We start from the raw sequence: 144,179 nt of genomic DNA, 5'->3' as shown, positions 1-144,179 counted from the left end.
ACACACATTTTCGTCCATATTGTGACTTGGCGGATAATGTTTCTCTGCTTTCCTTGTATGCGGAATAAATCTTCGATGCGGTGCCTCTTCGAAACACCAAACACTTCGTTGCCCTTGGTTACGGAAGCACCCACCATACGAGCTCCAACATTTTGCCCACTCGTTCTAATGCACTGAGTTCCGACGTAATGCACTCACAACTACACAGAACAAGTTTCTGACCACGATGTGTTGAGCACATGGCACAGGGGCTGTTCATGGCCAAATACAACAGGGCAATCTGTAGGCTTGGCTAGCTTCTGAGTCATGTATTTATAGCAGTGTTTCCGCATTTTTGTCCACCCCCTGTACTTCTTTCATTGGTAGGATACTGGATAAAGGAGGACTATACAAATGGTCACAGGTTTGTTTGAGGCAAGGGGAGCGTCACGGAAAAGCTTGAAATAACTGAGCTTACAGACGACTGAAGGGAGACAGTGGCTATCCCACCAAAGGCTACTTACGAAATTTTAGGAACCGCTGTTAAGGGATACTCTAAAGCCCGCTAGGTCTCGCCGCCGTACAGGACCACGAGGACAAAATGGTTCAAATGGCTCTGAGCACTATGGGACTTAAGGTCTGAGGTCATCAGTCCCCTAGAAGTTAGAACTACTTAAACCTAACTAACATAAGGACATCACACAAATCCATGCCCGAGGCCGGATTCGAACCTGCGACCGTAGCGGTCGCGAGGTTCCAGACTGTAGCGCCTTGAACCGCTCGGCCACCATGGCCGGCTTCCACGAGGACAAGATAAGACTAATTAAACTGCACGAAGGGGCGTTTATGCTGTCATTCTTCCTTTGTTCCGTACTTGGACGGCGAGGGAATAAATCTGAATATGTGATAGAATGCTGATACTCCTTAACATGAATTTCACAGTGGTTTGCACAGTATGAACGTAGATGTAGACTTAAACAATTACGAGCCACACAGTAAAGTGCCTCCCCCCCATGAACCATGGACCTTGCCGTTGGTGGGGAGGCTTGCGTGCCTCAGCGATACAGATAGCCGTACCGTAGGTGCAACCACAACGGAGGGGTATCTGTTGAGAGGCCAGACAAACGTGTGGTTCCTGAAGAGGGGCAGCAGCCTTTTCAGTAGTTGCAAGGGCAACAGTCCGGATGATTGACTGATCTGGCCTTGTAACAATAACCAAAACGGCCTTGCTGTGCTGGTACTGCGAACGGCTGAAAGCAAGGGGAAACTATGGCCGTAATTTTTCCCGAGGGCATGCAGCTTTACTGTATGATTAAATGACGATGGCGTCCTCTTGGGTAAAATATTCCGGAGGTAAAATAGTCCCCCATTCGGATCTCCGGGCGGGGACTACTCAAGAGGATGTCGTTATCAGGAGAAAGAAAACTGGCGTTCTACGGATCGGAGCGTGGAATGAAGATCACTTAATCGGGCAGGTAGGTTAGAAAATTTAAAAAGGGAAATGGATAGGTTAAAGTTAGATGCAGTGGGAAATAGTGAAGTTCGGTGGCAGGTGACTACGGGATTGTAAACACAAAATCAAATGTGGGTAAAACAGGAGTATGTTTAATAATAAATAGGAAAATAGGAATGCGGGTAAGCTACTACGAACAGCATAGCGAACGCATTATTGTTGCCAAGATAGATACGAAGCCCACACCTACTACAGTAGTACAACTTTATATGCCAACTAGCTCTGCAGATGACGAAGAAATTGAAGAAATGTATGATGAAATAAAAGAAATTATTCAGATAGTGAAGGGTGACGAAAATTTGATAGTCATGGGTGACTGGAATTCGGTAGTAGGAAAAGGGAGAGAAGGAGACGTAGTAGGTGAATATGGATTGGGGCTGAGAAATGAAAGAGGAAGCCGCCTGGTAGAATTTTCACAGAGCACAACTTAATCATAGCTAACACTTGGTTTAAGAATCATGAAAGAAGGTTGTATACATGGCAGAACCCTGGAGATACTAAAAGGTATCAGATAGATTATATAATGGTAAGACAGAGATTTATGAACCAGGTTTCAAATTGTAAGACATTTCCAGGGGCAGATGTGGACTCTGACCACAATCTATTGGTTATGAACTGTAGATTAAAACTGAAGAAACTGCAAAAAGGTGGCAACTTAAGGAGATGAGACCTGGATAAACTGAAAGAACCAGAGGTTGTACAGAGTTTCAGGAAGAGCATAAGGGAACAATTGACGGGAATGGGGGAAAGAAATACAGTAGAAGAAGAAAGGATAGCTTTGAGGGATGAAGTGGTGAAGGCAGCAGAGGATCAAGTAGGTAAAAAGACTAGGGCTGCTAGAAATCCTTGGGTAACAGAAGAAATATTGAATTTAATTGATGAAAGGAGAAAATATAAAAATGCAGTAAATGAAGTAGGCAAAAAGGAATACAAACGACTCAAAAATGAGATCGACAGGAAGTGCAAAATGGCTAGTTCAGGCATGGCTAGAGGACAAATGTAAGGATGTAGAGGCTTATCTCACTAGGGGTAAGATAGATACTGTCTACAGGAAAATTAGAGAGACCTTTGGAGATAAGAGAACCACTTGTATGAACATCAAGAACTCAGATGGAAACCCAGTTCTAAACAAAGAAGGGAAAGCAGAAAGGTGGAAGGCGTAGATAGAGGGTCTATACAAGGGCGATGTACTTGAGAACAATATTATGGAAATGGAAGAGGATGTAGATGAAGATGAAATGGGAGATACGATACTGCGTGAAGAGTTTGACAGAGCACTGAAAGACCTCAGTCGAAACAAGGCCCCCGGAGTAGACAACATTCCATTGGAACTACTGACGGCCTTGGGAGAGCCAGTCCTGACAAAACTCTACCATCTGGTGAGCTAGATGTATGAAACAGGCGAAATACCCTCAGACTTCAAGAAGAATATAATAATTCCAATCCCAAAGAAAGCAGGTGTTGACAGATGTGAAAATTACCGAACTATCAGTTTAATAAGCCACAGCTGCAAAATACTAACACGAATTCTTTACAGACGAACAGAAAAACTAGTAGAAGCTGATCGCGGGGAAGATCAGTTTGGATTCCGTGGAAATACTGGAACACGTGAGGCAATACTGACCTTACGACTTACCTTAGAAGAAAGATTAAGGAAAGGCAAACCTACGTTTCTAGCATTTGTAGACTTAGAGAAAGCTTTTGACAATGTTGACTGGAATACTCTGTTTCAAATTCTAAAGGTGGCAGGGGTAAAACACAGGGAGCGAAAGGCTATTTACAATTTGTACAGAAATCAGATGGCAGTTGTAAGAGTCGAGGGACATGAAAGGGAAGCAGTTGTTGGGAAGGGAGTGAGACAGGGTTGTAGCCTGTCCCCGATGTTATTCAATCTGTATATTGAGCAAGCAGTAAAGGAAACAAAAGAAAAATTCGGAGTAGGTATTAAAACCCATGGAGAAGAAATAAAAACGTTGAGGTTCGCCGATGACATTGTAATTCTGTCGGAGACAGCAAAGGACTTGGAAGAGCAGTTGAATGGAATGGATAGCGTCTTGAAAGGAGGATATAAGATGAACATCAACAAAAGCAAAACGAGGATAATGGAATGTAGTCGAATTAAGTCGGGTGATGCTGAGGGAATTAGATTAGGAAATGAGACACTTAAAGTAGTAAAGGAGTTTTGCTATTTGGGGAGCAAAATAACTGATGATGGTCGAAGTAGAGAGGGTATAAAATGTAGACTGGCAATGGCAAGGTAAGCGTTTCTGAAGAAGAGAAATTTGTTAACATCGAGTATGATTTAAGTGTCAGGAAGTCATTTCTGAAAGTATTTGTATGGAATGTAGCCATGTATGGAAGTGAAACATGGACGATAAATAGTTTGGACAAGAAGAGAATAGAAGCTTTCGAAATGTGGTGCTACAGAAGATTGCTGAGGATTAGATGGGTAGATCACATAACTAATGAGGAAGTATTGAATAGGATTGGGGAGAAGTTTGTGGCACAACTTGACCAGAAGAAGGGATCGGTTGGTAGGTCATGCTCTGAGGCATCAAGGGATCACCAATTTAGTATTGGAGGGCAGCATGGAGGGTAAAAATCGTAGAGGGAGACAAAGAGATGAATACACTAAGCGGATTCAGAAGGATGTAGGTTGTAGTAGGTACTGGGAGATGAAGAAGCTTGCACAGGGTAGAGAATCATGGAGAGCTGCATCAAACCAGTCTCAGGACTAAAGACCACAATAACAACAACAACAACAACAACAGTAAAGTGACATCGCTCTTTCAAACATCAGACCCGAGAGAATATCACGCTCTTCCTGTAGCGCGGATATCTTTCGTTTTCGAACATCGGAGCATGTTTAAATAATTATATACCAAAAGACCTGCGCATGTCCTAGGGAATTTAGAAACGTATAAACAACTTTCGTGAAACTTCCAGTGAAAATTTTAATTGTTTAGTAGGTTGATTTGGAGAAGGAGACCAAACAGCGAGGTCATCGGTCCTATCGGATTAGGGAAGGATGGGGAAGGAAGTCTGCAGTGCGCATTTAAAGGGATCATCCCGGCATTTGCCTGAAGTGATTTAGGGAAATCACGGAAAACCTAAATCAGGATGGCCGGATGAGAATTTGAATCGTCGTCCTCCCCTATGCGAGTTCAGTGTGCTAACTATTGTACCACCCCGCTCGGTGAAATTTAATTATAGATACCCAGTACCTATAAACGAGCTCAGGACAAAACACATTCAGGCAATAAGCTAACATTAAGCTATACAGTGTTTTTAACGCTGACGACGATAAACTTTACATTTTGGAAAGGAAACACTGACAACGATAGACGCTACAAGTTTAAGCTTTTCGTTCTGAACAAAAGAGGAAGCGAAGCAAGCCGGCCGGAGTGGCCGAGCGGTTAAAGGCGCTACAGTCTGGAACCGCCCGACCGCTACGGTCGCAGGTTCGAATCCTGCCTCGGGCATGGATGTGTGTGATGTCCTTAGGTTAGTTAGGTTTAAGTAGTTCTAAGTTCTAGGGGACTTATGACCACAGCAGTTGAGTCCCATAGTGCTCAGAGCCATTTGAACCATATTTTTTTTTTTTTTAAGCGAAGCAGCCATATGCCAGACGCAGAAAATCATGGACACTTTCACTACGTGATAATGCGAAGTTTGCGGAAGACGAAGAGTATACTCTGCCTTGTTTTAAAAGATGAGTTCTGTGCGACAGTATAGTGTATGACATTCAATTTGGTATTTACTTTGATTTTACAAGAAACTCTTTGTGTACCCATGATTAAATTAAAATTTTCGATGGACCAGATGTAAATTGGACTGTAAATATTTGGTAATAAAGTCATTTTAAATTCAAGGAAAAATGATTTCCCTTAGAAGGCGTAGATGGCTCTGAGCACTATGGGACTTAACAGCTGTGGTCATCAGTCCCCTATAACTTAGAACTACCTAAACCTAACTAACCTAAGGACATCATACACATCCATGCCCGAGGCAGGATTCGAACCTGCGACCGTAGCAGTCGCGCGGTTCCGGAGTGCGCGCCTAGAACCGCGAGACCACCGTGGCCGGCAGAAGGCGTAGAGAACCACAGACAACTATGATAGATGCCTCGGCGCCCTTGCCATTACGTTTTCGTAATAACAAGAGATGTTAATGTGCTAAAATATTTTTTTTCTGCGGCCAATCACGATATATTTTCAAGCAAGTCTAAGCGTTTACAAAGCTTCTCCTTCAATCTTTCCCACTCTATCTCTTTTTCATTCCTACTCTGTCTTCACTAGAAATTATAATTCACTGAAGCTTATGAAAATAAAATGTAACAACGAACAGTAACTGAGATAACTAAAAACACTTAGAAGGTTTCGACTTGTAGAATAACCAAACGACAACAGTGCGAAATTCGGAAGGGTTGTGTATTATCGTCAGAAAGGTGAAGATCTGTTTCATTTCAGTTATATTTCAATTTCTTACTTTTGGTATTTCTCGCCAGAGAGACTAACGTGCTTCAACATGCAGACTGGCAGCAGTTAAGTTTCTCCGATGCTGAATGCGGTACATTTGACCCTCACCTTCGGCAGCGAAAATTACTCTAGGAATGCGTTACGGTGTAACCTGGCAGACTGGCAGCAGTTAAGTTTCTCCGATGCTGAATGCGGTACATTTGACCCTCGCCTTCGGCAGCGAAAATTACTCTAGGAATGCGTTACGGTGTAACCTGTCTTAGAACAGGACGTTCGCCTTTTCAACAGCCTGTGCTATCGTGCGGGCCGCTAGCTGCCAACGCTTCTGTGGCACGAACGCCTGCCAAATACAGGAGCGGGCGTGCTTGCCATCTCAAACCGTCCGTATGCTTCGGGCGTTAGCGGAACTTAGTCTGCCGTCCTGTTCCGAAATAATGTCCATGTTCCTGCCTCTACGCAGCATTCATACTACAAAAATCCTATGGTCGGTGTTCCCCGGCCAAGTTAACTGTCAGCGCAGCCGTTGCAGGAACTAAACGTGAGAATGTTGGTCGCGTCAATACATTATTTAACATCCGCCAGGTGAAACGAGGGAGAACCACTGGAAAAGGTGACGATGTGCATCTAGTACACGGCGTGATGATTTTTTATTTGTTCGGTCTGACGTTGTTCGTTGTGCACTTCCAGCCTTCCAGATTCATTTAATCGAACATACTCATGCTAAAACTGAATGACCCAAGTTGCTGTTGCATATGCAAGCTGAAAAAGACATCTAGTTTCCCTGTCAACACTGCTTCCATTGCATTCTTAGCTGTTCCTGAATACCGCGCGTTCTGCACAAAAATCATTGAAAACATATCTTGTCAGTCTATCTATTTAACAATCAGTCCACCTAATTTTCAACATTCGTCTACAGCACCATATCTCAAACGCTTCCATTCTCTTCTTTTCCGATTTTCCCACTGTACATGTTTCACTATTATACAATGCTGTGCTCCAAACGTACATTCTTAGAAATTTCTTACTCAATTTAAGGTCGATGTTCGATACTAAGTAGATTTTTTTTTTGGATAGGAATGACCTCTTCGCCTGTGCTGGTCTGCTTTTTATTTCCCCCTCACTTCGTCCGTCATGTGTTATTTTGCTTGCGAAGTAGCAGAAATCATATACTTCGCTTCCTTTGTGGTCTTCAATTTTGATGTTAAGGTTCACTCTAATTTAATTTCTCCTTCTCCTCATTACTTTCGTCTTTGTTCGGTTTACCTTCAATCCATATTCTATACTCTTTAGGCTGTGCATTTCATTCGACAGGTCTTACAGTTCTTGTTCACTTTCACTGAGGATAGCAATATCGCAGCGAATGTTATCGCTGATATCCTTTCACCTGGAATTTTAATCCCTCTTTCGAAACTTTCGTTTATTTCCACCATTGCTTTCTCGACGTATGTATTGAATAGTAGGAGCGAAAGACTGCATCCCTGTCTTACATCTTTTTAATCCGAACACTTTGTCCTAGTCTCCCATTCTTATTATTCTCTGTTGGTACTTATACACATTGTATATAACTCAGGTACTTATACACATAGTATACAGTATAAGTCACCTTTCCCTATAACTTGTTCCTATATTCCTAACAATTTCGAACATCTTGGGTCATTTTACACTCTCTAATGTTTTTTCTAGGTCAAGATAAAACGTAAAGATCATTCATGGGCTGTGCCATAAGCCTGTTCCGACTGGCCGAGTGTTGCATACAAGACAGTATGAGGAATGATGGTGGGACATGTGATGAGCATGCCGCCAATGCCTCCAGCTGTTATTGTTTTCTAGGTCGACAAGTCTTGATTTTTCTTAACTCTTGTTCCCAGTAGTAAGTTAGTTAATTGTTCCACAGATCATTTGAACGATTATTTTATCGAAATGATATGGAACGAGTCAGGTGCGGGATATGTAGAGATTACTGATATTAACATAAATAAATACATTATTTTTATGTCTACTCGTGTAACTACACTAAAAAAAGTTTTTTCTGGCTACCGGTTTTTAGATGGTAATTCGTCCATGGAATAGGAGAAGCTGTCCATAAGAAATGATTTTAGGTTAGATTTAAAACTTCCTTTGGAACCTGTCACACGTTTTACGTTTTTGGGCAAATGATAAAAATTTTTGTTGCTGCATATTGGACTCCTTTCTTAGCCACTGACGGCTTTAGTGGGTAATAAAGGTCATTTCTTCTTCTATATTCCGTTCATCATAAGAACAATCCTGATGTAAACAAACACAAACGCAGTCATTGGTCAGAAGCAGTAGCACACGTGCACTGGTGTTGATACGCTCTTGGAAGTAGGTCCTACTTATTATGTATCAGGCGTATTATTACTAAGTTAGGTCAAATGAAACTTTAAGAAACTCAAATGTATCAATAGTCATCAACGTTTTTCTTAATCACGCTTTATATAGGTAGTTTTTATTTCAAAAATCGAGAACAATCGCAGACTCTGTACTATTGTGCTCTGATTGTCGCGCCATTAATGCGTAGTATGAAAACGGTTGAGGATGCTTACTGTTCCTTAGTAATACACGCGCGTGGAACACGATTAAAATGAGCCGAGAAATAGGTTGTTCTTAATGTTTGTTATGAATTTCATGAATTTAAAGAGATGATCGGCTTTGAAGTTTTCCGAGGACTGTATTACAAACAATTGAAACAAACATTCGTCGTGGGCGTTTAGCGGAATCGGTAACGTAATGCATAGATGACTTCTGACAGTTCATGTTTTGTTGGTTCAAATCTCGTTTGAGTAATTTTATTTCTCGCTTGGTTTGAAATACCTTCCTCTCGTAGTTGTAAATTTCATGATCATTTTTTATGAATAATGCACGTCTTCTTGTTGCTAATTACATATTGCACGCGAAATTCCTGTTTTCATTTCAAATATAAATTCTTAATTATCATTGTTTTGTGAAAGACTTAATAGAAGTTGCTTAAATTAAGAAAACATGACAAGTTAATTTTTTAAGGCAAAATGAAAAACCAATACTCTTTATTTGGACTATGTGCATCGTTTTATACCATGGATGTAGATAAGTGTGGTAGAAACATGAAAAACAATCATTCTCACAGCATCGAGCACACCACCATACAAATGCTGCATTTTTACGTTTGCCACTGTACCATTACGATATGTGAATCCAACGGAACTGACCAGGAGCCAATTCAAAGGAATTTGATCCGAGAAGTAACGACACTGTTAAGCTGCCAGACGTACTGTAACTAACGCACGCAGTTTTTTCACATGTCACTGCCGAACATTTGCAAGATATAGAACGGTTCGTCATAAGAGGAGAAAATGCGGCTCCTGGTTGGCTTCGTAGATTCTGTTGTGGATAAGCTCATTATCAACGTAGCAGATGGCACTTCCAGAACTAAAATGTACTTTCTCGGATTCGGATAAGGAAGGAGCTAAGAGATTACCAGACAGCTGACAGTAATTAATACCTTCAGTGGCTTCAGTATTCAACAGTACGGTGAAATCCCTGTAATATGCATTAACACCACACACGGCTTGCTCGGAAAAACTACCCAGTGTTAGAAATTCACTCATTTTTGTAATTAGAACACTATATCAGATGAGAACGACAGCATTCTATGCTTTCCGACTGGCCTCCGAAAAAGCTCGCGGTATTTCATTCTCTTTAAAAATTAAATGAGATTCGAAGATATATTGCTGCTTTGCTCGTCTCTTTTTACACCTGAATTGCAACTGCTCACATCATTGCAGGTTAGCAACGTCAGACCTGCCTGTGTGGTGCTTTTTATTTCCCCTAAAGCCAAACTGATCGTCATGTAACAGGATCTCAGTTTTATTTTCTATTGTCTATTCTTCTTGCCAACAACTTTGATGTGTAAGCTGTTAAGCTGATTGCACAACAATTTTCGCTCTTCTTTGCCCTCGCTATCTTATGGACCATGTGGACGATATTTTTTCCGAAAGTCTGACGGTATTTCTACAGCGTCATATATTCTAACAACTAAGCCGAGTAGTCGATTGGTTGCCACTTCCCCTAATTCTGAGGGAATTTATCCATCGCTTCTGCCTAATTTCATCACAAGTCTACCAGTGCTCTGTTAAACGCGGACTCTATAGTGCATCCGCTCTCTTCCATTTTGACTCCTGTTTTTTCTTCACGCTCGTCATGACACAAATCCTCCCACTCATACAGTGGCCCTCAACGTGCTCTTTCTACTTATTTGCTCCCTCCTTTGTGTTTGGTGATGGAATTCCCACTGCGTTCTTAATGTTGACACCCTTGTTTTAAATTTCACCTAAGATTGTTTTGGCTTTTTTAGACGTTGACTCAGTCCTACCGATAACCATGTCTTTTTCAAACGTTGCCCGGTTACTAGACGCGTGAGGAAAGCTGGAACACCATATTGATTGTCGCTTCTATACATAATTTCGAATTCGAACGGCTTCCTAGTCGCTATAGATAAATTTGTCATACTTTGTCGTCATCGTCACAGGTGGATATTGGCAGGTCATACCAAGAGGGATGTAAAAACACATTTCCTTGGATTCATAACGACAAAAGAATTGGACAAAGCGTTCTGTAGTGTATGTAAAAACGCATTTGATTTCAGTATAGTCCTTCCGTCGGCAGCTGTTACTTCCGCAGACAGAGAATCGTGTAACGCATTTGATGGAAATGGATTTTCCCAGTGGCAAAGGCAGTTGAACGCTTCAGAGTTCGTGAATAATGTACACGTCACCGTTCGTCCGTAACTGCTCTGGCAACTACGAAATAAGGTACCAATGATCCCTTGTCTCAACACCTAAATTAGAATATATGAAAAATGCCTGCAAGGTAATTTTAAAGATAATAACGTCAGTCCAATTTTTAAGTCAACAAGGAATAGAAATTCGTGGTCACAACGACGAAGCATCAAATATTCATCAGTTGCTTCTGCTTAGAGCAGAAGATGCTCCTAATTTGAAATCTTGGCTACAGCAAACTTCATATAAGTGGGTTTCTCACAATATATTGAATGAAATTGTCTCGTTACTGTCTAGCTATATACAGGAAAGCAGTGTGAAATCTGTTAAGCAGGCACTATATTTTCCTCCTAGTGCAGATGGGACTTCGGACATGCCAGTGAAGGAACACTCCGTATGTTTGAGATATGTCGACAAAAATCTTCATGGTGAAGAAGTTTTTACGGGTTTCTATAAAGTAGCTTCAACATGTTCTAGGATATTGTTTGAAGTTGTCCGGCATGTCATTAGGCGTTTATCCCTCGACGTAAAATATTGTCGTGGCCAATGCGCGAGCACAGCTAGTGGACGTTTAGCAGGACTACAAAGTAGGACTACTCAGTTGGAGCCGAGAGCTATATTAGTTCACTGTTCGGCACGTAATTTGAATATGGTAGTACAAGATGCTATGCAAGGTATTAGTTACGTGCGAGACTTTCTGGTGATTTTTCGTGAATTAATATCTTTTGTAAGACATTTGCCAAAGACCCCCTAGCGGTGTTTCAATCGCTACAAGAAGACAACGAAGATAGTGTTGTAAAAAGCGTCCACAGACCGACTTTGCGACCATCAAATCCATCAGCTTGGAGGGAAGTGGTTCGAGATAGGAGGTGGCCAACTAGAAACATAGTGTGACACGAAACTATATGCAAGTCTGAAGGCAACGGTGTATTCAGTTTGTGCTGTAAGTAAACCACAGTTGACTCCGATGTGTATTCATAACTAAGGAAAAGTGAAAAAGTGTAAAAATAGGTGCTCGAGTTTATTTTGAATTTGACGATAACACTGGAATCCATTAGTCCAGCTTTTTGGGAACATAGGGATAAAATAAGAAAACCAAATACTGAAAACTCTACACCAACCATCAAACTTCTAGCAAGGTACAATCTGGTATTACGTGATCTAATAAATAAACAAAGTAAGTTTACACGCAAAAATACCTTAGCCTTTCAATTTAAACTGTCCTGGCCCGTGCAGTTGAAAAAGAAATTATTAATGACATTAACACTGCCTCATTACATTCTATTATTATGCATGCAACATAGGATATTACAAAAAGAGATCAATTAACTCCTTTAAGATATGATACAGTGGAAAGCCTTGTAACGTGAAGATAAATGAAAGCTTTTTAAGATTTCGTGAAACAAAAGATCAAAGTGCATTACGAACAGAAAAGGAAATACTAAGTAGAATAGATGAAAAGGGACTTTGTAACCAAATGCTGAGGTCAGGGTTTGACGGTTATGTCTATATGTCAGGCATACACAAAGCTATCAAAACGAGAATTCAACAAAGACAAAAGACTGTATGTATGTGCATTGTGCAGTGCGTACGTTAAGTCCAGCACTTACCAATGCTACGTATGGAATTAAAGAAATCAGGTCCTTTTACGAAGCTGTAGAAATGTTGTATCACTTCGTCAGTAATAAAATTAAAGGGTGGGAACTTTGGTATCTTTCGTGTACCTTAAAAACGCTTGATCCAACACGTTCGTCTTCGAGAGACTAGTCTGTAAAAGCCCTTCGTTATGCTCACGTCCATTAGGCCACTTAAGGCTCTGTAAAAAAATATTGACATCTAAGTAAAGGGAAGAAAGAGAGCAAGCTATTGTTTTGAAAAAGCATTAGAGAAATGTGATTTCATTTTTCAGATAGCGCTGCAATCAAAGCTTTGCTGTTTGGCATCTCAAATTATGCAACCGGAAAATGTAGAGCTTGATAAAGCGTGTTGTATTGTTCAGATGTAGCTGACAATTTATCTTGCTACAGACACAGTTTTTAAGAAGCAATGTCATCGCTTGCATCTTTGGCAAAGAAATGGGACATATTAATGGCTGTTTGCATATCATTGTTGCCAAGTAAAAGAGCAAATCTGGTGGTATGCATAACGTTAACCATTTTTTCAAAATTATTTTCCCAAAATTTATAAATTCTGCTTCCAACGAAGAGAGTCACATTTCAGTAATAATTTGTGGCGGCGTCATTTATCCACTGCGCCAAAAACAGCGGGTGAAAGCTGCAGCTGATAGATATTTATCTTTGCCGTAGTCGGCTTGGTTACGAGTTGTTTATTCTTGTTAGTTTTTGATCTGTGCTTGAAAAATAAAATGTTTTCTCATCTCATGAAAAAGCTGTTACTTCATAAAATATAAAGGCTCCCATAGTGGTGACCCCGAAAAATCGTAGCAGAAGCATAAAGAAAATATATATACCAACGAGAATAATAAATTCAGAGACAAAAGCATGGGGCAGTGGAATCATAATTGAAGACTACAGTCTGTTCGACCAAGGATCGCGGTCCACGCCCTTTGATTCACCACAAAACGGAACGACAGATGTTAGCGCAAAAGATGGGAGTACCTACGCGCGACACGGAAATGTTAAGCTTTCCGCGTTTTGGCCGACGCGCCCCCAGCTTTGGTTTACGCAGGCTGAATGCATATTTCGGCAGCGTGGGGTGTCTAACAACATTGACAAATTTAATATAGTGATTTCACATCTAAATTTAGAAGTGATAGAGCAAGTAGAAGAAACCTTGTCGCAACAAAATTACTTTGTGCTAAAGGAAGCTCTCATACGTTGTCACCAGATTTGCGACTACAAAAAATTTTCGCATACGAAGATTTGGGCGACAAGACTCCGTCACAAGTACTCAAAGCCTTGCGTACATTAGACCCCATCGCAAACACCTTAACCGAAGTTTCTGCATGTTCCGAATTCAACTACATCCAGGATAAAGTCCCAAGAACGTGTAGTGAGATGGAATCTGACGTCAGTGAGCCAGAAACACACAATAATACGTCCCAGCAGCAGTGCCCATCGACCGAATCCACCATACAGCAACTGGCAGCGAAAGTGGCAAAACTCAACGTGCAAGTAACTTCACACCACCAGCAGCTACGAAGTCGCAGTTGGAAAAGACGAAGAAATGCTATCCAACAGGATTTGACAGATCAATGGTGCTGGTACCACAGACGCTTCGGTAACACTGCCCATCAATGTATTCAACCCTGCAGCCACCCAAACTTAAAAGCGGGCGTTAAAGGGCGCTAACGTTCGTCAACAACAACATAGGCGCCCGAGTCAAAGCGTGATTCAAAGAGGTAAAAATGCCACGGTATCTGCAGTCAACCAATCACACCGATTGTTCGTGTTGGACCTCTCTTCAGGTGAGAAGTTTCTGATTGACACAGGTTCAGAAGTCAGTGTTTATCCGAGAAAGAGAGGTGATATATTCACGACAACAACGCAATATGTGCTGACTGCGGCAAACAATTCCATAATATCTATCTATGGTGAGAAACAGTTGGCATTACATCAGAATTCCAACTTCCATCCAAAATGGACTTTTGTGGTTGCTGATGTGCCGAGTCCTATAATTGGAGCGGACTTTTTACAGAACTACCGACTTATGCCCGACCTGGTTAACCGTCGTTTGGTGACAGTTCCCACAGAAGGGATATTGCCTACTGCGTCTTCCGCGTCGGTTCAAGTGCAGTGCAATGGGCCCGTGTCTTTCCGCACAAAGATTTCTGGCTCCTCTACCGCGTCGGGATATTGTGATACGATTTCGTGCTCGCAACTAAGCGGGGCGCGCACACGTGTGCGCCACGCAAGAAGACACCCGACAGTCGTAACGATTCGTATGCTGTAGGCAATATCAGAGCACTGTCGGAGGAATCACTTTTTCGTAAACTGCTTCAAGACTTTCCAGCACTTACCGAACCCGTCAACGCAACCAGGAAATTCAGACACAATACTCAACACCACATCAGCACGACACAAGGTCAACCCGTTGCCTTCTGCCCGCGGCGTCTGCCTCCAGAGAAGCTGCTCGCGGCGCGAGCTGAGTTCGACAGACTTCTAAAAACAGGTATTGTAAGTAGGTCTGATAGTTCATGGGCATCTCCAATTCACATGGTCCGTAAAAAAGACAATTCATGGAGAGTATGTGGAGACTACAGGGCGCTTAATGCCCGCACAATTCCCGACCGCTACCCAGTACCCAATGTGACTGATTTTAACAGTACGATTAGCAATGCCAAAATATTTAGTGTGATTGATTGCGCCAAAGCATTTTCCCAGATTCCCATGGCTCCATATGACATTAAAAAAAAACTGCAGTTATCACACCATTCGGTTTGTTTGAGTACAATTTTATGCCATTTGGCCTCAGAAACGCTGCCCAAACATGGCAAAGATTCATGCATGAGGTGCTTCGAGAATTACCATTCGTATTTTGTTATATGGACGACATTTTAGTATTCTCTGGTTCTGTATATCAGCATGTCGAACATCTGCGATAGCTTTTCCGCCGTCTGACAGAGTATGGCATAATTATTAACGAAACAAAGTGCACGTTTGGAAAACGCGAGGTTAAGTTCCTGGGATATTTGGTTTCAGCAGCAGGCCTGTCACCTTTGCCTGAGCGGGTTGAAGCAGTACAACAGATGCCCCTTCCCACAACTTACAAAGGACTTCGCAGATTTTTAGGCATGCTCAACTATTACAGACGTCACTTACCTAAATTAGCTGCCGCCCAAGAGCCACTCACAATGTTACTTGCAGGTAAAAATACAACAGGAAATCGTAAAATTCCATGGAGTCCAGATGGAAATGTCTTTCTCGGGCAACACTACTGAGACATCCAAGATTGAGCGCTCCTTTAGCGCTCATGGTTGATGCGAACCAAACAGCAGTGGGTGCAGCGCTACAGCAAGAAGTTGATGGCAGATGGCAGCCGCTCGCATTTTTCTCTAAAAATCTGACTCGACAGCAGCAAAAATGGAGTGCTATTGACCGTGAGTTGCTTGCTATTTACTTAGCCATAAAGCATTTTCGCACGTCTGTCGAAGGGAGGCACTTTGCAATTTTTACCGATCACAAGCCGTTAGTAGCTATATTTCAACGAGACACAGAGCTCAATTCACCACGTCAGTGCACGCAAGTCGAGTACATTGCACAGTTCACAACTGACGTGCGTCACATTTCAGGAAAAGACAACCTGGTCGCAGATTGCCTGTCTAGGAATGGTGCCAGTTTAAATTCAATTCGTTGGACCGAGTTAGCGTCTAAACAGCGAGATCCTTTCTTGCGCCGTCTAATAGAGGAACAGAAACTGCGCTGCAGCTCAGACGTGTGTCTGTCCCAAATGTTCCAGACGGAATTTGGTGTGATGTAGCAAAAGGAAAGGAGCGACCTTACATACCAGAACAATATCGTCGCGAGATTTATAGTGCACTACATAACCTATCACATCCAGGAGTACGAGCTACAGCCAAGTTAGTTTCCTCCAAAGTAGTGTGACCTGGAATACAAAAAGATTGTCGTGCATGGGCGCGTGCATGCCTAACATGCCAGCGTAATAAAATCAGCAGACATGTCTTTGCACCTATTGCTGACTTCCCGACGCCATCTGCAAGATTTTCACATATACATGTGGACATTGTGGGCCCGCTATCATGCTCTTCAGAACAACGCTATTTGCTCACAATCATTGATCATTTTACCAGGTAGCCAGAAGTAGTTGTAATACAAGACATTTCTGCAGAGTCGGTTGCAAAAGCACTGTTGCATTCATGGTTCTCCAGGTTTGACGTTCCGCAAAACATAACAACAGATCGCGGAAGGCAGTTTGAAAGCTAACTTTCAATGAACTTTTACTACTGTGCGGGTGCAACCACCTACGCACCACAAGCTATCATCCATCTAGTAATGGAATGGTGGAACGACTACACCGCACGCTCAAAGCTGCATTAATGTGTAGTTCCACTTCATGGCCTGAAGCACTACCGCTGGTCCTACTCGGATTGAGAACGACCGTGAAGGAGGACTTAGCAATGCTCTTCCGCAGAATTGGTTTATGGCGAGCAATTGAGGGTTCCTGGAGAATTTATCGTTCCAGCATCTACACAGCCGTTCGCCCCTGAGCTATGCACGCAATTCGCGAGACAACTCAGCGTTAGAATGAGAAACATCAAACCCACTAACCCTGTCAGACATGGAGACCAGAGAGTGTTTGTACATAAAGACCTGCAAGCAATGTCCCACGTGTGGCTTAGGGATGATACGGTGCGCCTGCTGCTTGTTTCGCCTTACTCTGGACCATACAGGGTAATCACAAGAGGAAGCCACAGCTTCAAAATCGATAAGGATGGTAAAGAAGAGACAGTCTCAATTGAGCGGCTTAAACCTCCTTACACCGAAAAGGGTACACTCCTTCCTCGGTCTGCAAAATCACCCTCAAACGTGGAGGCCAAAGAAACAGCAGATAGTCTCGCCGAGCCCTCGGTTTCAGAAGAGGACAACGAAGCAGCAAGTGCAGAACAGGAGCAGCCATTGCCTGCACCAGGTGTTTTCACGAGAGCTGGTAGAAAAATCAAGTGCAAGTTTCCCCACATACCTGGTGCACCCGGTTTCAAAAGGAGGGGGGCTGATGTGCGTCATTTATCCACTGCGCCAAAAACAGCGAGTGAAAGCTGCAGCTGATAGATATTTATCTTTGCCGTAGTCGGCTTGGTTACGAGTTGTTTATTCTTGTTAGTATTTGATCTGTGCTTGAGAAATAAAATGTTTTCTCATCTCATGAAAAAGCTGTTACTTCATAAAATATAAAGGCTCCCATAAATTCTTCAAAATGAATATGAGGAGGAAGGGTAACACTTGCATGAACATTTACATAAATCATAAACACCGACACGGTAGCTCACCGTGTTCGGTCAGATGGTTTGCTACCCTCTGTAATAAAAGAACTGAGTGAACGGATCTACGAAGAACCTGAACGGGTGCCATCGGACGTCCGGGTCGAACGAAATGAACTAACACTATGGAACAAAATGAGATCTAAAAAAAAAAAAAAAAAAAAAAAAAAAACTGTGTTAATGGATCAACGATGAACTTAAAGAAGCGTCATTGGACGTCCGCCACGAACAAATACAACAAACAGTAATGAACAAAATAGGTGACTTGAACAGCGCCTTCCGTATTCTTTGACACATCAGCTCCATGGAAAATATGTTTTAGTGAAGTTTCCTTCAAAGGAAAGTGTAAAATATTATGTTGGACATGTTCTCACTGAGATGAATTTACATTTCTGAGGAAATGGCATTCCAAGGTGGAATCAGGTGAAGTTTACACAAAGATGATTTTTATAGGATTCTACCTGATTCTAAGGTAGATAGAAGGGGAAGGCTTCAGTTTGAGTTTAAATTTGATGTGTATGACATCTGCTAGAGTGGACACTCTTTCCTGGCAGCGTCCTTCCTTGTAGAGTGTTTACAAATGTATTTCTTTAAAATGTGATAACTTTTTTTCATTCCTTTTATTAACGTCATACAGACTGTTTTGAAAAGATCTGTTTTTAAATAATTATCTCATTTCATAAGTAGCTCAGCACTCATTTCCATTATGGTATTAGCAAAATTAAGCTGTAATCATACAAACAGTTTCAGATGATTAAAGAAAACCCATAAAAATACTCAATTTTTTCTGAATATGTTACTTTGGAAATTATATTAATATACAAAATACCATACTGTTTCATATGATGTTGTTGTTGTGGTCTTCAGTCCTGAGACTGGTTTGATGCAGCTCTCCATGCTACTCTATCCTGTGCAAGCTTCTTCATCTCCCAATACGTACTGCAGCCTACATCCTTCTGAATCTGTTTAGTGTATTCATCTCTCAGTCTCCCTCTATGATTTTTACCCTCCACAATGCCCTCCAATACTAAATTGTTGATCCCTTGATGCCTCAGAACATGTCCTACCAACCGATCCCTTCTTCTGGTCAAAGTAGTGCCACAAACTCCTCTTCTCCCCAATCCTATTCAATACTTCCTCATTAGTTACGTGATCTACCCATCTAATCTTCAGCATTCTCCTGTAGCATCACATTTCAAAGGCTTTTATTCTCTTCTTGTCCAAACTATTTATCGTCCAAGTTTCACTTCCATACATGGCTACACTCCATGCAAATACTTTCAGAAAGGACTTCCTGACATTTAAATCTATACTCGATGTTAACAAATTTCTCATCTTCAGAAACGCTTTCCTTGTTATTGCCAGTCTACATTTTACATCCTCTCTACTTCGACCATCAAGAGTTATTTTGCTCCCCAAATAGCAAAACTCCCTTGCTACTTTAAGTGTCTCATTTCCTAATCTAATTCCCTCAGCATCGCCTGACTTAATTCGACTACATTCCATTCTCCTCGTTTTGCTTTTGTTGATGCTCATCTTATATCCTCCCTTCAAGACAATGTCCATTCCGTTCAACTGCTCTTCCAAGTCCTTTGCTGTCTCTGACAGAATTACAATCTCATCGGCGAACCTTAAAGTTTTTATTTCTTCTCCATGAATTTTAATACCTACTCCGAATTTTTCTTTTGTTTCCTTTACTGCTTGCTCAATATACAGATTGAATAACATTGGGGAGAGGCTACAACCCTGTCTCACTCCCTTCCCAACAACTGCTTCCCTTTCATGTCCCTCGACTCTTATAACTGCCATCTTGTTTCTGTACAAATTGTAAATAGCCTTTCGCTCCCTTTATTTTACCCCTGCCACCTTTAGAATTTGAAAGTGTTATTCCAGTCAACATTGTCAAAAGCTTTCTCCAAGTCTACAGATGCTAGAAACGTAAATTTGCCTTTTCTTAATCTAGCTTCTAAGATAAGTCGTAGGGTCAGTATTGCCGCACGTGTTCCCATATTTCTACGGAATCCAAACTGATCTTCCCCGAGGTCGGCTTCTATCAGTTTTTCCATTTGTCTGTACAGAATTCGCGATAGTATTTTGCAGCCGTGACTTATTAAACTGACAGTTCGGTAATTTTCACATCTGTCAACGCCTGCTTGGTTTGGGATTGGAATTATTATATTCTTCTTGAAGTCTGAGGGTATATCGCCTGTTTCATACATCTTGTTCACCAGATGGTAGAGTTTTGTCAGGACTGGCTCTGCCAAGGCTCTAATGGAATGTTGTCCACTCCCGGGGCCTTGTTTCGACTTAGCTCTTTCAGTGCTCTATCAAATTCTTCACACAGTATCATACCTCCCATTTCATCTTCATCTACATCCTCTTCCATTTCCATAATATTGTCCTCAAGTACATCGCCCTTGTATAGACCCTCTATCTACGCCTTCCACCTTTCTGCTTTCTCTTCTTTGCTTAGAACTGGGTTTCCATCTGAGTTCTTGATGTTCATACAAGTGGTTCTCTTATCTCCAAAGGTCTCTCTAATTTTCCTGTAGGCAGTATCTATCTTACCCCTAGTGAGATAGGTAAGCCTCTACATCCTTACATTTGTCCTCTAGCCACCCCTGCTTAGCCATTTTGTACTTCCTGTCGATCTCATTTTTGAGGCGTTTCTATTCCTTTTTGCCTGCTTCATTTACTGCATTTTTATATTTTCTCCTTTCATCAATTAAATTCAATATTTCTTCTGTTACCCAAGGATTTCTAGTAGCCCTAGTCTTTTTACCTACTTGATCCTCTGCTGCCTTCACCACTTCATCCCTCAAAGCTATCCATTCTTCTTCTACTGTATTTCTTTCCCCCATTCCTGTCAATTGTTCCCTTATGCTCTCCCTGAAACTCTGTACAACCTCTGGTTCTTTCAGTTTATCCAGGTCCCATGTCCTTAAGTTGCCACCTTTTTGCAGTTTCTTCAGTTTTAATCTACAGTTCACATCTGCCCCTGGAAATGTCTTACAATTTAAAACCTGGTTCATAAATCTCTGTCTTACCATTATATAATCTATCTGATACCTTTTAGTATCTCCAGGGTTCTAACATGTATACAACGTTCTTTCATGATTCTTAAACCAAGGTGTGCTCTGTGAAAATTCTACCAGGCGGCTTCCTCTTTCATTTCTTAGCCCCAATCCATGTTCACCTACTACGTTTCCTTCTCTCCCTTTTCCTACTACCGAATTCCAGTCACCCATGACTATCAAATTTTCGTCACCCTTCACTATCTGAATAATTTCTTTTATTTCATCATACATTTCTTCAATTTCTTCGTCATCTGCAGAGCTAGTTGGCATATAAAGTTGTACTACTGTAGTAGGTGTGGGCTTCGTATCTATCTTGGCAACAATAATGCGTTCACTATGCTGTTTGTAGTAGCTTACCCGCATTCCTATTTTCCTGTTCATTATTAAACCTACTCCTGCTTTACCCACATTTGATTTTGTGTTTATAACCCCGTAGTCACCTGCCACCGAACTTCACTATTTCCCACTATATCTAACTTTAACCTATCCATTTCCCTTTTTAAATTTTCTAACCTACCTGCCCGATTAAGTGATCTTCATTCCACGCTCCGATCCGTAGAACGCCAGTTTTCTTTCTCCTGATAACGACATCCTCCTGAGTAGTCCCCGCCCAGAGATCCGAATGGGGGACTATTTTACCTCCGGAATATTTTACCCAAGAGGACGCCATCATCATGTATCCATACAGTAAAGCTGCATGCCCTCGGGAAAAATTATGACCGTAGTTTCCTCTTGCTTTCAGCCGTTCACAGTACCAGCACAGCAAGGCCGTTTTGGTTAATGTTACAAGGCCAGATCAGTCAATCATCCAGACTGTTGCCCCTGCAACTACTGAAAAGGCTGCTGCCCCTCTTCAGGAACCATATGTTTGTCTGGCCTCTCAACAGATACCCCTCCGTTGTGGTTGCACCTACGGTATGGCTATCTGTATCGCTGAGGCATGCAAGCCTGCCCACCAACGGCAAGGTCTATGGTTCATATGATAGGGGTGTCATTTAACAGTAATTGACATGACCCCCACAAATTAGGCAAATGTTTCCATGTTCAAAGTAACCACCACTCAGGGGATGAAACTAAACAGTACAAAATTTAAAAAAAATAAACTAAGCATGGGGGATAAAAATGTATAATGTGCCTTATCATCATAAGTAACACGTCTTGCAACTTCCCAAAAAGTTTCTTGTCAATGCCTTGAGAAGTTTCTGTTTAATTTACAAAAATGAATTTAAAACGTTCAAAGTCACCCCATTTTACGGTATTAGTAACAGATAAATCAATTGCAGCTTTAGCATTCCAAATTAATGCACAAAATTTTACCTGTTTTTAATATCTCTGTTGCTGTTTCTTCAGCTGAACATTTATTTTCGAAGCTCATACTTAAAAAAGTACTATCTGTAGAATTCTATGACCCAACCATTGATGTCAGTGAAATCATCAATACCTTTCACCACAGAAGTAAGTTACCGGTACGCTGCAGGGTCCAATTTCACTAGAGTTCAAGGTGAGTTTCTATAGGTACAAATCAGTCAAATAACAGATAGAACTATAGATCTGTTCTTATTGATAATGACTGTCAATCATTATAATGTTTTTCATTTTAATAAAATTTATCAGTATTAATAATTTTTTTATTAATACTTTGAATACAATAAATGAATGATATCTTTGTTTATATTACATGGGATTTTACAAAACAGTCAATTAAATATGTATTTCTGAAAGTTATGTTAGTTATACATTTTATGTTGGGGTGGGGGTCAAGATCTTTATTTTTGCACACGGGTTCGTATTGTGTGCCCAGTTACATTTGAACACGAGTTTGATCTCATTTCTGTTGCTTTTAAGTCAGCTGTCTTACTGACTGAGCTAGGGCAGTCTCAATGTATGCTTAGAGTACCAGTAGGCTATATTTTACTTTATCATAGCACAGATCTTTGTGACACAGGCAGTGTCCATAAGAGATGTAAAGGAAAGATAATCATTTTAAAAATATTGAGGCTCCCCAGAAAATATATAGTACATTCCGCCATTGATAGTAACCCACAGAAATTTTGGGAAGTCGATGACCAAGTTCATATCCCACTTCGTCCCATGCTGGTTATTCCAGGAGAGGTTTTTTTTTTCAGTTACAGCCTGTTCCTCATATTTACTAAACTGTGAACTGAATCTGTGTCTGCTCCTGGCACATCTTACAATCACATATCTGTTTCCAGAATCACTGCCTCACCATGATCTAAACGAGCTGAAATCTTCCCTTATCTTTAGCCTGTTCCCAAGTGTGCCTCCTCCTCTTGCGATTTTTGAACAATAATTCTATTTATTCTTTTATATGCAATGCAAAATACATATTTCTCAGTGCGGATTTGACTGGGCATAGACACATCTCAGTCAGCAGAGGAATAACCATTATATCTTACCATAGGTGGATGGTGTGAAGTCACATGGCTGTCAATCAACAGCTAGCAGCTTGTATTTCTGCATCTCCATCTCCATCTCCATCTGCATCTCCATGTAACCACACCTTTATGAAGGACAGCCGGAGCATCCTAATGCACTCTCTGACCAATGTTTCGATCTTAATTACTCTCCTGGTAAAACCAATGCCTGACAGTCAGCACTGCACTATTCATCTTGCCCCAGCAGATGTTTGCTGTCTTCTGATGTTCATGTGCCTTCTTTTGTCTGTATTATTTTATGCTGTTGAAGCAGCCACCAAGTCATATTTGGTGATATGGGTAAGATAGCAGGAATGCAGCTGAATGTTCATGGACCATCCAACTTGGAACGGAAACTGAGGGTGTCATAAAATGACAGTAGACACTGGGAGAAATATAGGAAAAACTCCAAAAACTGAGCAGAAAACAGACTTGACATGCATTGAGAATACAAAGTCAGAATGCCATATGTGAAATAGTGTGCAAATCACTTAGAACGGCATCAAATGAATTCCTAAATGCTGCTGCTTGAGATTTTTGTTCTTTCTCTCCCATTCTCATTCCTCAGGACACTGAATTGTCCATTGTATGGTGTTATCATTAGTGGAGTCAGTTTATGATCTGCCAGACTGGGTTGCAGGCAGTGGTATGTACTTTTTGTTAAGGTAAGCAGTTACAATAGAATTAAGATGTCATTTTTAAATATCTAATTTGATGAATTTCAAGATCATCAGGTCATAAGACTCAGAGTTCAAATGCCCCAGGAGATGGCTTTCAGTTAATAATAGAACTAAGTTTGTAAGCTGTTCAGAGTGTGAACTTCCTACATATTTTTTATCTTTTTTGTGGCTGAAAAGCTTCTCTCAGCAGAAGTACTGGATGCTGAAATATCAAAATGAGAACAAAGAGTTTTACAATTTCATCATACACAGTCTGGAGGCCATTTGACAATAAACTTCAACAAATCATCAACACTTTTGTGGCACATTTCTCCAGGAATATATGCACTCACTCACTCGGGTATTAAACAAAAAATATGATTCATTGCAGCCTTTCAGTGATTGTAACGCAAGTTCAGGGTAACATTTTTTATGATGTTCAAAATTATGCACATAAGTTAAAACAAAAGTGTGTCCAAGTATCTAACTGAATACATCTTGTAATTACCACATCACTGCATATCAAATTTCACAGTAGATTGATCCAAAGTTTTCACCAAATTGATTGCAGTATTATTCCTAGAAAATTTAATTACTGCTTCAAAAAAATAAGTGTGTCTAAGTACCTAACTGAATCCATCTTGTAATTACCACATCGCTGCATATCAAATTTCACAGCAGATTCTTCCAAAGTTTTTTACCAAATTGATTGTAGTATTATTCCTAGGACATTTAATTACTGGTTCACCCGTATACTGACTGTGAATGACTCTTTCCCATATTATTTCAAATTGTCACTCTGAAGATGCCTTGCAAAGAATAAAAGCAAAACTCATATGGTGCAAGAACTATGTTCTATTTAATTGTGACTTGACATCTGTAACCATCACGCTTGGTTTTCAACATTTACTCAAATTCATTAATTTTGTCACACTTTAGCCAGTATCATAAGTTCTGTTTTGAAATATATCAAATAAGCCAGCAGTGACAGGAAAAAATTGGAAAAAATATCTAGAATGAAATTTAAACTGACATCTTGATTTCAAATCCCTGCAGTATTATATTTTCACCAATTGCAGACCTCCACTGCATACTGCACACTTTAGTCAGCCATTTCTTTACTTTTTGTTCTAGAGCCAAGTATATTTTTGTTGGCCAGTAAGAAAAGGCTGCATGACTATTCAAAGTGAGGAGAAAAATTTTATGTTCTTAGATTATTGATAAGGCTTGAGACAGCACTGAGTTCAGTCTTCGAGCAAAACGGTGCACGAGCTCTGCAGTAGGAAACATTCAGTTTTGACTGCAGTCCATTCAATGATTAGACGACTGCAGTTCCATCGTATCCCTGAGCAAGTTCATGAATTGTAGTAACCTTTAATCGATGAGACTAAAAGCTGTCTTAGCAAAGTAGTGATGAGACACCTGAGCAATTACACACACCGTTGCTTCATCCAGAACAATCAAGGGAAAATTGGATTCTCTTTTCTCCTCTCTTATTTTATTCATGAATGTGTTTGAAATCTGGGCAGGCAAGTCATTTTGTATTAAATTTGACACATCTGTAAACACAGAAGATTATATTAAATAATGTTTCAACTTTTCATCACACTCACTGAAAAGTAGTAAGTGTTCAGCATAATTGTGCTAGTTCAGATTTTGCTTATTAAGACATGCTGATAGTCACTCATTCTTGTTGTAAAGTTGTTGAAATCTATATTCAAGATTTCTGATTATGATGCATGATTCAATTGTAGGTCTACCCATCCGTATTATGTTCTTCTCCTTTTGGAAAATGCAGGCAGCAAAGTTGTGCAGCGTAGACGAACATTCACACTGGCACCCCACTCTTCTGATTTCCATGATTTTTGTCTCTCAATGATACAATACACCACAGGCCCAGTTGCTTACCTTCCCGCCAACTGTAGCCCACCTACGCATTGTTTACTATAAACTGTTAAGGCTGTTTATAGCATTGAGATAACATAAAAATATACAGGGTGTTAGGGGTATAAATTCAGATATTATTATTGGTGATGGAGGATGGTGTAGTGAACAACATTGCACAGTATTTACTTCATTTTGCAGTTAGTAACTACAGATATTAGGGGGAGTATGTTTTGAGATTGGTTAGTACTTCCAAGTACATGTGCCAAGAGCAAGCAATTAATGTTTATTTTCCCCCGGGCAGCAGGCCATATCTGAAATGTGGACGCGTGGGCACAAAACAGTTAGTCTATTCTGACAGCCAGAGTCCACTTACTGGTGCAGTTTCAACCGTGTAGAAAACAACAGATATGAAATTATATGATGTGTTTGCAGGAAGACTGTTTTACTCGAGGAAAAACAACTAACACACTGCAGTGAATATATATTAAGGTAGGGGATCACAATATCTGCACTTATACCCCTAAGACCCTGTACGTAATTAGTCATTTGTCTTATGCATGAGTACATTTCCTAGAGCCCTAGAAAATAAATTATAACTTTCAGTTGTTATTACCTCAACTAAGGTCCACAGCTGGTGGCTGGTTGTAGCAGCCTGCCTAGCCACCCCTCACACAGCTCCAGATGCGGCTTGTATAGCCAATTCAGATATCAGTCCTTACCTGAATCATAACTCAGAGAATGTGAACTTATGAATTTTGCTGACAATCGTGAAAAATCAGCTGGGCTAATCCAGAAATATTGTATAATTTTGCATTTGTCAGACCATGTAATGATGCTTTTAAACTTCAATGTTTGTATTAGTTTCAGCATTGTTTCCAGTTTATGCTAGTTAAGCAGTGCTTAGATTGCATCCATGGAATACACACCATTGGTTACAGGGTACCAAATGCTTTTGATCATTCTTCGAAAAATCCCTAGACAGTGGCCGACGTGGTGTATTTGAACTCGACTGTGTTTGCACAGTGGTCTCATGCTGTTTCAAGTCATGGTGCCAACCACTACCCCTAGTAAGTTCCCTACAGGTTCGCATACCAGATTTTCTCGAAAATATCTGTGAATTCATCCAGGTATCCATTCACTGCATTCCTGAGCCACCAAGAAAGCTGCATCTTAATTGCAGGCTCATTTGTTTGAAATGGAAAGGCATTTAACCCTCAATCTTAAATATTTCAGGTTCCCAATCAGGACCTAGGGAATGTTGCTCAGCTGTCAGTCAGTCCTCAAACAGGACACTCTTTTCAGGTATAAACCACACACGTCTGTATTCTGTGACTTTAGGGAAACTCTCATGATATCAAAGCATGGCTTAGTTCAGAGCATCAGCACTAAAGTATTACCTTGTTCCTTGGCATGACTTCAAATTTTAGTACAGAAGGTTAAGATTCATAGTAATCTGACCCACCTATTGCTCACTAGGATCATAAATGCTACACATGACTTACATATGCACTTGACATTTCATCTCTTCACATCCATACTAATACATTGTTTTTGCCATGTATACAACAATAAATACATGCCAATCACTACTATGAGAGGACTTCAAAAAGTAAATTACACATTATTGTTGCAGGCCTCATAACTTTTATTGAATAGTGCACTGCACTTCAAATTAACACAGATACATGACACTATTTTTCAACGGGATCACCAAGACTGTGTAAACAGCAGTCAGGACATTCTACGAATCGTTTCGTTATGCAATGACAGATGCCTGCTCCTTAGTAACAAGGGCCATTTGAGAACCTCATTGTCCTGATTATTCAATAGTCTATGATTGCTGTGAATCAGTTCCTCAGTTGCCTGGGGATTTTCATGTGTGGTTGATGTTAATAGCCTTCCTTCCTGATCAGCATTACCCTCGTCTCTGCTGCCTTGGTCAAATTGTTGGCTCTGTTTCAGTATGGCTGGATACAGCATTTCATTTAGTCCATAATCTGCCAGAATTTCACAGAGAATTTGTGTGCAATTTAGTTGTCTTGCCCAAAATAATGGTAGTCTTCTGCATACTTCAAGTTTGGAATACATTTCCAGTTGCTATGTCATTTCACTCCCACACTGTGATGCACTTGATAACTGTACCACAGGGGAACTGTGTCTGCAGAAAACCCAAAACATGCACTATCTTCTGATAAAATGCCTTCCTTGTTGCACAATGGTCTTAGCATGAGATGATATGTACCTCCTGAAATTACCTCATAAATGTAATATGTACAAAATGCTGGGTATTTGCAACCTCCACAATTATTTATACATCTACTACTATAAACTGATCTACTGAGAGATGCATCATCTCAGGCTGTGGATGTTAAATACCCACACGTTGAGCTTCCCATCATAATGTAGGCATTTAGTAGATCATCCTTATTCTTGCTGTCATCCAACAGGCAATCATCCCTGTCCAAGTGAGATATCAGTAGCTGCTGCTGACACTGACTCATCGAGAAACTTGCTCTCACAACTGTCTAATGTGATCAACATTTTCCTCTGTGGACAGATCAACATTGACTTCTATATATTCTATACTTTTGAAGAGCACCTGAGAGTATTTCTGCATGACACTGTGATCTCTCTAAGATTCTCAGCCTTATATGAATGGCTCCGCTGTTATGGGTGCTTGCTTCCAATAGTCAGTTTATCAGCTTTTCCCCCCACAATTTGAGTAGCACTTTATACCACATACTAGCTTGTTTTTCTTAGTCTGTGGCTTCTGCGTCGACAATGGTGGTGTAGGGTGTCATGTGAGCATACTCATTAATGGCCTCTGGTACTAAAAACTCTTCAAGTACAGATGGAAGACTACTTAGCCACGAGCAGTCACAACATGTGTCAGATTTCCCTTCTTCAGTCAGATGTGTGGAACAATCATTGCACCCGCAGATGGTAAACTGGCCTCATCTGGAACACTTGTTCCATCTAATACAAGATTACCTTTTAGCTCCCATGGCTCATCTGTAACATTTTTCCTTGCCCTCTGTATACTACTGCTTGCATTCCATTTGTCTGGATCTTTAAACAAGTTAGTCACAGTTTTTGTGGTCCAGTCCATGACCATTGCTCTGCCCAAGAATTGCAATTACTAGAATGTTGCTTCTCCTGTTGCTCAGTGATACAAAGAACTGTTTTTCTATGCATTTATTTTTTGCTCAAAATGTGGGAATCTGTTAGAGCCCTTTAATGGGTATCTCAGCCAATTTACTGACACATTCCACCAGTTTGTAGTTTTTTATTTCTATTAGAAATTTATGTATGAATGATTATGTTTTAAAGAGTTATATTTATGTATTAAGCATCCATTTCTTCAAATCACTGATACAGAACATGGCATATTTTACACTTAAATATGCAATTTTAAATACATGATAAATTACAGTAAAATAATTCTAAGTATGTAATATAATACAGTAAAATAGTGAAACAGAACATCTTACAGTAATAATACAATCTATTATGCAATTCAATAGATACCAAATCAATTTCAGATACATAATAAGAATGGGGAAACAATTTAATATGTGCTAGCAGATATTCACTTACAGTATAATAACATAAACATCGCAAATGAGTTTTGGGAGCAATTTTGAATTTTTGGGTATTTTTCATTGTCTTGATATGTTGGGAAAGTTTATTGTTACATTTTACCCCAGCTTGCAGTGTTCCATTTTTTCTAAGAGTTGTGTTTGCATACTCACTGTGAAGTGTCAATTTTTGCCATGTGTTTTATACAAGTAGTTTCAAAGTCTTCCCATAAAGTGTCTAGAGATGATGTATCATATCATGGAGAACAACTTTTATTGGAGACAAAATTCTTCCTTAAGTCCCAGGCTCTTGTTCACCGAATAGCGAGTCATATCTGTATCTGAACTACTGTTATGGGCTGAGAAGTCTGAATCTGACTCTGGATGAACTAGTTGCTTGACCTGTTTTCTCTTTTTCTGGCACTGCTGCTGTAAAATCTAGTGCATGTCATTTTGTTTCTATAGCACACATTTTTCTTCCTTTGGCATGTCTTTTGTTCCCAGCAGCAAGCTTTTCTTTTCCCATGGATTCTTGTTCCATTTGTTATTTATTGGGTATTGACATTAGAAGCACAGATTACAATGCTTATTCAGAATTTTCCTCTAAATCTCTATTTTAGGCAGTGGAATTATATCTTAAGGTGAAATAATCTCGCACCGTGTGGACTGTGTGAGAGTCTTCACATTGTTGGGGCCGTGGAGATTTACGACAAACACCTGTGGGACCTCGTCTAATTTCGTCCTTTCTGACAAAAGTGCCATGTTGCTTTTGGGGACCAACTGGAACAATTACTTCCTTGTGAAAGTGAAGCTCAAATGCATTAGTGTCAATGAATAGCTGGTCAGTTCTTTTCAAACCCTACATTAAAAATGTTCAAGTGAAACAGCAGAAAAGTTATATGTAAATGGTATGGCTGTCAGCACGGGAAAGGAGACAGGGTGTATGTGCTTTAGGGGGAGGGGGTCAACATATATCCCCTGCCCCCCCTCCTGCTGAATATTTTTTTAAAAGCAATTTCAATTTTTTAAGTATTAGTTGACAAAAAAATGACACTTTTGAATAAATATATTCAAGATTAGCTAATTACATATACTAAGAGCTCTTGTGCAGGAAAAATTAATAGTTTGCAGGATTTACCAACATCCCAGTAAATCAAATCCACTTATATTATTCACTGAAACAATGTTTCAAGTTTTAATGCAGTGTGTTGGTACGACTATCAGTGATGAAGGATGGGGTAGATAAGTGCAAATCTGCATGGTTTTGCTGTAAGCCTGTAGGCGGGTGGCCAGGAGGCAGATAGTAACAATCGGATACCATGTGACAACTTTCAAAGAAAAAAGCGTAAGCAGTTGTCTGACGGTGCAGATCCAAATGAATTGCTGTTGCTTGAAGAATTTTATATGCAGGAGTATTTTGAAATCATTGACATGGCTGTCAAAGAGGTTAGATATAAAAAAACTTGAATTGACCAACTGTGCTCTAAGAAACAGGTTTCCTCGGCAAAAGTGTCATTGGAGAACAAAGGAGATGATGTGGTTGCTCCATACCCAGAAATTGATGTTCATTCTTTGCAAGCAGAACTTGAACTCTTTCACATACAATACAATGTAAAATGCCTGAAAGACACAAAAGACTTTTGGATTCTCTGAAAAAAGAAGTTCAAGAATTATTTGCTAATGTTGAAGCCTTGGAAAGACTTACACTTGTGTGCCCAGCCTTATGGCAAAAAGCCCAACGCAATTTTACTATTCTGTGACATCTGAAGAACCAACTGTATTCAACAGTGATACATCAGAAGCTCAGTCACACAACAGTTTGCAGTGTGCACAAGTTGCTATTGGATAAAATAGATTTAAGAAATGTTACTAGAATAATTAGATCAAATTTGATAACAGAAGAAAATTTATTTGAATCACTGTAGAATGAACTTCGTTAGATTATTTTACTTTATACTCTTGAAATAGCATTTAATTATAGTTACTGACTTTTTAACTACTTATATTTTTTATTCTTACTTCTCATGGTTTTCTTTTTGGGGTTTTAAATGTATTTTTAATGTGTGAAGAAAACTAAATAAAAATGTATATGTGATACTGTTTATTTACATTTCCAGAAAGAATCAACTAGAATTTAATTTGAAAATTATTCAATTTGAAATAGTTTTCAGATCTATTTAGGGCATAATAATCATGCCCACACAGTCAATAAATTAAAATGCTAATATTTTATAATTTTTTTATACAGTAATCAAAAAATGTTTCAATTCAGGCTTAAATTTGCAGTTTTAAGTGCCATGGAAGTATGTTGTCTGAGGCATCCAAAATTCTCCAGAAGTTGGTTTTAGATCCCAATTTTTTCAATTTTTTTGAGGTGGTCTCTCATTTAGACCCTTTTGTAATCTATAACCTATCTAATGAGTCATCATGCCTCAATAATATAGTGCTAGTGATGCCTGTGGTAAGTAGTAAAAACAGACTTATCTCATTTTCTCGTCTCTGAAGCAAACTGGGTCAAACTTCTAGGGAACAATAAGTTACAACAAGACAAACCTCCACCTGGTGGTCACCTCCTGAGTTGATGTGAGTCACTTCAAAAACTTAGTGCAGGTTTACTGCAATCTACCCTATAACTATGATTACTTACATCCAGCTTTCAAAAATCCTTTTTCATCTGCATTCCCATAAGTTGTTGAGAAGCACACACAAACACTACATGTATTTTCTTGAATTGTGTTTGCAAATAACATTTTTCAACTTTACCAAAACACATTGATAACTTTTAATACAGCTGTTGTGTGTACAGTTCAAATGGCTCTGAGCACTATGGGACTCAACTCCTGAGGTCATATGTCCCCCAGAACTTAGAACTACTTAAACCTAACTAACCTAAGGACAACACACACATCCATGCCCGAGGCAGGATTCGAACCTGCGACTGTAGCGGCCACGTGGTTCCAGACTGTAGCGCCAGAACCGCTCAGCCACCAGTGTGTGTACAGTCCCAATTGGCATTCAATTGTTCTCAAGTTAGTTTTATGCCAAATTTGATTTTTTTATCTTCTCCCTTCTCTCTCTGTCTGTCTGTGTGTGTGTGTGTGTGTGTGTGTGTGTGTGTGTGTGTGTGTGTGTGTGTTAAAAAGTGTGTTGTGGCAAAGTGTGGTGTAGTCTTTTATAATCTATTTCCTTCTGCTAATGTCTTCTGTATGTGGAAGTTTTCTTGTACTGTAAGTTTCTGGTATAGGCAGTGGTTGGATTTTAATATGTGTAGTATGTGGCCATTTTAACATTAATTTTCTTTCAAATAGTAACACTCATAAACAACTGGAATCATTGTTTTCAGCTTTCAGTCTACTCCCGGCAGTTTCAATCCCAACAAAACTATATGCACACAGCAAGACCTTGATAAATTACAATCATGTAAAAATCACAATTACAGTGATGTAAAAACACAAGCCATAACAAATGGTTTTTCTGATCACGAAGGTCAATTGACAACCTTAAAACTCATCAGTAGAAAAACTGTAAATGATCACAGCCAGGTTAAACAAGTCAGAGTAATAAATGTGGAATCTACTAGCTTGTTTAGAAATGCTTTACATCATGACCAATGGGAGGAAGTGCACCAGGCAGTGCAATGAGTGAGAAATTCAATTCATTTGTGGACTTATTTCTGAAACATTTTGAAGTCTGCTTACCCCAAAGAGAGATTAAAATGAAATCAACATGTTGTGGAAGGACAGAGTGGATAATAGCTGGCATCAAAATTATTATGTGCTAAAAAGAAAGACCTTTATATAGAACATATTATGCTATTTATGTAGCCAGTCAGTGAAAACTGGGACATTTCCAGACAGACTGAAACATGCAGTAGTGATGCCCATCCACAAAAATGGTTCAAGGTATGTACTACCCAAGTATCAGCCCATCTCTTTGCTGCCAAATGTTCTCAAAGGTGTTTGAGAGAGTAGTTTATGATAGGATTTATGGCCATATGACACAAAATGGCTTACTATCATCTACACAGTTTGGCTTTCAGAGGGATTCTCCACAGAGAAAGTTATATTTAGCCTAACAGATGAAACTCTAGATGAATTAGAAGGTATCCAGTGGGGATCTTTTGTGACCTTGCTAAAGCTTTCAACTGTGTAGATCACAACACACTGCTAAAAAAAAAAAAAAAGCTTCCACACTATGGCATCAAAGACGAAATTTTGACGTAGCCAGAATCTAATCTACACGACAGGAAGCAAAGAATTCTCTTCATGGAGGAAGGTGTAAGAGTAAACTCAGACTGGGAAAATATAAAATGCAGAGTCCCCCTCCCCCCCCCCCCCCCCAGGGCTTGAACCTTGGGCCACCAATTTTCCTGATCTACATTAATGATCTACCAGTTACAATTAAAGACAGAGCAAAAATAGTCATGTTTGTGGATGATAAGAGTAGTGTGATCAAGGGTCCCAACTCCACAATGCTGGATACAAATGGTTCACAGCAAAAGCCTGACATAAATTTACGAAAACTAACATTATACAGTTTCAGATAGAAAATAAAATAACTCCAAGTTCCTGAAATGGAGATCAACAACCAAAAAATTTAAGAATGATTAATGGAAAATCTCATATAAAGATGTGAAACAAATACTAACAAAGAGATAGAGGGGCTGGCCAGTACTTACCTCAGCTCAGTACAGCCGATAGATACACAAAACAGAACAGAAAATTTACATTCCTAGCTTTCGGAACTTTGTTCTTTCATCAGGGAGGAGAGAGGGGAAAAAAGGGAAAAAGGGAAGAAGGGAAAGTGGATTCAGTTACTCACAATCCAGGTTATGAAGCAACAGGGAAAGGTAAACAGGGAGGGTAGCTACTGATACCCCTCACTGTGGTTCCACCTATGGTATCGCTCCTATATTGTTGAGGCATGCAAGCCAACCCATCTCAGCAAATCCATGGTTCATGGAGGACTTAATTCATATACAACGTATGTTGCAAATTTCTGAGATGATATGGCACTTTCAAATTCATATACTTCCATTAACTAGCGCTATCAGTTTATTTCCTTTGCCTATACAGCTACCAGTATAGCCAAATTATCATTTTTTATCATAATATTCCTGAATGGACTGCTGTTGAGGATAGAGAGATAGTGAGACTGTTGGTAGTTGAGACCATTGTTGTGAAACTTTCATATCTCTTGATATATCTCTGTTGCAATTTTTTTCCAAACCTAAATTTCATCTTGACAATTTGTTGTACGTTGCTAGGTTTTCCAAATCCTGTGATACATCTCTCCTTTACAGTTAACAGTTAAAAACTGTTGTCACACAGTCAAAAGCTGCCTTCACATCTGGAACACGTACCAGCAGTCGAAGCTGTAATACTTTATTGCACATTTGTTTAAAGCACCCTTGTTTAAAAAATGAGTATGACTTTTTAATAAGCATTCTGCAAGCATGCAGCTAGAATGCAATTTTTTTCTATTCATGTATTTTCTGTAATATGGTATGTACTAATCGTTACAGAAATGGTTATATGACTTGTATGGTTGAAATCCCATATAAGTAAGAAACTTTGTTACATAATTAATCACAAAGCAACAAATCAGGAGGAAAAATATATTTCATGACTTTAGAATCGCTCATTAAATTGCTTTTCATTGTACATAAAAGTATTCAGAATAATATAGTTTGTTATGTGATATAAAATCTCCATATTATGCTCAGTATTTAAAACATATGTTTTAATTTATAGCTTAACACAGCTTATGCCTCAAGGATTATTATTTACTTTGTTACTAAGTACTCAATATTTTACAAGCAGCTAAAACAAAAAGTTGTAGAGTAGACAGACAAACTTAGTTGGGTAAACAAACTTATGTTTTCTGTAAACTAAGAGCTGTCAGTTTAAAGACTCTTCATTGTTTATTCATTCACATTCACATTTATCCATATTCCACATGTCCTTTGGCTTAATACAGTCTTCAGGCTTCCTGCCATTAATGCAGTTACACTGACAGTCACTTGCACTGTATTCCTGAAACCGTGGAGTGATATAAAGCATTAATACTGCCCATTCATATCAACATAAGGAATAGATCAACATACTGCTAATTTAAAAGTTAATTAGTTGCATGTTCCACATATTATGTTCATGACACCGCACAATAATTTGAATGTCTCAATTAGTTTACAATAATAATAATAATAATACACATTATCAGTTTGTCTTTATCTTAGGCTGCATCTGAGACAGTTTTATAATTACAGTAAGTTTAATTATTGGTTAATCAAAACACAAACACAAAATTTCTATTTAAATCACTTTAATTTACTGAAATGTGAACTCATGATGAAGCAATTAATTATTAGACAATGAATTATCAAGTAGAGATTACTTTGATTTGCTGTGAACAATATTGGATGAAGAGAGATCATGAGACTGAACACTCATCTATTACAGTCACTGGCTACCAGCACCAAGACGATAGTTTTGCACCTATCTAAGCTTCCATCAGCCTAACCTCACTTTCAGTTCTCATCCTCCCTTCACGGTGACAATATCAGAGTTCAGTCCTGCACACACACCATGACAGACACATAAAGTGGTCAAAAAATTCTTATCCGAGATCCTCATTGCAAAGTACTCAGGCTTTCCCATGCCACACTTTCTCTACACATGCAACTTGGCTCAGTATGTAAAGCAGTTCATGGCACCAAAAGACATTTCCTCCCACTATCAAGAGCATGTGTCCTCGCAGGTACTAGCTGAGATTTAAGATCCCAAGCTTCATGTAAGAAGTGTCTTCCATTCCTCTGAACCTTGCCCAGGCCATTTCTCCCATGAGAGACACTATCAGTACAGCACATCATGTTGGAAAAAAATTGTGTTTCTGCTGAAGAATGCTCAGTGACCAGTTAGTGACTTTCTTCTGTGTCCCAAACTCTTAGCAACATATGTAAAATGTTTATTTTGTGGATGCATCACCACTAAGGATGCTATTAATACTGTGCGTCTTGGTGCCATTATTTTATTAAATGTTATCATATCAGCAAGTGACTTTCACTAAGAACTATTACGTTTTGAGACTGTTTCTGTGGTCCCTGGAGTAATTTAGTTAGTTGAATGAACCTGTGCTTTGTCACACATCTCTTTTGAACATTATTTATTAAACCATCACCAATGTACCTATTCTCATGTCCTCAGCTGTAACTGATTTTCTGTGATTATTTAATTAAGTCAGATAGGGACACATTCCTACAATGGTGACATGACAATAAACTCGGATGACTCAGTTTTCAAATTTGGCGATGTTGCTGGCTGCCTTGGTCCTAGCTGCCCCATTAGGCTTGTGTCCAGACCTGTTCTCACACTCACACTTCATGAGCAACCTCTGTTTCGGTGCTACAAACTCTGTAGTACTGGGCTACTATTTTGTACTTCATGTGATGAACTGTTTCATGCCATGGGCCATAATTTGTGCTTTGCACCACAAGCTATCTCACTTTTGTGCATTTCATGTGTTTGCCACTGTGCCACCTAATGACCATGGCCTCTGCCACTGACCTGACAAAAACCTTGCCACCAACAGTTGCCACTCCAGCACCCTCTGATGTTGTTGTCAACTAACCGCACTACTTACAGGGTTATTACAAATGATTGAAGTTTCACAGCTGTACAATAACTTTATTATTTGAGATATTTTCACAATGCTTTGCACACACATACAAAAACTCAAAAAGTTTTTTTAGGCATTCACAAATGTTCGATATGTGTGCCTTTAGTGATTCGGCAGACATCAAGCCGATAATCAAGTTCCTCCCACATTCGGCGCAGCATGTCCCCATCAATGAGTTCGAAAGCATCGTTGATGCGAGCTCGCAGTTCTGGCACGTTTCTTGGTAGAGGAGGTTTAAACACTGAATCTTTCACATAACCCCACAGAAAGAAATCGCATGGGGTTAAGTCGGGAGAGCGTGGAGGCCATGACATCAATTGCTGATCATGATCTCCACCACGACCGATCCATCGGTTTTCCAATCTCCTGTTTAAGAAATGCCGAACATCATGATGGAAGTGCGGTGTAGCACCATCCTCTTGAAAGATGAAGTCGGCGCTGTCGGTCTCCAGTTGTGGCATGACCCAATTTTCCAGTATGTCCAGATACACATGTCCTGTATAACGTTTTTATCGCAGAAGAAAAAGGGGCCGTAAACTTTAAACCGTGAGATTGCACAAAACACGTTAACTTTTGGTGAATTGCGAATTTGCTGCACGAATGCGTGAGAATTCTCTACCGCCCAGATTTGCACATTGTGTCTGTTCACTTCACCATTAATAAAAAATGTTGCTTCATCACTGAAAACAAGTTTCGCACTGAACGCATCCTCTTCCGTGAGCTGTTGCAACCGCGCCAAAAATTCAAAGCGTTTGACTTTGTCATCGGGTGTCAGGACTTGTAGCAATTGTAAACGGTAAAGCTTCTGCTTTAGCCTTTTCCGTAAGATTTTCCAAACCGTCAGCTGTGGTACATTTAGTTCCCTGCTTGCTTTATTCATCGACTTCCGCGAGCTACGCGTGAAACATGCCCGGATGCGTTCAACCGTTTCTTCACTCACTGCAGGCCAACCCATTGGTTTCCCCTTACAGAGGCATCCAGAAGCTTTAAACTGCGCATACCATCGCCGAATGGAGTTATCAGTTGGTGGATCTTTGTTGAATTTCATCCTGAAGTGTCATTGCACTGTTATGACTGACTGATGTGAGTGCATTTCAAGCACGACATACGCTTTCTCGGCTCCTGTCGCCATTTTGTCTCACTGCGCTCTCGAGCGCTCTGGCGGCAGAAACCAGAAGTGCGGCTTCAGCTGAACAAAACTTTAGGAGTTTTTCTACGTATCTGTACTGTGTCGTGACCATATGTCAATGAATGGAGCTACAGTGAATTTATGAAATCGCTTCAATCATTTGTAATAGCCCTGTACAGAAGTGCAACACTGCAACATTGACTTGTCCATGAAAGTCGGGGCAGCCCAGCTACCAGCACTGATCCAGACAGATAGATGCCCACACTGGCCTCTGCATCTGCTGCCAACGCCATCCCACCTAGTCTCACCACTCCGACAACCAAGACCCTTCCCACCACCACCACTTTGTCTGGCTGTGGCATGGTTCACCCACCACCCTTCAATCCCTAGGACCCTCATCTGTGGTTTTCTATGGTAGAGGCCATCTTCATTGGCTCCAGCTTCACCTTGATGGCACCCATTTCACAACAGTTCAAGCCGACATACGCAATGGAGGTCCCCGATGTCATTTTGTTACCTGCAACTGCCCACCACTACAAGACACTTGGGCGCCACCTCATAAGGCAACTCAAGTCCTCCTAAATGCATCCCAATCTGGTCCTTTCCCTGAAGCAGTGAGAGGGCCGGCAAAGCTCCCCGTTCCTGTGCCATTTACAAAGCCTGACCGAGTCCCACAAGATCTCCTATGGCTTCCTGTATAACATCTGGCTGGCTTGCCATCTGGCCCCAAATAAAAAGTGTGGCATCACATGCTGATCTCTCCCTCAATGCCACCGCCAGCCTCAGTCACAGGGCACACAAGACAGTGGCCTCCATGCCCGTTACCACCACCAACACCACATACTGACTACACTCCCATCCAGCACTGCCAGCCAACAATTACACTGACAGCTGGCTCACCACGAGTTCACATTTTTAGCTTATCATGCCAGTCCTCTCCCTGCTGGCCCACACCACAATACCCAGCAGCCCAGGATATATGATTTCCTTGTTCACCTTAGTGCGGACTTGGCAACACTGTAGGGTAGGGTTCTGTTTCCCACCTGGACTTTTACTACCCGAGTGCACAGCCCTAACCACTGATGCAATTATGGCTGCCACCACTGAAACTCCAGCTGTTCTAGCAATACCCCTTGTGATGTGGTCGGTTTCTGTTGATACTGAGAGAGCTTCAAACTGTACCGCTGCAACTGCAAAGAGCCCTGCTCTTGGGCCCGAAAGCCCAACAGCTGTTAACATTAGGCACACGCAGCTGCTGCGCAGTCTCTCAGTGCCTGTTTGTCAGTGATTTCACTCAGCTATGCCATTCCTGATCGACAACGGCTGAGACCTGTCTATCTTCTTGTGTCGGCTCATACAGGCCCCTGGCATTACAGCAGTGATCCTTCTGATGGTGGTGAACAACTCTACAAATCTACTATCACCAACTATGGCGTGTACCATTGCATCTGCAACCTTGACCTGCAATGGGACCTCCCCAACCACATTATGAGAATGGATCTCATTGGGCAGTAATGTCTGCTCTCTGATGTTGGCTGGAACCTTACTGACAGCTGTACTAGGAGATCAACTAAGAGCACCATCCAATTTGCTGTCTTCTTCAGTATGAAGCAGGCAGCTGGGATACTCTGGCCCATATGTTGACTTCCTGGCATAGTTTCCTGGTTTCAAACTTCTGTCCAGTGTACCTTAGTAGGTCTGTCATTCAGCTGCCCATTGTGTAGATACCACACCTGTACAGTCTGTCTTCTGCTGGCTACAATCTCAAGTTCATCAAGGTGGAGTTTCATAAGCTGACTGCTGCCACCATGCTCCACCCTTTGAAGAGCCCATGGTGTCTGCCCTTCACTTTCTCAAGATGAATGTCTTCTGGCACTCCTCCAGCAATTACTATGTGCTAAACTCTCTTACCATTCCTGGCTGGTACCCTGTGCCATTCCTACAATAATGTACAAGCTGGAGCTACAATCTTCAGTACAATCAACTACAGTAGAGCTTTCACCTAGATTCTTGTCATACCCAAGGACATCCCGAATATTGTCATCATCACGTCATTCCACTTGTATGAGAGTGGCTTTATTACCTTCAGCCTCTGAGGTTGTCCTGGTGTTTCACCTACTTGAATGAAATCTTCATTTTCTCAGTGACACTTGAAGAACACTGCAAGCACCTTCACATGATCTTTGAATGCCTCCAGGATGCTGGCATCATTGTCAACACCGCAAAGCTTGTTTTCTGTGTCAGGAAAGAGATACTCCTGGGTCATACCATGTCCGCTGCCAACTCTCGTTCCCAGCCCAACCTCCCTTGATTTCCCACACCTTGCGACAGTAAGTACCTCCATCATTTCTGCAGCTTGCTCAACTTCTGCCACTGCTAAATGAGGAATTCCACTGCTATGCAGGAGCCACTCACCACTGTCCTTTATAGCATCAAAACAAAGGGGAACAAACTGATACCATGGACACTACAAATGAAGACAGCTTCACTGCCACCAAGTGCAACTCGGTGGACACTACCCTGCCTGCTCATCCCACTCCATCCCCCTGGCTCACTTGTCATCAGACTGATGCAAGTGAGGCAGCCATCAGTGCTGTCCTGCAGAAGCATGTTAGTGGTACTTGGTATTCACTCGAATTTTTTCAGCTGCTAGCTCTCTGCCACTCAACAGCACTGGAACACAAATGGCAGAGAGCTCCTCACCATCTACAAGGCAATCAAATACTTTTGGCTGTTGGTAGAATCCCATTCATCACCAACTACAAACCTGTAATGTTTTCCCTCTCAAAATATATTGACCAGTGCTCCCCACATAAATTCAATCAATAGTCATTCATCTTAGAGTTTACTGCTGACATATGTCATGTTGCCATAATTGACATCATCACCACCAACTATCACAGCTGCAGCTGCACTGTCGCTTCATCTCTGGACTATGAGGCCCTCAGCACTGGCCAGGAGCACAAACTGGAACTCACTCACCTCTGCCTGGTTGCTGCTTTGGGCCTCCACTTCATTGTACTTTTGTCCATGGCTCTGACAGCAATACATGGTGTGAAGTATCCACTGGCTCACTGCACCTGTTCCTGCCCACTGCCTTCCACAAGGCTTCAATTGACTTTTATATAATCTGGTTCAAAGCAGCATGCATGCACACTTCCACCACTCTGCCTCTGGTACATATTGGTCTTCATATCACTCACAAAGCTGACCTGGAGATTTCAGCTACTGACATTGTTTATGTGCCAGTCACTCATAGTGCCAGACCCCTTCCTGAAGCTCACCGGTCTGCCTCTCTCCTGCAACACATCTGCCTCCCTCCAGTAAATGACAAACTCATAGAACATTCACTCACAGTGACCTCACCTCATACACCCATGACATGCTGTGCTTCAATGTTCACCAGTCCCCATTTTGCCCACACTACTCCCCTCCCCCCCCCCCCCCCCCCCCACCAGCTCCTGAGGCAATACTCCAAGAAATTCACCCTACATCTTCAAGACACTCCTACCTGTGTCTCAATCAAATCAATAGCCTGAGGCCTACGTGCTGCCTGGCCTCACACCACTCAGCCCAACCACCATCCTCATCAACATTCTACAGCCGCCCACCAACGATAAAGCCAGCATCAGTGCCAACACCATTCGCAGTACCCCTGCTGCCGACCTGCAGTGATGCCATCCTACTGCACCACTGCCTTGGACATGGCAGCAATTCCATCAAATTATGCCGGTACTGCTTCCAACTCTGTCCCCAATTCACCAGCCACTAACAATGCAGGCATAAACATCATCGATGTCCAGGGCACTCCCACCCCTGTCCCTCTACCTCTCCTGAAGCCATTTTACCTATTCTATATGCTGACTACACCCCTGATGCCACACTGCCAACCTTGCTACATATGTCACTCTCTTAGTGGCATTATTTCATACTTTTGCAGTGCTCTAGCCCAGACCTGCCAGCCACTGTCCTAAATCTCAGAGTGCCTGATGTGTGCATTTCACACTGTCAAATGTAGCCTCTAAGTTGTCAGCCACTCCACGTAGTGACCTAGCAGTGCCACACTGTTCCTGCATCTACCATCCCGACTGCCAACAATACCCAGCACCTGCTCGCTGCATGTGCAGCTCCTGAAATAGGCTGCTCTTCATTCATTTTCCCTTCACCTCCTTGCTCTAGTAGACCTGGCTCAGCACCCCACAACCCACGCACCACCAGCTGATATATCACTCAGGCACTCACTAGCTCCTCCCTGTCATGCAGTGCCCCTGCACTACTGAATGCCAACTACCTGCCTAACTCATGCCTATCGTCCTGAAGTCAGTTGGCAGCCCTGAGCCTCACCTTTGGTAAAACACACCTTTCTGCTAGTACCAGCCTCCATCATTGCCACTTTGCTCCTCCTCCATGTACCATTCTTGTGGGAGTGGGAACTGTGTGATGGCCCTCCACCGCACATTGGTCTAAGCAACCCAGCCTCATTCCGTATGTGCCTAACTCACTAGTGCCATCTGCTAATGCAGCACCTCTGCTTACCTCCACCCAAAGCTCTCAGTTCTGTTGTGCAACAGGACAACCGTCAACTATGGTGGTGGCTATGGGGACCAAGACTATAGCTCCACAACTAGCTAGACTTCTATTGGCCTAACCTCACTCTGAGTTCTCATCTTCCCATCAAGGTGACAACATCTGAGTTCGATCCCACACGCACAACATGATGGACATGCCATGTGGCTGTGCCCTTCATATCTGAGGTGCTCATTGCCAAATACTGAAAATCATCCATGCCATGCAGTCTCTACCCATGCAATGCAGGTTGGTATGTAATGCAGTGCATCACACTACAAGACATTCCCTCCAGCTGGCAAGTGCGTGTGGCTATGCAGGTACTAACCAAGATTTAAGATCCCACCCATCATGGGTGGTACATTCATATCAAAAAATTGTGTTCCATTTCCTTGAATCTTGCCATGACCATTTCTTCCATGAGAGACATTACCAGTTCCATGCCTTGTATCAGCAAAAATCATCTCTGTGCTAGTGAATATTCAGCAAGTGTGTCCACACTCAAGTGGAACATGAGTAGAGCATTTATTTTCCTGGCAAATTGTCACTAAGGATGCTATTATTACTCTACCTCATGGTGCTGCTCTTTTATTTCAAGTTATTTTCTCAGCAAGTGACTTTTGCTAAGAAATATTAATTTCCGATACCATTTCAGTGCGCCCTACAGTAACTGAGTTAGCTGAATAAACCTGTTGTTTGTCTTAAGCCTATTGTGAACATAACTCACTGTGCTAGTGCTCAACATGCCACTTCTCACATCCACGATCTAAGTTTTTTTTTGTGATTATTTAAGTACATTCCTATATGCTCTTCTGCGAAACAATGTTCTGTATTACTTCCACCTGCTGTGCAATTAGTTGTCAATCTATTACATCCTACAGTTGCTCAATGTGGGACATGTTTTAGTGATTGTTTGCCCAGTGGAGTTGGCAGTTGTATTCATCAGCATATCTGTCACAAGGAAAGTATGTAAGGGATTTGTTTTGCTGGAAGAGAATACATTTTATATATGATGCTAGAGCAGACTGTGTAATGTTCTGATGCATCCTAGACTGTTCAGTTTTCCTTTAACAAACCCCAGAAGTGTAGAGTTATTATAGACTATCGTTCCCCAGCTTATGTTACCCACAATTAACCCGTCACTGCCTATTACACCTTAGTCTGTCTTTTCTATACCACACTTACAAATAACCATTACAAATTCAAAGGCAGAATCTACTCATCATCATCATCATATTCTTGTTCTACTACTACTACTACAGTTTCCAGCCCCTGGTTGGGTCTGTTTGGAACATAAGTCTCTCCATCTTGTCCTGTCCTCCCACCACCAATCTCTCTCTCTCCATTCTTCTTTCAATTGTGGAAAACCTTGTGGAAACCCTTACACTGTATGACCTGGAGGAGCACTCAAGACATCACTTCCACAAATTATCAAACTTCTTGACAATGTACTCCTGCCTTGGAGCACCACTGCCCATCAACACCAATTCCACCCACAGAGAACCCCCTTATCAACCCTTCGTAGCAGCCAGACCCTGCATGCTGACCTTGTCAGTTTGCCTCATCCTCCAAAACTCCCTTCCAGCATTCCATGAAATAGAGAACTCAAACAAACCCGAAACATTGTTGTTAACATTTCCACCAATCCCACAGAAGATTCAACCCTATACAAAAGCCTCACCTATAGGCCTGCACACATTTTTAACCACATTGGGCTTGTCAAAGGACTACTTTTCTTCTCTCAGTCACTAAAGTTGAAACACCCTTTTCTGCAAATCCCTCCAACCAGTCAATCTAACATCAGCATTTAACCTTGCCTCTCCCAGTTAGTACCACCATCCAATTGTCACACCCATTTCATTGTCACCTAACCGCCCCCTATTCACCTTCCAGGAATTCTTTGCCTCCAGATTGGCCTCACTGTACTACCCCAGGTCTCTCTGTAAGAATACTAACTTCTTAGTAGAAGAAAGGACAGCCATTTACAGCCTCAAAACAGATCCTGATGTAATCATCCTCCCTGCAGAAAAAGGCTCCACCACTGTCATGATGAATCACAGTGATTACCACGGAGAACACTTCTGCCAACTGTCTGAGTCCTTTACCTATGTGGTCGTCCATAGTAATCCCATTCCAGAAATCCACCATAATAGCCTCTAATCCTGAGTGAAAGCCTTTAGCTCATTCCAGAATCTCTCCCCTGAGTCTATCTGCTTTCTCACCCACAACTATCCCTCCCCTCCCCCCCCCCCCCCCGCCCTCACACACACACCAACCTTCTACATGCTTCCCATAGTCCACAGACCTAATAGTCCTGGATGCCTCAATGTAATCAGTTACTGTGCTCTTGCTGAGAGGATTTCCACTCTTGTCAACCAGCACCTCCTACCAACTCCCCAAAGCTTAGCTTCTTTCATCAAAGATACTGCCAACTTCCTTCATTAACTCTCAATCATCCCCATGCCACTACCACCTGGATCCCTACTGATCACTGTTGATGCCATCTCCCTGTACACCAACACTGCTCATGGCCTATTTCTCCTGCTGTCCTTCTGACTCCAAACCCAGAGCCACTGTCCTCATACATCTTACCAACTATATTTGCATGCACAGCTACTACTCCTTTGGGGGGAGGTTTGTAAACAAATCTGCAGCACAGCCATGGGCATCTGCTTGGCACCTTCCTATGCTAACCTATTTATGGATCATCTAGAGAGAACCTTCCTAGCCTCCTGAAATTCCAAACCCCTTGTCTGGTCCAGGTTCGTTGATGATATCTTCATGGTCTGAACTTGGGGTGAAGACACACTATCCTCATTCCTCCACATCCTTAGCACCTTCTCTCCCATCCACATCACGTGGTCCTCCTCAAACCTACGTGTCACTTTACTGGATGTTGACCTCAAGCTTTCTGACAGCTCTATCTACATGTCTATCCATATTAAACCCACTAAGCACCAACAGTACCTAGATTTTTGATTTGACAGCTATCACCCCTTCCACAACAAAAACTCACTCTCATACAGCCTGGCCATCTGCACATGGGGTATCTGCAGTGATGAGATTTCCCTTGCCCAGTGGCTAAAGGTCTCACATCAAACATAGATTTCTCGTGCCATATCCTCATTTATACATAATCCTCCCTCCATCCCCAAGAATCAGCTAGGAAGGAATATCCCCCCCCCCCCTCAGCACCCAGTATGACTGTACTGGAGCAACTGAACTATATTGTCCTCAAGGGTTTTGGTTATCTATGACCATGCCGGGAAATGAGGGCATCCTACCCCAGATCCTTTCCAATCCTTCCAAAGTAATACTAGTAGACTTCTCTTGGCCAGGAATGCTTGTTTTGACTGTACTAGTCTGCTTTTTATGTCTTCCTTGCTCTGTCCATCATGGGTTATTTTGCTGCCTAGGTAACTTCTTTACCTTCATCTGCTTCACGATTGCCAACCCTTCGGTTATGTTTCTCGCTGTTGTCATTTCTTCTACTTCTCGTTACTTTCACCTTTTTTCAGTTTACTCTCAATTCGTATTCTGTCTGTTCATTCCATTCAGCAAATTGTGTAATTCTCCTCCACGTTCACTGAGGATAGCAACGTCATCAGCGAACTATACCATTGATATCCTTTCCCCTTGAATTTTAATTCCACTTTTGAACCTTTCTTTTATTTGTGCCATTGCTTCTTTGATGTACAGATTAAACTGTAGTGACAAAAGACTACATCCCTACCTTACACCCTTTTTAATCTGAAGACTTTGTTCTAAGTCTTCCAATCTTATTGTTCCCTCTTGGCTGTTGTACACATTATACATCTTTCCCTACAGCCTGCCCCAATTTGTCTCAGAATTTTTAACATATTGCACCATTTTGCATTGTGGAATGCTTTTTCCAGGTTGATAAATCCTATGAAGAGGTCTTGATTTTTCTTTTGTCTTCCATTATCAGCTGCAATGTCAGAATTGCCTCTCTGGTGCCTTTACCTTTCCTAAAACCAAACTGATTGTCATCTAACACATCCTCAATTTTCTTTCCCATTCTTCTGTATATTATTCTTGTCAGCAACTTGGACTAATGAGCTGTTACGCTGGCTCTATGATGATTCTCACTTCTTGTTGGCTCTTGCAATGTTTGGAACTGTGCGGATGATGTTTTTCCAGAAGTCAGATGGTATATTGCCAGAGTCATACACTCTACACAGCAAGGTGAATGGTTGTTTTGTTGCCACTACCCCCAGTGATTTTAGACATTCTGATGGGGTGTTATCTGCCCAGTCTGCCTTATTCGATATTAAGTCTTCCAAAGCTCTTTTAATTCTGATTCCAGATCTGGATCCCCTATCTCTTCTATCTCAACTCCTGTTTTTTCTTCTATCACATCATCAGACAAGTTTTCTCCCTCATAGAGGCCTTCAATATACTCTTTCCACCTATCTGCTACCTTCTCTTCATTTAACAGTGGAATTCCTATTGCACTCTTAATGGTACCGCCCTTGCTTTTAAATTCATCATAGCTTGTTTTGACTTTTCTATATGCTGGGTCAGTCCTTCTGACAGCCATTTCTTTTTCAATTTCTTCACATTTTTCATGCAGCCATTTTGCCTTAGCTTCCCTGTACTTCCTATTTATTTCATTCCTAAGTGACATGTATTTTGAATTCCTGAATTTCCCTGAACTTTTTTGTACTTTTTTCTTTCATTGGTCAACTGAGTATTTCTCCTGTTACCCCTGGTTTCTTCACAGTTACTTTCTTTGTACCTATGTTTTTGTTTTCACCTTCTGTGATTGCCCTTTTTAGAGAAGCTCAGTCCTCTTCAACTGAGCTGTCTACTGAACTATTCCTTATCACAGTATTTGTGGCCTCAGAGAACTTCAAGAATATCACTTCATTCCTGAGTACTTATATATCCCATTTCTTTGTGCACTGATTCTTCCTAATTAGTCTCTTAAACTTTAGTCTACTCTTCATCACCATTACATTATGATCTGAGTATACATCTGCTCCTGAATATGCATTACAATTCAGTATCGTATTTCAGAATCCCTGCCTGACCATGATGTAATGTAACTGAAGTCTTCCCGTATCTTCTGGCCTTTTCCATGTGTGCCGCCTCTTCTTGTGATTCTTGAACAGAATATTTGCTCTTACTAGCTGAAATATGCTGCATAGCTCAATCAGTCTTTCTCCTCTTTCATTGCTACCAGCAAGCTGATATTTTCCCATAACCCTTTGTTCTACTGCTTCTCCTACAACCACATTCCAATCCTCCATAACTATTAGATTTCCATCTTCCTTTACATACTGAATGACGTATTGAATGTCTTCATACACATTCTCTATCTCGTTATCTTCAGCTTGTGATGTCAGCATGTGTATCTGAACTATCATTGCCATGCTGTTGATTCTGATGAGAACAACCCTATCACTGAACTGTTCACCATAACTCACTCTATTTCCTACATTCCTGATTATAATGAATCCTATTCCCAATATCCCATTTTCTGCTCCTATTGATATTACTCTACACTCATCTGACCAGAAATCATTGTCTTCTTTCCATTTCACTTCACTGACCCCACTATATCTAGATCAAGCCTTATCATTTTCCTTTTCAGATTTCATAGCTTTTCTACCTTGTTCAAACTTGTGACATTCCATACCCTGACTTGTAGAATATTATCCTTCCATTTGTTACTCAATGTTTTTCTCATGGGTACCTCCCCATTGTCAGTCCCCTCCTGGAGATCTGAATGGAGATATCATCATGACACTTTTTCAATTACAGGCCACTTGTCCTGTGGATTCACATTGTGTGTCTATAATGTAGTGGTTTCCATTGCCTTCAGCATCCTCATGTTTTTTATCACTGCTGATTCTCCCACCTTTAAGGGCACAGAGCAAGAGAATGCCCCGGACTTCTGTTCTCTCCTACACCAAGTGTCATATCACTGTGGAGGATCCAGGTGAAGACCCTGTCACAGGCTTGCCCTATCCCACCAGAGGCAGAGCCACAGGCGAAAGTAGCCATGCCATAGAAGTTGCATCTGAAAAGTTTGCTGAATATTCCCAGATGTTAAAAACTACACTGGTTATAATGATGTGCCCATGCATAAGCACTGAGAAACATGTCAACAAGTGCTCTATCATGTAAATCACCAAAGTGATGCTGTGATGTACATTGCAGCAAAGCTAACAGAATTTGTGTGAGAACTTGTGTAATTCAAAATGGAGTGCAAAATGCAGCAAAGTCTTAACTGAAGTTTTGCTTCAAATTAGGGAATACAGTGAGGGAGACTCATGGAATGTTAGTCTAAGTTATGGTGTTGAAGCACTGAGTAAAAAGTGTGCTTCAGTAGTTTAAACAGTTTAGAGAAGAAAAGAAGGTGTCAAGGATGAGCTGCGTTTGAGTCGACCACCAACAATCACAATCCCAGACATCATCACTGAATGTGACAGATGCTTGCAGATGATCAGCAGCTTTCTGTGAAAATGATAGTAAAAGTGTTAAAGATAAGCAAAAACAGCGTAAGAATTATTATTCATAAACATTTGAATATGTGCCTGATTTGTACCACAAATGTTGATAGATGAGGAAGAGCAAACTCAAATGGAAACATCTAGGACTGATCTGGGAAAACATCATTCCTCATCCTCCAATTGATGACAGTGCAAGATCTTGTGGCCAACTCTGGTGATACCAAATCAGCTGCATTTGCACAATGTGGGCCAGATGCTGACAGACTTATCCATCCCATTTCACAGACCACAGTAGCTGACATCACTTCCAAGCTCCAAGGGCTTGGAGGCAACAGTGGCCATATGTGCGTGAGTTGTATATGTATGTGTGTTTGTACATGTGATGAAGGATTTCATTCAATAACTGTTGAACTGTCTACTTTTAAATGTCCCTATCTTCTGCTCAACGCCTCTTCTATGTGATGAATAGTATTCAATCGAATTCTTATTCTTATTCCATCCCAGAATTTGAAAAGAAAGAATGAGATGTACTGGCATTGAGTAAATGAAAAATTCACATACAACTCCACATTTCTGATGATAGTGCCACTGAGTACAATATTATAACATTTTGGTAGTTGCCAACCTTCCCATGTTGACTTTTCCCTGTTCTGCATGCCTGCTAACATGTCTGTTGAAACATTTATTCACTGCAGGAATGTATAATCAGTTTATCAGTCCTTCACTTCCCACAATTATTACACCAGTTTCACTCCTAAGAAGCATCATGCCACCTCTGTAACTCTATTATAGCCAGTCCTTCTGCAACTCTATTATAGCCAGTCCTTCTGCAAAGTCAAGTGACTGTATGTCTTCTCTTCAAAACTACCCTGGTCTGACCGAGCGAGGTGGCGCAGTGGTTAGCACACTGGACTCGCATTCGGGAGGACGACGGTTCAATCCCGCGTCCGGCCATCCTGATTTAGGTTTTCCGTGATTTCCCTAAATCACTCCAGGCAAATGCCGGGATGGTTCCTCTGAAAGGGGACGGCCGACTTCCTTCCCTGTCCTTCCCTAATCCGATGAGACCGATGACCTCGCTGTTTGGTCTCTTTCCCAAAAACCAACCAACCCTGGTCTGAAATGCATCAAGCAAAACTCTCCATCGAAGCTATGATTTCTTTTGGCCATTTCATTAGATTAAGTCCATTCTACCAGCTGTTTGCATACATCATACAAAATAAGATTTCTGATTTCCTGTTAATTTCATTATTTCCTACACTCCTCCTCAACCTACTTTCCAATATATGGCTTATATCCTTGTGTGTATGCTGTAAAAGTTGTTCTGCACATGAATAAAGGAAAAATAAATATTGTTCTATTCCAGTATTAGGAAAAGGAAAAATTTCTACTCACTGTAAAGATGACATATTGAATTGAAAACATGCACAATGAAAACACTGTTACACATTATGGCTTTTGGCCAAAGACCTCTTCAGCAAAGAGAGCACACACACAAAACATACACACATTCACACAAACAAGCACACCTCATGCACACAAAACCGCTTACTACCAACAGCTCCACCCAGAATATACAAAGGGCATTCAAAAAGTTTTTCACAGTAGTCTATAATTTTTGTATTTTTTGCAGGAGGAGAATGAATTTTTTTGTGAACATACTTGGAACATTTAGCTATAAGTTGTTATATAAAAGTATTTTCTTTTATTTACAGGTGAGCCATAATGGACTGTTAAGTAGACATCAGGTTGCGACAATGGTCGGTGATGGAGTTCCTCTTCAAGACCAGCGATGACTCTGCCACATCGATTGACAGGACGTTGCTCCCTATTTACGGGGAGGACACAGTGGATCACAGCAGTATCCAGTGGTGGTTGAAGAGTTTTGAAGAAAGTGATTTCTCTGTACTGGACAATCCATGATGGGGTAGACCATTGACAGCATGACAGATGTGTGATGACACGACAGCTTGTTGAAATGACACATTTGTCATTGGGTAATGTGGTATCGCTGGTACAGTCACTAGGGTACAGAAAAATCTGTGCACATTGGGTGCCTAGATTATTGAAAAGAGAAATGAAAACGATGAGGAAGAATGTGTGCGAGGGTCTCATAGAGACCTTTACTGAAGAGTGAAAATGGTGTTTTGATGGCATCATTACCCAGGATGAAATATAGTTGTTTTTGTCCAAACCTGAGAGCAAACCCGAATCCATGGAGTGGCATCTTCCGGGTTCCCCTCAGAAAAAGAAACCAAGACTTTCACAAACAGCAGGCCGAAAGGTGAGGGCCTCCTTCTTCTGGGATCAGTGTTGTGTCATTTTCATTGGCATTTTGGAACCTGGTTCCACAATTAATTGGGACCATTACTGTTTGTCATTGGACAAGCTGCAATGTGCCATGAAGACCCACAGGCCACAGCTTCAGTGTCAGCTGAACAGGCTACACCATGACAATGCCAAACCCCATACAGTCCTTATGGCACAGGAGAAAATCAGGAAAATGGGTTGGAAAATTGTTCCTCATCCTCCCTTCAGTCCAGACTTGACTCCAACTGATTTTTACCTCTTTGGTCATCCGAAGGCGCACTTGCACCTTAAAACATTTGACAGTGAATAAGACGTTATTTCCTGTGTCAAACAATGGTGTAAAAGTCAATCCCTAGAATTTTACCAAAGTGCATTTACATCATGGAAAGAACTTTGGGCCAGATGTGTCACAGCTGATGGAGGCTACATTGACTAGGCTCAATGTATAGCTAAATGTTCCAAGTATGTTCACAAAAAATTCTCCTCCTGCAAAAAATAAAAAAAATTAGAGATGATTGTGAAAAACTTTTTGAACACCCTTTGTAACTATCGCATGAATAACAATCTGGAATGGGGCAAGGATGGGGAAGGGGTAGCAGGGAAGAGGTGGGGACAAAAAGAGCACTGTCTGGCAGGGCATGCAGTGACTAGATGGCAGCCTGACAAGAATTGCAGGTGCAGCTGGAGCGGGGCAGAGAAGGGGGAGGGGTAGGGGTAGCAGGGAAGGTGTGGGGGCAGAAAAGAGCACTATTTGGCAGGGCATGCAGGGACTAGATGGCAGCCTGACAAAAATTATAGGTGCAGCACTAGGAGGTGGGGTGTTTGACAGAAACAACAGGGAGCAGAAAAGGAGAGAATCAGGGAAGGGGTAAGGACAGGTGAGTGCATTTACCGAGGGTGGCAAACAGTGAGGGTGTAAGGATGTGAAAAGGGAGGATGTGGTGGGACAGAGGGACAGAAACCATTAAGTGGAGGGAGTTGGGATAGTAGAACACTGTAGGTTGAGACCAGGATAATTTCAGGAGTGGAGCATGTGTTGTACGGGTAATTCTGATTTGTGCAGTTCAGAAAAGCTGGTGGTGGATGGGAGGATACAGATGGCCCAGGTTGTGAAGCAGCCTTTGAAATAAAAAATGTTATGTTTAGCTCCATGTTGAGCCACAGATTGGTCTATTTTGCTCTTGGCCACAGTTTGGTGGTGGATGTTCCAACTTGATACCTGGTTTGTTGTTGTTGTTGTTGTCTTCAGTCCTGAGACTGGTTTGATGCAGCTCTCCTTGCTACTGTATCCTGTGCAAGCTTCTTCATCTCCCAGTACTTACTGCAACCTACATCCTTCTGAATCTGCTTAGTGTATTCATCTCTTGGTCTCCCTCTATGATTTTTACCCTCCACACTGCCCTCCAATGCTAAATTTGTGATCCCTTGAAGCCTCAGAACATGTCCTGCCAACCGGTCCCTTCTTCCTGTCAAGTTGTGCCACAAACTCCTCCCCAATTCTATTCAATACCTCCTCATTAGTTATTTGATCTACCCATCTAATCTTCAACATTCTTCTGTAGCACCACATTTCAAAAGCTTCTATTCTCTTCTTGTCCAAACTATTTATCATCCATGTTTCACTTCCATACATGGCTACACTCCATACAAATACTTTCAGAAACGACTTCCTGACACTTAAATCTATACTCGATGTTAACAAATCTCTCTTCTTCAGAAACGCTTACCTTGCCATTGCCAGTCTACATTTTATATCCTCTCTACTTCGACCATCATCAGTTATTTTACTCCCCAAATAGCAAAACTTCTTTACTACTTTAAGTGTCTCATTTCCTAATCTAATTCCCTCAGCATCACCTGACTTAATTCGACTACATTCCATTATCCTCATTTTGCTTTTGTTGATGTTCATCTTATATTCTCCTTTCAAGACACTGTCCATTCCGTTCAATTGCTCTTCCAAGTCCTTTGCTGTCTCTGACAGAATTACAATGTCATCGGCGAACCTCAACGTTTTTATTTCTTTTCCATGGACTTTAATACCTACACTGAATTTTTTCTTTTGTGTCCTTTACTGCTTGCTGAATATACCGATTAAATAACATCGGGGACAGGCTACAACCCTGTCTCACTCCCTTCCCAACCACTGCTTCCCTTTTCATGCCCCTCCACTCTTATAACTGCCATCCGGTTTCTGTACAAATTGTAAATAGCCTTTCGCTCCCGGTATTTTACCCCTGCCACCTTTAGAATTTGAAAGAGAGTATTCCAGTCAACATTGTCAAAAGCTTTCTCTAAGTCTACAAATGCTAGAAATGTAGGTTTGCTTTCCTTAATCTATTTTCTAAGATAAGTCGTAGGGTCAGTATTGCCTCATGTGTTCCAATATTTATACGGAATCCAAACTGATCTTCACCGAGGTTGGCTTCTACCAGTTTTTTCCATTCGTCTGTAAAGAATTCACGTTAGTATTTTGCAGCTGTGACTTATTAAACTGATAGTTCGGTAATTTTCACATCTGTGAACACTTGCTTTCTTTGGTATTGGAATTATTATATTCTTCTTGAAGTCTGACGGTATTTCGGCCTATCTTATACATCTTGCTCACTAGATGGTAGAGCTTTGTCAGGACTGGCTCTCCCAAGGCCGTCAGTAGTTCTAATGGAATGTTGTCTACTCCCGGGGCCTTGTTTCGACTCATGTCTTTCAGTGTTCTGTCAAACTCTTCACGCAGTATCGTATCTCCCATTTCATCTTCATCTACATCCTCTTCCATTTCCATAATATTGTCCTCAAGTACATCGCCCTTGTATAGACCCTCTATATACTCCTTCCACCTTTCTGCTTTCCCTTCTTTGCTAAGAACTGGGTTTCCATCAAAGCTTTTTATATTCATGCAAGTGGTTCTCCTTTCTCCAAAGGTCTGTTTAATTTTCCTGTAGGCAGTATGTATCTTAACCCTAGTGAGATAAGCCTCTACATCCTTACATTTGTCCTCTAGCCATACCTGCTTAGCCATTTTGTACTTCCTGTCGATCTCATTTTTGGGACATTTGTATTCCTTTTTGCCTGCTTCATTTATTGCGTTTTTATATTTTCTTCTTTCATCAATTACATTCAATATTTCTTCTGTTACCCAAGGGTTTCTACTAGCCCTCGTCTTTTTACCTACTTGATCCTCTGCTGCCTACACTACTTCATCCCTCAAAGCTACCCATTCTTCTTCTACTGTATTTCTTTCCCCCATTCCTGTCAATTGTTCCCTTATGCTCTCCCTGAAACTCTGTACAACCTCTGGTTTAGTCAGTTTATCCAGGTCCCATCTCCTTAAATTCCCACCTTTTTGCAGTTTCTTCAGTTTTACTCTACAGATCATAACCAATAGATTGTGGCCAGAGTCCACATCTGCCCCTGGAAATGTCTTACAATTTAAAACCTGGTTCCTAAATCTCTGTCTTACCATTATATAATCTATCTGATACCTTCTAGTATCTCCAGGATTCTTCCATGTATACAACCTTCTTTTATGATTCTTGAACCAAGTGTTGGCTATGATTAAGTTATGCTCTGTGCAAAATTCTACCAGGCGGCTTCCTCTTTCATTTCTTCCCCCCAATCCATATTCACCTACTATGTTTCCTTCTCTCCCTTTTCCTAATCTCGAATTCCAGTCACCCATGACTATTAAATTTTCGTCCCCCTTCACTACCTGAATATTGGAGACCTGGCTTGTAGTCACACCAATATAAAAAGCTGTGCAATGGTTGCAGCAGAGCTGATATACAACATCGGTGCTTTCACAGGTGCCCTGGCCCCCAATTTACCTTTTCCTTTTTCCAGTCATTTGCATTTGTTGATGCCAAATTGATACGTTACTGATTTCAGAGCCAAATGGCTCAAAGTCATTTGGCTCTGAATTTAATAACACATAATGTTGACATCAATACATACAGCTGAGTGGAAAAAGGAAAAGAAAAAGAGGGGAATATAAAAACATTAATTTTCCCTCCATTAATGGTAAAGCAGCTTTAACAGAGTGGTCACAATGATAAGACCCATATCACACAGGAATACACAGAAGAAGGGTGCAGTATATTGCCAGGAGGTTGAGAGCATTAGCTGTGCAGAGAACAGTTGGTAAGGCAATGGAGACACTGCTTGATGCTTATCAGATCAGGGTAATATTGAAAGAGAAGAGGTAAATTCATTTGATTTTTAATAGTATTGACCATAATGGAGTTACTCTTCTGTCTTCCATCACAATGGAAATCACAAGATCGTTCTGTGCGTACTCTTTACAGCTGCCTACTCCAGTCCCATCGCTAGTTGAATCTGCTCCATCAAAGGGCATCACATTTGACATGATCCTTGGAGCTGCCACAATTGTCACTGATTACTTATTCACCCTCTTCTCCTCACATCATAATTATCACAATTTTCAAATTATGATTTTTCTTTTAATTTTACATAATTTCTTTCCTTAGCTGCTGTTTCTCTACCATTTCATTTTACTTTCATTCTTTCTGTTGCTCCACATTTCCATATAATTTGTGCTTCTGTTGTTCACTTCCCTTGTCTTTTCTCTGACTTTATTCACTGCCCTTCCTGCTGCTTCGAACTTTTAACATTTTTAATCTCATTTGTTGCTAATTTCATTTTCCACTCATCCTGTCCTGTTTTTTTTTTTTTTTTTTCCTTTTAGACTGTGTGTCATAGACAAATCCTCATCTACCATTACTCTCATTCTCTTCAAATTTTTCTCTTTTGTAACATGTAGGCATCTTTGATTCAGAAAGCTTGTGTTTCTTATTATTCTCAGTTCTGCTTACTGCTGCTGCATGATGGTAAATATAATACTTTTTCTGTATAAGTTTCATTAAAATTCCATTATATAGTTTAATCTTCTCACATACACTTTAATTCATTATTTTTATTTCAATCTTGTCCTCTGTGAACTCAGGACACTTGCATTTTCTTAAGTTCTTACTTTATAATGAGCCATTCTGAAGTTGTTACATCAATTGTGTATACTAATTTTCATTATTAATATTCATATCTTTGACTTTCTGCATAGAATATAGATTACACAAGGTACTTATATGTCATTTTTTATTAGTGTTTTCAACATCAAAACAATAAAAGCCTTGAAAGGACAGATTGTCCGTATCTATGTTTAAAACTGATATGCTAATCTTGATTAAACATGTACACAATGTAATGAGATGAGTCAGGAAGCTAATACAATAAATCATTAATAAATTTTGCTATGCTATTCCCTTTTTTTGTTTGCATCTATCAGAAAAAGAGTTTTCAGCATAGTACAACAGAGCATTCTTCTACATATCGTACTGGTCCAAGAAAATGTGAACAGTAAAATGACTAGTAAAATTTAATGAAATTTTCATAATTTCCCTCACCTGTAAGTCATTGCAGTCACTGGGCATTACTGTACAACCACATTTGCAGGAGACATGTTCTTCTATTTGCACGTACCCACAAGTTACATAACCAGTGTTTCGTTCGTTACGTCTTACCTGGAAGTTCCACAATAAAATATTATGAAAACAATTTTAATTTATTAAATATGATGGAACCATGGCCTCTCTCTCTCTCTCTCTCTCTCTCTCTCTCTCTCTCTCTCTCTCTCTCTCTCTCTCTCTCTGTGTGTGTGTGTGTGTGTATTGTTTCTTTTCTTGTTTATATGTCTAATATATTTTAAATTAATAAATACAAATTCCAAAAGACTTTCATTCTCCTATCCTCTCTGTCCCTCTTTAAAATACAAAACACTACATTTTTTCACATGACCAAGGTTATGTAGGCTCAATATACAGGATGAATCATGTAAAATGTAACACCCCTTTCATTTCATGAATGGTTCGAGATATCGAAACAAGGTTTTCGGCAAATGATAGTATGCAAAGGGGCATTTACCTTGGAATGTGATAAGAAGCCTTAACTTCTGTGTCAATTGAGGTATTGAAGCAAGTGTGATATTTTAAATAGAATGATATACTATACTTAATGACATTGAAAGCTCTTGAAAAGACAAGTACAGTGATAATCCTTGTTAATGTAGAGGCTGAAACTCTTCACAAAAGAATCCAAGAAAAATTCTAAAATTTAAAGGTAAGTCAGCTGGAACTGTGTTGTAAATATGCTCATGCCAATCCACATTGTAGTACCCAGCCTTTTGACTATTTACTTGTCTGCACTGCAGAACTAGCAGAAACTGTCATCTATCAGCAGGTAATTTCTGTTTCAAAATTCCTTGCATGCAGCCATCTACACCAATGAGAAAAAGTTAGACATGCAGGTTTTATACAGGAAATGGTGGCACAAGATGTATTTCCAGGGAACGTGGAATCAACCACAGGAGTATCATTCACATCTTGCATCAACATCAATTCCATCTCTATCATCAGTCACCACATCAGGCACTCCTCAGGATGTAATTTCAAAAGTTGCATAGAATTTTGCTGGTTTGCTCTGCACCAGTTGCAAAATGACACTATGTTTTTACAACGTGTGCTCTTTACTGATGAAACAACTTTTACAAACCATGGTAATGTACAACAACAAAATGACCATGAAGTGTAAACCTATGGTTGGGCCTCATAGGAAATTCCATTTTCAGGCCTTTCTTCATCTCAGGAATGTTAACTGGAAATATGTATAAACACTTTCTTACAGACATTCCATCTGTTCTTCTACAACATAACCACTGGATAAGCAGTGGTGTATATGGTTCCAACATGATGGCTGCTCAGCTCACTCTTCCCAAGTTGCAATGCAAATACTAAATGTAAAGATTCCTGACCATTGGATAGGATGGAATGGCTGACCAGGTCTGTTGACTTGACACCTCTTTAATTTCTTTTTATGGAGAGCAACTATGCCATATGATATATGCCATCAAATCACCACAGCATAAAATGCCATGTCACTCATTTTACTTTCATATGTTCATCTATCTCTCAAACAGTGATTGTAAATGTGCATTGCAGTTGATAATAAACAGTTTGAGAACATATTTAAGAAAAGTATAAAACTGCCTTTCATTAAGAAAAGTATTTATTTTGTGGATGACATGTCATCAGTCATTCTGAGTAAACTGTTTATTTAAATTGTATCCAATCTAGTTACAATTTCAAGTAGTATTTATACATCCATTTGTCCAACAGCAGGTGGTTTACTTCAGGAAGTATTCAGGTGTTTCCAGGAAAAGACAGGTCCAGTATTTTTTTCCTGAATCTAAATAAGTTATCACAGCAGTTTATTTTTTCCCTGGATTAGGGCTGTTTATCATGAGGAAGGATGAATGAATGATATTTCTGTTTTAGCTTTGACAAGTAAGCAGAAATGGGGAGGGTTTAAATGGAAAACTGCCTGATGAAACACTAGTTGTCTCCACAAAAACCTGGAGACACAAGCACAATTGAAATACTTTTCTCAAGTCCCAGCTGAGGCATAAGAAGCTATGATTTGCTGTAGTTCCATACACAAAAATCATAGATGACCCTGTAACCATGTCACACAAGAAATGAGGTTTCATCTTGGTAGCCTAGATTTGTCTTGCTGCATTTAACTACAGTGCCTCACATGAGAGCTCTTTTGGCAGTCTTTAAACTGCAGGAGCTGACTCTGGCCACATTCCTTTCCAGTTTTAGTACATTTCTCAGATAATTTTGTTAAGAGTTTCAACCTCAACATTAACAAGCATTGTATCGCTTTGCTAATCTTTTTAAGCATTTAAGAATGCTGTTAAAGAGAGTATACCATTTTATTTAAAAAATCATACTTGCTTCAATATGTTGATCACCACAGGAGTTAAAACACTTTATTACATAACAAAGTACATGTCCCTTAGCATACTGTCATTTGCTAAAACCCTCATTTCTATACCTGGAACTATTCACTAAATAAAAGGGGATTTACATAAAGTTCAAAGTTCTCGGAAAATGGTAGAACTTTGATTGCACCAAGAAGGGCCCATTGCAGTTATGATTGCTCAGATACAATAAACAGCTATCACCAACATTGTGCTGGCTGGACACATAACGCTGGGATTGCAGTTTTGCAGGTGGCCTGACGTGGAGACTATATCAGTTGGGGTGAGTTGTGGGAGAAAGAGGTGAGAAGCAGGAGGATGGATCAAGGATGGTAGGTAGTGGCTTAGAGGGAGGCAGCAGATGTGCAGAACTGGAATGAAGGAAGGGCCGGTGGCAGGTGCCAGGGCTAGGTATGTGAGACATGGGCGTTGGAGTCTGTCAGGTGGGGCGCACAATGAAGTTAGCATGGACTGGGAGGAGGTGGTATGATAGAGGTAGGGGAAACTGTTGGGCAGGTGGTATGGGGACAGTTATGTTAGCAGAGATAGAGACCAGGAGAATTACAGGAGTGAAGGATGTGTTGCAAGGATAACTCCCATAATCCTCCTGGTCCCAAACACCACCAGTCTACTGGCCAACAACCTTTGCCAAACAGTTTTCTGTTCAGAACATTTTTAGAACACTGTCCTTGGGAAACACAGTGCTTGATAAAATTATATAAAAATTATTCCAATAAAACAGTCTAGATACATTTACGACTTGCTGGTGAGTTTTGGCTTCCTATAAGGCCATTACCAGACCTTTCTTTTTTAATCTCGTAACAGGAGTGTTACATTTTGTAAGTTGTCAAAGAATGAATACAATCATAAAAGTAAAATAACCTAAAATAAATCATTGTATACCCTTGGTGACGCCAGGAACCAGTTCTACAGAGCAGCCTACTCTGAAGAGACGTGTTTGGGCACAACAAATAGACTCTCACAATTATAGTTTTTGGCCATTAAGGCCTTCGTCAACAATAGACAAGACATATGCATGCACGCGCGCGCGCCCACACACACACACACACACACACACACACACACACACACACTCTCTCTCTCTCTCTCTCTCTCTCTCTCTCTCTCTCTCTCTCTCTCATGCAAACATCACTCACACACAGACACACACGACTGCAGTCTCAGGCAACTGAAACCACACTGCGAGCTGCAGCAACACTATGATGGGAGTGGCGACTGTGTGGGGGAAGGAGGAGGCTGGAGGGGGGAGGGGGAGGGATAGTATGGTGGGCGTGGCGGACAGCAAAGTGCTGCAGTTAGACTGAGGGCAGAGGAGAGGGGGTGGGGGGGAGGGGAAGAAGTGGAAAAGGAGAGAAATAAAAAGACTGGCTGTGGTGGTGGAATGACGGCTGTTTAGTGCTGGATTGGGAACAGGGAAGGGACTGGATAGGTGAGGACAGTGACTAATGAAGGTTGAGGCCAGGAGGGTTACGGGAATGTAAGATGTATTGCTGGGAAAGTTCAACCTGCGCGGTTCAGAAAGGCTGGTGCTGGTGGGACGGATCCAAATGGCACAGGCAGTCATTGCAATGAAGGATATCATGTTTGGCAGCGTGTTCAGCAACAGAGTGGTCCACTTTTTTCTTGGCTACATTTTGTCAGAGCCATTCCTGCGGACAGACAGCTAGTTGGTTGTCATGCCTACATAGAATGTAGCACAGTGGTTGCAGCTTAGCTTGTAGACCACCGGCTTTTGATGGGATAGATGATGTTAGTGGCCAGACTGGAATAGGTGGTAGTGGGAGGATGTATGGGACAGGTCTTGCATCTAGGTCTATTACAGGGGTACGAGCCATGAGGTAAGTGATTGGGAGCAGGGGTTGTGTAAGGATGGACATGTATATTGTGTAGGTTTGGTGGACAGGGGAATACTAGTGTGGGAGGGGTGGGAAGGATAGTGGGCAGGATATTTCTCATTTCAGGGCATGACGAGAGGTAATCAGAACCCTGCCAGAGAATGTAATTCAGTTGCTCCAGTCCTGGGTGGTCCTGAGTTACGAGGGGAGTGCTCCTCTGTGGCCAGATGGTGGGACTTTGGGAGGTGGTGGGAGACTGGAAAGATAAGGCACAGCAGATTTTATACAAGGTTAGGAGGATAGTTACAGTCCGTGTCTGCCCCGATAGATGAGTGGTCAGTGTGACTGATAGCCGTCCTATGGGCTCGGGTTCGATTCCTGGCTGGGTCGGAGATTTTCTCTGCTCAGGAACTGGGTGTTATGTTGTCTTCATCATCATTTCATCCCTGGCAAGCAGGTCACCCAATGTGGCGTTGAATGTAATGAGACCTGCGCCAAGGCGCCAGACCTGCCCCACAAGGGGCCTTCCAGCTAACGACGCCAAACGCTCATTTTCATTACAGTCAGTGAAGGCTTCAGTGAGACTCTCGGTATATTTCAAGAGGGGCTGCTCATCACTGCAGATGTAACAACCATGGGTGGCTAGGTCGTACAGAAGTGACTTCTTGGTATGGAATGGCTGGCTGCTGTCAAAGTGGAGGTATTGTTGGTGGTTAGTAGGTTTGGTACGGACAACCAGCAATGCATCCACAGCTGCCGCCCTTCCCTACTCCCCCCCCCCCCCCCCCCCACTCTCCCAATTCACTGTCCACCATCCCCACCATATTATCCCTCCCCCTCCCTGCCCCAGCCTCCTCCTTTCCCCCAACCCATCGCCACTCCCATCATGCACTGGTGCTACTGCTCGCAGTGTGGTTTCAGTAGCCTGAAACCGAGTCATGTGTGTGAGTTGCCTTTGCTTGAGTGTGTGTGTGTGTGTTTGTGTGTGTGTGTGTGTGCGCGTGTGTGTATGTATGTGTGTCTATTGTTGACAAAGCCCATTGGCCAAAAGCTTTCAAGTGTGAAAATCTTTTAGTTGTGCCCATCTGCGACTCAGCATCTTTGCTATATGGTGAGTAGCAACTTTCCTTCTCAGAATATTGTTACATTCCATTCTGGATTTTCCATTGTTTGAATACATAGTTTGTGAAGCATTCACACAAACATATTTCCCACCCCAAAAGGATGTGCATTTGCAGTGCCCTACACTTCATGTCCTTCTTGTGATATATACTGAAGCTGCACTGTTCGTCTTTGGCACGCCAGTGTAAAAAGGGACAACAAGTCAGCTAAGTTGCAAAATCTGTGCAAGTCAACCATTTATGTACTTATAGTTATGTATATAAGATGACTCCTGGTGTTTTCTTTGTCTTTGAGCTAAATCACATGCATCACACAAATTCATTTTGAAAACTTATGTTCAAAAACTTTACGTACAATTTATGCATGTTTTTTCATCTTGACTTTATCAAAACTCATGTGGGTGTCATTATATACTGTGTCATATTTAATTGTCAGTTGTAAACATTACCTATGCTTTTCAGGGATGTGATATATTGTGTAGTATTATAACATCAATTGTAAACTTTTAACTGTGATTTTCACAAACCTTGACCACAATATCCTCATTCACAACTAACAGTTCTCAAATTTCAATACCAGAGAAGGAAAGTTGGTACTCACCATATCGCAGAGGTGCAGAGTCGTGATAGGCACAACAAAAAGGTTCACACAATTATAGCTTTTTGGCCATTAAGGCCTTTGTCAGCAGTAGACACACATACACACACACACACAAACACACACTCATGCAAATGCAACTTGCACACACATCTGCAGTCTCAGAGAGCTGAAACCTGCAGATTCCAACACACCCAGACAACATTGTGAAAACCATCAATGTAACCCTGTTTGAGCTTTTCAAGTACCTATATATGCCATACAGCTTGAATAATGTGGCCCACACATAGCAGTGATTCATTGATGGACACCTCTCTGCCTCCCCCCCTGCTACATGTATTTAGACATTTTGATCTACTCCAGTACCCTCGAAGACCACTCAGTTCATTTAGAGCAGGTCTTAGACACCTTCTGTAAAGGAGAGACTATCATTAATGAGGCTAAATCCCAACTTGAACATTAGACACCTTCTGTAAAGGAGAGACTATCATTAATGAGGCTAAATCCCAACTTGAACAATCTAAGGTCACGTTTCTGGGCCGCATCTTGAATGGGGGTGGCATCTGCTCCATGGCAGAACATATAGGTACAGTCCAGAATCTTCGTCTACTGGAAACATACCATGACTTACGTCATTTCCTTGGTACACTAAGCTTTCACTACCACATCTTACCACAAATGGCTGCTTCACATGCATTGCTGACAGACACACAAGCCAAAAAGGACAAACACAGCAAGAGGAAGGTCACATGGCTAGCAAGCATGAAAGAAACATTCCTGACCTCCAAAGAATCACTAGTCAGTGCTATCACACTAGGCCATTCCACCTCAAATATGTGACTCACCCTTACAACAGACACTGGCAAATTGTCAATGATGTACTGCAGCCACTAGATTCATCTACAAGAATCTTACATTTCCCCTGTCTAAATGGTCTGTGTTCAATCAAGAGCTGCTTGTGATCTACACTGCCATTAAACATTTTTGAGAGGACATAGAAGGGCACAACATAACAGTTTACACTGACCATAAGCCATTTGTGACCCAATTTAAAATCAGCCTCAAGACATCAGCCTCTGCCTTTTCCACCACCTAGACCTTGTTTTGCAGTACACTACTGACATCCGCCACATTGAAGGGGCTGATTCCCTTTTGCAGATCAGTGAAATTTTGTTACAGTATAACTGAGAACTTATGGCCACAGAGCAAGCCAACAACCCTTGCATAGTGAACTCTTAACAGATATGACAGCCAATCTTTGAATAAAATGCCGAATCTTACCCAGTACAGAGCTAACACTGCTGTGTGACATGTCCCAAAACAGAGTATGCCCCCATAGTGCCACTCAGTATCTGTCAGGGAATGTTCAACAGACTACAAAACTTGAGCCACCCAGAAATCAGAACCTCATAATACCACCATCATGATGGGTTAGAGTGACATGGGGTTAAGCAAGACTGCAGGCACTGGGCACAGTGCTGCCTACCTTGTCAATGAAGCAAAACCTGCTGATATGCCCAGCTACAGCCAAGACACTTTCTGATACCCAAAGCATTTTTCAAACATGTATGTGTCGACATTGCAGGATATCTTCCTCAATCTGAAGGCATCTGTTACCAGCTTTCAGCCACTGATAGATCACTGAGATGTGGTCAAGGCATTACCCATTCATGATATACATTAGAAACAACAGAGCACACATTTATAGAGTCATGGATCATGCATTTTGTAATCTCGGAATGGATCACCACAGACCAGGCCCACAGTTTGAATCATCCCTCTTCACAGACCTATACTGCCTGTGTGACATCAGTCACACGTGCGCCACCTCTTACTATCTCCAGAGCAACAGCAGGGACAAGAAGTGGCACAGGACTGTGAACATGGCCCTAATGTGCCATGGTGGGTCCTGCTATGAAGCACTGACGTAGGTGTTCCTTGGCATTCGGACAACACATAGAGACAACATCCATGTGTCACTTGCCGCAGTCCTATAGAGCAAAGCCCTATCGCTTCTTGTAGACTTCATACGACTTAGGTTCGATATAGTGTACACTGACCTTCATATTAAAGGCATTATTATGTTACACCACATTGCATTCCATAACGTAATAGACACATCAAAACTGTAAAATAAGCAGGTAACAAAATACCCTTCACATAGTACAGTGTTAGAAGATGTGTTCCTGCTGCAGCTAGAGTCAGGCCGACAACACACGAACGAACTTCTAGATGCAAGAGGCTGCCACTAGGTGGCACTACATACTTAGTATGGAAAATTTACAAAGACATGCAGTTACAAATGTGCCTGTATCATAGTAATATAAGAATGCATAAAAAAATGCAAGATGATTTAATTCATAAAAAATATAAAATAACTGTGGGACAGACCTGCCTGGATATAACCACAAATCTTGCAAGGGAAAAAAATTTCGTCGACCTCATTACAAAAAACCACAATGATTATTTACCTATTATTGTAGGATTACAGCATTCCTTCATGAAGGACACATTCCAGTTTTTATAATATTGCAGCAAATTCATTGGTACAGTACACTAAACAATAAATAAAATATCTGATAAAATGTCAGCCACATACACTAATGGTGTGTCTGAACATATGAAATAAAATAAGAGATGAGACCCATTGCATATTATAAGATGTTGAAAAATATAAATTACATAACACTTTTTATTGGTAATATCACATAGCGATAACTATATACTTTCTGATTATAAACCAGATATCAGGCTTCATGTTGTATCTAGTTGCGACCTAGACTTGCAGCCAGCATCATTTTTTTTTCATTGAAAGGCAATGCTCATATGTTTATGCAGTGTTTATAGTCACGTACATAAACATTTTTTAATAAACGATTTTCATTAAAGTTTGTAAAAATTCTTATGATACATTAATTTGAATAGTGTACACACACTTTTCCGTGCTGCTCAGTACTATGCTGTATTAACTTCCCGTGATGTGTGGTAATGTGCTGTCTTATGACTTATAATATATTTAACTTCCTGGCAGATTAAAACTGTGTGCCAGACCGAGACTTGAACTCGGATCCTTTGCCTTTCGCGGGCAAGTGCTCTACCAACTGAGCTACCCAAGCACGACTCTCACCCCGTCCTCGCAGCTCTACTTCTGCCAGTACCTCGTCTCCTACCTTCCAAACTTATATTCTATAATATATTGTTTATTACTGCAACTATTTCCATGACAGTAAAGAGAGGTGACCGAACAGCAATTGACTTGAACGGCAGTTTAGCATCGTTTTAAAGTAAATCACACTCTGTTGTTTAAATATGGAACTAAGGCTACAGTCATTAAAAATCATGAATATTTGATACTTTCAGATGATGTGACAGTCGATACAAAATAATGTTGTATATCAACTTCAGAAAATAAAGTAATTTTCTGGAAATGTAACCACAAACACCTTTCCTTGTTATTAGAAGCATTTTTGGTTTTAGAATTTGAAACGAGTTTTTATAGGCAAAGTTAGCGCTTGAATGTATATTTACAGAAAGCATAACATGTTGTATTTATACTTTGGTGATGTAAAAAAATAAAATATGAAGGCTTGTCCTTCAAGGGGTGACTTTGAGCAGTGCCGTCCATATTCTTTGACACTGGCAGATCAGCTGATCAGTGCTGGCTAATTGTGTAAAATTTTATGTTGGACAACTTATCAGTGATGTAAAATTTTGTTTCTGAGAAACTGCATTCCAAGATGGAATCAGATGAAGATTTTTTTGTATAGCCTAATGTTCCTGATGTGTCAGGTTTTGAGGAAGAAGACATTTGTAGGATGCTACCTGGTCCTAAGGCAGGTAGATGGGGAAGGCTTCATTTCGGGTTTAAATTTGATGGCTATGACATCTCTTGGAATGGACACTCTTTCTCCATGACTTCCTTTGCTGTACAGTATTTACAAATATATTTCTTTAAAATGTGATGCCTGTTTTTCCATTAGCATGAATAAACTCACACAAATTGTTTTGAAAAGGTCTGTTATTGAATAATTTTATTTCATAAGTATTTCCATTATTAGCAAAATTAAACTATAATCATACAAAAAATTTCAAGTAAATAAAACTGTGAAAAGTAAGTGGTAATCTTACAAGATGTATTCTTTAAACCTACCTGTGTCGTTTTTTAATGTTTTTGCTTTTTTCAGTTATAACACTTTTATTCTGTAACTATCTTATATGTAGGAGTTAGAATATAGTTTTGGGAATTTTGGGTGATTCTGGTAATTAGTCACGCAAATATCCTCCAATTCACATGCTCTACAAAAAGCCTCATGCAAAGCATGCCATAGTGTTTAAAGGGTGACAACAACACAGTCTGTGAGGAACATTCTCTCACAGCATGTAAACAGCTTTTATTTTCGAGGAGCAGTTCCCGTTAGCTAGATCTCTGTGTTGACATACACAGGTCTACCAAAACATTATGACTACTGTCCCCTGCGAGACTAACTCCCACATGGTCATGTTGCAGGCATGTGACACGGTAAGGATCAAGGGAGTGGAGATGAAAGGGGAATCATGCTAGTAATGATATGGTCCTCAATCAGGGAAATGCACTGACGTAAGTGACTTTGATAAAGAGCAGACTGTCAAGGTCCAGCACCTGGGAATGAACATCTCAGAAATGGGATAGATAATCAGCTGTTTCTGTGCTATGGTCATAGCAGCTATGAAAATGGCTGGAGGACAGTGATAGCCCAAGTTGGTGATAATGTGTGAAAACTTCATCACAGAACGTGGAGGTCAGAGGCTTGTCCACTCTGTAAAGCAAGATAGGCAGCAGTCTGTGGTAGATCTGATGACGAAGTACAGTGACTGTGTGTTCCCACATTGATCCAATGATATCCTTAGCCACATCTGCGGTAGTCACAGGATCATCACTATTGGATTGTGTATCAATGCAAACATTTTGCCTGATCAGAGAGTCATATTTCTTATTACTCTGGTCTGATGGTTGTGCCTGGATATGCCATCATTCGGGCAGATGCCTGCTCGGGACATGCACCATGCCATAGATGAAGGCCAATGGGGCAATTTTATGCTGCAATGGATATTTTCCTGGGCTTCCAGGAGACCTGTGATAGTAATCAAAGGCACACTGACAGCAGTGGACTATGTATATGAATATTCTCACACTCCACTTCCATCCTTTCAAGCTTGTGTCTTCCTTGACAGTAATGACATGTTCAAGCAGAATAAACTGTCTGTATCACAAGGTCAGAATCGTGTTAAAGACATTGAGAAGCATGATAATGACTCATGTTGAAGTCTGCACCATCAAATTTGCCTGATCTGAACGTGGTGGAACACATCTGGAATGCTATCAAGTTCCAGTCTGCATTCACAAACCACCAGCCCATAATTTACAGGAATCGTATCACCTGTGGATATGCACCTGTTGCCACATACCTGCAGAAATGCCAAGGACTCGTCAGATTCATGCTATGCAGAACTGCTGCTGTATTGTGTTGCAAAGATGGTCCAACATGCTATTAAGCTTGTGGTAATAATGTATAAGCTCATCAGTTTAGTTCTTCACTTGTTCCACATGTTTTAATATTCTTCGTCATTACGCGATTGGTACAGTGTTGTGTTATTTATGGTCGATACCTGTTATCTGATGCCATAAACTGAAGGTAAGACTCAAGATTCCAGAAGCGAGATAAATTTGCATCTACAATTTTGAAAAGCGAGGCCAGGCTTGTGAAATATAGAGCATAACATTTGAACACTCACATTTCAGGAGCTTTGTAGTAGCATAAAGAAAGTATATAGTGAGAAATAATGCTATAAATTTTGAGGTTGCTTATGATGTACAAAATATAACCCATAATTTACTTACTGCAATTGGTGTCATTTTTTTCTTTCTTGGAATACATGTCATGCCCGACATACAATGTCCAGCACATCTTTTCACAGTTACTTTTGAAGGTAAATACTGAAAATATTTAGAAAAATGTCAAAAAAAATTGATAAAGATTTAAGCATATTTCATTTTATATCTGTTCTCATAAATGTAATTCAACTTACATATATAAATACTTGAAATATCTGTGTCAGTTAATTTTTACATGGAGTGTAGTGTACTGTTTACTTACAGTGTATGATTTATCTTCTGATAAAATATCAATAATTACATCCTTTGGTTTTCCACACATATTCTTTATGGTAACATCACTTAAGTCTTTCATGTGAGTTTTATTAGAACAGTGTGCTGCACCTAGAACACAATTATAAAATATGGTTGGTATGAAATTTTGGTTTGGAGAGAGCTAAAATTGAATGTATAGAGCAGATAAACCAAACATGTAACTAAAAATTCAAGTTACAACCATCTTAATAACAGTCATGGGGATGCAGTAGAACATATACTATGTACATGGTAATGAACATATGAATGAACAAAAGATGTAAAAAAACATGGTAGCTTTCAGAACCAGGGGTCACTTCAGTTCATAAAAGGAGTGATTATATATATGCAATATGATGTTCAAGAATTAAAAATGCAGAGTTTAGGTATGTGATTGGAGCCAACAAAATAGCGTAGAGAGAATTCCATGGGCATGGGAGAAGAGGGAGTGAGTGGTGGTGCATATGGAGTAGGAGTGAGGCAATGGCTAACATGGCTGATGGCGCATGAAGCAGGCATGTTTGTTGCACCTACAATTCGTCAAACTTTTCCATCCACTTACAGAAAAGGGTTTATCAAGCTGAGGGAGGAAAATCACTCAGCAATAAATGAATAGAAATGTATACCTGTTATTAGATGTAATAAACTGAAGGTAAGAATAACAAGTGTAGTGACAGATAGCCAGCTCCTGCTGGTCACAATTTAATGACAGCATAACCACCGCAGAAAGCAGAAGTAGATGTTTCACTGTTATGCCAACCTTTCTGACTCCAATACACAGGTATGACAAACTTTTTGGAATCAGTGGTATTATCAAAACATGGGAAGCCTTCATCACTACAAAAGGGACACAATATGACACCCCATGCTGGATCATGGTATGTATTAATAGGTCTGTATGGTCTGTATTAATAGTCCTCTCCCAGGCCAGGATACCAACTCAGTGACTGCTGTAGACTGAGTTACTGCGTGTGCATGTTCCTGAGAAGCATCATTACTCAATCACCATTCAATGGCAAAGCCATCAACATCAGTTAGCAATAGTTCTATAGGATTGCTTGTCACATGGTCCTTCATGGAGCACCAATGGGCCCAAGGGCCAAATTGGGACTCTACTGACAGATAAACTGCTTAGAGACTCCGCCAGACGACCACTGGGGAACGGAGTTTGCTTGCTGGATGACTTCAACTTCACTGCAAATCACTGCTATTCACTGGATACTCATGAAGTATGACTGGGGCACCAACACTGATTCAACATTAGCTGTCATCAAGCTGTCTGTCTAGTGAGAATGCTCTGCTCCTCAGACAATGTCCTGCTACAACAGTGGCCGGAATCCTGGCAATGTATGCCACTGATGACCTTGGATTCTGCAGACACTTTTCCCACAACACTTGTGCCTGAAGCATTGGTGTACACTGTATGAGACCAACAGATGAGTCTGTTGGCAATATCGGCAATGCTGAACTTGCTCCTACTCCCCACTGAGTGAATCTGCACAATCAGGGTGAAGAAGCTGGAATAGCCATGGTGACAAGCTGACACCTGCTCCCCCATCGTCTGACAGGGCTGACACTGCCTAACACAGATGACACTGTCACAGTATAGTGTCAGAAAAGCTAGCGGGAGCAACACTAAAGCCAGGAGACCTGGAGTAACTTCGTTTCTGGCACGCTATATCACATCATAGGACATCACATCCTGGTGAGCCAACAGCAGTGTGTGATGTAATTATTATTGATTACTGAAACATTTAACAAGTACTGAGCGAGGTGGCCCAGTGGTTAGCACAGTGGACTTGCATCCAGGAGGACGATGTTTCAAACCTACATCCAGCCAGCCTGATTTAGATATTCTGTGATTTTCCTAAATTTCTTCAGGAAAATGGTGGGATGGTTCCTTTAACAGGGCATGGCCGACTTCCTTCCCCATTCTTCCCTAATCCTATGGGACCAATGACCTTGCTGTTTGGTTCCCTTCCCCCCCAAAAATTTAACAAGTAACAGAAAGAATGTGCAAGATATATGAGCTGCTTTTGTTTGTGGTATGATATAATGGTAATGGAGAGATTTCTGAACCAGTTTTGAAACTGTAAGACATTTCCAGGGGCACATATGGACTCTGGCCACAATTTATTGGTTATGTACTGTAGATTAAAACTAAAGAAATTGCAAAAAGAGAGTAAATGAAGGAGATGGGTCCTGGATAAGTTAAAAGAACCAGAAGCTGTTGGGAGTTCCAGAGGGAGAATTATGCAACAGCTAACCAGAATAAGGGGAAGGAATACAGTAGAAGAGGAATGGGTAGCTTTTAGAGGTTAAATGGTGAAGGCAGAAGAGGATCATGTAAGCAAAGAGACAAGACCTAATAGAAATCCTTGGATAATACAGGAGATACAGAATTTAATTAATGAAAGGAGAAAATATAAAAATGCAGTAAATGAAGCAGGGGAAAGGGAATACAAACATTTCAAAAAAATGAGATGAACAGGAAGTGGAAAATTGCTAAGCAGAAATGGCTAGAGGAAAAATATAGGATTTAGAAGCAGATTTCACTAGGGGCAAGATGGATAGCAACTACAGGAAAATTAAAGAGGCACTGTGCGAATATCAAGAACTCAGATGGAAAACCAGTCATAAATGAAGAAGGGAAAGTTGAAAGTTGGAACGAGTATATAGTGGCTCTATACAAGGGAGATGTACTTGAGGGCAATATTACAGAAGTGGAAGAGGATGTAGAACAAGACGAGGTGGCAGATATGATATTGCAAGAAGAATCTGACAGAGCACTGAAAGACTTATGGTCAAAAAATGGCCTTGGAAGTAGATGACATTCTGCCCAATCTACTGACAGCCTTGGGAAAGCAAGCCATTACAAAACTGTTCCATCAGGTGTGCAGTATGTATGAGACAGGTGAAATACCCTCAGATTTCAAGAAGAATACAATAATTCATATTGCAAAGAAAGCAGGTGCTGACAGGGTGAACATTACAACCATCAGTTTAAAAATTCCTCTTTTGTCTTCAATCTTCCCCTCAACTATCAGTTTAAGAATAATGATACCTTTCATTTCATATCATGTGCCTTAAGTAAGCTTGTTTCTTGTGTTTCATTGTGGTTAGCAGTTAGCAGTCTCCTTTTACTATTCTCAAGATCTCTTCATTTGTTTTCCTTGCTGTACATGGAATTTTAAGAATTCTTCAATATAATCACATCTTGAATGCTTCCAACTTGTTCACGGTGTTCACTTTCAAAGTCCAACTTTCCACACCATATAAAACCACTGACCACACATAAATAGTTAAAAAGCTATGATTGCAAAATAAGAACTCAAATTCTTTAAGGAATAATGGAAAAACTGGTGACCTTGGGGAAAATGAGTCTGGATTCTGGAGAAATGTAGGAGCACATGAGGCAATTATGACCCTACAACTTATCTTAGAAGATAGGTTAAGGAAAAGCGAACATAAGTTTATAGCTTTTGTAGACACAGAGAAAGCTTTTGACAGTGTTGACTGGAATACACTCTTTGAAATTCTGAAGGTAGTAGGAGTAAAATTAAGGGACTGAAAGGCTCTTTACAGCTTGTACAGAAACCACATAGTAATTATAAGAGTCAAGAGACATGAAAATAAAGCAATGGTTGAAAAGGGAATGATACAATGTTGCAGCCTACACCTAGTGTCATTCAATCTGTACATTGCAGCAAAGGAAACCAAAGAGAAATTTGGAGTACAAATTAAAATTCATGGAGAAGAAATAAAAATTTTGAGGTTTGCTGATGACATTGCACTTCTCTTAGAGGCAGCAAAGGACTTGGAAGTGTCGTTGCATTGAGGAATCATGCATTGCTCTCTTGCCAGACAAATGCATTTCACTCAGTATGTGTATCTACAGCTCTGTGCTTTGCTTGACACCTATCATGCAGTAATCTTGGTTTCTTTAGAAGTATCTTGAAAGGAGGATATAAGATGAACATCAACTTAAGTGAAACAAGGATAATGGAATGTAGTTGAATTAAATCTGGTGAGGCTGAGTGAATTAGATTAAAAAACAAGACACTTTAGAAGTACTAGATGAGTTTTGTTAGCTGTGCACCAAAGTGACTGATGATGGCCAAAATATAGAGGATATAAAATGTAAAGTGGCAATGGCAAAAAAGCATTTCTGAAGTAGAGAAATTTGTAAACACTGAATATAGATTTAAATGTTAGGCAATTCTTTTCTGGAAGTGTATGAAGTGTAGTCATGCATGGAAGTGAAGCATGGACAATAAACAGTTTAGAGAAGAAGAGAATGGAAGCTTTTTTAATCTGGTGCTACAGAAGAATGCTGGAGATTAGATGGGTAGATTGTATAACTAGTGAGGAAGTATTGAATAGAATTGGGGATGAAAGGAATTTGTGGCACATCCTGACTAGAAGAAGGGATCAGTTGATATGATGTGCTCTGAGACATCAAGAGACTGACAGAGAAGGTTGAGAAGGCAAGCCTTGCTCATGGAGTTTCAATGGCACTCACAATTTGCAGCATTGTCCCCTTTGCTTCTGAGTTGAGTGGAAGCACCGGACCAGAGACTGCAAAACATCTGTGACAAGCTAGGCTGCAAATTTCTGGACTTGCACCATAGGGTTGAGAACTGTAGGGTCCACCTAAATAGGTCAGGTGTGCACTACACATCTGAGGGTGCTAATCAGGTAGCTGACTGCGTGTGGAGTGCACACACGGGTTATTTAGCTTAGGCAACTCTCCATCCAACCCACATAACGATAGGTTAGCAAATGCAGAAGTATCAGTGTAAGTTCAAAAGAAATGCCTCTCATGGGAGAGAATATAAAAAACCTAACAGTAAACTGCTGAAGCATTCACAATAAAGCACCAGAGTTTGATGTGCTCATGAAAAGCAGAGAAGCTCATGTAATACTAGGTACAGAAAGCTGGTTGAAACCTGAAATTGATGGCAGTGAGATTTTTGGGGAAAATTTAAGTGTATATCAAAAGGATGGACAAATGGGAAATTTAGGTGGTGTATTTGCTGCCGTAGACAATAACCTCATATCCCCCGAGGTAGAAATTGAAGCTGCATGTGAGATTGTTTGGGCAAGACTCAGTATCAGGTCAAGCATAAAATGATAACTGGATCCTCGTTCTGCCCACCAGACTCATCTCCTGATGTAACCCACAACTTTAGAGAAAATATCAGTTCACTTGTATCATACTGTATCATCAGTGAAGAGTTTGATCATCAAACAATTAATTAGGAATATTACAGTTTTGTTAGTGGAGAGTGTGATATGACATCCTGTGAAATTTTACTAATTGCCTTCTCTGAAGATTACCTAGAAGAGATAGGAACCTCACTCATGATGGAAATATATTGGATCTAATAGAAACAAATAGACCCAACCTCTTTCAGGATGTCCACATTAAAAATGATGTTAGTACCCATGATGCAGTTGGGGCAACAATGATTACAAAGTACAACTAAAACAAGCAGAAAGATCTGTATGTTCAGTAAACTAGTTAAAAATTCAGTAGGGTCATATCTCAATGAGGAACTTGAAAGTTTAAGCACAGGGTAGGACCATACAGAGGAACTTTGGTTCAGGCTTAAATCAATAGTTAACTATGCATTAGACAGCTATGTACTCAGTAGAACAGTTTGTAATGGGAGGGAACCTCCATGTTTGACAATCACTGTAAAGATACTTCTAAAGAAACCAAGATTACTGCATGATAGGTGTCAAACAAAGCACAGAGCTATAAATAAACACCTACTGAGTGAAATTCATTTGGCTGACAAGAGAGCAATGCATGATTCCTCCAATGGAATGATGAATGAAATAAGTATCAGTGCCAGTGGTGTTGAGAAACAAGTGAAATCATTAAAATTGCACAAAGCTCCAGGGACCAATGGAATCCCTGTCAGATTCTATACTGGATTTGCAGCCGAGTTAGGTCCCCTTCTCATTGCAATGTATCATAGATCCCTTGAACAAAAAACCTGCCCAGCTCTTGGAAAAATGCAGAGGCAACACCTGTCTACAGAAAGGGTAGTAGAAGTGATCCACAAAACTACCATCCAATATCCTTGACATCAATTTGTTGTAGAATCTTAGAACCTATTCTGAGCCCAAACAGCCGGCCGTAGTGGCCGAGTGATTCTAGGTGCTAAAGTCTGGAACCACGCGACAGCTACGGTTGCAGGTTCGAATCCTGCCTCGGGCATGGATGTATGTGATGTCCTTAGGTTAGTTAGGTTTAAGTGGTTCTAAGTTCTAGGGGACTGATGACCTCAGAAGTTAAGTCCCATAGTGCTCAGAGCCATTTTTTTTTTTTTTTTTTTTTTTTTTAGCCCAAACATGAGGTATCTTGAACAGAATAACCACCTCAATGCCAACCAGCAGGGATTTCAAAAACATCGCTCATGCGAAACCCAACCTGCAATTTTCTCACATGTCATACTGAAAACTTTGGATCAAGACAGTCAGGTAGATGCCTTATTTCTTGATTTTCAAACATCATTTGACTCAGTACCACACCTACAATTATTGTCAAAAGTAGAAAAATAGATCATATGGGGTATCAAGTAAAATTTGTGAGTGGATTGAGAACTTTTTGACAGGGAGGACACAACATGTTATCTTGGATGTAGAGTCATCATCAGATGCAGAAGTAACTTCGGCTAGGCCTCATGGAAGTGTGTTGCGGCCATCATTGTTCATGCTATATATTACTGACATTGCAGATAATATTAATAGTAACCTCAGGCTTTTTTGCAGATGACACAGTTATTTATAATTAAGTTCCATCTCAAAGATGCAGCATAAATATTCAGTCAAATCTTGATAAGATTTCAAAGTGGTGCAGATACTGGCAACATACATTAAATGTTCAGAAATGTAAAATTTTGGGCTTCACAAAACAAAAAACAAAAATCTGTAGGATCTTATGAGTATACTATCAATGAGCCACTGTTGGAATCAGCCAACTCGTACAAATAACTGGGTGTAACACTTTGTAGGGATATAAAATGGAATGATCACATAGGTTCAGCCATGGGTAAAGCAGGTAGTAGACTTTGGTTTCTTTGCTTAAAAATCACTCGTGTGACCAGTTATAGAATGTTGCTCATGTGTGTGGGACCCATATCAGATATGACTAACAAGGGATGTTGAATGTGTATAGAGAAGGGCAGCACAAATGGTCACAGGTTTGTTTAATCCATGGTAGAGTGTCACAGAGATGCTGAATGAACTGAAATGGAAGGTTCTTAAAGACAGATGTAAAATGTTGTTGTTGTTGTGGTCTTCAGTCCTAAGACTGGTTTGATGCAGCTCTCCATGCTACTCTATCCTTTGCAAGCTTCTTCATCTCCCAGTACCTACTGCAGCCTACATCCTTCTGAATCTGCTTAATGTATTCATCTCTTGGTCTCCCTCTATGATTTTTACCCTTCACGCTGACCTCCAATACTAAATTGGTGATCCCTCGATGCGTCAGAACATGTCCTACCAACCAATCCCTTCTTCTAGTCAAGTTGTGCCACAAGCTCCTCTTCTCCCCAATTCTATTCAATACCTCCTCATTAGTTATGTGATCTACCCATCTAATCTTCAGCATTCTTCTGTAGCACCACATTTCAAAAGCTTCTATTCTCTTCTTGTCTAAACTATTTATTGTCCACATTTCACTTCCATAAATGGCTACACTCCATACAAATACTTTCAGTAACTACTTCCTAACATTTAAATCTATACTCGATGTTAACAAATTTTTCTTCTTCAGAAACGCTTTCCTTGCCATTGCCAGTCTACATTTTATATCCTCTCTACTTCGACCATCATCAGTTATTTTGCTCCCCAAATAGCAAAACTCCTTTACTACTTTAAGTGTCTCATTTCCTAATCCAATTCCCTCAGCATCACCCGACTTAATTCGACTACAGTCCATTATCCTCGTTTTGCTTTTGTTGATGTTCATCTTATACCCTCCTATCAAGACACTGTCCATTCCCTTTAACTGCTCTTCCAAGTCCTTTGCTGTCTCTGACAGAATTACAATCTCATCAGCGAACCTCAAGGTTTTTATTTCTTCTCCATGGATTTTAATACCTACTCCGAATTTTTCTTTTGTTTTCTTTATCGCTTGCTCAATATACAGATTGAATGACATCGGGGATAGGCTACAACCCTATCTCACTTCGTTCTCAACCACTGCTTCCCTTTCATGTCCCTCGACTCTTATAACTGCCATCTGCTTTCTGTACAAATTGTAAATAGCCTTTCACTCCCTTTATTTTACCCCTGCCACCTTCAGAATTTGAAAGAGAGTATTCCAATCAACATTGTCAAAAGCTTTCTCCAAGTCTACAAATGCTAGAAATGTAGGTTTGCCTTTCCTTAATCTTTCTTCTAAGATAAGTCATAGGGTTAGTATTGCCTCACGTGTTCCAACATTTCTACGGAATCCAAACTGATCTTCCCCAAGGTCAGCTTCTATCAGTTTTTCCATTTGTCTGTAAAGAATTTTGCAGCTGTGGCTTATTAAACTGATAGTTCGGTAATTTTCACATCTGTCAACACCTGCTTTCTTTGGGATTGGAATTATTATATTCTTCTTGAAGTCTGACGGTATTTCACCTGTCTCATACATCTTGCTCACCAGATGGCAGAGTTTTGTCAGCACTGGCTCTCCCAAGGCTGTCAGTAGTTCTAATGGAATGTTGTCTACTCCGGGGGCCTTGTTTCGACTCAGGTCTTTCAGTGCTCTGTCAAACTCTTTACGCAGTATCGTATCTCCCATTTCATCTTGATCTACCTCCTCTTCCATTTCCATAATATTGTCCTCAAGTACGTCGCCCTTGTATAGACCCTCTATATACTCCTTCCACCTTTCTGCTTTCCCTTCTTTGCTTAGAACTGGGTTTCCATCAAAGCTCTTGATATTCATGCAAGTGGTTCGCCTTTCTCCAAGGGTCTCTAATTTCCCTGTAAGCAGTATCTACCTTACCCTTAGTGAGATAAGCCTCTACATCCTTACATTTGTCCTCTAGCCATACCTGCTTAGCCATTTTGCACTTCCTGTCAGTCTAATTTTTGAGTCGTTTGTATTCCTTTTTGCCTGCTTCATTTACTGCATTTTTATACTTTCTCCTTTCATCAATTAAATTCAATATTTCTTCTGTTACCCAAGGGTTTCTACTAGCCCTCGTCTTTTTACCTATTTGATCCTCTGCTGCCTTCACTATTTCATCCCTCAAAGCTACCCATTCTTCTTCTACTGTATTTCTCCCCCCCCCCCCCCCCCCCAGTCCTGTCAATTGTTCCCCTATGCTCTCACTGAAACTCTGTACAACCTCTGGTTCTTTCAGTTTATCCAGGTCCCACTCCTTAAATTCCCACCTTTTTGTAGTTTCTTCAGTTTTAATCTACAGTTCATAACCAATAGATTGAGGTCAGAGTCCACATCTGCCCCTGGAAATGTCTTACAATTTAAAACCTGGTTCCTAAATCTCTGTCTTACCATTATTTAATCTATCTGATACCTTTTAGTATTTCCAGGGTTCTTCCATGTATACAACCTTCTTTCATGATTCTTGAACCAAGTGTTGGCTATGATTAAGTTATGCTCTGCGCAAAATTCTACCAGGCGGCTTCCTCTTTCATTTCTCAGCCCCAATCCATATTCACCTACTATGTATCCTTCTCTCCCTTTTCCTACAGACGAATTCCAGTCACCCATGACTATTAAATTTTCGTCTCCCTTCACTACCTGAATAATTTCTTTTATCTCATCACACATTTCATCAATTTCTTCGTCATCTGCAGAGCTAGTTGGCATATAAACTTGTACTACTGTAGTAGGCGTGGGCTTCGTGTCTATCTTGGCCACAATAATGCGTTCACTATGCTGTTTGTAGTAGCTTAACCGCACTCCTATTTTTTTATTCATTATTAAACCTACACCTGCATTACCCCTATTTGATTTTGTATTTATAACCCTGTATTCACCTGACCAAAATTCTTGTTCCTCCTGCCACCGAACTTCACTAATTCCCACTATATCTAACTTTAACCTATCCATTTCCCTTTTTAAATTTTCTAACCTATCTGCCCGAGTAAGAGATCTGACATTCCACACTCCAATCCGTAGAACGCCAGTTTTCTTTCTCCTGATAATGACGTCCGCTTGAGTAGTCCCCGCCCGGAGATCCGAATGGGGGACTATTTTACCTCTGGAATATTATACCCAAGAGGAAGCCATCGTCATTTAATCATACAGTAAAGCTGCATACCCTCGGGAAAAATTACGGCTGCAGTTTCCCCTTGCTTTCAGCCATTCGCAGTACCAGAACAGCAAGGCCATTTTGGTTAGTGTTACAAGGCCAGATCAGGCAATCATCCAGACTGTTGCCCTGCAACTACTGAAAAGGCTGCTGCCCCTCTTCAGGAACCACACGTTTGTCTGGCCTCTCAACAGATACCCCTCCGTTATGGTTGCACCTACGGTACAACTATCTGTATCGTTGAGGCACGCAAGCCTCCCCACCAATGGCAAGGTCCATGGTTCATGGGGAGGAGATGTAAAATATCCCACGAAATTCTCTAAATAAAGTTTCAGGAACCAGCTTCAAATGATTACTCTAGGAATACACTACAACCCCTTATGTATCACTCGCATAGGGACCATGAGGATAAGATTAGAATAATTACTGCACATACAGAGGCATTCAAACAATCATTCTTCCCATGCTCCATACGTGAATGGAACAGGAAGAAACCCATATAACTGGTACAGTGGGATGTACGCTCTTCCATGCACCTCATGGTGGTTTGCAGAGTATAGATGTTGATCAGCAATATGGTGAGTCCTATAGTAAGTGATGCAGACATTATGAGTTTGCAGTCAGTACCAGACAGTCTGTCAGGAACATCATTACATGGCTGTACAGATGTTATGTTTGGTTTGATTTTAAGCACTTCGTGTCTGTCAGAAAATTCCAGAACTATTGAGATAATGGGAATACTCTACACCTGAAGACCTTCATTTCGCAGTTTGTCCTCTCACTTCCTTCATAGTGGCCACTTGCGTGCAAACTAGATTTTGTATGTTGGTACCTTGAGGGAAGTGTTGCAGAAATAACGTATACAACTGTGACAATGTGCTCACCGTACAAAGAGTTTAGGGATGCATCCTTGGTGAACTGCTGGTCGACCAAGAAGAAGGAATGCATCAAACATGAAATCATCTGATCACCTCAATATTTAAAAGTACTGTCAAATTCTTTGAGGATCTGGTCAAAAAGAACCAGTTCCTTGATCTGTGTAGTGATGCTTCTGCCATATGAAGCTCCCACCACGCCATCAACAAATACTGATTGGCATATGTGGCAATGATATTGAATCCTTTAAAAATATTCTGCAAGAATTCTGATTCATGCTGAGTGAAAGAGCATGATTGAAAGAAGATGCAGACCTGATCACCAATACAACACTTTACAGAAGAGAAACAATTCCAAAGAAGAGCCCGTCTAAGCTTAACAACAGTCATGAATAGGGAAATCTGTGGGCATTCACCACATCAGTCACCCAAAACCTTTCATTGACTAGCATAGTATTAGACCATAGGAATTCATAGCATAGAGTACAATTATGTTAAGCAGAAAATTTTTTGATATTTTTCCTTCCAATCTCTATTACAAATCTTGTGTTTGTTGAATATTGACATATGTTTACAACCCACATAAATAGATGATGTGTGGTAGCAAGCAGTAAAATGTAGGTTTCTAATTAATGTGTCTACTTGTTAGAATATACCAGGAAGGAATGCCAGCCATTGCTATAAAGAATGATGCAGAAGACGTGCTAGCTTACTTGGTATAGCAGCAATTGTAAAGCATCTAACATTGAGCTGGAAGTGACAGTGGGGTGAACCACCTGATTGCTGTAGGTAATACTGATGAAGATTTTTTGTCTACAGCAAACAGGTTTTCATTTTGTTTTCATGTGTTGTGGATATCTGTGTAGTGCATTTTCAGGGTGTTCAGTTCTGATATAGGAAAGATCCATGCCACCACTGCATGGACCCATACCTTGAGAGTCGAAATTTTGTTTTGTGTAGTGTGATGCCAGGGAGCATTGGCATTTATCATATGTAATAGAAATGAGTTTTAGTTCTATTGTAGGAGGAGAGAGTATGCAGTATTGTAAGTAAGGAGATGCGGCCTACGAGAAGAAATGATACACCAATGTCCATATCTGCTCTAATCCAGGAACAGTTGACCCTTTTCCTAATGAGATTTTTAACACATGTTCTATTTAGGTTTCTCCACAATAACATCTGAACCAAAGACAAAGCACCCACAAGGTAGAAGAAGAAGATGTGCGTTTTTCTGTCTTTAACCACATAACTTTCATTTACAGGACCAAGCTACAATTTTAATTTTACTGGTAATTATCCAAAATATGTGAATGTGTGGATATGTACATGTCTTAGGTAGCCATGACTTAGTTAAGGACATAGCTGTAGAATTAGTAATAGTGATTTTGTTTATGTTAGTTCTTGTGTCTCACGTCATGTTGTTGTCTAGTTGTGGAGAATCTAAATGAATAGCTGTAGTATTGTGCAGGTCCAACCAGACAGCACTGCAACAAGAGCAGCAGTCTGAAATGTGCCCTAATCAGGTTTTACATGGTGGCAGTGACCAGACAATGGATGGAGCCCAGATGTGTGCTGACGCCAAGCTGGCGTAAATACAAGTGACGGAAGGGACAGTGCCTTTGGTGGCTGACTAATCAAGGCCACCTGGCAAACTGCTTGCTTTCAAGGGCAGTACATCTCAATTTCTGGTATTGAGGCACAATGCTGGGATTACGCCATTGTCTTTCTCCCTTTGGAGAGTATCATAATATCCAGGTTGCAGCTCTGCAGCTTTGGGCTTTCCAGGGAATCCGCATATTTTTCTGTATGAGACACCTGCAATACTTACTTCCAATGACAGTTCCTTAGATGGGGTACACAGATGTGGACCCCACCCTACTTAATTTCATATGCTATTGCTCATGAGTTCTCAGCAGTTCTCTGTCTCAGTATAGACGTGTTAACCCCACAGATATTGCTGGACTGGGTGAGACCCAGTGTGCTGAAAGGACAGGGACCAGATGATAATCCTAATGTCTGTGCCAGCTGCCACAATTGATGGATGCAGTTGCGCAACTGCTACTGCTGTACATCATAGTGGTGTCCTAGGATGTGCTGCCCATGACTGTCCAACCCTTTGCGCCTAATTCAACAGCAATGGAGATGATAGGCCTCCTTACTCCAACACCACATACAGCAGTGCACAGCCCTCTGATTCACCACACTGTGAAAAGAAACACCAACCTAAGTGTAGTGAACCATACTCTTTTGTGTGACCATGTGACAATGTCATGCACCTCTAATTTCTTTGATATACCCAACAAAAGTCTCAATGTACATTACAACTTTTGTTGTTTTCTTTACAATAGACTCTGCACAACTGCACAATGTCTCCTTTAACAAGAGAAGTAAAATCATTTTAGATATGTTATTCATAAATGTGCACATTAGGACATGGAAATTCTCATGTCTGTAACAAGAATCTTGCCAAAGTCAACTCTAACCAGCTGCCATGATTGATATAATGTGACCATTTCATATCTACTTGTACTTTATAAACCAACAACTTACTTTAGTATGGTGCTGTTTGCTGTCTGTTTTGAAGTAACATAAGATGTCTTTACAATGCTAGTTTAATACTGTCTTATTTACCTAAATTATATATGTGCACAACATCAGTCAACCTAATAGCCACACTTGTGATATTTCACTGTTACATGCTAGATAATTTGCATGTCATTTACAAGCCCAAACCTTAACTCTCCATGGTGTAACTTGTATCACATTTTCTCAGTAATGCACTTAATACGAACCTGTTTTGTTCCCCTCTGACTTCATTTTCCAAGACTTGTTGTTCATCATGTTTGTAGTAACCAATTTAATGGTCAACTCATCCTTTATACCTATCATTCCAGTGCATGAGATTATATGCATCACATCTTTGAGTAATCAATAGGTCTTACAGATTATCAGAAAGTTTGTCCGTTGCTCTTCTACTTGAAAGAAGCAGAAATTGTAACTTAATTAAACAAGAATAGCTTGGATTGTAAAGTTGTAGGACCAGAACTTCTGCCACTTTTGCAAAACAGTAAACATACAGTGACGGCAGAGTCCTAGCTGATTAACTCTGTATTGAATTGTAACTCTAATCAATTAGTAATTGACTAGCAGCAATTCCTTGTTATGTTGATATTGCTGTACTTGTTAGGTCTGCTGGTGCAAGATACTGTGTACCATCAACATTAGACCGGTTTACACTTATTCCAATTGAGTGCAGGAGAGGGATATTCTGTAGTTGAATGTAGAGTGTTTATTCTCCTTCCATCCCTGTTATACCATTCCATGCTACATGTCTCAGTGTTTTATGTGGGTGCCACAACCAGTCATGGATGGCTACAAGCCTTCAGACTTGCCTCCTTCCATTTATACAGGTGTGCATACTATCAAACTGTCAGTTTAAACTTGTAGAAGCCTACTTCTGGGAATATCAGTTGGGATTTCAGAAAAATGTAGGAACAAGTGAGGCAGTTCTGACCCTACAACTTCTCTTAGAGGATAGGTCAGAAAAAGGTTTTGACAATGTTGACTGAAATACTCTCTTTGAAATGCTGAAGGTAGTAGAGATAAAACACAGGGAGTGAAAGGCTATTTACAACTTGTACAAAAACAAGATAGCAGTTACAACAGTCAAGGAGAATGAAATAGAAGCACTGACTGAGAAGGAAGTGAGACAGGTTTGTAGTCTATCCCTGATGTTGTTCAGTCTGTACATTGGGCGATCTGTAAAGAGGCCAAGGAAAAATTTGGAGAAGGAATTAAATTTCAGAAAGAAGAAATAAAAACTTTGAGATTTGCCAATGAAATTGTAAATCCGTTTGAGACAAGTAATTGAATGGAATGTATATTGTCTTGGAAGGAGGATATGAGATGAACATCAACAAAAGCTAAATAAGGGTAATGGAATTTAATTAAATTAAATCAGGTGATGCTGACAGAATTAGATTAGGAACTGAGATGCTAAAATTAACACAAGAGTTTTGATGTTTAGGCAGTAAAATAATTGATGAAAGCTAAAGTACAGAGGATGTAAAATGTAGAATGGCAATGGCAAGAAAACTATTTCTTAAGAACAGAACTTTGTTAATATCAAATATAGATTTAAGTGTGAGGAGCTCTTTTCTGAAAGTATCTGTGTGGACTGTAGCTTTATACAGAAGTGAAACATGGGCAATAAACAGTTCAGACAAAAGGAATATGGCAGATTTTTGAAATGTGGTGTTACAGAACAAGGCTGAAGATTAGATGGATAGATCATATATCTAACAAGGAGGTACTGAATCGAATTACAGAGAAAAGAAATTTGTGTGTAAGTTGACTACATACAGGACTTGGTGATGATCGGTTTGTGAGGCATTCAACTGTGCAGTCAACAGCACTCTTACAAAGTCCCAATTTTTACACAGTCCAATTTAGCCACTGTCTGTATGATGATGATGATGAGAATGAAATGATGAGAACAACACAAACTCCCAGTCGCCGGGCAGAGAAAATCCCCAAACTGGCCGGTAATTGAACCGGGGACCACGTGATCAAGAGGCAGCAACACTAGCCACTAGACCACTAACTGTCCACTATGGACAAACAGTAGATACTGTTATTCTGAAGAAGGTTGGATTATCCTGACTGAAACCTAGGTAAATTCTAGGTAAACTGTGTAACTGAGACTGTTCATATTTAAAATTAAATACAGGGATTGGTTAATGGGGCACATTGTGAGACATTAAGGGATGACTGATTTAATGTTGAATGGGGGGAGGGAGGGATAAAAACTGTAGTATTCAGAGATTTAGACACTTACACAGGTTAGACTATCAAGGAGAGCTGCATCTCAACCATTCTTAAGACTGAAAAACACAACAACAACAACATCTAAAATTTATAGAAAGGCAAAGCAAGTAATTTGTTTACTAATAATATGAGTGTTAATTTTCAATAAATTGTATCACACTTTTATTGTGTGTCATGTGTGGTGGAAGAGCAATTCCAGCTGGTGGTAGGCAGTTGGCTGTTAATTTTTCTGTAAAGAAATTCTAAAGTAATTGTTGTGAAGATGAAATCTATTCTCCTTTAGAAAATTATTTTGGAGGTAAAATACAAAACATAGAAGTAAAAAACTTTGTTAAAATGATTTTATAACTGATATTATTTGCATCAGCCACTTCAGTTTATAAAGATAATTTCAGCTTCTTCATAATCAAAACCTAAGCCAGCATTCATCACCCCTGAAGAAAACAATGAAGCCATGATATAATGAGATAAGCATTAGATTGGGGAAAAGTGAACATGTCCTTTGTATGATCTGCAATGATATGACATACACCTTGGAAGGTTACAAGCCATCTGGATTGACTCTTTCCATTATACTAAATTTATCTGCCCCTTGTCATGACGTGATAGGCAGGATGCTTCAGTTGCATTTACTTAAAGTCTCATTACATTGACTTATTACGGGGAAATGTATTTGAGAAAATTTTAGTGGTTGTCAGTAAAGGGGCTAATACTTCCAGTCTGTGAATAAGTGAAATGCATGGCCTGCACACTGCTCTGAATGCAGCAGGTGTGTCATGGGCACTCCAAGCTTTGTGCTGACTTGCACGTGTCAAATGGCCACCAGTGAAGGCTCACGGAACCTACCAGTCCTTTTCAGTAAGTTGAGGTTAGTGGCATGTCTCGTTGCTTCAGATGGCTGAAGGCAACAGTTTCAAGTGCTTGCTGTGCCATCACAATTTATGGTGGAAAAGTACAAGTTGTGGAAAATTCAGAGGTATTAAACTACTCTTTGATTTGTCCCTTGCTGGCTGTCATCAGACAGGAATTTCTATTACAAACTAGCAAGGGAGATGTGCTCTGATTGGCCCGTGACATGGCATTCCGGGGTGGAGATTTGTTAAATGTAGCATTGACACATTATTGGTGGAAAAGAGTAACAACTTTCAAGATTGACATTTATGGTCAGATTGGTACAAACTGTGAGATGGTCAAAGAAAAATGGACACTCTTGGTTTGATGATGGATGGATACAGGTCACTGGTTTGAGATATTGTGGCACTTGGAGTGGTCAAGTCCTGATGAATGAGATTCTGACTATCCACTATGAACCCACCACAGCTCCACTGAACCCACTTCATGCCTTAGTATCATTTGATGTGGTATTCTGGTATTCACCCAACCACTGGAGTTTCTACATTAATCATTGGGTTGTATTGGATTAATGATTTAATGTGCAGCTAGGATATGGGAGCCATCCCTCCGTTTGCCTACCTTGTTAGATGTCATCAAGAATTAACTTCCTTTCTTCATAGAATGCTGATACTAATACTTTGGAATTGGTCAATGTAATAAATAATCTGTATATGTTTCACTTGCACTGTTATTTGAAGGAGCATGTAGTTCCCTTCAATTGACTGATTTATTCTATTGATTGAATGGATATTTGTGTAACAGGATTATTGCAATTTTACACCTTATGATTCTACAGGGTGAGTCACCAACTATTGCCACCTAGAATAACTCCAAAAGTGTTATAGTAGCTGAAAAGTCTGTGGGACAAATGTTGCATGGGACAACAGGGGCCATAATATGATCGTGTTTTGTTGCTAGGTGGGGTCGCGTCAGATAGGTGAAGGTCAACTTTGTTTTTTTTTTAATTTTTTTTTAATGGTATGCTATAGTTTGGTACTTACTTTCTGATAGCGGCTATTGAGATGAATCCAATGATGTAGATGGCGTCGCATGTCGAAGTGTGTATAAACAGTTCCACGGTAAATGGCTACATATCGAGTATAAATTGTATAAAGTGCAATAACTACATCGCGAAAGGTATCAAGTTATGTGCAGTGTCACAAAAATGGATTCATACAAATGTTTCGCGGGAACGGAAGAATGGGACGCGAAATGTGACTGTGGCATGGAATGCTGCGATCTACTAACGGTAGCTTTGTCAAGATACGATAACTGCATAGAAGAAAGTGTTACTACATCACTTCAGCGAGACCTTGTGTTTGCAAATCGTTACGTAAATAAGTTAGAGGGACTGATAAAGCAGCGGAATTATGACGATTTAAAAAACGAGTGTAATGAAAACATACCGGCAATTTTCGTTTCAAACAAAACTTCTGCTAGTAGTAAACGAAATCTTTTAGGCGGTTTGACATTGTCAGTAAATAGAGTGCAAAGAAAAACGGGTAATAAAGACACGACAGGACGAAATGTGAACTCAAAAAATAAGACATATGAAAGTGAATCTAGATCATCTGTGTGTTCTAATGAGAGAAATGTTTCTCCGAAGTGTACTATAAAAACGACAGAATGAGGGCTCCTGGAGAACAACAAATATCAAGTCCGTGTATTAGGTGATAGTCATGCAAAGGGTGTGGCACAAATAATAAATGATCGGCAGTCGCAATTCAGAGTAACAGCCATTGTCAAACCTGGTGCTCCCCTTAATGAAATAGTAAATAATTGTGAAAACTTAGTTAAGACTGGAACATGCTGTGTGCTAATAGGTGGAGCAAATGACATATACAAAAATGAAAGCCAACTAGCGACAAGGGCACTTCAAACAACTCTAAAAAAGCTGTCAGATCTAAATTTAAAGGTTCTCGTTGTAAGTGTGCCACATAGACATGATCTAATCGAGGAATCATGTGTAAACAAAGAAATAAAGTCAACAAATAATAAATTCAGGAAGATCTGCTGTGCTTTTAAGTGTGCAACTTTTGTGGATGCAAACAGCTCAGTGAGAAATCATTTCACGAGGCATGGACATCACAGGAACTATTATAGAAAAAAGATGATGCGTGAAAAGATACTAGAAGAAATAAGCCGCATAACAGTAGAAAAGTTCCCTAAAATCCCACTCCAAATGAGGGCAGAAGCAGAAGAAATGAAAACCTTAACAAGAGCAACATTTGCTGAAGCACTAAAAACATCATCATCTGCTATTGTAAATATTAAAATGTCATCAGCTGCCACAGCTAGTATAAACAATCAATCAGCATCATCCACTTCAAGTAGGAAAAGCAACAGAAACAAGAAACCTGTGGTACAACAGGATTTTTGGTATCCAGCCATAATGAAAACTCCAAGATAACAGTGTTAAATGAAAGGAGAAATACCACCAGTGCTCACTCCCCTGTTCTAAAGATTATGACTCTAAATGTGCAGTGCCTCAAGAACAAATATTGTGAACTTGAAATAGCAGTAAGTAACACCCAACCTGATGTCTTGTGTATTACTGAACATTGGTGTAAGGACCAAGAAATTAGTAGTATTCATATTAATCCATTTAAACTGGCAAATAATTATAGTAGGAAAATTGAAAAAGGTGGTGGAGTCGGTATTTACCTTAGACAAGAGTTAGAATTTAAGAAGAGATGTGAAGCAGAGAACTTAAGTATTGAAAAGTGTTTTGAAGCAGGTGCCGTCCAGCTATATGGCCTGATGAAAAAAGTCATAGTCATAACAGTGTATAGATCACCATGTGGAAACATAGAAGTCTTTTTTGATAAATTAGAATTGTTGCTAAATACTATTTACAAAAAAGAAACTGTGATTATTCTTTGTGGTGATTTCAATATTAATCTTCTAGTTGAAAGTCAACAAAAAAGGCAATTTTTGGACATATTAAAGAGTTTCAACATGTCACCACACATAAACAATTCAACTAGAATAACAAACACCTCCAATAGCCTCATAGATAACATTTTCTCAAATATGTCAGAAACTGACATAGAGGTAACAAACATAGATTTAGGATTGTCTGACCACAATGCTCTCACCATTGAAATCCCTTTAAGGTCGATGGAAGATAAAGGTGTAAATAATATTTACAAAAGAAACTTCTCTGTGGACAGCTGTAATCAGTTCATAAGTATCTTAGAAAATGAAAATTGGTTAGATGTTATGAAACAGTCAAGTACTGATGAGGCATATAGTGTATTTGCATCGATTTATATGATGAACTTTGAGATGTGTTTTCCAAAGAAACTGATCAGAATCAAGTCTACTGGATACGTAAAATCAAGTTCTTGGATGACTCTTGGAATTAAGAAATCATGTGAAAACATGAAAAAACTGAATTCAGAGTTGGGGAGTGTACAAATATTGATTTTATAGAATATGTAAAGAGGTATAGGAAAATATACCGCAGAGTAATTGCAAATGCAAAGTTATTAAGTAATAATATGGAAATAAAACAGTCCAGAAATAAAACTAAAATAGCATGGGAAATTGTGAGAAAAGAAACCGGGGTACCTACCAAAGACAAGGAAATTATTCTAAAAGATGAGGAGAATAAAATGGTAGATAAATATGCCATGCCTAATTATGTTGTTGTTGTTGTTGTTGTGGTTTTCAGTCCTGAGACTGGTTTGATGCAGCTCTCCATGCTACTCTATCCTGTGCAAGCTTTTTCATCTCCCAGTACCTACTGCAACCTACATCCTTCTGAATCTGCTTAGTGTATTCATCTCTTGGTCTCCCTCTGCGATTTTTACCCTCCACGCTGCCCTCCAATACTAACTTGGTGATCCCTTGATGCCTCAGAACATGTCCTACCAACCGATCCCTTCTTCTGGTCAAGTTGTGCCACAAACTTCTCTTCTCCCCAATCCTATTCAATACTTCCTCATTAGTTATGTGATCTACCCATCTAATCTTCAGCATTCTTCTGTAGCACCACATTTCGAAAGCTTCTATTCTCTTCTTGTCCAAACTATTTATCGTCCATGTTTCACTTCCATACATGGCTACACTCCATACGAATACTTTCAGAAATGACTTCCTGACACTTAAATCAATACTGGATGTTAACAAATTTCTCTTCTTCAGAAACGCTTTCCTTGCCATTGCCAGCCTACATTTTATATCCTCTCTACTTCGACCATCATCAGTTATTTTGCTCCCCAAATAGCAAAACTCCTTTAATACTTTAAGTGCCTCATTTCCTAATCTAATTCCCTCAGCATCACCCGACTTAATTAGACTACATTCCATTATCCTTGTTTTGCTTTTGTTGATGTTCATCTTATATCCTCCTTTCAAGACACTGTCCATTCCATTCAACTGCTCTTCCAAGTCCTTTGCTGTCTCTGACAGAATTACAATGTCATCGGCGAACCTCAAAGTTTTTATTTCTTCTCCATGAATTTTAATACCTACTCCGAATTTTTCTTTTGTTTCCTTTACAGCTTGCTCAATATACAGATTGAACAACATCGGGGAGAGGCTACAACCCTGTCTTACTCCCTTCCCGACCACTGCTTCCCTTTCATGTCCCTCGACTCTTATAACTGCCATCTGGTTTCTGTACAAATTGTAAATAGCCTTTCGCTCCCTGTATTTTACCCCTGCCACCTTTAGAATTTGAAAGAGAGTATTCCAGTCAACATTGTCAAAAGCTTTCTCTAAGTCTACAAATGCTAGAAACGTAGGTTTGCCTTTCCTTAATCTTTCTTCTAAGATAAGTCGTAAGGTCAGTATTGCCTCACGTGTTCCAGTGTTTCTACGGAATCCAAACTGATCTTCCCCGAGGTTGGCTTCTACTACTATTTCCATTCGTCTGTAAAGAATTCGTGTTAGTATTTTGCAGCTGTGACTTATTAAGCTGATAGTTCGGTAATTTTCACATCTGTCAACACCTGCTTTCTTTGGGATTGGAATTATTATATTCTTCTTAAAGTCTGAGGGTATTTCGCCTGTTTCATACATCTTGCTCACCAGATGGTAGAGTTTTGTCAGCACTGGCTCTCCCACAGCCGTCAGTAGTTCCAATGGAATATTGTCTACTCCGGGGGCCTTGTTTCGACTCAGGTCTTTCAGTGCTCTGTCAAACTCTTCACGCAGTATCATATCTCCCATTTCATCTTCATCTACATCCTCTTCCATTTCCATAATATTGTCCTCAAGTACATCGCCCTTGTATAGACCCTCTATATACTCCTTCCACCTTTCTGCTTTCCCTTCTTTGCTTAGAACTGGGTTTCCATCTGAGCTCTTGATATTCATACAAGTCGTTCTCTTATCTCCAAAGGTCTCTTTAATTTTCCTGTAGGCGGTATCTATCTTACCCCTAGTGAGATAGGCCTCTACATCCTTACATTTGTCCTCTAGCCATCCCTGCTTAGTCATTTTGCACTTCCTGTCGATCTCATTTTTGAGACGTTTGTATTCCTTTTTGCCTGTTTCAGTTACTGCATTTTTATATTTTCTCCTTTCATCAATTAAATTCAGTATTTCTTCTGTTACCCAAGGATTTCTACTAGCCCTCGTCTTGTTACCTACTTGATCCTCTGCTGCCTTCACTACTTCATCCCTCAAAGCTACCCATTCTTCTTCTACTGTATTTATTTCCCCCATTCCTGTCAATTGCTCCCTTATGCTCTCCCTGAATCTCTGTACAACCTCTGGTTCTTTTAGTTTATCCAGGTCCCATCTCCTTAAATTCCCACCTTTTTGCAGTTTCTTCAGTTTTAATCTACAGGTCATAACCAATAGATTGTGGTCAGAGTCCACATCTGCCCCTGGAAACGTCTTACAATTTAAAACCTGGTTCCTAAATCTCTGTCTTACCATTATATAATCTATCTGATACCTTTTAGTATCTCCAGGGTTCTTCCATGTATACAACCTTCTTTCATGATTCTTAAACCAAGTGTTAGTTATGATTATGTTGTGCTCTGTGCAAAATTCTACAAGGCGGCTTCCTCTTTCATTTCTGTCCCCCAGTCCATATTCACCTACTATGTTTCCTTCTCTCCCTTTTCCTACACTCGAATTCCAGTCACCCATGACTATTAAATTTTCGTCTCCCTTCACAATCTGAATAATTTCTTTTATTTCATCATACATTTCTTCAATTTCTTCGTCATCTGCAGAGCTAGTTGGCATATAAACTTGTACTACTGTAGTAGGTGTGGGCTTCGTATCTATCTTGGCCACAATAATGCGCTCACTATGCTGTTTGTAGTAGCTTATCCGCATTCCTATTTTCCTATTCATTATTAAACCTACTCCTGCATTACCCCTATTTGATTTTGTGTTTATAACCCTGTAGTCACCTGACCAGAAGTCTTGTTCCTCCAGCCACCGAACTTCACTAATTCCCACTATATCTAACTTCAACCTATCCATTTCCCTTTTTAAATTTTCTAACCTACCTGCCCGATTAAGGGATCTGACATTCCACGCTCCGATCCGTAGAACGCCAGTTTTCTTTCTCCTGATAACGACATCCTCTTGAGTAGTCCCCGCCCGGAGATCCGAATGGGGGACTATTTTACCTCCGGAATATTTTACCCAAGAGGACGCCATCATCATGTAATCATACAGTAAAGCTGCATGCCCTCGGGAAAAATTACGGCTGTAGTTTCCCCTTGCTTTCAGCCGTTCGCAGTACCAGCACAGCAAGGCCGTTTTGGTTATTGTTACAAGGCCAGATCAGTCAATCATCCAGACTGTTGCCCTTGCAACTACTGAAAAGGCTGCTGCCCCTCTTCAGGAACCACACGTTTGTCTGGCCTCTCAACAGATACCCCTCCATTGTGGTTGCACCTACGGTACGGCTATCTGTATCACTGAGGCACGCAAGCCTCCCCACCAACGGCAAGGTCCATGGTTCATGGGGGGGGATGCCTAATTATATAAATAATTATTTTTAAATGTGCCCCAGACATTAAGCAGGAATCTTGGGGAGCAGATTAAGATTGAAGCACCCAAGGCAGCCAGCAGTATGATGGCAGTTCCAACAAACGAAAAGGAAGTTTTAAAAGTCTGAAGTCCAAGATGTCAGCTGGAGTAGATGAGGTGCCAATAATATTAGTAAAGAAAACAGCTAATCAGACAGCGAAACCATTGGCGCACTTAGCAAACTTGTCAATGGCTGAGGGCATGTTTCCACAAAAACTGAAAATTTCTAAAGTCATTCCCCTGTTAAAAAAGGGTGATAAACTTAAAACAGAAAACTACAGACCTGTCTCACTCCTCTCAACTTTCTCTAAAGTTTTAGAGATACTAATGAAATATAGAGTCGCACATTATCTTAATATGCACAACCTGATAAACGGTAATCAGCATGGATTTCAAGCTGGGAGAAGTACCAAAACAGCTGTACTAGAATACACAAAAGAAATAATCACTAAATTGGAAGAGGGAAATAGTGTAGTTGGGATAAATCTAGATTTGTCAAAAGCCTTTGACACTGTTGACCACAGCATACTTTTGAAAAAGCTTGAAGCTATAGGTATCAGAGGACCGGTAAAAAAGTGGTTTGAGTCTTATCTGGAAAAGAGGATGCAGGTGGTTGAATTTACAGCACCAAATATTAATCAAAAAATTAAACTAAGATCAGATCCAAAGGAGGTCACAGTAAGAGTACCCCAAGGAAGTGTATTAGGCCCCTTGTTGTTCCTCATTTACATTAATGATATTCAGGTGTCAGAGAGAAAAGCTAGAATCATGTTATTTGCTGATGATACTAGTTTAATAGTTAGTGATACGAAGCAGTCATTGCACAGTACTGTGAACCATGTCCTACAAGATATAAAAAAATGGTTTAGTGCTAACAAGCTAACACTGAATGCAAAAAAAACTAATTATGTGCAATATGGAAAAAGTGAACAGGACGACCTGAATCCCACCATGGAGGGCAAACAACTTGAAAGAGTACAGCGTGCAAAATTCCTGGGTATGCACATTGATGAGAAGATAAATTGGAAGGACCATGTGGTGAACTTAGCACTAAAACTAAATTCAGCATGTTTTGTGCTTAGAATAATTTCAAGAGTTTGTAGTAATGACTGTACCAGATTAGTATATTTTGGCTATTTTCAGTCCATTGCATCCTATGGGATAGTATTCTGGGGAAAAACAATTTGTCATCTAAATGAGATTTTCAAATTACAAAAACATGCTATTCGGATAATGACCCACAGCCCACCTCAAACACATTGTAGGCCCCTTTTTAAAGCATTGAAAATTTTAACAATTCCATCATTATACATTCTGAAATGTCTGTTGGTGATCAAAAGAAATCAGGACAAAATGAAAGCCAATACAGACTTCCATAATTACGATACACGGCAATGTAAAGATCTCCACATACAAGCTGTAACAAGGACCCGAAGCCAGAAACATGTATGTAATCAAGGCATCAAACTTTTTAATGCACTACCAAAACATATCAAAGAGCTGGAAAATGAGGATAAATTTAAAACTGTTCTAAAGAACCACATGCTTGACAAATGCTATTACAGCATAAGCGAATATCTCTGCGCAACTGTATAAAATATATGTTTAAGTTAATGTGACAAATGAAATTACATCAGTGCATAATAAATTATGTTATAAAAACACTTATTAGTTGTATATTGTATTAAACATAAGATAAATTAATATGAATTCAGCACAGATACAAATTTTGTAAAGATATTATATAGTTGTTAAAATGTACCCTGACAAATCCTATATCACAAATGTGATCATTGGGATGATAATAAATAAATAAATAAATAAATAAACAGTAAGGTCTTTGAATGTTAACAAAGGTCAAGAAGGTGGCATGAATGTTCATTTACAGAAGGTATTCAAAGTGATGACCATTGGTATCAATGCAGTGTTTCAATCTTCTTATCATGGACTGAGAGGTATTTCTTATCACTTTGGCACTTATCAAAGTGCATGCTCAGACAATTCTCTTTCTATATCGTGCAAATAGTGAATATTCACTGAATATGGCATATCCACCTAATGTGCCATTGACGTGTAAACACCATTCGATGGTTTCACAATACAGCACTAATAGGAACGGTAAGACTAGTATCGTCAAATCAAGTGAATGTGAAAGACGTATTCCTTCAAAGAAAGAGTCGATATGCTTCTCATTTAAGGGGAATGCCAATTCAGTGAGAGCTAGAGACTTATATGCTGAAAGATATCCTCAATGTACTCACCCTACATGTCGTACATTTAAATATGTGTATGATAAACTGAAAACAACTGGATCTTTAACACATCAGAAATATATCCTGCAAAGGAAAGTTACTAATGAGGAAACAGAAATTGGTATTCTTGCCACTGTGGTTTTGATTCACCATAAATATCATCCTTACATCAGTCTCCACCAAGAATTCGCATTGAATTCTCCAATGGGCTCAACTTCAGATTCAGAGGGATGACACATTTATTAATGTGATTTTATTTACTGACGAGGCTACATTCATGAACCGTGGAAATGTTAATTTGCATAACACGCATTACTGGGCAACTGAAAATCCATGTTGGCTGCAGCAAGTTGCACACCAATAACTGTGGTCTGTAAATGTATGGTGTGGTATTCTTGACGACAGAATTATAGGTCCATATTTCATTGAAGGAAGTCTTAATGGTATGAAGTACATCACATTCGTGCAAGAAACATTAGGTCTGTTATTGGAAGAAATACCTTTAGGAACAAGGAACATAATGTGGTATCAACATGATAGGTGTACGGCGCGTTTCTTGCTGATGGCTAGAAATGTGTTGCAGAGACAATTCTCAAATCATTGGATTGGACGTGGAGGAGATGTGTCATGGCTGGCTCGTTTGCCAGACTTGATGCCTTTGGATTTTTTCCTGTGGTGATTCATAAAAGACATTGTTTATAAAGACATTCCAACTACACCTGAAGGTATGTGAGAGAGAACTGTCAAAGCATGTGCTTCGGTAAGTGCCGATGTGATAAGGAATACCCCTCAATCCATGATAAGAATATTGCAGCACTGCATTGATACCAATGGTCATCAATTCAAAAACCTTCTGAGAATGGATGTTTATGCCACCTTTGTTGACCTTCAAAGACCTTACTGTTACACATCATTGGATTCGTCTCGATAGCCGCTATCAGAAAATAAGTAACAAACTATAGTATCCCATTTTAAAAAACAAAGTTGCCCTTCATATCTGTGAAGTGACCCCGCCTAACAACAAAAACCCAACATTGAATTATGGTCCCCTTTGTCCCATTCAACTTTTGTCCCACAAACTTTTCAGCTCCTATCGTTCTTTTGGAGTTATTCCTGGTGGCAATAGTTAGTGACTCACCCTTTATATTAGGGCACTTCAAGATAGTGATTTCATTGTGTAATGTGCAGTTAACATGGCTTCTTGGGGAAGTGTTATGGAGACTGGGTAGGTCCACTACTTTTGAGAGGTTTCACAATCTCACACACCACGTGATACTGCAAGCTGAATATTGAAGATGTGTCATTGAAATATAAACTTCAGTTATTTGTTAAAATGTAATATGAGAAAGGTGGAAGGAGTATATAGAGGGTCTATACAAGGGCAATGTACTTGAGGACAATATTATGGAAATGGAAGAGGAGGTAGATCAGGATGAAATGGGAGATACGATACTGTGTGAAGAGTTTGACAGAGCACTGAAAGACCTGAGTCGAAACAAGGCCCCGGGAGTAGACAACATTCCATTAGAACTACTGATAGCCTTGGGAGAGCCAGTCCTGACAAAACTCTACCATCTGGTGAGCAAGATGTATGAGACAGGCGAAATACCGTCAGACTTCAAGAAGAATATAATAATTCCAATCCCAAAGAAAGCAGGTGTTGACAGATGTGAAAATTACTGAACTATCAGTTTAATAAGTCACAGCTGCAAAATACTAAAGCGAATTCTTTACAGATGAATGGAAAAACTAGTAGAAGCCAACCTAGGGGAAGATCAGTTTGGATTCTGTAGAAATATTGGAACACGTGAGGCAATACTGACCCTACGACTTATCTTAGAAGCGAGATTAAGGAAAGGCAAACCTACGTTTCTAGCATTTTTAGACTTTGAGAAAGCTTCTGACAATGTTGACTGGAATACTCTCTTTCAAATTCTGAAGGTGGCACGGGTAAAATACAGGGAGCGAAAGGCTGTTTACAATTTGTACAGGAACCAGATGGCAGTTATAAGAGTCGAAGGACATGAAAGGGAATCAGTGGTTGGGAAGGGAGTGAGAAAGGGTTGTAGCCTCTCCCCAATGTTATTCAATCTGTATATTGAGAAAGCTGTGAAGGAAACAAAAGGAAAAATTGGAGTAGGTATTAAAATCCATGGAGAAGAAATAAAAACTTTGAGGTTCGCCGATGACATTCTAATTCTGTCAGAGACAGCAAAGGACATGGAAGAGCAGTTGAACAGACTGGATAGTGTCTTGAAAGGAGAATATAAGATGAACATCAACAAAAGCAAAACTAGGATAATGGAATGTAGTTGAATTAAGTTGGGTGATGCTGAGGGAATTAGATTAGGAAATGAGACACTTAAAGTGAGTAAAGGAGTATTGCTACTTGGGGAGCAAAATAACTGATGATGGTCAAAGTAAAGAAGATATAAAATGTAAACTGGCAATGGCAAGGAAAGCGTTTTTGAAAAAGAGAAATTTGTTAACATCGAGTATAGATTTAAGTGTCAGGAAGTCGCTTCTGAAAGTATTTGCATGGAGTGTAGCCATTTACGGAAGTGAAACATGGACAATAAATAGTTTAGACAAGAAGAGAATAGATGCTTTTGAAATGTGGTGTTACAGAAGAATGCTGAAGATTAGATGGGTAGATCACAAAACTAATGAGGCGGTATTGAATAGGATTGGGGAAAAGAGAAGTTTGTGGCGCAACTTGACTAGAAGAAGGGATCGGTTGGTAGGACATGTTCTGAGGCATCAAGGGATCACCAATTTAGTACTGGAGAGCAGCGTGGAGGGTAAAAATCGTAGACGGAGACCAAGAGATGAATACACCAAGCAGATTCAGAAGGATGTAGGTTGCAATAGGTACTAGGAGATGAATAAGCTTGCACAGGATAGAGTAGCATGGAGAGCTGCATCAAACCAGTCTCAGGACTGAAGACCACAACAACAACAACAACAACATGAGGTGTGTCACAGATTTAATTCAAACTGACAATTTTCAATGCAAATGTATCCTGTTGCCCTCATGTGCCATTATCAAACACAACAGAATATATTATTGATCTTCTGCCTTGATTACTGGTTTTTAACAGCTGCTGTAGAAGATGGGCATGCAAACAAATGTACAACAGAAGCTATTTATTAAACCTTGGCTTTAGAAGAAATGGCTCATGACAAATTTGGTCAATTTGTATTTTGCCTAACTGGACTAGTGGAGTATGTGGCTTGGGAGACATGGAAAAGAACCAGAGTTTCAGATGATCATTCAACTGCTGGATGCAGGTTAAAACTTGGTATGGATCTCAACTGCACTATGAGAAACAATTCTGAATGAGCTGTGTGTGGCGCATACAGAAATTGTTAAAATGAAGGGCATTGCTTGTTCCTTAATTTACAGATCTGGTATAAAAGCTGCTGAACATTTTTTTCTGTTTAGGTACCAATATGTCTACTATGCAGAAATGTAGAAATTAGCTTCTAATAGATCCAAGCAGAGGGAGAGCTGGGAATCAGTCAAAAGACTGATGATAAAAAAAATATGATGTCTACGGTATATATTGTTATGCAACTCAATTTAGTTGAGAATAAAAAAGCATTGAGCTATAATTACTTCAAGTAGTGCACTGGGTTTACTCTTACACTGTAGCAAGAAATGAAACAATTAAATAAAGAAAAAAAGATGTTGACTTCATCAGTACGTAGACAGCTGAAAGTGTCTATGTAAACTTATATAAATTTGTAGTTTTAAGTATTAGATAAAAGCAGATGATAGTGGCTTTTTTAAAAAAAGCTACTGTATTTACATGATTTATCCACTAGTATATATAAATTAATCTAGAAGTAATTTTCTTTGTATGAGTGTCAGTAGAGCAGCACTAGTAATGATATATTGTTAGTATACTTTACAGAAGTAGCCCACAGTGACTGCTTCATCCTGTTAATATACAACTTACTCTTTTCACATCCATGGAAGCACTCTTTCATGGTGGAACTTACAGAGCATTATTATGAATGAATGACTCTCATTACTGAAGGAAAAGTCATAACAGAGAATATACAGGAATCTACAAGACTTCATCAGGTATTAGAAAATCATTCCAAAGATTCACCAAGGATGTTAGTGCAAGAACTTGACACTATTAAAGATTACCTAGTAGGCTAAATTACATCTGTAAACTGACAAATAGTATTGATATGCTATAATGTGACAATAATACCAGTCAACAGTGAAATTAGTTGGTTATATATTCATACTGTGCTAACACATTAATACAATATTATACTGCATTGTGTTTTTCTATATTACATGTCATTCTTCGTCTGTTATATGATCCAGCAAATTCAAACAAAAATCAATGTGTCACTTCTATCCATTTCAGAAATTGTTAGGAAATTCATTATTTTGAGATTTGTTTTGTCAAGAGAATGCCAAGAATACCAAATTTCAGGCATTAACTCTCACCAGATGCAACACACTGGCCAATGGCATTCCTTAATGACCATAAGCAGCAGTGTTTGCATAGAATTGTTGGTGCTAACAGACAAGCAACTCTGTGTCAAATAACGACACAAAGCCAAGTGGGATGCATGATGAATGTATACATTAGGGTACTGTGGCAAAATTTGGTATTAATGGGCTACGGCAGAAGGCAACTAAAGCAAGTGCCTTTACTAACAGCGTGACATTACTGTTGCAACTCTCCTGGACTCATGAGTGTATTGGTTGTACCCTAGTTGACTGGAAAACCACGGCCTGGTCAAGTCCTGATTTCAGTTGGCAAGAGTGGATGGTCAGATCTGAGTGTGGTGCAGACACCCCAAAGCCATGTACCCATGTTGTCACCAATATGCTGTGCAATCTGGGGGTGGCTCAATAATGGTTTGGGCTGTATTTACATGGAATGGACTGGTTCCTCTGTTACAACTGAACCAATCATTGACTGAAAATGTTTATGTTCAGCTACTTGGAGGCCATCTGCAGCCATTCATAGGCTTCTTGTTCCCAAACAATGTTGGAATTTTTATGGATGACAATGTGCCATGTCATCAGACCACAACTGGTTTGAAGAATATTCTGGACATTCAAGCTAATGATATGGCTACCCAGATTGCCACAAATCTTGCAGCAGCAACACTTTTGCAATTACAGATGGCTACAGAGGTAGCATGGCTCAATATTTTTGCAGGAGATTTCCAACAACTTGTTGAGACCATGCTGCTGCACTACGTCACACGAAAGGAGGTCCAACATAATATTAAGAGGTATCCCATGACTTATCACCTCAGTATATTATTATTTTTTCTTTTTTACTCCTTGTTGTATTTTTTGGCTCCATTGTTTCATTTTACAAACTATGCCTTCTCTCTCTCTCTCTCTTTTCCCATTGATGCTCACATTATGGTGTCACCTCTACTCTTGCCTTATGTCTCACAGCTACTTCTTAATCTCTTTTCAGTTTCTGGTTTTTCTTATTTTCAGACCTCATCTTTATTATCATTTGGTTATTAATATCTCTCTCATATTATTCTGCTATGCCCATCTTGACCTGTGGTTTTGTGCAGCCTTGTTGCTAAAGTGTCTTATCTCCTTGTCCCTTGTATGTATGTATGTATATATCGATCAGTATGTATCTATTACACCGAGGACCTACAAACGACTTCGTTCCACTATAGCTCTCAGTGGTTCACAACCCCACAACAGGCCATAGCAGTCCACCCACCCCACCACTGCGCCACTCCAAACCCAGGGGTTACTGTGTGGTTCGGCCCCCAGTGCCCTCTCCCCGGGAATGTCCCATGCCAGACAAGTGTAGCCCCAAATGTTTGCGTGGTAGAGTAATTATGGTATACACATATGTGGAAATGGTGTTTCTGCAGAAATCGGCAACACAGTGTAACTGAGGTGGAATAAGGCAAACCAGCCAGCATTCTCCGAGGTAGATGGAAAACTGCCTTAAGGGGAGCTGGAGGTGCCTATGCTGCCCATGTTAAAATCACTAAGTTTGAGGAACATTAATGAATGAACTACCAAATAGAAAAATTTGTTTTTCTTTTTTTTTTTTTTTTTTTTTTTTACATGTAGAGTGGTTTAGTATTGCAGTTATGACAGAGGGATTTTGAAGTATCTTTTCTAGTTTCCTTACAATTATTTTTTTTATTAATGACCCAAATTTTTTTACAAATAATTGCTTTATAATTAAACTGAAATGAAACTACTGGACATATTGCCAAATGGCTGTGTTACAATGTAAGTTTGACCACTAGGAGTGCTGTATGAAAATTTCCTCTCTCTAGCTTGGGTGGATTTTGAGAAAATGTTCCTTATATTCGAAAAATTCTAATTTACGGGAAATGGCTATCAAAGTTTTTCAATACATTCCTGCACTATAGGACGGATTATCAAGGTCTTCTTCTTCATCCTCAAAAAGCTTCCTCTTCTGTCTTCTTTTCTTTTCTGGCCTGTTGTTCCATCATACTTCATATGCCTTTCTCTTCTTTCTGCTCCTCTTATCCTTTCTCTGTCAATATTTCTTAGTGCTCGTACAGTGTTCACCCCAGCTGTAAATCCTAATGCCTTCAGAACTTCACACTTCACACTGTTCCCTTGGTTGTAGGTTGCTATTGCATCATAAATGCCAAAGTGCAGTGTTTTTATGCTTACAAACACCCTTTTAGGAATCACTTTCCAAATCAAATTGTTTACGCTCTCATTAGGATTCTGTGTCTTTCCGTGTAGACATTTGTGTAACAATTCTGGCTGTGCTAAGTCATGAAAAATTGGTTTTATTGCATTTATCACAGCTGCTGGCAAACCATGTTTGTGATCATAGTCCTTTTTTGCATTATATTTGCACCAGGAATCTTTTGGGCACAGGCTGTGTTGAGGGTATTCATTGGAAAAGGCAGTATGAAGGAACAATGCCCACACTGCTTTTCGCATGTCACTAACATTACTAGTATTTTGCCTTATAGCATACCCATAGTATCTCTGTAGACGTTCAATCACCTCATCAGTAAGCCTGCCTCTCCCTCCTATTGTCTTTCCATCACTGAGCTTACTTGAACCCAAAGTTTGTTTGAGCCTTTGAAGCCGTGCACCCATACACTTTTGCACATTCCAACTTTTCCATATGGTTTCAGTTCCTCTATAGTCTTGAAACCTTTGGAGTCACCATCCCCAAGGTAGTATTTGTACCTAACGTTGTATCTGGGAACTGAAAGTTCAAAAATTTGTTTCACTCCATCCACTTCCATTGCTCCAATTGATCCACTAAAATTTGCCTCACAGCTTCCACTGTGCTCTCCTTTGATTTTATTTTTGCTCCTACAATGTTTTGATAATATTGCAACATCTGTCACTTTTGCACTATCACCACAAGTAGCAGTTACAACCCCATTCAGGGATTTATGACCCCTCTTTTGCCAGGAACCATCTAATGCCACTACCAAATCCCTAGAACCACCGTTCATTTCTACAGATTCCTTTACTGCTTCCTTCATGGTTTTCAAAGCCATGTCTTCAACAGAGGATCCTACCAGTTCACAGTAGTACCCAAATTTGCTTGGAGGTGATGGCAAGTTCATAATACCACAAAACAGTTTACCAGCAGCAGACCCTTTTCCAATGGATCAAAGACCATACACAAGTCGAACATTCACATCAAACACTCTAGATCGTCCATTTTCACCAAAGAGACTGGCATGTGAATTGTAGAAAGTCACTTGATACTTGCAACATGCACAGATTATCTTCATCTCACAAGCTAAACCAAAGTGCTTTGTTATCTCTAGTCCCACTCCTACACTTGAACATATTTTGCACAGAACACTTTCTTTCAGCACAGAAGATAATAATCCAATATTCAGTACTTCGTTAATATCATCACTGTCACTAACATATTCACGAAATCTGTCACTTCCACCAGTCAGCTTCACGCTAGAAGATGTCACAGGGCTATGGCCGGCCATGTGTTGCTTAGCAGAAGAATGCACTGTTTCAGTAATTGTAGTATCGCAACTTGGTATTAGTGTTAATTTTCTTTTCCCTACGTTCTTCCTCTTCTTATATACAAGGTTACTAAAACGTGGCATCGTAACCAGAACAATGCTTTACACAAGAAGTATAATACTACCAACAACAGGCGCAACTCTGAACTAATTCGAAACGGTAAACAGCAAAGAGACGATGTTCCACGCTCTTAGCGCTTCATTTGTCACAGAAAACAATGTAGCCAACCCTTGCACACTCGCTGTATGCATAACATAAGGCGCTGTATGCGTAACAGGCCGAGAAAATCCCAAGCAGTTTGCCAGGAAGTCACGAGAGGGTGTTAGATGCATTCAGCGGCCGCCCATTTCCTCTGCAGGCGTGGGGGAAAATGGTAATAACTTTACTTGTAGGGCGAGTAGAACAATAATTCAAAGTTTACATTAAAGAGGAATGTTCCAATTAATTTTCGGTAGGGGGGGAAAAAAAAAAACGTAATTTTTTTTGGATTTGACCACCTCCGGCTCCCCTTAAAAACCATCCACAAGCTGGCCGGCACACCGGATCTTGACACTAATCCACCGGGAAGCAGAGCATTAGAGCACTTAGCTAGAGTGGGCTCCTTGCCCCTTTGTCTTTTGCATTCCATAAACTAAAAATACTGACTTTCCCATCCATGTGGATACCAAAAACAATAATTTCATTAGTCAAAGGCACCACATTACTAGAAAAAATGCAGATATTCATTCCACAAGAAATAAGGTCAGCTGAGAAGTATAAGCAAAATAGGTTCACGATATGCAGGTGTACAGCTGGTAAAGAATCTTCCCAGTTGTCTACAGGACAGTATGAAAAAAAAAAAAAGAAATGCAGGAAACTTGTAAAAGATTACTTAATGGAAGAAGAATTTTATAAGGTAGAGGAGTATACAAGCAAAGAATGAGGAATGCTGTTATCACTTGTATGTATGTATAGTAATCCATTGAAAATATTGTAGTATGGAGTATGTAAATAACTTACAGTATGTTGCTTTCTATTGTAATAGGTAGGTTACGTATTTTAAGATATTAGGTTAAGTTGACCTGTCCTTTATTGCAAGTACACATTCCATACATATGTTCATAGGAATGGTGGTAACAGAATAATATCATCTACAGTTTATCCATGAATAGAGTTGAGATTTATTTCAGGTGTGAAGAAAAAGACACGTGATATCTGAACTGTACTGTCCTATGCCTACATACAAATTTTACCTAGGAATTAGTTACTAAAGGATAAAACGTAATGATTGTACAGCATCAATCACCAGAAGTCCCCACCTGGGGATGTTCAGCTGCTGAGCTGGAAGTCTGTTCAGTTGACACGACTCCAGGTGACTTTCACACTGATGATAATGAAACGATGATGAGGACAACACAGCACCTAGTCCCAAGTGGAAAAAATCTCCAACCCAGCTGGGAATCGAACACGGGCCAATTGTGTGGGAGCCAGACAAGCTGACCACACAGTTAAGGGGGTGGACATAAGTTGCTGACAATGTCTTTATGTTATTAAAAATAGAAAATGAGCTACAGCTGCAAATAAAGTATGTGTACTTGTATTTAACTTAGTACATCTAATGATGTGCTTAGGAACTGCATCTTAAAGGTATCTTTACAACAGATTTTACTTTATCTCACAGCAGTTACAATGTCAATGTTAGCAACCATTACAGAAAGAATTATCTTAATAGGATGAAAGAATGTCACAATGTTTTCTGAAAGCAGGAAAATACCACAATCAGCCTAGAACAGTTGAGAATATTGAAAACATATTCGGTGTTGTGTTAAATGATATCTACACTAAGAGAAGTAACAGATTAACACATTCCAACAACAGCAGATCAATTACTTTTATTTCTATTGCTTCTAGGCCAATTAGGAAATTATTATGACAACATAATGCAGGTCATAGAAGAGCTAGAGCTTACCTGTATCTGTAAATTCAGGTGTTTCAGCATACTGCAACAGACAAAAAATTAATGTGGCTTTCTGTTGCTGTGTTTAAAGTTATACGTTTTGTTTGTTAATCTCGGGCAATGTACCATAATGAAATGTAATGTATATCAGTTGACAACTAGGCAAAAGATTTTGAGCCCTGTGAATTATATTGAAAATAGTTTTGTCTTGCTCTGTTATTTACTGTATTGATTGCTGCTGTGCCTGCAGTATTCATTCAGGCATCACTCAGTTGTATGTGTTGCCACCTAGATGGTGCTTCTAAACTGGGATCTGTTTATGCTTTCTGTCACAAGACCTCTTTAGATTTCATGCCACCTGCTGCAAGTTATGTCAGCCACTGCAGCTGGTGCTGATAGCTGGAACTGCTTTCCTCTTCTGCAAAGTAGAATGTATATGGACATCATTTTGTTTGTCATGGATCATCAGGGATATGCATCAAATTTGGCCAGTTGTGGTTCAGCAGTTTGCACAGTCCCTGTCACAGGTAATTGCCAGTACCAGCTCTACAGTTATTGCCTGCTGACACAGATCATCAGTTGCTGCCATTATAGCCAGCTGCTATGAAAGACTGATCATCTTGCTATGAAAGACTGATCATCTCACAGCAACCTCTGAGTATTTAAGTGATATTCTCATTCAGAGCCAGACTTATAAACTACTAGAACTGAACTTCTATAGATTAGATAGTGCTCTTTCAGTGTGTGACATTGGCTTAGCACACTGACTACAGAGCCAAGTAGCATTCATCACGCAAAGCTGAGTTTTTCATTCAGTATAAACTATTTTAATAAATGCTATTTAGTGTTTATCACTGCATTACCCATATTATGTATGTTTTAGATGTAACACTGGAAACAAGTTGGAATATCAGCAATATGAGGAAAAGATAGGTTGCTACTCACTGTAAAGATGACACACTGAGTTGCAGACAGGCACAATGAAAATACAATTACACATTTAGCTTTCACCCAAAGCTTTCATCAGAAAAGGAAACACACACAAGACATTCATTCACACAAGCAAGATATCTCATGCACACATGAGTGCTGTCTCCATCAGCTTGTACCAGAATGCCATTCCATTCTGAGCTGCTGCAGATGACAGTAATATATGCATAAGGTATGTTTCCTTATGTGAATGAATGTGTATGTGTTTTCTTTTCTGATGAAAGCTTTGGCCAAAACCTAAATATCTAACTCTCTTTTTGTTGTGCATGTTAGCAACTCAATGCATCATCTTTACAGTGAGTAGCAATATCTCTTTTCCATATATTTTAGGTACATCACTCTGTAAGCACACCAGTTGCCAGCATATTAGCCAGATTACTTGCACAACAACTAGTTTTCTGTAATAGAAATTTCACTTCCTGCTACCATGGATGTTGGGCATCTGACTTGTTTTGATGAATAAAGCAGTTGTAAGCTCCTATGAATGATTTATACACTCCAGGATGCCTCAATAAATGTTATATTAGTACTTAAAATCTTCAGAAAATTGTGATTTTTAAGGACTGAGATAAAAAAGATAAAAAGCCACATCATGCCCATTTAACTTTTACTCAAATGTAACAGAATGATTTAGTGCCACATTTGTGCTAGAAGACAGCACTGAAATTTTAAATTCCCAAAAGTATACATAAGAGCCAGTTTAAAGATAAACACTGTGATTAGAAAGTGATAAAAAATTGAAAAATCAATCTTTTGAAAAGCACTAAAAGTAACAACCAGTTTTCCATAAACACATGATTATTTAATAAGAAAATGTTTAAATCCATACTAGATACCTTTTTGTATACCTGTAAGGCAAGCTTCAGAATCTTAGTGGTTACCACTCTTATTTCCTTCTCATTTGTTATTGTGCTGTCAGTTTGGAATTTATTGTAGGAAATATGGTACTCAGAATAGTAGTTACATATCATAACAACTAACAGGTCGTACGTTTCCATACACATATATTTTATTGTCCTACAAGATACAAAGCATGTTGTCAAGAACATTGATCAGAGTGAACTAAATGCAGGTCCAGAGAGGTTACTTGAGCTACCTCAGGGCAGTGAAACTGTTCCAGGTGACTCCAGGGAGTTACGTCCCCATAGCATATTTTGCATTTATATAAGTTTTTCTTGAAGCTAACAGATAAATGAAACATACACACACATTGCAGCTTTATGGATGTGTGTGAGTGTGCTGGGTGGAGGGGGTAAGGGGAACAACTAAAGGAGGTGAAGGGAGGAGTGTGGAAAAGTTCATGATGGATAGGGAAAGGCAGGCATCAGTGGCTCAGGATAAGAATTTGCCACTGGTGAGTCCGACTTGGCACATGCAAGGGAAGCTGCTTGTGGTACACAGTAAAGTGACCTAAGGGAAACCTCTCTCAAATAAATACATTCTTGTTTAAAATGAACTACTATTATTTCAGTTCACCTGCACTAAAACATATTGCTAAAACACAGGGAGAATAGTATGGATATTTAATGTGTAGCTGAATGTAAGATGTTAAACCATAATTTTACTCTACATTTCCTGAGGAAGAAAGATGGTCACTGTAATGAGGCACTGATCCCTCACTACCAGGACAAAAGAGGAGTCATAACAATGAAACAAGAAATTTACTCTAAGCTTGAGATGCAAAAAAATTAATGTTCACCACACCCAATTGTAAAATACGTCCCCCCTTAGATCGCAACTGGCCTCACTCATGGAATTTGTATGATATAAGAATAAAACTCAATAGTGTCAATCTAAAAGTAAAAGATTATTTTTAAAGTAAGCATCATACACAAAATTTCTGGGACCAATTGTACCTTACACATAAAAAGGTCTGAACATATCATAATACTTTCACAAGTAAAGCACTACAGCATGCCTTGCACACTGAGTAACTAATCAATTCAGCATAGCAGCTCATGCACTAGAATAATATTCACTGCTTACGTCCATTCCATAATTAGTTTAAGATTAAAAGAAGGATAAGAATCATAGAAATTGATTTTTTTCTTTTGAAAAATTAAAACCAGATTTTAGTGCTTATTCCTCCAGCTTCCTGAAAGAAATCTGCAGCCAGTGTGCACCTTCTACAAGATTAGAAAATGAACTAAAAACTGAAAAGTTGTACATAAATAAAGAGTACTTTCCAAGAGTCCTTCTTGTGCAAATCTCTCTATCTACAGCTATTAAATGCAGGAAAGCTTTCGAAATGCTAGCTTGAGGTATGTTGTTTTCTGGCCCGATAAAACACTGTTGATTTGTTATCTAAAATAATGCACGCAGAAGAAGGACCATAAAAGTAGAGAAAGGTGTTTTCAGAAGCCCCGTGAGTGGAGTTATCAAAGCATATTACACCTTCAAGTAGTATCATAAGCTCTTTCAAAGGCATAAAAAAAGATGTGACAAGCCACTGCGTGGGCACCGAGCTGAGAGGGATGCCAGGAGTGACACAACTGTAAGATTTCTATACAAGATGTATCATAATTAGTAGCTGCCACTTGTCGCACCAAGCTGAGAGGCATATGCAAGTTCAAGGTTTGGATACAGTGCATATCAAGTCACTTACGTGGAAAAACATTCTCAAACCAGCTCTTCCTCCACAAGCCCTTGGTTGATCGCATCATACATGACATGCTGAACTCAGTTTTCAAATGCTCCTTTACAAAGGAAAATCCAGGAATATTCCCCCAGTTTAATTCTCATATCATTGTATAGATGGGTGAAATAGATATTAATCTCAGTGGCATTGAAAAACAGCTGAAATCATTAAAACTGAACAATGCTTCAGGCCCAAAAGGAATCTCTATCAGTTTCTATGTGGAATATGCAGCTGAGTTACCTCCTCTTTTAACCATAACATATCATACATTCCTCGAACAAAAAGCCATACCCAGTGGCTGGAAGAAAACACAGGACACACTTCTCTACAAGAAGGACAGCAGAAGTGATCCACAAAACACCTGCCCAATGTTCTTGACATCTATTTATTGTAAAATTATAGTACATATTCTGAGCTCCAACATAATGATAATCTCAAACAGAATGACCTCCCTCATGGGAACCAGCATGAGTTGTGAAACACTGATCATGTGGCACCCAACTCATGCTTTTTTTTCACGTGACGTCCTGAAAGCCGGGGACCAAGGCAGTCAGGTAGATGCAGTACTTCTTGACTTCAAAAAAGCGTTTGACTCTGTAGCACACTACACTTGTTATTGAAAGTACAGTCATATGGAATATCAAGCAAAGTTTGTGACTATATTGAGGATTTTTTGGTAGGGAGGATACAGCATGTTATCGTGTTGTCTTGGATGGAGAGTCATTGACAGATGCAGAAGTAACTTTTGATGTGCTCCGTAGAAGAGTGTTGGGACCCATTCTGTATGGTTGCTGCTATTGGCCTTGAAGGCAATATTAATAGTAGCCTCAGACTTTTCATAAGTGATGCCATTGTCTACAACGAAACATTTTCTGAAAAACCCTGTACAAACATTCAGACAGGTTTTGATAAGATTTCAAAGTGTTACAAGAATTGGTAACTTGCTTTAAATGTTCATAAATGCAAAATTTTGTACTTCACAAATTGAAAAAACATAGTACCTAATGGCTACACGATCAATGAGTCACTGAAAGTTTATTCAGTAGGTTTCAAGAACCAACTTTAAGTAATGACTCTAGGAATATACTATAGCACTCCTACAAATAACTCCTGCAGGTATTGGGAAGATAAGATTAGTCTAATTACAGAGAACAATATGGTACTTAAGCAATTATTTATCCCATGTTCCATAAGTCAATGGAGCAGGAAAATGTCTTAATGGCAGGTATGATCAGAAGTATCCTCTGCCATACACTTCACAGTGATTTGCAGATTTTGAACATAGATGTAGACATGATCTGCATATGAATACTTCTAGTAAAATGCTACTTACACAGCTCTTTGACAGAAATATCCAATCTGGACAAAGGACTATCCAGCTATGGTCATTTTTAATACCCATTTAGTATTCATATTATATTCCGGGGGATAGAGCTGTAAGTTAGGGTAAATTTAGTTGCAGTTGAAACAGCTACTACGAATGTGTTATCTTGCTGGTTGGACACAATCTTGAGCATACACATATCTCATTCAATATTCTCCATCACATCAGAAATATCCTCATAAGTAAAATGAACACACATTATCAACACAGGAAATTAAAATGGAATGTTGAAGCTGTGTTATGCTTATCAGGGCATTACTTAGAAATTACAGAAAATAAATGGATAAATCTAGACAGATACAAGGTAATATCAACTCTAAAGGTACCATCAATTGTAGAGCTACTATGTAATGCCCACAAACACAAAAAATAAACTCCATGCAATTGTATTCTAATATTATTATCTGCAGTTTTTTTCTTGAATAATTTTTTGACAATGTGGGAAGTTGACTGTTCTCATAGTTTGTCAGACATTAGAATTGTAGAGGCTCTCCACACAGACATTTTATACACACACCATTTAACAGCAGTTGTTCACTTGCAGTATTATTGCCAAGAGGTTTACACATATTAGAAAACTACTTAAAATGACAGTAATATGCAAGGTGATTTTATACCTGTGGACAATGTTGTGCATAGCACAAAGACCAAAAACAGACAACAAAAATGACGATAGTACTCTGCATGGCTTCAGTAAATATGTGTTGGCCACTCTGATTGAAGTTCTTGCTTTTACTTCACAAAAAAAGGAAACAGGAAACCACTAACTTGATATAAATATCAGAAATGACCACAAGGATGCAGGATGGATACGGTCTGCTGATAACTTAAACCAATAAGAAGGATTACCACAGATTGTGTAATTTAAAAATTGTGAAATATCTTTCATCATTTCGACAGACCTAAAAAAATTAAAAAAATATATTTTCTAAAATAAACTAAAGTTACATAATACTGACTTTAATTTAAGAAGGTACAAGCGAACTTTATGTTTGATCATACTATTGTAATTTACATTCCCCACTTTATTTCATGATTTAGCAATCAAATGCTTCTGCAATGAAATATAAATATAATTTTTTAATGTTCTGAGCTGAAACCAAAGTATTGTGAATACTGTTCCTAAACCATATCTTGCTGGATTATACATTTGGGAAATTATAAACTGACAACTTACCAATTTGTTCTCTAAGGAAATGGATTCTGGATCCAATGTCATGACACTAATTACCTAAAGATATTTATCTATTGATACCCTTTATGTACATAAAAACTCACTGTCCGCATTTTACAGAAGTTTCTTGATCTCTTATCAGCTCTCAATTTGTGTGCAAACTAAAAGACAAAATTTTGTATTGTGGAATGATTTTAATATAAACTTTAGGTTACTGACAGTGCTTCTTTGTCTTTGTTAGACAAAAGGCCTACATGAAACAAGTGACATACATTTCCTTCACATATGCAAGCATGTTTTGATAATCAGAGATAATCTCAGAGATCTGCAATTAAATGTGTGTTTTAGATGTAGATACTACATGAGACATTTTTCTAAAAACCCAAATGCTTTTCAGGGAAGTTGATAAGTGGGAACTGAGTGGTGAATCTCACATTGCTTGGAATATACTGTAAAATGGAGAAGTCAAACTTAATTTCTAATTTTTAAATGGGAAATAGTGCAAGTTTATTGAATAGAGTTCTCAGATATGAATGATTGGTGTCTCAGTGATTGTTTTTTGTGCTGATTCAATTAAAAACTCATTCTGGCTATGTGTCATGCAAGCTCAACAGAAGTGAAGGCCAATTGTTGGTGCTAAATGAAGTAAGTTGCATTTCCTCCCTATTATACCATATCTCATGTTATAACAGTGCAGCAGATCTAGCAGGTAATATAACTGCATGGAAGGGACTAAAATCAGTTTGAATTGGAGGGAATATGTTGTCATAACTACTGAATGGCAGTGCAACAATTTCACATCCATCAAATGTTATTGTAGACTTCAGCAATGTGCAATTAATGTACTTGAATTAATGTACCATTTGATAATGTAGCTTTAACAAAAAATAGCTGTGATCCCGACAGTCATGTCTGAGACAACTTAGAGCAATTTTTGTGCCTCCATTTTCACATGGTGTACCTGCTCTACCACATGCCTGTCTATAACTGTCATCAATATGTCTCATATTTAACAGACTCAAATACTTCTGTTGCTAGGTTTGTTTCTCTGTCCTAATTTGCCCCCCTGGAACTCCTAGTGATATTAATTCCAGGCACTAAAAGCATAAACTACTGACAACAAACGACAATGCTGATAGCAGGATTACAAAATAATTACATTGCCACAAACGATCGAGTGGAAAAATATGAAATTAAAAAAAGGAAAAATATGAAATTAAAAAAAAAAAGTACAAATTGTTATCACATCCTGTGTATGCAATCCGTGTGATTTTGCTGCTTGACAGAAACTGACATTGGCATCTATAGTTACACCTGCAAGACTTTAAAGGCAGTATATGTCTCTAGTAAGTTTCTCCTTTACAAAACTGAGTCAAGCCCCATGCTGGGTGGCAAATTTTATGTCTTTACCAAGATTTAGGTGCCAAAAATTATGTCATTCATACAGACAAATATTTCACTTTAATAAAATGCAGATTGATAGCTGAATTTATAGGGCAGTTAATATTAATAGGGTTAATTGTGTGCTCACATATGTTCAGTCAAGTTGTTGATTCCATTCTAAGACAATATTTTCATGATTGACCCAGTCATCTTCTTCAGAAACTACAAGCTGTATCATCGGGTATACTTGTTTCCTGGACCCCATCTGGACTGGAAACTACTGTTGATGTTGCACCACCATTTATAGCTAAGTTCAACTCCCCACTACATCTTTTGATTTTCATTTGCGAGTGAGATCTTAATAAATTGAGTGCCGGACTGTAAGCTTTGTTTAAATTGAAACCTCCATTCCAGTTTATTAGATTTTCTGATATCTTTATTTTCATAGACACTTTAATTATTCTGTCTTATACAGTTGGTATTCGTATCAAAATACTGGTCCCATTATATTTCATGTCATAATTATATTTGAGGCAGTGTTCAGTCACAGATGTCTGATTTTTTGTTATAGTCAGGAGTGCAGCTAATGTTTCTTGCACTTCTCATTCACAGTTCCAACAGTCTGCCCCATGTAAGACATATCATATGGAATGCAGTACACATACAGGTTTTGGAGGTCTTGATTGTCTTTAACAACATTAAAAAAAAGGATTTTCATCTTTGTTGATGGGGGTAAAACACATTGTATGTCATGTCTCCATAGGAATCTACCAACCTTTTGGGAAATTGGGCCGGCATTGCTCTCAGCCCTTTCTTATGATGCTGATTTTGTTTGCAATACCCGCTCAGTCTGTTGATCTGAGGACTCATTCCTTGGGTACACTATTCATGTGTTTTATAATTCTTTGACAAGGCTCTCCTTGTATGGCAGCATACAGATATATGTACCATGTCATCAGAACAATGTTCCTTTGTAACAGAGGGTGATGGCTCAAGGCATGAGATACATGTTAGTGAGTATGTGTTTTCTACTGCACTCTGACTCAAGGATATGTTTATTCTTCTTTTAACTAACACACTGAGGAAACATATCTGGCATTCTTTTTTTGAGTTTCACCATGCATTTAATATTAAATTGGGTAGATCTTAAATGTTCTATTCTGGCATAACCACAAGCAACAGAACAAACAAGATGCAGAACACAAGAGCAGAGAAGGTCGTGAGGAAACAGCAGCCAGTGGTGCATGGAACTGGACCGCAGCATGCCAAGAGTGACACCTAGAAGAAGTGAATATCAACGCCGCTCCTGCTAGCCTCAGCTGCACAGATTAGCACCGGATCACAGACATTAGTTATCAGTGATGGATGTCACCTTGCCTGAACAGTTCACATATCAAGGACTATAAATTATATTACATGTCACCCGTATTGTCAATTGCTTTATAGAAATAAAACTACTAACATTATTTGTTTGAATTGTTGTATAGGATTCCAAGAGTGCTGCATCTCGTAGGCACCCTATTAGCGATGAGTAGGCAAGACCCAACATGTTCCATGTGGCCACACAACAAAAGTGTCATCCATGCATTAATAAACCACTGTGATTTGAGAGATCACAATTTACAGATGGTTGGTTTATGATTAAAAGGTTCAGCTAATCCACTGAGCTGGATTTGAGGCTGGTTACTCAAAGTGAATTAATATGTACTCTAATGTTGTTGTGGTCTTCAGTCCAAAGACTTGTTTCTTGCATATCTCTGTGCTAGTTTATCCTGTGCAAGCCTCTTTATCCCTGGAAAACAATTTCAGTCTACATCCATTTGAACATGCTCCCTGTATTCATACATGGATCTCCATGTATAATTTTTACCCTTGCCCCTTCTCCCACATTTCCTTCCATTACCACATTAACTATTCCTTGATGCCTCAGGGCGTGTCCTTTCAAACAGTTCCTCCATTTAGTGAAGATGTACCTCCAATTTCTTTCCCCAGTTCAACTCACTAGTTACCCACTACTTTTTCATTATGCCCATCTAATCTCAGCATTATTTTACAGCACTACATTTCAAAAGCTTCTATTCTCTTGTTTTCTGAACTGCTTATTGTCCATATTTCACTTTGATACAGGGCTTTTTCATAAATGATTTTCTTGCTATTGCCTGTCTGCATTTTATGTAGTCCCTACTTTAGTAATCATAAGTTACTTTCTTTTCCAAATAGAAAAACTCTTCTACTAATTTTAGTATCTCATTTCTTGGATCTAATTTCCTATAGATCTCATGATTTTATGATATTCCATTACTCTTGTTTTACTTTTGTTTGTATTTATCTTATAATCTCTTTTCAAGACACTGTACAGTCTGTTCAATTGCAAGTCCTTTGTCATATGTGACAGAATTACAGTATCATTGGCAAACTGAAGAGTTTTTATTTCTTCTCCTTAAACTTTAATTCCCGTAGTTTTCTTTACTGTTTGCTCAATGTACAGACTGAATAACATCATGGATAAGCTGCAATCATGTCTCACTCCCTTCTCAACTATTGCTCCACTTTTATGTCCTTTAACACTTATAATTGCAGTATGATTCTGTACAAGCTGTATATAACTTTTCACTCCCTGTATTTTATCCACACTATCTCCAAAATTTCAAAGAGTGTAGTCCAGTCAACATTGTCAAAAACTTTCTCTAAATCTACAAATGGTATAATGCATATTTGTCTTTCTGCAATGCTGTGTGGTTCTACTTGTGTAGACCAGTGTGTTCATCCCTTCCAAATGCTTCTCAGTCCAAGTTTCACCTCCATATGACCATCGCATCAATTTTCAAAGTGCCATCAATGAAGTTGTGTTTATGCAGTATGTACGAAAATGGAACAGCAGAATTTAGAGAAATATTATGCCATCAAGTTTACTGTTAAACTTGAGGAATCCACAAGTATGAGCTCTGAAAAATTGAAACAGGCCCATGGCAAACATTCCTTATCAAGAGTACAAGTTTTTCACTGGCACAAATCATTTTTGGAAGGCTGAGAGCATTTTGAAGATGAACCTCCCTCACTCAGGGAGACTTCGACTTAAAAAGCTAATGAAAACATCAAGCATTTGCATGCTTTTGTGAGATCAGCCAGACTAAGAATAAGGATGATGGGTGACCTATTAAAATACACTTTTACCATACATCAAACTTTGACTGAAGTTTTGCACATGTGAAAGGTTTGTGCCAACAAAATGCTGCTGAAAAAATTCAGAACTGAGCAGAAGGACAATCAAAGAAACGTGTGTTCTTAAGAGGATGCCAATGACCATGAATGGTTCAGTCATGTGATCACAGGTTATGAATCCTCATCCTGAGGCAAAGCAGTAAAGTAAGAAGTGGCACACAGAGACATCTCTTCAACCAAAAAAAAAGTCCAAATGACCAAATCAAAGATCAAAACAACACTGATTTGGTTTTTTGACAGAACAGGTATCACGCATTAAGAATTTGTTCCTCCAGGACAAACTTTCAACCAAGTGATTTACAAAGATGTCCTTGAAAGGCTCAGGAAAATGGTGAATTGAGTGAGACTAGACATTACAGACAAGTGGCTGCTGCATCATGACAATGCCCCATGTCACACAGCCACTTCCATCATGGAATTTTTGAACTCTAAAGGCATTCCTGTTGTTCCGCATGCCCCCGCCCATCCCAGTTCACCCAGTCCTTGTGGCTTTTTTCTTTCCAAGAAATTGAAAAAGTCTTAAAATGATATCATTTTGGGGCTCTAATGAACATTCAAAACATTGTGACGAACATGTTAAAAGCCCTACCAGTTGAAGAATTTCAGCATTGCTAGCAAGACTTTGTTGTTTGAAAATAAATAAATAAAACCTTTGGTAGATAAAAATCAGTTTCATTTCTTTTCTCACACAACTTGTACCTTTCCCCTAGTAGTGCACGTTTTCAAAGTCTTCCATTTGTCCTCTAGTCAATCTCATTGTTCAAAATCCTTCTTGCCCCTTACCTATTTTCTACGTAATTCTTTTGTTTCACTCTTGCCACTTATCCCCTGTCTCATTTTTCAGTGTCAGTATTCCCTTTCACCTGCTTCAGTTTTACATTTTCTCCTTTCATCAGTTAAATTTTAGGGACTTTGCACAATAGCAATACTAACCCCTCCAGAGTGAAGGCACAATGAAGCAGCATAACTGACTTTTTAGTCTGGTCTCTGACCTTTATGTGTGTAGATGCATATATCAAGTGACAGAATAAATCACATGTATTCTAGAGTGTAAGTGTGAGTTGACACCGTTACTGATACTTGGTGCCAACATCAGTACCTTGAGTTTACTCCTCTGACGAGTTTTTGTGACAGTGCAACTTCTGTGCATTTTCTTTGTTTCTGTTTTCTGCATTGTCTAATTTGGTCTGCCTTTTGTGCAACAGCAGCATGGATGCAAGAAAATATTCACAAAATGTTTCGAATTCACTGGACAATTTTTTCTTCTATGAGTGTGCAAACTTTAGTGACTTTCAAGTGCCTATCATGACAGACATTGTGCAATGTAAATCTCAACAACACTCATGTAAGTATCCATTATTGGACTACATTAAGAATGAGCTCACATTAAACACGATGAGTTTGAACAATCACTTCTTGGCAAGTTTCCCCTGTCAAATTCATTTCACAATGACTGCCTCATAGTCGCGAATCTCGGAACATCTGTGCCTTACACACTGTGTCAAGATCCATTCACTCTGGTCAGAATGCAATGTCCAACCATATTGCTTCCCACAGCAAGCAAAGTTTAGGCCAATGCCTACTGACCCTGCATAAGTTCCACCAAACATGGGGTTGACCAAATGTCTCCCCTGTGCCAGTCACCATACGTCACACACTGTTGTGTCAAATGGGTCCACTGCAATCATCAAAAATGGATACAACATGCCTTTTCACAAGGCACACCTATAGTGTGGCAGGACCTGCCTTCCAATGAAGGACAAACCTCTATAGTTTGCCCCCTGTAGCTATTACTATGTCTCTGCAGGGATCACATCCTGATACAGGCTTGAACTACCAGACTTTAGTACTGTATTGCTGCAACTTTAAAATGAGTATCCTGTGATATAACTACTGGAGTTCAGCCTCCATGTCAATGCATGGTTCTCTGCAGTGGAGTTAATAATGAAGCATAATAACATCCTTAATGATAAGGTGAAATTTGTGATGCTGATTGCACACCAAAATGGCAACAGCACTTTAATCAATGATATTGTTCTCCACCCTCCAGGTTGTGACAAGTACATCAAAGTGAAACACACCATATTAGAGTGCCTTTCTCTTTAAACAGAACAGCAGCTGATACAGATCATCTGTTATGAAGAACTAGGTTTAAAGACGCCACTGCAATTATGGAGCAGGCTCCGAGCAATTGCAAACTATACTGTACTGTCTGATGCTATGTTATGGTGTCTTTGGCTACTTATGCTTCCACCACACATCTTGTCATCAATCCAGATACAAGAGGTGTGTCTTGATACAGTGAAGTTTGTCAGTGAGAATGATATGTTCAGTCATGGGGCAAACTTCTCGTATCTGGATTGATGACAAGATGTGTGGTGGAAGCATACACACAACAACAGACTAAACAAGCCATCATTCTTCAAAGATGCCACACTCCACAGCCAATGGACACGTAGTGCAACACTGCACACACCACCAGATCTCAACCGGCTACCCATACCAGCACCTTCATTAACCACAGCTGACCACAGGCAACTATCTCCAACATTGATTCAGTCTGAATCCAACCAGCAGACTACCATGCTCGGCAGCAAAGCACAGTGTGGACCAATTGACAGTGCAACAAGCACCCCATCCAGCATGTGCCATTACTCGTTTCATGCATGTGCCAGCTCAGATCTGCAAGCCATCATTTCACTACCCAAACTGATATACTAGTCCAATGAGGGCACACCAGGCTCTTGCAACATATCCAGCTACCCAACCTCCACATTTCATGACACTGCCTTGAATATGACACATCCACTCGCCTCACAACAGTGCAGCAGCACCACCATTTAAGATAGGAAAAAGCTAGTTTCAGTGCAATATTTCTGAGCGCACAAATTACAGCCAGGCATGGCTACACACAGCAGCAGATTGGGTAACAGTGTTCCAGTCCACAGTGGGTTGCTGGTTTGATCCTCTGAGGCTAACGTGATGTGGGGTCCGTGGCCAGCCAGTGGCGGGCCACTCGATGGCTCGCTATTGCAGGCAGTCTTGTTGATTCCCAACACACACTGGAGGCATCTCGAGGTGAGGGCTGCAGATTTGGCTGTCAAATCGCAGGTGCTTGTTGTTCAAAAAATGGGTTCAAATGGCTCTGAGTGCTATGGGACTTAACTTCTGAGGTCATCAGTCCCCTAGAACTTAGAACTAATTACACCTAACTAACCTAAGGACATCACACACATCCATGCCCGAGGCAGGATTTGAACCTGCGACCGTAGCGGTCGCTCAGTTCCAGACTGTAGCGCCTAGAACCGCTCGGCCACTCCGGCTGGCATGTGCTTGTTGTTGCCATGATCTTAATCACGACAACGAAGAAGCACACAGCGGGCCGCCCTGCAGCTCCCAGTGACCAGTGCTGAGGCAACAGGAATGAAGGCCGCTGAGGCAGCTGCCGGCACATCCTGACATCGTCAGAACTCCGTGGCTGTACACGGCTGGCACGCCGCAGTACATTGCATGGGTCGCTGAGGTAGCCCTTCCATGCCAGAGGAACATGGTACTGTAGCTGGGAATAATAAAACACTTGAAGATCATAGCCGAGTTTTAATACGGCGCATCCTGACAGTTTCCATCCACATCCAACATTCCTCCGCCTCACGCCAACATCTACATTTCACAGTGACAGCTACAACAGGAAGATTTTACCTCATGGACACAGATTCTGATATGAGTGTACCCCCTCATATACTACTACTCCATCTTCTTGTGCACTACCAGCTGCCTTATGAGTTACTAATTATTCTGTGATCAAGGTTCACAGTTCTAATGTTGCCACTATCGACTTGGTGCCCAATCTACAACTCCACTGTGATTTCCTTGGCACTGCAGTCACTGAACCAGTCATTGGGGCTGACTTAATGGCTCACCACAAGTTGGTTCCTGACCCCACTTGATACATGGTCATGCACATTCCCACTGGATTAATTATCCAGGGAATTCCATCCACTACAGGTGCTGAAACACCACCTGCTATTTTTCCACCTATGTAGCTTGCATTGGAGTAACTTTTTCACATCTCTGTAAGCCAGCAGAATCTGTGGATTTGCTATTCCAATAGCAACACTTGAAACAATTATGTGTGGATATCCTGGCTGATACCATTTGACTGCAACAGTGGACTGACACCCTGCGTAACCATGTAGACACGATGGAAACCCCACTTGCCACTGCACATGACATCATTATAAGCTATAACTCCAAACATGGTGCTACAGTGGCACTAGCTCACCTGGAAAGAGGTTAGTACAGTGTTCTGTACAGTGGTTGCCCCTGCACCAGCTGCGTGTGACTTTCTATCTCCTTTGAGTCTGTGCCACTTTGCAAATAATAACCAAACACTCAACCACATCATAACCACACCTGGACACTCAGCACAGCAGAAAGTGTGCCACTTGTCTCCTGATTCCATTAGGGCTGCTGAAAAGATGGTGAACGAAATGTTAGCTGCTCTAATAGTCCACCCATTTGACAGTCTTTGGGCATCTCCAGTCTGCCTCATGCCCAAAAAGAGTGGTGCTTTCTGGATGTGTGGGGATTACAGGTGCCTTGAGATACAATTCATTTCAGACTCTTTCCCAGTTCCAAACATCCAAGACTTTACATCTCCTGGTGGGTGCCACCATCTTTATTACAATAGACTGCCAAATGGCATAGCTACAGATACCACTGAACCCTGAGGATCTCCCCAAGACTGCCCAGAACTATATCATTCAGACTCTTTGAACTTATATGGTTGTCATACGGTTTAAAAAAAGACCTGGCAGAGATTCATCGATGGCATACTTCATGATATTGATCGGTGTTATGCCTATTTGGATAACATACTAGTATTTTCAGCTTCCCCAGACGAACACAGACTCCACCTCTAATGAGTTTTCGAGACTTTACTACTCCTCTAATGAGGTTTTGAGGCTTTAGACCAGATTGGAGTAATTGTTAATGAAGAGAAGTGCCAATACGCAAACATACTGGGACTTTACTTGGACACTTCCTCAGTGCTAATGGTTAAATGCCAACTGATGACTGTACTGCTCTTATGAGTTCACTGTCACCAAGAACTCCATAGATTCTTGGGGATGATAAATTTCTACTGCAGACATAGACAAATCTAGAAAAAAGGTGGTCCCATGGACATCACATATGCTGCAGTTTTAATGATATCAAAATGTGTTTCCCATCAGCTATCAGTTTTGCACTACTGGATCCTCAGGGCCACCTTCTTATTACATCCAATGCAAGTGACACCACCATTGGAGATGTTCTCAAGCAACACGTTAAAAACTTCCAGATTTTGAACAGAAATGATTAGCATATGACTGGCAGCTTATTAAGCCATCAAGTTCTTTCAGGAAAACATAGAAGGATGACAACAAACCTTGTTTACTAATCACCGTCACCTCCAACTGCTCGATGTGGAGGTTCAGAAACTTAGACTTTATTCCTCAATTCACCACCAACTTCTGCCACATGAATGACACTGACATCCTGGTCACAGACTATATGTCTAGAGGGTCAGTGATCATCAACAAACCTGACTTCACCATGGTGGCTCAGCTCCATCTTGCCAAAACAGAACTGCAAAATTGTATCTCAGACCTGACTTCTGGTCTTAATATCTCATGTCAACAACTGCATTTCATGTCATCAGCTTCCTTTCTATAATAATGAATTTATACAGCTTCCATAAAACCTCCAGTGCGTATGACTTCAATGAAGTTTCTTGTACCCATGTAGTTCGCAGAATTATAGCAGTTCATTTTCTTGTCTTACAATGTAAAGCACTGAGCGTAAGCAAAACATGCGATAGTGAGTAAATATACCAGTAGAGAACAGAATGTCAACAAGTGGATGCAGCACAATCCCTACGAGGCTCTGCCAAGCGAACAATCTATAATTAATACCATAATGTAAACTAAACTCTATGTTCGTACACAGTATATAAGCATTTCTATATACCAAATTAAAGAGTAGTCATGACAACAAAACAGAAATGTGTAAATATGCAATCCATATGCAAAGCAGCAAGTATATATCTTACATAATAAATAAGTCATTAGCATCATATCAGCATAAGCAAATAAATGTTCATATGTAATCTTAATAAGTAAACATGAAGGCGCAAGCAGATAAATCACAAGTATAACTTACATACATAGCCATATCAGCACAACTAATCAGGTGACAAATACAATTTAAATAAATAGGCACAGCAGGCACATAATGAAAAATATGACATCAGTGAATAAGCATAGCAGCCAAGCGATGAATAATATACACAAGTAACAACCCTGTTCATTAATAAAACATTGTCAAAAATCAGCAAATGTACGCAAGCATGTCGCTTCACAAGTAAATTCATAGAGCATAAAATTTAATACACAGTTTAAATCACATAATTGCGAGCAGCACATTACATATAAAGTACATACCTAAGTAGAAATATGTTACTTGAAAAATAAACTCAATTAATAGTTACCTTTTTAGTTTATTACTTTCTTCCTCGAAATTACATTCTTCCTGAAATTTTCTCGATAGCAAGTCTTCTTAATGTAGGACACACAGAGAATTTACCTGTAGTTCTTAAAGGTTTTATACAACTGTATCCTGGAAAAACTGAACATTAATAACATAAGTTACCAAGTAACTATAGCTGTACACTGAATTTAACCGGAAAAATTAGACTGTGTATTTGTTTACAGCTGTCAGTGCATTTGCACTGAGCACTTGATCAGCTGCAGGTAGGTGCGATGTTGGAAGTAATTTATTCTGGTCTAAGGTTCCCTTGTGTGGCGGGCGGACTGATTGTAGCATTGTGTATGTGCTGCCGCTAGAACACGGCGCGGTATCCCTGTGTTCTCTGCATATTTACGTGTAACTGCTAATTTTCTCAGAAGTATATCATTCCACAAAAATGTTAACGTTCGATATATGATTATTCCCTTAGAGCGCCGTGATTTAAGAGTTTCTACTTCAACAGTGAATTATGGACCGTTATAAAGCAGAAAAAATTTGCGACACAAGCCTTTTCCTTTGTGAGACAAACGATGAGATTTAATTAACACCTTTTGATCAACTGACAAAGTTTTTAAACGACCAGTACGTTTCAATGATTTCTCTCTTCTAGCAGCCGCAGATGGAATATTTTGTAGAGCCAGGTTGACAACATCAGAATGCCGCAGTTTCCGTGGAGGTGGAAAACGAACGATTTCAGAAATACGACTTGTCGGTGCTTTATTTTTTAATATCAATATAGGCAGTAAAGAAGTTGAATCATTAGGGAGTTCTTTCAGAATGTTTTGAAAAATATGAAGATACTGATCCCACGTTCTGTGATTATGATGACTATAAAGACGACACAATTTATTAATTTCCTTCATCCATTTCTCTGATGGGTTAGATTGAGGGTGAAAAAGTGAAATGAAAATTGGTTTAATCTTACGACGCCGTAGAGTACGAAGATAAGTTTTAGAGTGAAACTGTGATCCATTATCTGATATAACTTTTTCAACGTGACCCACTTCTTTAAGAAAATGTTTGATGAAGGCATTAGATACTGAAGAGCTGTTTCTTTGCGTAAAGGTGTAAAACACACAAATTCTGATGTCAATTCCACTACTACCATAATGTACGCAAAACCATTAGTAGAACGAACCACTGGACCGACTGCAGCCATCTCCTTTAATCTCGCTGTAATGATAGGAAACAATGGTGCTCTGTGAGGAATAGTTGGCGGCTTAGCCTTTTTGACGTAATATTCATTTAGCAAGAACAAATCAAATACGTTTTTCCACATTACTGAAGTAGCAATTTTCTCATAATTTATGAAAGCATTTTCTGGCACCAAAGAGTGCATAGCTGAGATGTGTGTACCCAATTTCTAAACCCACTCACTCATCAGGAATGCAAACTAACCAAACAGAGTTGTCAACCGATTTTCGTTTAAAAAGAATATCATTACGAACTAAATAATACTGTCTAATCACTACGCTTTCCTTTCTCCACCCCTTCTCCTTATGTCTTTCCAGATGGGATCCTTGTTTTGCTCCTTAGCTGTCCTGGAGCGAAGACGAAATGAAATTTTCAAACGCAGCACCTTGTTTTCTTTGCAGTCTTCCTGAGCACTTTGTTTCAAACCCATAGGTACACGTGATAAAGCATCAGCAATAATATGAGAAGAACCCTGGATGTAAACAATGCTAAAATCAAATTCCTGTGGATACAGTGCCCATCGTGATAATATTCCATGTGTTAATTTTGTTGACATAAGAAATTCCAGAGCTCGATGATCGGTGTAAACCTTAGTACAAAAAGATGCGAAATTTTGTGAAAACCCAAACAACAGCCAAAGCTTCAAGTTCTGTGATCGAATAAATCTTTTCTGATTTAGAGAGAACACGACTTCCAAATGCAATAGTTTTCTGTACTAAAACGCCGTTTTCTTCTATCTCTCGAAATAGGTGTGCACCTAGGCCTTTGTATGGTGAGTCCGACAATAATCTTTAGATAAATCCGAGTGTGAAAGAAGTGGAGCAGCAACTAAAGTTGTTCAAATTCTAATTGAGCTTCCTCATCCCAAAACCAATTAGAATTCTTTCCAGAAAGTTCAAATAAACGAGGTGTGGCCAAATTGTCCAATCTAACAAAGCGTCTAAGAAAATTACAGACACCAAGGAAACTAAGAACATCAGATTTAGTAGTAGGAACAGCATAATTACGAATAGCGTCTAGTTTCTCTGGATCAAGAAGAATACCTTCTGTTGAAATAATACGAGCAAGAAATTTCCCCTGAGACCGACCAAATTCAGATTTTTCCAAGTTCACTGCAATGCCAACTCTTGCAAAAATACATAATAATGAATCCAAAATTCTGTTATGCTCACTCCAAGAACGTTTAGCAATAAGAATATCGTCTACATATGAAGTAATATTGTTATCAAGATAAACAGGTAAAATTAAATTAATGCTGCTGAAGATACAGTAAGCCCAAACGGCAATTTCCGAAATTGATAACAGTTACCAAAGGCTAAAAAAGCAGTGTATTTTCTACAATCAGTTCAATTTGACAAAAACTTGACGGAGATCAATTGCGGATAAAACTTTAATTCCATGGAAATGTTGAAGAAGTTCATCTAAATTTTGTGGACGGTCAGTTTCAGGAATGATGATATTATTTATGTGTCTGGAATTCAGAACCAAACGAATTGACCCATCCTTTTTTAAGAACGACATGTAATGGGCTGGTATAAGGACTGACTGCTGGCTCAATAATGCCTTGATCTAACATGGATTGAAGTTCATTCTTAACCTTGTCTCTATAAGCCAAAGGAATAGCGTATGATTTCCCCCGAAATGGTGTGTGTTCTTTTACTTTAAATAAATACTGTAAGCCTTGTATAGTTCCTGTGTGATGACTAAATACTGTAGTATGTTAAGTCAAAATTTGGTGTAATACTTCTCTTGCAATGTCATCTGTCACATCATATCATTCATCGTGTCTCTGAATCTATTGTCGTTGTCGTGAATGAACACAATGTAGTCATAATACCCAGCGAAAATACCAGAAGTAAGAAACCTTAAACAATTTGTGTCTGATTCAGATTTCGTTACACACTCGAAAAATTTCAAACATCTCGGCATTCCGGCAACAGTCAAGTTCACGCTTCCTTCCTTAAAGTTTAAAATTGCTTTATATGTGTTAAGAAACTCCATACCTAATATAATTTGTTTACTGAGTAATGGAAGAATAATAAAATTAGCAGAAAATTCATATCCTTGACAAACGAAATTTAAGTTGGTCTGTTGTTTGACTGCCACACTTTTTCCAGAAATAGCTCCTCAAATTGTGGTTTTAGAAACAGTTAAGACAGGACAAGCAATAGTTCTTACACATATATGAAAAACTGATTCACTAATAACATTCAATGGGCTCCTAGAATCTAAAACCGCAGTGAACTTATTCTTACTCACACATACTTCAATAACAGGATGTAAAAATGCGTCTACATTATTTTCCTTTTCGCCTAGCAAAATATCTCTCATGTCTTCCAAGCGTACGTAGTGTAAAGTCGTAGTGTCATTACTTTCTGACCCTTCTGTGTTGCTGCCAGAAGCCGAAGCTACGAAGTCATTGTCGATTGTTTGTGTCATGTCTTTGATTATTCGCGTCACTTCGCAGATCAATTTCCACGATTTGCAGTTGTCTCTCTGAATTTCGGTCATGTGGAGGATGCCAATTAGGTCGTTCCTGTCTTTGCGATGTAAATTCTTGGTTGTGTCTGTTATTAAAATTTCTATTTTCATGGCTTTCTGCATGACTACTTCTTGTGTAATTTCGACTGTCACTTCTGAAATTATTGTTAGGTTATTTCTGTCGTAAGAATCTCAATTACTGTATGTATAATTTCTGTCTTGATGATACCGATTACTGTTTCTGTATGATTGATCATTCAGGTAAGAATTTCTGGTATTATAATTGTCTGTGTGAATTTTTGTTAGAACGTCTGTTATTGTCATAAGGCTGGTATCTATTGTCCTGTCTGTTATTCCCAAAATTACCGTTATAACGCCCATTCCAATCATTATCCCTTTTCTCTGAAAATCTGTTGTGATTACCGTTACTGAAAAAATTACAAGAAGTTACATCGTCGTTGTTATACTCAAGTTCTTGTAGCAAAGTCTTAAAAGTTTCAATATCGTCTTTACATCTTCCGGCTAAAGTAATGTGTCTTATCGAATTAATTCAGTCGGGCTATAAGGGTTGGAAAGGAATTGATTATTGTCAAGTTCGCGCCCTGGCGCTCTCTTGTTGCATCTCGTAAATGAAATAAATTATTTTCTTCAAAACCCCCCGCTATCGGTGATTCTAAATTTCTTCTACTGTCTTTTCCTACGATTTCATTTTCAATTTGTTTAACTTGCTTTCGCAAAGCCTCAAATTCCCTTTTAACGCGTTCATTAAATTTTCTCTGATTTTCAACATGTTTATTTATATTCTGGTACTCTTCTGTTTCTGCACATGGCAATGGAGCTGTATCATCTGAATCTCTGTTCCCATTTAAATTAAGATTTGTCAGTTTGTCTGAAATCTCTCCAACCTTTTCCGTTAAGTCACCTATTTGTTGTTTCTGTTTATTTACTTCTGTAATGCTCGGTTTACACTAGCAAGTTATTGCAGCGATTTACTTGCACGGAGGAACTTGCCGCGCGATTTGCCAGTGTAAAGATATCGCCAAGTCGACTTGCGACTGTAGCAATTTATTGCGGAAGTGGCTTGCTGCACGTTTTCCGCTTCCAGTGTGAACACCACGCGAGAAGAATCTGCAAGTAACTTGCAGCTTTTAGGATTTATTTCTATTTCCTGTAAGTAGGAACAAGTTATAGTAAGTATGTCGTCTGCATAACACTCATATTTAACATTTTACTTAATGTGGTGACTTAATTTTATGCAACCATCTTACGTATTATATGCAAACAAATTTCAGAAGCCGTGGAGAGCTACCCCGATATACAGAACTTGCATAACCGATACTTTAAGGATAGAATGAAGAAGATGAGCACATTAAATGAAATCATCTAAAAAAGAAGTACATAGAAAGTAGCATAACTTGAAGACACAACCCCTTTGCCACCTGCATCCACTCGTTTGTTGTTTTAGGAGTATAGAAAAAGAGGATGTATAATCATTACATGTTCTATTTACTTAGCTTGTCACTTTCCATTTTATGAGCATTAGAAAAAAAAACATTTTTATAAGCATATCATTCTGTAAAATGCTGTTTATTTGAACAAAAATTTAATTTCATTGTTTTGTTTTCACATACCTTCAAATAATTTTCCCTTTTCAAGACTTTAAAAAAGGCTCTACATACAGCGGGTATGATCAGAGAAATCGTGCTGACGGGAGTATGAAAGAAGTACATTAGGGACTTGTATGAGTCTCCTACAAAGAAGAGATTTCAAAATTCAAACATTTTTGGTTGTATGTTTCACATAAATAAATGAAATGCCTATTTTATTCGTAGCTCACCGGTAGCTATAAATCACAGAGTGACTAGCAAACATTCCTTTGCTAAAATAGCAGTACCGAAGTTTGTGTCTCGTTTTGATATGACGGGCGCTATTAACATCAACAAACACTCAGAAACATTTGAGGACATTCTGCAAAGGTTTTCAAAAGTATCCATGCTCTTGATACTAAGTTCTTGCAAAAGGTTATTACAGGCACCATTTTGCGATCTTTTCATTATCTACTCTGTAACCCAAATACTTCTCTTTTTTTCTTTTTCACGTCTCGCATTACAATTACAAGAGCTGCAGCATATCTCACCCACCTACTTGTCGTTTTACACTTCGGCTGACACTTGTAGTGGTACTGAAAGCATATGTAAACAGTATCAGCAAGTTGTTGACGCAAGTTCCTTGCCAAAGAACTTGCGGAAGAATCTTGCTTAATTCTTGCGCTGCTGTGTAAACACAGCTGCAAGCGGATAGCAATAACTTCTGCAAGCGACTTGCTAGTGTAAACCCAGCTTAAGTGTCGCGGCTCGGGTTTGACACATTTAGTAGTTAACTGTTCATATTGTTGTGTAAGGTTATTTTTTCTGTCATTTGGTACGGATTCCTGGATTCTTTTAAATATTTCTTCCTTATCGTGTGCACGTTGTAAATTTAACTCTGAAAATTTTTGTACTATCACGCGATCTCTTTCTTCCTGTTCTCTATCCTGTTCCTTTTGTCTATTTAAATTGAAGTAAATCTATTATTGTGAGCATTCAAAATCGGTTGTACTTCTTCTCTAATTTCTTTCTTTAATTCATCATTCATGTTTTCAAAACATGTCCCTATTCGTGAGTCTAACCTTGTTGCTATTGTTCCCGTATCAGTTTTAATTGTTCCTATTTGTGATCCCAAATTTAATGTTGCACTCATCAACTGCTCCATATTAAATGGTTCGAAATTCTTTTCGCCCCTAACATTTCCCGTAAAATTAACTTCCTTCGTCATAGCCATAAATCCATCTGCGTTCGATACTACTCCAGAATCTTCCATCGTTAATCTCGTATTATGAAAATTTTCCGATTGTGAAAAAATTTGAACTGGTTCCAGACTATTTTCCTGGCTTATTAAATTGTTTTCTACTTCATTATTCACCATACTGTTCTCCTCTGTTGGCGAGTTTGCCATGTTAACAACTTCATAATTCTGACTATCCATCATTCTTGCCTTTTTCATAGATCGCATAATCATTTACAAAACATACAAAACTCGTCACTATACGAAAATTACACACAATATAACACTTTATCACCAACAATACCATCCACACGAAATGCTTCCCGACAAACACGAATAACGAACAATTAAAACCTTCACAATTGCACAAAATTGTCAAACCCGTATACGACACATAAAAAATTAAATTCTACAAAAATACCATTAGAAGAATGACAAGACAACTACAAATGTTCAATTAAAAAATCTACACGTGCAATATAGATTACAATTACTCAGCAAATTACTACAACAACACTATTGTCTGTTATTTTTACTATCAAAAGAATTCCATGGGACGATCCGAAGCAGCGGTCGCCACGTGCATGGGGGCTTAATTAAAAAGAAAAGACTAATATTAATGGGTCCTGACTAGTATTAGCACGCAATCTGACTGCATAAAATAAAAATAAAGAATGACAAGGAATTTCCACTAACACAATTGATTAATTAAGTCCCCTGCAACTATAAAAGCTACAAAACAACAAAGCACAAGTGTAACTGCCCTGTGTGTGGTAGTGTGACTCAACGTACATGTATCGCTCGGTTTTTTCTCAATATGACAAAATATTTTAAACACCATTTACAATGGACTAATTGAAAAACCAGAAATACTATAATTGCACAAAGAAACCAGAATTACAAGTCTAATAAATGAACACGAGCAAGATGCTTTGTTGACTGTACCTGTGAGCAAGAGGGATTGTTATTAATGAAAACTATAATACCTTTTTATCTCATTACATATTGACGAAAATATTCCATTACTCCAGCATCATAAATCAAAAGCCCATCTCCTTTCTCAAATATATTCTGACAATTGCATCTTCTTCCATCTATACATTATACCAACCAAACAGTACAACACTCAGATCGTCTACTCTCTCGCCCAAAAGAACAACGACTGCCCTTGACATCCTCTGAACTACCACTGCGCCCAGTGGAGGCGGCAGAATAATAATCTTTGGCGCAATCTCTGGCGCTGTGACTCAGAGTAGCAACTTTTCAGTGGTCTCACCGATTCCTGATTGGGTTTAAATCTAAGAGAGTTTGACAGCCATCCTGATGCTCTTCAAATCATACACATATAATGCAAGCTGTGTGACATGTTGCATTGTCCTGCTGGTAGATGCCATGATGACGAAAAAAAAACTGCATTAGGACATGGTCTCCAAGAATAGATGCATACCTTTGTTGATACATTGTGCATTCCAGAATGATGAGATCACCCAGGGAAGGCCATGGAAACATGCCACAGACCATAATGCTCCCTCCTCCAACCTGACCCTTCTGACGACTGTTGCAGGGCATTTGCTTTCATAAACTTCACACCATACATACCAATAGCCATCTGCCCAGTGGAGCATAAAAGATGATTCATCTGAAAAGGCCATCTGTTGCCACTCGGTGGACATCCTTTTGCGATACTGGCATGCAAATGCAGTCAGTATGGACACATGACCCAGGCACCTGATGTGGAGGCCCACATGAAGCAATGTTTGCTGAATGGTCATTGAGGAGACACATTTAGTACCCCTTGGTTCATCTGGGCAGTCAGTTGCTCAACAGTTGCATGTCCGTTTGGATGTACACATCTTGCAGCCATCATTCACCACTGTCATCTATGGCCCATGGCGTGTACCACGATTGCCTGGCATCGGTTTTAGGTAGTATCATTTTGCCATCCAAGATAATTCACTCAAAAGCCAGTGATGATACCCTTTTGGATGTCAGATAAATTACTCTGTTTCTACATTATAACAATGAGTGCACTGTTTTCCATGTTGCCCAACACTGCTAGTGCTGCCATCATGTCAAACATAGGTGGTGGTCACATTAATGTGCCAGGGCCATGTACTAGCCATGTATAAATCACTTAACTGTTCAAAATCACAAATAACCATAAATTCATTCACAAATTTAGCACTAACACAAAACCTGTTCTATTAAATATTGATTCTATTTTCTACTTGAGACACTGCAATGCAAATGACACAATACTCACCATTTTCTAATTATACATTTCCAAAGAATGTCGTGGTGTCAGATAATCTGGAGTGAGATCACAGCAGCAGAAACGTAGGTAGAATAACGTTTTTCAAGTGATTAAAGTCAGTTTGATAGGAGGTGGGGTGGGGGGATGAGTTGTCATAGCTACAGAATGATGTTACAAAATTGAACACTCATCAGATATTTTTGTAAACTTAGAAGTATGTACTTAACATACTTCAAATTCATGTACTATTATGAATTAAGATTCAATTAGTACTACTGGTCATATCAGAATCAACAGTGCCTATATGCTCCTGAATCTGAATTCAGTTTTAATCCTAAACCTGTGCATCCATCCCAGTTTGCAGTTAATATGAGAAAATGCTACACACAAGTTATCAGATGTCAAATCAAACATCTTTCAGCCATCTACTTTCCAAAATTATTTTATTTGGCTACCAGTTTCGGCAATTTACTATGCTAGCTTCAGACCCCTGATCATTGTGTAGGGAGATTCCACCTCGGTTCTGATCAAAACAGGGGACAGCATTCAAATACAGATATGTGTAGATTTCTGCATGCTATAATTTTCATTTCACCCATCATCCGCTGGCCCGCGTTCTGACCAGAACTGAGGTGGAATCTTCCTAAGCCAAAATTGGTAGCCAAATAAAATAAGTTTGGAAACTAGATAGCTGAAAGGTGTTCGATTTGACTTCCTGTATCAACAGCAAAGTCCCACAAACATTTCTGAAAAGATGGGCATACAGAGACAAAAGTTATCATTTTTTGTTTATGTTGTTGCTGTTGCGGTCTTCGGTCCAGAGATTGGTTTGATTCAGTGCTCCACACAACTCTATACTGTGCAGACTTCTTCATCTTCCAGTACCTACTGCAACCTACATCCTTCTGAACCTGCTTACTGTATTTATCTCTTGGTCTCCCTCTACAATTTTGACCCTCCACTCTGCCCTTCAATACTAAATTGGAGATTCCTTGATGCCTCACAACATGTCCTACCAACCGGTCCCTTCTTCTTGTCAAGTTGTGACACACACTCCTCTTCTCCCCAATTCTATTCAATACCTCCTCATTAGTTATGTGATCTACCCATCTAATCTTCAGCATTCTTCTGTAGCACCACATTTCAAAAGCTTCTATTCTCTTCTTGTCCACACTATTTATCGTCCATGTTTCACTTCCATACATGCCTACACTCTATACAAATACTTTGAGAAAAAACTTCCTAACACTTAAATCGAGACTCGATGTTAACAAATTTCTCTTCTTCAGAAACGCTTTCCTTGCCATTGCCAGTCTACATTTTATATCCTATCTAATACAACTATCATCAGTTATTTTGCTCCCCAAATAGCAAAACTCATTTACTACTTTAAGTGTCTCATTTCCTAATCTAATTCCCTCAGCATGGACTGTATTCCATTATCCTCATTTTTCTTTTATTGATATTCATCTTATATCCTACTTTCAAGACAATGTCCATTCCGTTCAACTGCTCTTCCAGGTCCTTTGTTGTCTCTGACAGAATTACAATGTTTTATTTCTTTTTTATGGATTTTAATTCGTACTCCGAATTCTTCTTTTGTTTCCTTTACTGCTTGCTCAATATACAGATTGAGTAACATCGGGGATAGGCTACAACCCTGTCTCACTCCCTTTCCAACCAATACTTCCCTTTCATGCCCCTAAACTCTTATAACTGCCAGCTGGTTTCTGTACAAAAGGTAAATAGCCTTTTGCTCCCTGTGTTTACCCCTGCCACCTTTAGAGTTTGAAAGAGATTATTCCAGTCAACATTGTCAAAAGCTTTCTCTGAGTCTACAAATGCTAGAAATGTAGGATTGCCTTTCCTTAACCTATCTTCTACAATAACTCGTAGGGTCGGTATTGCCTCACATGTTCCAACATTTCTATGGAATCCAAACTGACCTTCCCCGAGGTCGGCTTCTACCAGTTTTTCCATTCATTTGTAAAGAATTTGGGTTAGTATTTTGCTGCCATGACTTATTAAACTGATAGTTCAGTAATTTTCACATCTGTCAATTCCTGCTTTCTTAGGAATTGGAATTATTATATTCTTCTTGAAGTCTGAGGGTATTTCACCTGTCTCATACATCTTGCTCACCAGATGGTAGAGTTTAGGGCTGGCTCTCCCAAGGCTATCAGTAATTCTAATGGAATGTTGTCCACTCCCGGTGCCTTTTTTCGACTTAGGTCTTTCAGTGCTCTGTCAGACTCTTCACACAGCATCTTATCTCCTATTTCATCTTCATTTACATCCGCTTCTATTTCCATAATATTTTCCTCAAGTACATCACAATACTGGATTTTTATATTTTCTCCTTTCATCAATTAATTTCAATATATCTTCTGTTACCCAAGGTTTTCTACTAGCCCTCATCTTTTTACCTACTTGATCCTCTGCTGCCTTCACCATTTCGTCCCTCAAAGCTACCCACTGTTCTTCTACTGTATTTCTTTCCCCCATTCTTGCCAATAATTCCCTATTGCTCTCTCTAAAGCTCTCTACAACCTCCAGTTCTGTCAGTTTATCCAGGTTCCATCTCCTTAAATTCCCACCTTTTCGCAGTTTCTTCAGTTTTAATCTACAGTTCATAACCAACAGATCATGGTCAGAGTCCACATGTGCCCCTGGAAATGTCTTATAATTTAAAACCTGGTTCCTAAATCTCTGTCTTACCATTATATAATCTATCTGAAACCTTCCAGTATCTCCAGGCCTCTCCCATGTATACACTCTTCTTTCATGATTCTTGAACCAAGTGTTAGCTATGATTAAGTTATGCTCTGTGCAAAATTCTACCAGCCTGCTTCCTCTTTCATTTGTAGTAGCTTACCTATACTCCTATTTTTTATTCATTATGAAACCTACTCCTGCATTACCCCTATTTGATTTTGTATTTATAACCCTGTATTCACCTGACCAGAAGTCTTGTTCCTCCTGCCACGAAACTTCACTAATTCCCACTATATCTAACTTCAACCTATCCATTTCCCTTTTTAAATTTTCTAATCTACCTGCCCAATTAAGGGATCTGACATTCCATGCTCCGATCTGTAGAACACCAGTTTTCTTTCTCTTGATGACGACGTCCTCCTGAGTAGTCCCCGCCCGGAGTTCCGAATGGGGGACTATTTTACCTCTGGAATATTTTACCCAAAAGGACTCCATCATCATTTAACTGTACAGTAAAGCTACATGTCCTTGGTAAAATGACGGCTGTTGTTTTCCCTTGCTTTCAACCATTCACAGTACCAGCACAGCAAGGCTGTTTTGGTTAGTGCTACAAGGCCAGATCAGTCAATAATCCAGACTGTTGCCCCTGGAACTACTGAAAAGGCTGCTGCCCCTCTTCAGGATCCACATGTTTGTCTGGTCTCTCAACAGATACCCCTCGTTTGTGGTTGCACCTATGTTACGGCTATCTGTATCGCTGAGGCACACAAGCCTCCCCACCAATGGCAAGGCCTATGGTTCATGTTTATACATTCATCAAAAAATGTTTTGCATCACCTTGATTCCAAGAGTTCCGGAACCTGACCAGAAATTGTACCACGATACAGTGAGACCTTCAGAGGTGGTGGTTCAGATTGCTGTACACACCAGTATCTCTAATATGCAGTAGCATGTCCTCTTGCATTGATGCACACCCGTATTCATCCCGATATACTATCAAAGCAGTGTTGGTCCAGACTGTCCCACTCCTCAACGGCGATTCGGCATAGATCCCTCACAATGGTTGGTGGGTCACATCATCCATAAACAGCGCTTTTCAATCTATCCCAGGCATGTGCAACCGGGTTCATGTCTGGAGAACATGCTGGCCACTCTAGTTGAGCTATGTCGTTATCCTGAAGGGAGGCATTCACAAGATGTGCACAATGGGGATGCGAATTGTCATCCATGAAGGTAAATGCCTCGCCAATATGCTGCTGATATGGTTGCACTATCAGCTGGAGGATGGGATTCATGTATCGTACAGGCATTACGGTGCGTTCCATGACCACCAGCGGTGTACGTTGGCCCCACCTAAGGCCACCCCAAAACAACAGGGAACCTCTACCTTGCTGCACTCGCTGGACAGTGCTTCTAAGGCATTCAGCCTAACCAAGTTGCCTCCAAACACATCTGCGATGATTGTCTCTGTTGAAGGCATATGTGACACTCATCTATGAAGAGAACATGAGCGGTCCATTTGGCATGTTGTTGGGCTCATCTGTACTGCACTGCATGGTGTCATGGTTTCAAAGATGGACCTCGCCATGGATGTCGGTAGTAAAGTTGCGCACCATGCAGCCTATTGCACACAGATTGAGTCATAACACAACATCCTGTGGCTGCACAAAAAGCATTATTCAACATGGTAGCATTGCTGTCAGGGTTCCTTCAAGTCATACTCCATAGGTGGCAGTCATCCACTGCAGAAGTAGCCCTTGGGCAGCCTGAGTGAGGCATGTCATTGTCAGTTCCTGTCTCTCTGTATCGCCTCCATGTCCGAACAACATCGCTTTGGTTCACTCTGAGACACCTGGACACTTCCCCTGCTGAGGGCTCTTCCTGGCACAAAGTAAGAATGCAGACATGATTGAACAATGGTATTAACTGTCTAGGCATGGTTGAACTACAGACAACATGAGCTGTGCACCACCTTCCTGGTGGAATAACTGGAACTGATCGGCTTCAGACACGCTCCGTCTAACAGGCGCTGCTCATGCATGGTTATTTACATCTTTGGGCAGGTTTAGTGACATCTCTGAATAGTCAAAGGGACTGTGTCTGTGATACAATATCCACAGTCAGTGTCCTTCTTCAGGAGTTCTGGGAAGCGAGGTGATGTAAGACTTTCTTTGATGTGTGTACTATTGTGGACTAACTGAAATCTGACAGCTTTAAGCCAGTCCCAATGTCTGGCCACAGAGGAGCATTTCCCTTGTAACTTAGTACCACCCATGACTGGAGCAACTGAATTACATTCGCCACCAGTGTGTCGACTACCACTCGTCATGCCCTGAAATAAGAAATGTCGTGCCCACAGTAGTATTCTGCCATACACCGAACCTACACAATATACTCATCCATCCTCACACAACCCATGCTCCCAATCCCTGACCTCATGGCTCATACCCCTGTAACAGACCTAGGTGCAAGACCTGTACCATACATCCTCCCACCACCACCTACTCCAGTCCAGTCACTAACATCACCTATCCCATCAAAGGCAGGGCCACCTGTGAAACCAGTCATGTGATCTACAAACTAAGCTGCAACCACTGTGCTACATTCTATGTGGGTATGACAACCAACAAGCTGTCTGTCTGCATGAATGTCCACTGAAACTATGGCCAAGAAACAAGTGGACCCCCTGTTGCTGAATATGCTGTCAGACATGACATCCTTCACAGCCTGTGCCATATGGATCCTTCCCACCAACACCAGCTTTTCTGAATTGCACATGTGGGAACTTTCCCTGCAATATAGCCTATGTTCCCATAACCCTCCTGGCCTCGACCTTCGTTAGTCACTGTCGTCACCCATCCAGCCCCTTCCCTGTTCCCATTCCAGCACTACACAGCTGTCATTCCACCATTACACCCAATCTTTTTACTTTTCTCCTTTTCTGCTACTTCCCCAACCCCTCCCCCTCCCCAGCACTCTATCTAGCAACTTTCCTTTTCACAAGACGTTAGCAATATTATTTAAACACAAATTTTTAATTCCTACTATAAAAACAAGTGATGAGACAGCGATTGTCTGCTCGAGGTATTTTTGTAGTACATTATCAAAGGTTTCTGTGGCAGTCTTTATTGCGTTTATGTTATATGTTCAGTGAAGGGGAATTTGACATGCTCATGGTACTTGCTGAATGTTGTCAGAATTATAGACCAAACATGAAGCAGCATTCAAGAAAACACCCCATCACAAAAACAAGGTAAAATTATGGACTTAACAGGATAATAAAAAAGTGATTAGAGTGTTACATATTTGTCAGTATAAATACATGATGACAGGGATAGAAAAACATGAATTTAAAAATGAAGTTCTGAGTTAATCAAGTCTGACAAAATTAAATTATTAAAAAGCTGTCCTAGGAAATCATACCCTGTAATGTGACCTGCATTGATAACTTGGATTAGTTGGAAGAATTCACTTTAAATAATTTTATAAATTTGAGTGTTATGAACTGCTTGAGTTTCAGCCAAGCAATTCTATCTCGACTGGGCACATTTGTATACAGAAATGATATGATGGAAAGCTTGTGTGGGAATCTGTGGTCGTTTGCTGATGGTGCTGTATTGTATACGGAAGTGTCATCTTTATGTGACTGTAGAATGATACAGGATGACTTAAACAGAATTAATATTTGATGTTTTGAATGGTAGCTTGCTCTAAATGTAGAAAAAGCTAATGCAGATTAGTAGGAAAAACAATCTTGTAATTTTCAAATACAGTGTTAGTGATGTGCTGCTTGGCACAATCATATTGATTAAATATCTAGGTATAATGTTGCAAAGCGAAATGAAATGGAACAAACACGTAAGGTCAATAGTAGGGACAGTGAATGGTCAACTTTGGTTTTTTGGGAGAATTTTGGGAAAGTGTAGCTCATCTGTAAGGGAGACCACACACAGTGACCCATTCTTGAGTACTGTTCAAGTGTTGGCAATTCCCACTAAGTTGTATTAAAGAAAGAAATCAAAGCAATTCATAGGCATTCTGGTAGATTTGTTACTAGCAGGTTCAACATGTAAGTTCTGTGGAGGTGCTTTATGGACTCAGATGAGGATCTCTAGATGGAAGACAACGCTCTTTTTGCAAAACACTATTAAGAAAGTTTACAGAACTGGTATTTGTGACTGACTGCAGAATAATTCTATTGCCACCAATATACATTTCACGCAAGAAGCAGAAAGACAAGGTAAGAGAAATTAGGTATCATTGGAGGTATATAGATAGTTGTTTTTCCCTCATTCCATTTTCAGTGTAACAGGGAATAGTACAAGGTACCCTCCACCTTTCATCGTATATTGGTCTGTGGAGCATGTATGTGGATGTAGGTTTTATAATTGTTTCCAAAAAAATGTAATCTGCAATGAACATAAAAACATTGCTCAATTAAGTGTTTGTATTATTCTACTTGTGAAATTCAACTATTTCTCTCTAGCACAGACAGATTTTAAAAACAGAAATGTAAAGGTTGAAGGTGATAGATAATCTCTAACCCAATCTTTTTGTCAAAGATAAGTATGAATACTTCAAGATATTGATAGTTCCCAGACTTTACAGCAAAACATTTTAAAGGGGGATACTAAATCTCACAGCAAAATTCCAATATTCAGTTATGTGAATGAAGAATCTTTCTTTAGGATAAATTCATGACCAGTCAGTTGTAAAAGGTATTACTAATGCTGAAAATTTTATAATAGGAGCCAGTCAATAGCAACTAAGAAATTTGTTTACATAAACTATTGCCTTGAAATTCTGTAGGTGCATCTTGTAACTTCAATCAACTATTGAATGCAGATAAATACAGTTTAGCATCAATTACTCTACATCAGATCTGAAAAAATAGCAGCAACTCTAGGGTGGGAAACAAACAAAGAGGCATATTCTTCTTTCAACTGAATGATCCATACATACAGTGTATTTGCTTACATAAAATCTGGAGGTTTGCGATAGTATGTGTATCCACTGTTCAGCCAACATTATGACTGCTGCTCACTGTGACATTGTATGCCACCTCCTGACATTGCATGTATTTGATGTGATAGGGAAAGTTTATAAGTGGAGCAGAAACAAATGGGGAATCATTCTATCCACGATACAGGATATAAATGGGAAATCCACTGACATAAGTGACTTTGACAAACAGCGCATAGTACAGCCAGGCGTCTATGAACGAGAATTTCAGAGAAGGAAAAGCTGGTGGGTTGTTTGTGTGTGATAGTCATGAGCAACTATGCAAGTGGTTGAAGGTCAGTGAAACCATGAGTAGGCACCTAGCTATTGAATCTTCACATCTCATCAGAGGTTTGGCCGTTCTGTAATGCATAACAGGCAGCAATCTGATGACAGAATGCAATGCAGGTGCAGGTACAAGTGTTAAGCATACAGTTAAGCACAAATTGTTGAAAGTAGAGCTCTGCAGCAAATAATCCCTATATGTTGTCTCAATATCATTAATTAGGATTGTAGTGGCTATGGGATCATCAAGATTAGACTGTCCAGCAATACAAGTGTCATCTGCTCAGATCACATTTTTTGTTGCACTTGGTCAATGATAATGCCAAGATACGTGCTGTCACCCAGGCTGCTCGAAACATATGCCATGCCACAGGCCATAGGCCAGTCAGGGAGGGGGGAGGGGGGGGGGATTGCAAAATTTTTATTGCTAATTTTAAATTTTCTTCTACCTAAATTGTCATCTTCAGTATTCACGTAACAACTAATGTGTCCTACATACCAGATAGAATCATCACCTCAACAGAAGGTGCTGGCTCTCATAAAATATACTCACCAACATGTCCTCATATGCCTTGTTTGAATGACCAATGAGGAGCTGGGAGATGAGTCATTTTGGGTGCATGATATGGTCAGAACATTGGGCTATGTATGGTTGTCCTCCCTGGCTCTGTCTCCAAGCTAAGCAGGTCACACAACCTCTCCTGTCTCTTTTAATTAGTTTTGGACTTCCTTTCATTGCAATATAATGACATACTTCTATGACCACCTAGACTGGCTAGTGGCCCACCTTTGTATTCTGCTGCATGCACCCAATTATGTACACACACACACACACACACACACACACACACACACACACACACACACACACACACACACACAAGACCATAGTATCTGGAGCCAGACTGCAAGTAGCAGTGCATGATGGGAGAGGCAACCAGGTGGTGGTAAGAAGGAGGCTGGGGCAGGGACTGACAGGGATAGCAGGGTAGGGGTGCGGGACAGTAAAGTGCTGCTGTGAGAACACTCAGGGACAAGGTAGACAGTAGGGTAGCTAGGTGCAGCCAGGAGGTTAGATGGAGGGTGGGGGAGAGAGGGAGCATAATGGAAAAGGAGAGAAGTGAAATGACTGGGTGTGTTGGTGGAACAGAATGCTGTGTAGTGCTGAAATGGGAACAGGGGAACGGCTAGATGAGTAAGGACAATGAACAAAGACTGAGGTCAGGAGAATTATGGGAACATAGGATATATTACAGTGAGAGCTAGCACCTGTGCAATTCAGAAAAGCTGGTGCTGGTGGGAAGCCGCCAGATGCCACAGGCTGTGAAGCAGCCATAGAAATGAAGAACGTCATGTTGGGCAGTGTGCTCAGCAACAGGATAGTCCAAATGTTTCTTGGCCACAGTTTGTCAGTAGCCATTCATACGGACAGACAGCTTGTTGGTTGTTATGCCCATTGGAATGCAGCCTTGTTGGCCAAAATCACACGTTCCAACAGTCCTTTTGTTGCAACTACCTACGGCTCAGCATCTCCACTACATGGTGGATTTTAAAACTCCCTTTTTATAACAGACACTCTCTTTGGACACCCACATCCCTGACTATTTTGAAATACACTGACACTCAGCACAATCTGGTGACAGATGTGGGAGTCCCCACCCTTTGGTCTTTAAAAAAGTGCGAAGTTCCATGTTCTGGCTCTGATGGGCCAATTGGATCTCACTGACTACCATATCATCCCATGCTGATCGCATAATTGGATGTGGTACAGAGAGGCATGAGGTCAGCACACCTCTCTCTCAGTCTTGTCATCTTTTTGACCTTGGAGTCTATACTTCTCATTCAAACAGTTCCTCAATTGGCATCATGAGGTCGGGTGCACCCTATTTCAATCCTCTCACCAAGGAAAAATCACTGGCAGTACTGGAATTTGAACCTGGTTCTCCACATAACAGCCAAACACACTGGCTACTGAGCTATGGAGGCATACTTGGGTCCGTAAGGGAGGATACAGTTTCATTGCAAGCGTTGCTATGAATGAGATGTCAAATCTAACTTAGGCTGTAAGAGGCAGCCAGTCAAGCAATACCACTGTCACCTGTCCACATCATCAGCAGCCAAGCCAGCCACGCAGTCACTCCATGCTCACTGGGCCGGAAAAGTTCCTCGCTGGTCATGCTGCCTGCAGCCTGCTATGGTGTCTGCCCGCTAGCCAGCTTTGCCTCATTGCTAAATGCTATCCAGCTAATTGCTGTATGTCTGCAGCCATAGAGGTCCACGTTTGTCATCGAGGGTCATTTGAATCTTGCTGCATCATTGCCAATACCACACAACACAGGTGTAAGTGACACTAAGCATTGCTTTGCAGAAACCAAGCTGCCAGCTGGAATGTTGGAGACAGCTGCCAGAGAAGGAAACTTTATTTTTATTTTCTCTTAGGTGTTGATTCCCAGGAGAACTTGCAATGATGTTGCATGCCTATACTAAAATTTTTGCTTTGCATGTCTTGTTATTATTATTTTTGGATAAAAATGCCTACTATATGCTCACAAATGGGACATACAACTGAAGCAGGCAGTAGTCAATTAACTTGTGGCATTTCTTTTAAGAGAAATGGCAGTTTATGCATTAGAAGCTCCACCATCTGACTGAAAAGTGTACTTAAGCACTCAGGCAACCCTTGATGTTTATGTTAGGCACATTGAAAGTATTTCTCCTGCATTGCAGCCCACTGTGATAAAAAAATTCTGCTGTTAATTTTGTGCACCTGTTTTTGGAGAAGTCATGTAAAAGAATTGCTGCATTTTTACAAAACATGTGTCGTATTGGCCAAATGTGTTCTTGGCGTACATCAAAAGTAAAGTGGAGACACAAGATCCCACGTAGATTCATTGAATAGCTGTGAAGTGACAGCATTTTTTATGTATTTTCCAAGCAGTTCTCTGACCGATAATCTTACGAAAAGGGTGTGAGTTTTTATTGCGAGAAGCTGTCCATTCCTCAGCAGTGGATCAGGGAAGATTTTGAGAGTTCTACCTACAGCATTGAACTGTTGCATGCTGTTGCTGTCCCTTGTGGTCAGACTAAAGAAAGATTAGAGTTTAAGATTTCATTCACAGGGCCATCATTAGAGACAGAGCACAAGCTAGATTTTGAAAGGTTGGAGAAAGAGACCAGCCATGCCCTTTTCAAAGGAACTTTTTCCTGCGTTTTCATGGAGTCATTTGGGCTAATCATGGAAAACCTAAATCTGGATGGCCAAGTGGGGATCTGAACCATCGTCCTCCTGAATGCAAGTCCAGTGTGCTAGCCACTGTGCCACCTTGGTCCGTGCAGGGTCAGACCAGTAGAAGAACGACAGGCTACTTGAAGAAGCAGAGGCATGGGCTATGGAAATGTTTATTAAGGGAAGAAATACACAAATGGTCAGAGAAATTAAAATTGCATCATCTTCTTCCATGAAGCTGTGCACCTGGCATTGTTAAAATGGAGGCTAATTGTTTTGTCTCTTTTTCTTCTAATGGGAAACATCCTTGTTGCATATTCATGGGTGAGGCAGAGTCTAGGCACTGTAAGCACCCAGGACATTTAGCAAATAGCTGTTCTCACAGTAGAGAGATCATGCAAACTGTAACCATTTATGGAATTGTCTAAATACAGGTTGCAGAGAATTTTGCTATGATAAACAGAAGAGGGGTCAGCAGAATTGCTGATCCAAGCAACCGATAAAACCTCTGCATCCCATTAGCTTTCAAGGGTTGACTGAGGTGGCAAACATTATTATGTGAGGCAACATTCAAGGCAGACTAGTTAAGATTTCAATTGACTTGGGTGCACAAGTGAGATTACTACTCTTACACCACAAAGATAAGCAGGTGTTGAAACCACCTAGCTGTTGCATCAATGGATAGCAGACAGAAACTATTAAAACATTGGGAACATGCCATGAGATTGCAGCAAGAAAATATGATTTCAGTACAGAGATTGTAATGTAACTGACGAGTGGTTCATTTTTGCTACATATGGCACTAGTTGATATGAATACTCAATACATTGAAACAGAGGGAGTACTTGATCCACACAGTCCCTCAGAATACCAGATACACTTAAAAAACCAGATCATGCGATGCCACAAATATTTATCCAAGATAATAAGAATATTTCCTACTTATCCTTGAGCAAACAAATAATAAAGTATTATCTTATTTATATTCAATTATAAATGTGTAAGAACAAAAAATATCACAAATTTATGTTAAGCAAATTTTTCTACATTTTTGAAAGAAATTTAAAATTATTATCATAATTATTATTTCTGTAATTTTTTTAAAGATAACTTGAAAACACTTGTAACATTTATTAATCACTTATAAGCTTCTGTGAATGCAAAAAATCAATCCTTAAAAATATTATCTTTGTACTGCTAGTTTTGTATCTTTAGCACACTTTTGATCTTTTTTTCTGCTTTGGCCAGGAAGTTGCAGCATACAATTGGTTGTTGTTGTTGTTGTTGTTGTTGTTGTTGTTGTCTTCAGTCCTGAGACTGGTTTGATGCAGCTCTCCATGCTACTCTATCCTGTGCAAGCTTCTTAAGCTCCCAGTACTTACTGCAACCTACATCCTTCTGAATCTGCTTAGTGTATTGATCTCTTGGTCTCCCTATACGATTTTTACCCTCCACACTGCCCTCCAATGCTAAATTTGTGATCCCTTGATGCCTCAGAACATGTCCTACCAACCGATCCCTTCTTCTTGTCAAGTTGTGCCACAAACTCCTCTTCTCCCCAATTCTATTCAATACCTCCTCATTAGTTATGTGATCTACCCATCTAATCTTCAGCATTTTTCTGTAGCACCATATTTCTATTCTCTTCTTGTCCAAACTATTTATCGTCCATGTT

The 144,179-nt window shown here is 39.8% G+C and overlaps 1 protein-coding gene across 1 annotated transcript; it reads right to left on the bottom strand.

Moving 5' to 3' along the window:
• Positions 1 to 34,942: 34,942 nt before the first annotated feature.
• On the bottom strand, positions 34,943 to 110,916 carry LOC124789800 (vascular endothelial growth factor A-A-like). The gene is made up of 6 exons (XM_047257278.1): positions 110,797 to 110,916; positions 105,180 to 105,210; positions 69,041 to 69,162; positions 68,785 to 68,880; positions 56,918 to 57,034; positions 34,943 to 35,374 (listed from the first exon to the last, which is right to left on the bottom strand). The coding sequence occupies exons 1-6, from the start codon at positions 110,863 to 110,865 to the stop codon at positions 35,267 to 35,269; spliced, it is 543 nt and encodes a 180-aa protein (XP_047113234.1). The 5' UTR covers positions 110,866 to 110,916; the 3' UTR covers positions 34,943 to 35,266.
• Between the last annotated feature and the right edge of the window lie 33,263 nt (positions 110,917 to 144,179).

The sequence above is a fragment of the Schistocerca piceifrons genome, chromosome 3, assembly GCF_021461385.2.
Source record: "Schistocerca piceifrons isolate TAMUIC-IGC-003096 chromosome 3, iqSchPice1.1, whole genome shotgun sequence".
NCBI lineage: Eukaryota > Metazoa > Arthropoda > Insecta > Orthoptera > Acrididae > Schistocerca > Schistocerca piceifrons.
The sequence above is the reverse complement of the archived record's forward strand: the minus strand, read 5'-3'. Positions and strand labels throughout refer to the sequence as shown.

Excerpts from the sequence above, each read along its gene's own strand:
- LOC124789800 (XM_047257278.1), bottom strand. The coding sequence starts at position 110,865 with ATGCAGAGTACTATCGTCATTTTTGTTGTCTGTTTTTGGTCTTTGTGC. Across the intron at positions 69,163-105,179 it reads ACCTGAATTTACAGATACAG|GTGCAGCACACTGTTCTAAT; the intron begins GTAAGCTCTAGC and ends ATTGTGTTCTAG. Across the intron at positions 68,881-69,040 it reads CAGAAGATAAATCATACACT|TATTTACCTTCAAAAGTAAC; the intron begins GTAAGTAAACAG and ends AAATATTTTCAG.